At 42.4% G+C, this 121,896-nt stretch overlaps 2 protein-coding genes across 4 annotated transcripts; one reads left to right on the top strand and one right to left on the bottom strand.

Moving 5' to 3' along the window:
- The first annotated feature begins 3,555 nt into the window (after window positions 1–3,555).
- On the top strand, window positions 3,556–9,258 carry MAL (mal, T cell differentiation protein). 2 transcript variants are annotated; one of them, XM_057396781.1, is made up of 4 exons: window positions 3,556–3,936; window positions 7,016–7,183; window positions 7,341–7,469; window positions 7,718–9,258. In XM_057396781.1, exons 1-4 carry the CDS (start codon window positions 3,850–3,852, stop codon window positions 7,790–7,792), a joined length of 459 nt encoding a protein of 152 aa, XP_057252764.1. In that variant the 5' UTR covers window positions 3,556–3,849; the 3' UTR covers window positions 7,793–9,258. The 2 variants fall into 2 exon arrangements, with proteins under 2 accessions (XP_057252764.1, XP_057252763.1); XM_057396780.1 differs by lacking the exon at window positions 7,718–9,258 and having other exon boundaries at window positions 7,341–7,706.
- A 3,933-nt stretch (window positions 9,259–13,191) lies between these two features.
- Window positions 13,192–55,764, bottom strand: MRPS5 (mitochondrial ribosomal protein S5). Of its 2 annotated transcripts, XM_057396924.1 has the most exons (11): window positions 55,652–55,764; window positions 50,418–50,555; window positions 39,775–39,900; window positions 39,243–39,476; window positions 34,270–34,304; window positions 25,223–25,313; window positions 24,162–24,208; window positions 22,881–22,938; window positions 21,541–21,603; window positions 15,426–15,562; window positions 13,192–13,756 (listed from the first exon to the last, which is right to left on the bottom strand). In XM_057396924.1, the coding sequence occupies exons 1-11, from the start codon at window positions 55,710–55,712 to the stop codon at window positions 13,532–13,534; spliced, it is 1,215 nt and encodes a 404-aa protein (XP_057252907.1). In that variant the 5' UTR covers window positions 55,713–55,764; the 3' UTR covers window positions 13,192–13,531. The 2 variants fall into 2 exon arrangements, with proteins under 2 accessions (XP_057252907.1, XP_057252908.1); XM_057396925.1 differs by lacking the exon at window positions 21,541–21,603.
- Between the last annotated feature and the right edge of the window lie 66,132 nt (window positions 55,765–121,896).

Genomic DNA, 121,896 nt, shown 5'->3' with positions numbered 1-121,896 from the left:
GCTCTGAGAAACCCAAGTGCTGATGAAATCCTTGAGGCCCATGTGCCCAATCCAGCGTCGTCAGGTAAAAGAGTCCAAACCAGCTTGGATTTGCAGAATTCCAGGAAAAAGACCAAACCTCAAAAGGCTCTCAAAAACCAAAAAGAGGCCCCAGGGATGTGAGCTGCCAAAATGCTGCCATGTGGGGAGCTACAAAGGTTGGAAAGCTCCCAGAACCCCAAAGGCACTGCACTCCTCGCAGCTGTGCAGTGAAACAGTCCCGCAGCTTGCTGAGCTGATGCACTCCTCCGCGCATTCTAGAACTTCCATTTGTGATGGAATTCCACAACAGAAAACAAACTTGGAAGGACTCCAGAACACCAAATTGGCTACGCAGAAAACCCAGAAGCTGATGCGCTGCCTCAGAGGCATGGCGTGGAGCGTCCCTGCAGTGATGCTCTCCTCCAGGTCTGCGTGCTGAAGCACTCCAAGGTTGCCGGGAAATGTAGAATTCCAGTGAAAAAAACCCAAAGCTTACAGTGCTCCCAAAACCCCAACATGCTGAAGCCCTCCAGAAATCCCTAGGCTAGAGAGCTTTTGAAACTCTGTTGGGTCGAGAGTTGCCAAAAAACCCAAAGAGTGGATAGCTCCCAAAGCCCAAACGCTGATGAACTCCTTGAGGCCACGTCATACAGCACTTCAAAAATGCCAGGTACGGTAAGTTCCATGAAAAAACCCAAATCTTCCAGGTCTTCCTAAATCTCAAATGGGCTCTCTCCAGATTCCTGGGATGGAGAGCCCCCAGACATCCTTTGAGGGAGAGCTCCATCAAAGCCCCGGAGGCAGAGCTTTGTGAAATCTCTGAGGGGCAGAGCTGCCAAAATGCACAGGGTGCAGAGCTGCCAAAAATCCCAATTCCAATGAAAAACCCCAAGCTTAGAAGTTTCCCAAGCCCCAGAACTGATCCCCAAAGCCACAATGGCTCCCAGAAAAGGCCAGCTGGTGGTGGGATGCGCCGTGAAGGAGTCCTGCAGGTTGGCGAGGTGAAGCTCTCCTCCAGGGTCACCTGGTGAAATATTCCAAACTTGGCCGTCATGATAAATTCCATAAAGGGATCAGACCTTGAAGGACTCCCAGACCCGAAAATGGCTCCTCAGGGTGGAGATCTCCTAAAAAAGCCCAGCGGGGAGAGCTGCCCAAGAGCCACAAGGTAGGGAGCACCCAAAACTCCCCAAAAGGTCTCCCAAAAGCCAAATGGTGAAGCGCTCCCCAAAAGCCTTGGGATGAGAGCTCCCAAAATGCCACCAGGTGGAGAGTTCCAAAACTACCAAAGAGCCAAAAAGACCCAAATGCTGATGTGCACTCCTCAGGGCCCCTCATCTTTGGAGGGCACAACCATAAGTGGTGTTGAACCTTGTTATAATCAAGGCTATTGTTCCTGCAGGAGCTGGTTGTGGGTGGGTAACGCTTCCAGCCTTCTGTGAGGGTGAGGCAGGTCTGGCTCCATGGTGGCTTTAGGGCATGAGCATCCCAGGAGGGAAACAGCCACCTCTCTGTCCTCCCAGCTGCTGGTGCTGCTTTATCAGGACAGCAGTGGCAGGGCACCCACTGTGAGGTCATCGGACGTAGGAACGCCTCTGGTTTCAGGCATGTGTGTCTTGCCTGGCCACTGCTTATGGAGAGGGAGGCGAGTCTGATAACTGGCTGTGGCTAGACACAGATGAGAACAGGCAGAGCACAAGCTGCAGCAGCCATGAAAACAAACGCTCGTGCTGAACGCAGTCGGGCTGGCTTCTGAAAAGGGAATTGTGTCTGTCCTCCGGGACGTGCACCAGCCCCACACGGTTCAACCGTGTCCCCAGAGCAACTTGATTTGTTACTGCGGGGCGGTGATGAATTGATAATAAAAGGGAGGAGGAGCAAAGCAAAATTAAATGGAATTGAAAACTCATTCATGTAATTTAGAAATGAAATGATGTTCTTTTCAGTTGTGAGCTAAATTCCCATCCCTTCCCAGAAAAAAATACCCAGAGGAAGAAATGAGGCAGTAGTTCAGGTGTATTCAGGCAAGCACAACAAAAAATGACAACAAAGAGGGAAGAGCGTGAAGGGAGCAACAAATCACTTTCCTTCTCTGACAGCATAACACCTTGTGAGGGGCAGGTACCTGAAAGAGGGCTCCAGAAAGCCTCCACACCTGAAGTTCCCGTTGGCAGGGGAACAGAAGTTGGTCTCTTGCAACTTACTGATGGCTGCTGGAAAACTGCTGCCAGAGTCCTGCCTGTTATTTCCCCAGTGACACGCTGTCTGTTTCTGAGGATGACTGTTCTGGTCGCCTTGTTGTGCTTGTTGTACAAAATAGGGTGGGAAGGTCCCTCAAATGGGGCCCGGCCCCCTCACTTAACCTGCTCATGAAAAGCATTTGCACATTTTTTCTGATTCTGAAGAGTCCTTGGGTTAGAAAGGTCTCTGTGTCTCCTGGACCTTGAAGCCCAAAAGCATCATGCTTCCAAGAAGAATACGCCCAACAGTGCCACAGGCAGGGTCACCTTCCACTAGACCCACTTGCTCAAAGCACTGTTCAGTCCTGCCTTGAACACTTGACCAAGGGTCAGTGAGTTATACCACAGGCATGTTAATGTCAAATAGCACAATGGCACAGGTCTTTGGCGAAGTCCTCCTACACCTTCAAAGGATGCCGTGTTGGTCTTTCTTTAAAGCGCGGGAAGCTGAGAGCAGCTAAGTGTTAACACACTTGGCTCCTTCTTTCTCATCCTTGTCCACAATGCAACCATAAACCCAGCCTCATTTTTACCTATCCCCTGACGGATCACTGTAAACAAACCCAGAGGGAATTAGGATTCAGTCAAAGGGACAGCAGCCCTTTTAACACTTTGGTGGCAGGCAATTGCTAAGGCTGCAAGAAACAGCCCCCAGCTCCAGACCCTGCACCAAAGCCTTGTGCATGGGAGCAGCTGCAGAAGGGCAAGCACCACACATGGGCCTGGCTCAGTGGCACTTCTTCCCTAGGTCGCTGGTCCACAGGCATGTGCGTTGTCACATTGCTCCTTTTCTATTGCTGGTGTTTCATGACTTCGGCCTTAGCCAAAAGAGCGTGTGGTTTTGGTGGGCATCCAAGTGACGTGGTAGAAAGAAGCAAACACTACATATTATGGAGAGGAGAATGAGTCACTCCTGTGGACTCCAGGCTGAAGAAAAACCCTCAGCAACAGAAAGGAAGCAAAATGTTGGGAAATCTCATTCTTTTAGGTAATGTTTGTTACCTTGGCATATGCAATCTCCTTCCGAGATGATGGAATCGATTCACCCTGCAATTTGAGTGCCCTTGTCTTCAGGTACATCTTCATCCGTGAGACGTTTCTCAGCCCCGTTGTTTGCCCATAGCTGGCATGCCGTGCCTTGCCCTGGCTGCCAGTTGTCCTTTGTGGGTGCTGCTGTGGCCAGCTGATGTGGGTGGGGGCCAAGCTGACTTCCTGTGCAAATAGAGGGGATGAGAGGCTGCCCGGCTGGATGGGTACAGGTCCTCCCTATGGCCCTCACCAGCCCGCGGGGACTTGCCCTGCGTGCTCAACCTGTGACAGCTCTGCTCAGAATGCCTCAGGGCTGAGCACATCTGAAAACCTCCTATGTGGCTCCTCTCAGGCAAGTAAGCCTTGCTCAAAGCATTTGGCCACACCTGTGCCACTCACAGCTTCTTCAGCTGTCAGCAGGAAGGAGGAAGGAAAGGAGGAAGAGAGACAGAGGGAGGGAGAAAAGGGAGGAAGGAAGGAAGGAAGGAGGCTGCATTCAGCATTTACCTCCAGCAGCTGGAGCCAGAGCAGCTGATAGTCACCGTGGGAGACGCTGGCCATGTCCTCGCCAGGCTCCACCACCTCTTTGCCCAGCGGCCTGTCTGTCCTGACGACTTTCCCAGATGTCCTCTTCATTCCTGAAATTGTGAGTGCTGGCTTTTCCCTGGGGGAGGGCAGATGCTGCCTGTGGGCATCCTGCACGCTTCATGCTGCAGGCATCTGAGGGGTTCAGACTTGGCACTAAGTGTGTGGCTCAGGAGCCACAAGGCTCTGGGTCAGCCACCTCAAAGAGAAGCACAAGCCCTAAGCTGGGACTTTGAACCTCCCTTTAGTTTGCAGGGGCATGTTGGTGTGTCCTTGAAACCTTTTGTAACTGCCTGCCTAACAAAGTTCAAGGAGTTACTGGTGGCTTTAAATTAGGTTGCAAATTGAGGCAATTCATTAACTGCAAGATGAGTTTAATACCTGATACAGGCGGAGGATAAACTGGTTGCTTAAAGCAGGGGCTAAAAGTTTTCTGAGGTTAATTGTTTGCAGCAGCAAAGAGCCCAGGCTGCTGAAGCTGCACTGCTGCAGCATTCCTGAGCTGGAGGTGCAGAGCTCTAGATCTGGGTATGTGTGCAACAGCGGGTGAGCAAAGGGTGAACAAACACCTTAGAACTTCTTCCTAGTTTGTAATGTTATTGAGGAGGTGAAGATCATCATCTTACCGGAATTGGCACAGGTGATTAAAAGCAGCTGCTGTGAGCAGAGATCTGAAATTTAACTATAATCTTTAACGTGTGTTCTCTGCCCCCAGCCATGAAACCTCCTCTCTTACAATAGTTTGAGAGGCTTTTTCTAAAGCCTGACTACTTTCATCCAGCACTGAGGATTTTGGCTGTGTTGTAGGATGGCATTTGGATTATTTCATGCCAAAAACTTTAACTTTGTGATCTGGGACCAGAAAACCAGGAGCTTATTGACAATGTTTACTTCATTCTGCTAGTGACAGCAGTCAAGCAAAGAGGAATTAGCTTAAAGCAGGTGGTATTGGTGTGTAGGGAAAGGCTTTCCTTCAGTTGCCCTAAATATGCTCTGGGGACTTGCCCTCTGTGCCCAGCACATAAGAATAAGCTCCTGGTTTTCTGCAGCTGCATGAAAAAGGGTGAAAAGTCCCTGCTGAGGTTCTGGATGGGCAGACTATAGCCAGCCATCCCTGCCACTGGGCTGTGTTAGTCCTGGTGCTCATCATGCTATTAACCAAGGTACTGGCTGTGCCTCGAGCTGTTTGAAATTCCTGTCTCCAAGGGATTTGGCAAAGCAGCTTGCTTAATGAAACCAAAAAAATAAAAGCACCCTATCCCTTGGTTTGGATAAGGTCTGGAAATGTGCATCCTGAAGGCTCAGGAACCACCCAGGAAAGAAGAATGCTGCATAACCAGATTTCCCCATCTCCAGAAGTGTATGACTCTAGGTTGTGCAGCTGTATTATCTCTGCTGTGTACAAAGGTGGCGGCTGCCTTGAATCATAGCATTTGGAAGGATAAAGAGTTTCCCAGTCTCTAGAGGAATCTGAGGCTGACTGCAGTGGGTTAATAGGGTAACTGCAGAATAAAAACGAAAATTGGGATTTAAAATACTAAGATAGTCTTGACAATGCCAGAAGGTCCTGCCTGCAGCTCAGGCGATAGCCACATATGGATGTGCTGATTAAAACTACCCTTTTTATTCTCTGAGTCTGGGTTTAATTCTTGTAATGTATTTTATTTGAAGAGCTTTTTGCATATATGGATAGCCAGGCCTACGTGGAAAAGCTGAAAGAGGCTGAAAACAGATATGTTTGCTTTGTAGAAGGTGACTTGCTATGGGTCCCCAACTTGCTATGGGTTGTTACTGAAAGCCTCTTGACCCTTCCCTCAATTTTATGAGTCTGCTGAACAGCACCATGAAATCAAAGTCACTAATGAAAATGTCAAACATACTTGCCTGAGTGAGATATCACATCCTGCAGAAAGGGGAGATGGCGAGTGGTAAGAAATGAGAAGTGATGCTTCTCCCTCAGCCTTGCATCTCACCCCAATTGTGTTGGATTTTAAGGGAGCAACTGTAAGGCTTTCTCCAGGACCTTTAGCTGCAATGCTCTCATGGTGTCCCACATGAGTTATTCCAGGGACTACATTACTCTTCAAGCGTCAGTCTTCGGTTGTTACAAGAGACATTGAAACAGCAGCACTTTGGAAGACCTGTTTTCACTCAGATATCTGCAAGGTCTCAACCACATCTTTGATTTAGTGTATTGGTTTGTGTAATGGAAGCAATGAGCTTTCCTACAAGTGTGGGCTGCCACAAATGATGTGGCATTTTTTGGGTATCATAGATTTGAAACTTTTTTCCCACTTGCAGAATGCCTCCAATGCATTTGTTGGATTGTTGTGTGATTTGTATGAGTAGGCACTTGGATGCTGGAGAAAGCTGGCCTGGGACTCGGTGGTCAGAATGATTTTACAGTCAGTGAAGCTCTCTTACCTCTGGAGATTTGCCTGCAAATGCAAGACCAGTCAGTGATGAGGGATAGGTCTCCTTTCTCTGCCGTGTGGGTTCAACTGAGGAGCTCCTCATCCTAAATACTGCAAAGACAAAACTTTGCACAGGTTCTGGGAATAACTGGAGTGATTTATAGCAGATAAAAGCTGCTGAGCATATTCTGGTCAAAGGCACCACTTGCAGCTCACACATTCTTAGCATGGGACATCGTGCTATGAAAGCAGCTATAAAAACCCCTAGAGAGTAAAACTGGCCGTATTACCTCCTTTCAACCTGTTCTCTGTCCTTTCAGGGTAACGTTTGCATGTGGTCTTCGCTAAAGCCATGCTGTTTGTGCAGGTGGGCTGAGTTTGACACCACTCCTTTCAGGGATCTGCCACACTGCGTGTGAACCAAATGTGCCTTTCTGAAACAAGCCTGTTCATTGAAACCAGCGTCCTGAGCCCACTGATGTGGGCAGTGACACCAAGAGGCAGGGTTACAGAGAGGCTTCTTTTGGGTCACCATTGGAGACAGATGCTCCAAGCTAAATTCCCAGTTTCAAATGAAGGCAATTGCAACTGAACTCAATTGCATAAGAGCATCCCTGGGATATTGCCGTGTGCAGTGCTAGTGCTAGAGGTATGCATGGCTTTTGGCTCTGCCCTGGATAAGCCAGTTTATCCCATGCTCACACTCTCTCCTCCTTTCATTTTCAGATCTTTGGGGGGCTTGTCTGGATCCTGGTGGCATCCTCAAAGGTCCCGCTCCCCATGGTGCAAGGCTGGGTGATGTTTGTCTCTGTGTTCTGCTTCGTCATGTCCACCATCCTCCTGTGCCTCTACATCTGCAGCGTGCATGGGGGCAGCAGCTTCTGGGTCACCTTGGTAAGTGGACGTGACAAATCTCAGGGCCTCTCTTCTCCCTGCTATCACTGGTGGACAACTATCTCCTTTCCTGCTACTGCACAGGCTGGGGTTCCTTTTTACCCCCTTCTCAGTATGCTTCCTTTTTGGAAATGACTGTGGGATCCCTGTTTCCTAGGATGCCATCTGCCAGTCAACAGCAGCTCTGTTCTACCTCAGTGCTGCTGTGTTGGAGGCCTACTCCACCTACATCTTTGGTTTCCCTGTGATACCAGCGAACAGATACCGGGAGAACATTGCTGCAGTGGTGAGTGCTTGTCAAGCAGGGGAAGGAAGGCAAGGAGGTGGCTGTGGAGCAGCCTCAAGGGCAAATCTTTACTTGCACCAATCATCCAGGGATGGGGCAGAGAAACTAGTCCCAGTACTACTATGTATGAATGCCTCCAGACATGTGAGAGTCAATAGAAATATCATGCATCATGAGGTGTTTGCTTAGAGCAGGAACTTATACCATGTAATAAAAAGTTAACTGGCTGATGTGTTTTTCCATTATAGGTATTTGCATTCTTAGCTACCCTGGTGTACGTGATCCATAAGGTGTTCTCGCTCCTGCGATGGAAATCATCCTAAGAGCCTCCCCTTGCAAGTGTGTCTTGTGGTCACCCCATGAACATGGAAGTTGTTCAATGACTGCAGTTTCCAGGCTGGGTTTGGGTTTTTTTTTTTAATGTAAATACTATAAAACAAGAAGCTTTTAATGTGGGACCATGGCAATGAAGACAAAGAGCCTACCAGAGTAAGCCATATCCTGCACAATCTGTTTCACTTAACCCTCTTCTTGGTTGGTACAGTTTGATGCTGGTAACTGGGGACCAAATAGAAAACATCCAGTTTTAAAAAGAATAATATAGTTGGGTTCAAAGTGCTAAAATCTCCCTGAACTATACCTTTATGCCTCCAGGATTGCAATTTCAGGGGAAGCCTGCACAACCAGCACTAAGGAGCATGAGTATGACACCTTATATATAATTGCCGCCTGTCCATGTAAGCCTGTTTCCCTCCCTAAACCTGCTGTGCCAAAAGAACATTTTCCTAGAGTTTCTGGAAGTGCCATCTCTGTGATGAGAAATGGGGGCAAAATTTAACTTGCCTCAGGGCAATACAAGTTATTGCAACCCCTGGAAGCGTATTGCTGAATTATGAGGCACAACCATAATGCCAGGAATTACCGCTGTCTTTCATTCCCTTACAGCTTAGAAGGTGCTCAGTAGACTGCAGGAGAATTGTATGGATTATTAGAATAACATCTTGAATAAGCAGAGGCAATCAACTTGGTTTTGGTGCATGGCTGCTCTCACATACACCAGTGCTGTGTTGCTGTAATGAAGATGAGTTTGGCTGAGGTTTTGCAGATAGGCAAGAGTCTTCTGCTGTTCTCCCTTTGTTGCACACAGGTACACAGCCCTGTACAGCCTCAGAAGCACTGCACTGTAACAGGGCAATGCCAAGGGAGGAGGCACAGACTTCAGCACGAGTGAGAGGGCTCTTCTGGCAAGGGAAGCCTACGGGGCCAGGGGCTAAACCAGCTCAGGGACAATGTTCACCTGAATGCTTAAATGACTCCAGAGTTAACTTGAGCAAGTGCTGGGTTTGGCTGGGGTAGAGTTAATTTTCTTCACAGTAGCTGGTACAGGGCTGTGTCTTGGATTTGTGCTGGAAACTGTTGATAACACAGGGATGTTTTTGTTATTGCTGAGCAGTGCTTGCACAGATTCAAGAGTTGTTCTGCTCCTCATACCATGCACCAGTGAGGAGGCTGGAGGTGCAGAAGAAGCTGGGAGTGGACACAGGCAGGACAGATGACCCCAACTGACCTAAGGGATTTTCCAGACCATATGTGGTCATGCTCAGCATATAAAGCTGGGGGAAGATGGAATGGGGGAACATTTGGAGTGATGGTGTTTGTCTTCCCAAGTAACCATTACATGTGATGGAGTCCTGCTGTCCTGGAGATGGGAAGCGGTGAATGAATTCCTTATGTTGCCTTGGTTGTGTGTATGGCTTTTGCTTTACCTATTAAACTGTCTTTATCTCAACCCACGAGTTTTCTCTTTTACTCTTCTGATTCTCTCCCCCATCCCATGAGGGGGAGCATGGTGGCTGTGTGGTGCTTAGCTACCAGCTAGGCTTAAACCATGACAGTGTGTTAACTTAAATGGGTTTAGACCCAAGAAGGGTGTTTCCACATGTTAGAGGTGCCTAATAAACAGTGGTACCAAATTAGCACTTCCAGCCTGTGGGGCAAAAAATGCTTCTGTTTTTAGTCTGAAGGTCCTGGGTAGTAACAAGGATGAGAACAGAAGGGAAATGAAAGTTGACTTGAAGGGACCTCTGTTGCTTTAGGTCCAGGGAGCAATTTTGAGCTGTGACCATGGGCTGGGGTTGAAGCTTTTTAATTGCAATGGGAGGGAAACATTTAAATTCTTTTTTTTCCTTGTATTTTTCTTGCTGCAAACCAGCCTGACCTGTTCTGCTCCTGTTAGTGTGACAACAGAAAGTTGATTGCAACAGCGATAGATAGGAAAAGAAACCCCTTTTCAGAGCAGGGAGGGAACTCACAGCCACTTGGAACAATGGCACTTGTTCTGAAGTTCAGCAGCATCCTGTTGAAACTGGTTTAAACATCTTGTCATCGTGGGCGAGTGTGGGTGTGTGTGAGCCCAGACTTTCCCTGCTTCTATTAACGCCCCTGAATTTATCATTAACACACAAAGACACATTTCTGCTTGGGTCTGTTTACAAAGGCAGACATTTGCAGTCATACCCTGGACCCTGGGGTGCAGACTGTCCACCTCCTGCACCCAGGTGTGGCCAGCACCTCTACACCAAGCAGTGCTCTCTGTCCCCTCACATCCATGTCCCCATGCCTTGCTGGCATCGCATTTGCAGCCTGTGTCTTGGCAGGGCTCCCATCTCTTCTCCCCAGTTCTTTCTGCCTGGCTTCTTCCTTTGCTTATGCCTTCCCTGCCACACACTGGTTTACACCAGACTGCACTAGTTCACCTGCTTGTCCCTTTCCTTCTGGCCCCACCAAAGTAACCTTCCAGTAAACCAGCACTGGAGGTGCTGCTGGCTCATCAGCCCAGGGTAGCTGGGAGCTGGCTCAGGCAATGTTATGGACACGGCATTGAGAAGGAAGCCTTGAAGCTGCACAGTAAACTGCACCAAGTCTTTGCCTGAGGAGGGCTGGACAGAGAGAAGGGCCACCACAGGGATAGGAACATCCAAACGAGCTGCTACAAAGCAGTGCTGCCACTTTCAAACCCTCCCAGTGTGGCCCCAACTTCAATCCCATGCAGCTGAACAGCTTGATGATGAACGAGTGTCCCTATTTGCACAGGGTTGCTGGGCTCCAGCACAGGATAGTGGTGCAGTGAGGGGTGGCTCTGTTGCATCAAGCTGCTGGATCGCACCTGTCAGGTGCTGGGTTGCAGCAATAAGCATAGTCCCTGCATGGTGGTAAAAGGAGAAAATGAAAGCAGCACCCTGAGGTTGCCATTCCCCATCACACCCAGCTTTCCTGTCATTTTAACACAGCCATGTTTGGGTGCTGATTGAGGGACCTGAACGTGAGCAGCTTGTGCACAGGCACCCAAAAAGGCCAAAAGCATCCTGACCTGTATTGGCAATAGTGTGGCAGCAGGGCCAGGACAATGATCATCCCCCTGTACTGGGCACTGGTGAGGCTGCACCTTGAATCCTGTGTTCAGTTCTGAGCCCCTCACTACAACAGAGACATTGAGGTGCTGGAGTGGGGCCAGAGAAGGCCAATGGAGCTGGTGAAGGGTCTGGAGCACAAGGGTGATGGGGAACTGCTGGGTGTTTAGTCTGGAGAAGAGAAGGCTCAGGGGGAACCTTGTCACTCTCTAGAACTGCCTGAAAGGAGGTTGTAGTGAGGTGGAGTCAGTTTCCTCTCCCAAGTAACAAGCGACAGGACAAGAGGCAACAGCCTCAAGCTGCACCAGGGGAGGTTTAGATTTGATATTAGGAATAATTTCTTCACAGAGAGGGCAATGAAGCATTAGAACAGGCTGCCCAGGGCAGTGATGGAATCACTGTCCCTGGAAGTGTTCAGAAACCATGTAGATGAGGCTCAGCGATGTGGTTTAGTGGTAGCCTTAGCAGTGCTGGGGTGATGCCTGGAAAATTGCACACCTCATTGCTTCTGAAGCAAAAGATGCTGCCCAGGGCTCAGATAATCTCCTAGGAACTACAAACCACCTACCATCCGTGCATCAGGTCTCATCCTCACATAGAGCCCTGGGGGGGACAGCATCGGCCTGAGAATTTGCTGTCACCCCACTGGAAAGGTTTGGCATGATGAACACTTGAGGCTTGATCCTTCTCCCATGGAGGTACTTGTCTGGGGGTAAAAACAGTGGCCTACTGCATCCTCACAGCCACATCTCAACTGGTAGCATAACTGGAGCTTCCATCTCTGCTTTTCTCCTCCAGCTTCCTCACCAAAACGAGGTCTGCAGGCATCTACTCTACCGAGCAGGCAATTAGACTTTAGCTAAAACAAACTACCCACTTGAAAGTAGGCAAACCCTCAGCTCCTGTGGTAAAAACAAGATTACAGACATATCATTCATTAACCATGCCCAGATTGCAATCTTGGTTACTCTTGCTTAGTTGAATAGTTTAACCACAATGTTAGCTGTTCCCCAAATATTTGTATATTGGATACCTTGCCTCCAGTGAGGCAGTGAGTTAGAAGCATTTCCATCTTCTCCTGAATGGCAGGAGAATATGCTTTGTCTGAAAGCAAAGAAACTTGATAAAAACACATGGCCAGCTCCTTGGAAAATGTAGGAGGAGTTTCTGATGTTTCTCATTTTACAGTCAGCTTTATCTGTGAGTGATGAGCGAACTGTATGCTGGATAAAGCATCTCTACAAGCATCTGTATTAATATGAACAAATCTGTGAAGACAGGAAACCCACAAAAGATGACTTCTATGGAGGAATCAAAACTCCATGTGGGTTTGTGGCAGAATCAGATTTACAGATGGCCCGGTCTGTGTCCCCTTTTCCTGACCCAACTACAGTCCATTCCCTACCCATCTTTGTACAGCAACCACAGCCCCCTCCTGCTCCTGTCTCCTTTATGCTAACAGAATCAAGCATTGAAAACCCAAAACCCATCTGCTTTGAGGGACGGAAATGTCTTATTCCTGGAAGTGCTCAAACATGAGTTACTGTCCCGTGGGTCTGAGAAGAGCCCTAAACCTCCTCCAGAGAGCAGAGGCAAGGCAGAGAAGACCTGAAGACTCTCATGGGAGCAGATGCAAGTGTCACTGATGTGCAGACCTTGGGGAAAGCGGAAGATTTGTGGTCGTTAAATTACTTTAAGTTCTGTAAAAGCAAATGGTATTTACCCAACCACTTCCTTACCTTGCAGCTTCTCATTTATATAGCACGGAGGACCTGCAAGGCTTGTGTGGATTCTCTTGGAGGCACCAGCTATAAATCAGTCAGACACTTTCCTGTGCTTTGACTGATGGAGAAAAGATCCATCAGAACAACACATTGTTTTACCCTGCACTAGCACTGAGAACAGAAATTGACAGAAAATTAAGTTAGGTCTTCTCCCAGCACATGTGCAGAGGAGAGTCTGGATTGCAGGCTCTGGACTGGACTTCCAAAGCCAGTCAAAATACTGCAATATCTCACAGGCTGTTGGGTGTCTGTCCTCAGATATTCGGGCTCTGCTTCATTTGGGGAACTCCCCCCACTTGCATGAATAATTTTTGCACAAATCCAGCTGTTGCTCACCACAACCTTGTCCCTCTTCCTCCCCACCAGAAGACACAGAACTACTTACTGATTTCACTGCTCCCCTACCATGAGTGAGCCTAGGGAGTGAGATGGAGAGCACACACAACTCCCACTACTGCCACTTGCACCACATCTCCCAGACACTGGCGTTTTCCGAAAGAAAAAGGCACCAACAAATTCACACTGAGCTCATTCTGAGGATTCTTTATTGCTTTCACAAGCTTATCTTTCCAGTAGTTTCCCCAAAGCTTGTGAAAGACACATATAATCTGTTGATTACACAACATCTTCAGGAATCAAGTAAATGCATGCTTGAAGGCAAAGTCATGTTCACTGGCTGCTTCCATCTGAATGTCCCTAGTCAAACAGTGGTCATAAGAATTGTGGGAAAGCAAAAAGAATGGTAGCAATGGGAGCAGCAATTTAAATGGCATGATTATGATGGCCTCCTCTGAAATGCAAGCCTAGCTAACTTGTCCATTTGGGCTGGGCTTTCCCTGTTGCAGAAGAGACAGAGGGACTGAAGCTTTTACCATACTGTCCGTTTGACATTTGCCCACGGAGATTTCTTCATTCCCTGAGCTGCTTTCACATCACTCCACTCCAGCTTTATGTCTGGAACCTCATCATCAGGCTCGGGATCCTCACGGACAGTCCCCTCAGGCAGTGCCACAACGATGGGCAGAGGGCCCTGCTCCTCCCGGAACTCCACTACACAGAGACTCTTCTGGTTCGCTAACTGCTGGTGAGTCTCCTGGGAGAGGAGAGAGAACAGACAATCAAAGCAATGATACACAGTGATAATTTACTTCAGGTCAAACTCTCCATGGTATATGGGGTAAGAAACGTTAATTTACTAACAACAGTTTAAACAGTGTAAATTAAATTACTTGTCAAGCTCATCCTCACGGGTTTCAGATGAGCTAATTGCATAAGCAGCAGGAATTCAGAGAGCTACACTGCAGATATACTAGCATGACAATGCCATCCTAGAGGATGCTTCTGGAAAGGATGCGGCCAGAAAAGGAACATCCTGCTAATATGGATTCACGCTGGCACGTTAGTAACGTGCAGAAACGTTATTATGTCTTTATATGGATATAAATTTTGCTTTGACAACAGTAAAGTGCTTATTACTGCCCTAATAGGTAATATTAGCTAATGATATGAATTTAACATTATTTTCAACTAAACCTCTTCCTCACACACAAGTTGTTTACAACTCAGAATTAACATTCAGAATAACACTCAGAGTTAACGCTCAGAGTAACAGTTTACACAATAAATGTCTACAGGGAACAGGAAGCTTTTCCTATCCAGGGAAGTCAAGAAGACGTATCAAGTGCTTATCTCAAAGCAAGCACAGAATCAACCAGGTTGGAAAAGACCTTTAAAATTTTCAAGTCCAACCATTACCCCAGGTTTGCCAAGGCCACCGCTAAACCACATCTCTAAGGGCCTCATCTACACATTTTCTGAACACTTCCAGGGATGGTGATTCCATCACTGTCCTGGGAATCCTCTTCCAATGCCTGATCACCCCCTTGGAGAAGAATAATCTGTACAGCAGGCCCTTCTTCTTCTATTAATTCTGTGAAAGACTTCTCAGAAACAACACACTGAAAATATTATATGCCAGACTTCTTAAAGTCAGACTAACCTCAGATACTGATAAGAACCTGCAACTATCTCATTAGGCAAAGGGGATCAAAACCCCTCCCCTCCTGAGGCTAAACTGAAAGAGCTGGCTAGGACAGGGTGACGGATTTGATAACTATAGCTTTGCAGGGCTATATCGGGAGTGTAAGCAGCTAAATCCTGGCAGCTACCAAGGCTCTACATCCAAACGAGATAACCAGGAATTTCCAAAGGACTGACTCATCCTAAGGCTGGTGTTCAAAGGAATGATAAAATGTTGCATGTTGGATCTTTCCATCAACTACAGGCAGCTGGCTCAGAGAGAGACATCTCCATTGTGAGCACTTTGAGTTAGAGGAAATGATACCACCTCCCTGACTTATTTTAGGGATCTTAATTATACTAGTGATAGAAGCAGCTGTGATGTTCAGTCCTTAGGCAATGAAAACTTATATTTCAGACAAACAAGCAGCTGCAAGCAAAGCTGGGCCACAACTTCCTCTGCCCATGACTTTTCAAATGTCACCAAAAATACTACAAACGAAAGCCCAGAAATTCAGATGTTCCCTGGAGACACTTGGTTGTGGAAAAGGTAGCATTACATACAACTGTTTCTGAGTGGACAACTTCAAACTGAGACAACTCACATGCTGATTTTGTTTGCTCCCTGGAAAATTACTTAATTTTAAATCTACAATATAAACTGTGTGACCACGAACTATTACAGCACCAATCCTGTCCTGTCCCCTGACCTGATGTATAGAATCACTGAGAGTGCACTCTACCTGTTGTGTTAAGCCTTTAAAGAGCGCTCTGGTAATGTTAATCAAGTTTTTGGATCCAGAAACCTTGGCGTACATGTCTTTAATGCCAATTAGTTTGCAGATGGTGATGATAGCTCGGTGGCAATGAAGACCATACCCTGGGGGGAAAACATAAATTAGTATTATATGATTATTTGTAAGCATTCAACTTAGCTAAGGAAGAAGAGAGAACTAAGACCTCTTCTTAGTTATTTTTGTCTCCCACCACATTAGAACACATTAGATCTTAAAAATGGCAAAACCATTCTGATAACACCATTCTTCCCAGGCTTTGCTGCAATGTCAACATAAAGATCATGGTTTTTTTTGTACTAAATATACCTTATTTAACATAATACAGAACAAATGAGAATGTCACCATCTAACTCAAAGCAAAACCATAAATAATGCAACCTGAAGAATTGTTTAGTATGGCAAGTTTGGGTAGTATTCCTTAGAAGTACCATTGGCAGCTTGAGAAGAATCTTCCAAAAACATACCCAATTCACCAAACAAAAGGCAATTCCCTTTTCCCACTCAGCAGAAAAATAACACTAGTTCTTCCTAATGATACTGATAAGAAGAACACAAATAACATATTACCAGAGAAGGAAGGTGACAAGTTTACCTAAGAGTATTAAAAGAAAGCCACTAGAAGGGTAAGGGATCCAAACGTAACTGAATTTCAACCAAGACTGTCTCTTCTAAGAATCAATACCTACACAGCTTCAAAACCTCTTCCTTTGCAATTTCAGGTGATCAGCTGCTGAATAACAGCTTCAGTAACTCCTAAGCATGGTAAATCTGACCTGAAAGTCCTGATTCATACACATGATGGAGGCATTTAAACTGGTCTCCTATGGTGAAGTTACTGCTCAGAACAGCTGGTGTGCTCAAGCACTTCTGTCCTTTGGGCATCCTTTCAGAAGGACCCAGCAGTAGAAGCAATGTCAGTGTCTCTCATTCCCAGGGAGACTGCTGCTGGATGAGATGACTACAGTGCCTTCCTAAAGGCTGAGATTGTGCTTAAGACCTCTATCAGACACAAAGAAGGCAGAGAAAACTGGAGAAGAAAGGAAAAGGGAAGTCCAAGTCCATGGGCAATAATGTTCCAATAGAAAAGTCCAATCTAAACACACAGCTGCTGGGAAAGAGGCAGAGTACCCACTGGCACTGGTGTCTCTTGCTGCTCACAGGCCCTTGAGTAGCCAGATAAAACCTACCACATTTTCATTTTATGCAGCTCTTGGTAAGCAAAGCTTTGAGCAGTGGAAGTGGGATGAGGCTGCCTGTAAATTCAGGAAGGCATCATGGCACTGACTCAGACCAAATTCACACCTAGCAGTTGATCTCTCCAAAATGTGAACCTGTTCCTTGCCTTCTGACTAAGCAACAGCAATTCACCAGGCTACACAGTCTATGCAAAATAGAACAGGCTCTAGCCACCAGCCAAGAAAAAGTCATGCTTTTCCCCTTCAGTTTACAAAAGCCAGTAGGATACTACGCACTGCCAAGAAAGTAAAATGGCACAGATTATCAAGGTACTGTGCTGAGACATCACTTCCTTTCTCCTGGCCCAGCAACTGGCATGAATTAAATCTGCTATTACATCAGTGGCACAGCATGAAGGATGGAATGGAAATAAAGAAGGTAACAGTCTCCTTGGAGCTAAAATTACTGGAAACACAGCAAAACACATTTCTAGGAAAAACAATTCCTTTAATCAAGCTTAAAGAGAAAACAATTGTTGTGACACTTATTTGCTTTCAACTTCATTGTTCGAAGTAGTAAGATCATAAAAAAAGAGCCAAATTACACATTGCAAGCCTGTAACTATAACAACTTGAAATCTGTAGGTGAGTGGAGAGACATAGTTCAAAATCCACAAACACAACAGAGGTTTGCATATCATCTGCATCCATCTCCACCACAGAGTGTTATATTAGCTCCAATGCATAACTAATACATTAGCAAATGGTTTCTTAGACTTGTCAGATTTTAATGAAGGAGTTATTTTTTGAGGAGTCTAATTTTGCTCTCTTGTACCCTGGAGAGTTTTGTTTCACACGGCCTAGCTCTATTAGTTTTTAAAAACTGGTTTGTGATAGTTCTAATTTATCTTACTTAAAAGCTGAAAAGCAGGTTATTGATTAGTCCACTCTGGGGGACTTGCTGCTAAGTAAGGAAAAAAAGTCTGTTCCAGTGCTGCATGTTTTATTGTGCCAATATGTCTCTTTTTCTTTTAACCCATAATCAGAAAAGAAACTATAACCATCCAAAGCCATTTGTTCCGTCATTTGTTCTGCCTATCCCTCACATGTGCAATTTAATTTTCACCTTATGTCTGACCTGACCACTAGAGACAAAGTCTCACCTGAAGCAATTCTGAAAGGGAAAGTTCCTTCTCCAGCATACAGAACAGTCTTCCCATTCAGTTACTATAATGGTGAAGTGAAAACCACAATGGCTAGAGCACTAATAGTGCTGGGGCCACAATGATTTACACATAGAATCATAGAATAGTTAGGGTTGGAAAGGACCTTAAGATCATCAAGTTCCAACCCCCCTGCTGTGGGCAGGGACACCTTACGCTAAATCATACCACCCAAGGCCTCACCCAACCTGGTCTTGAACACTGCCACGGATGGAGCATTCACAACCTCCCTGGGCAACCCATTCCAGTGCCTCACCACCCTAACAGGAAAGAATTTCCTCCTTATATCCAACCTAAACTTCCCCTGTTTAAGTTTTAACCCGTTACCCCTTGTCCTGTCAATACAGTCCCTAATGAAGAGTCCCTCCCCAGCATCCCTATAGGCCCCCTTCAGATACTGGGAGGCTGCTGTGAGGTCTCCACGCAGCCTTCTCTTCTCCAGGCTGAACAGCCCCAACTTCCTCAGCCTGTCTTCCTACGGGAGGTGCTCCAGTCCCCTGATCATCCTCCTGGCCCTCCTCTGGATTTGTTCCAACAGTTCCATGTCCTTTTTATGTTGAGGACACCAGAACTGCACACCAGATACTCCAGGTGAGGTCTCACAAGAGCAGAGCAGAGGGGCAGGATCACCTCCTTCGACCTGCTGGTCACGCTCCTTTTGATGCAGCCCAGGATACAGTTGGCTTTCTGGGCTGGGAGCGCACACTGAAGCCAGCTCATGTTCATTTTCTCATCAACCAACACCCCCAAGTCCTTCTCCACAGGGCTGCTCTGAATCTCTTCTCTGCCCAACCTGTAGCTGTGCCTGGGATTGCTCCAACCCAGGTGTAGGACCTTGCACTTGGCATGGTTAAACTTCATCAGGTTGGCATCAGCCCACCTCCCAAGAGTGTCGAGTTCCCTCTGGATGGCATTCCTTCCCTCCAGCATATCAACTGAACCACACAGCTTGGTGCCATCGGCAAACTTGCTGAGGGCGCACTCAATCCCACTGTCCATGTCAGCGACGAAGATGTTGAACAAGACCGGTCCCAACACCGACCCCTGACGGACGCCACTTGTTACTGGTCTCCAGCCGGACATTGAGCCATTGACCACAACTCTTTGTGTGCGAAATGGTGAATGGTGAATTGTTTTGGCAATGAGCAAGCAGGTGTGGTGGAAGGTGTTCGCTGCCCACGGCAGAGGGGCTGGAACTGGATGGTCCTTTCCAACCCAAACCATTCTGTGATTCTGTGATTTCAGAAAATACTGTTTTCTATGCTACAAGACAAAGTCAAGTTTTAGACACAATTACAGTGAATGACCTCTGAAAGGCTGTTTGCCAAAGATTCATTTTCAGTGCCTTTTAAAGCACTTAATTTCTGGCATTTTTATTGTGCTTTTCTCCCATCTGATGTCAGCCAGGCTTCTGCAGATTGTTAATACGTAAACCAGAACCCAGTCCATCAGTCACTGAACAAAATTTATTCTGAACACAAAAGCAAAGGATTCCAACTGCAAACTCCAGATGCGGAGAAAAAGCTGGGGTCAGACATTTTTAACTTGTCTGTGGCAGGCATGCTGCCTTACTGCGGTTTAATTCAGTGAGAGCTATGTAAGAGGAAAGGCTCATTTAAATGTAGAACATTTTCTTACACCGAAAAAGATACAAAGGTAACCAAAAGTAGTATTTAAAATTTATCCCTCCTATAATCTAACAAACTGTTAAGGAAATCTACATTAGATCTTCTGGGTAGCCACTAACAAGACTTTGGAAGTAAAACACCTACTTTATATCTACACTAAGGGACTAGTAGGTCCCATTCACATGCTCACTTGACATTACTTTTTTAGCTTGGATTTTCACTTGTCTAATATGTAATCCTGACTATATGATGGGGTTTTTCTCCACTTTGCAGGGACTAGGAATAAATTTAAGAAAGGAATATTTAAGTTTAACAGTGACTTCACCTTTTCTACTGAAACATTAGGCTTTGCGGTGATCATTTGCTGAGATAGCTGCCTGAGTCCTATGTTCAGGAACTGGAAATAAACTGCCAGCTGTAATTATGCAAAGTGAAAGGCTTCAGCATACATAACCATACAGCTGTAATCCCAGGAGTGAACAGAGGATATGCCTTAAGTCTACATATGCCTAATGTGAAAACTATGAATAACTGCAATTGCTTATACCTATTAATTACAGCTACAGGGTATCAGTGCTGGGCTTCACATCCACACAAGTGTATTTGACACTGCTCTGCATTTCCACTTATTAATTCACATTAGGAACTAATTTACAGTACTTAGGAGTGTATTAATGTGGTTAGCAGAGTAGTCTCATGACTACTGTAATTCTAAAGTCAAATCAGAGATGAAGATTAAGCACTATCCACACTCCAAAAGGTAGAATATTCTACAGCACAGATGAGCAATATCCCTGGTAGACTCCATCCAGCTGGCATGTGCTATAAACAGGAGCGGCCTGGAATGGTGGCAGACACGAAGTCCAGGGCCTGCCTCATGTTAGTAATTTAATTGTTCTAAAATTACAGCTAGCTCCTGCTGCCGCTATGGATCCTCCCCTTAGAATACAGCACAAAAGCCTGTCAGAGATTAAGGTTAAGCAAGAGCTCTATCTATACCACCCCTTAAAAACTCGATTTTGCATAGCTACATAAGCTTACAGCTTGTTTTCAAGTCATGACCACACAATGAGGCCTCCCTCACACACGTACAATTTATCTACAAAACTTTGCACACTAATCTAACACTACACTTCTCAATAAGGCCACTGATGCCTGCTGTCCAGAGCACACTGGAAATAAGCACAATTTTTTCTTGACAACATCAAACCTTTCTCAGGAAAAGTACAATCCAGTTCCATCAGTTATAAAACAGGGAAAACATTAAATGGAAAAGTGTTTCCCAATTTTTGGAGGATACTTTGTTATATATGAATGTGTTGTCTATGTGTTGTGTACCTGATAAGGCTGTCCAGATACTCAGATAAAGCAAAGAACTTAGCCAAAACTGGCAGCAACAAGCTACCAAGGCTAAGGTGGTAATGTGACAGAACTGGACTTCTATTCTGACACAGGTCAGCATGATACTCTCACAAATAAGCTAGGGAAATAGAACCAGGCAAAATCATCATTAAAGTTTGCATCCCCCATTTCCAGCAGTCTGCTGTAAGGTCAAGAACTGAACAGGGCAGGGACCTGGTGACACAGGACACGGAAAAGCCTGAGGTACTGGAGGACCTAGGAAACTACAGGCTAATCAGCCTCATCTAAATCCCTGGAACCTGATGCAATAACCAATCCTCAGAAACCATTTCCAGGCATATGATGTATGAGAAGGTGGTCAGGAGGAACTACGCTTAGGAAGCATTAAAGAAAACCACAAATACTGCTCCCACCAGTGTTAGAGGCACAAGCCCCATTTACAATAACGAAACCATGTCATCAACAGTAGGTATTTCTAATGAAAAACAACTGATCATCTCTTAGCATTTAACACATGGTAAACTAGCACCAAATGCTCCATTTCTGAATGGATAATTTCTAAAGGAAATGAATACATTTCCGAAGCGAACAGGCATTGCACAAAGTAACTACATCAGATAAATACCAGTCAATAATTGATAAAACTTCAAAATTTCCAGGCAGCTTTAATTACCTTTGTTTTGCTTCTTCATGCGGATGGTTGTTCTTTTAAATGTCACTGTAATGTCATGGTAAACTGGAGGGGAGGAAAAAAACAAACAACAGGCATTACAGCTTAATTCTTCCTTCTAGAAAAGCTTTAGCTCAGCACATTTGAGGAGCACCTTTCTTTTTCAGAACTGTGAATGGGAAGTTGGTTTTACTCTCCTCAGAGTTCTTTAATAGTAATGACTAATGGAGGTAAATTTCTGGCATAGATCAGGAATGTTTACACATCTGTGAATACTGTGTTACTATTGTATACAAAACCAAGCTTCACATGAAAAATGTGAAGTGTGTGTTTATCTCCAATAATCCTTATCTAACTTTGAAGTGAGCTCACATGATACAATTTAGTATTCTTCCACATACTCAGATTTTTCTAATAATTCAGCTTTCAACCTAAGATTTCACTAAAGGCTTCAGCATTCTTGGATTTTCCATAATAATATTTACCATTCTTGTCTTCCTGCTTCTCTCTGCTTCAAAATAAAGCCCAAACTCGTATCTTCTGGTGGGTGGCTGTTATATACATTTCATTCAGTGGTTCAGCTTTTGCACAGTGGATTCTACCACTGCAGTCAAGATGGCTCATAGAGGACCTCTATGTTAAGTAGAACGTAAAGCATGGTGGAAATGCCACCAGTTTTTAATCAAATCCCTAAACAGTGTGCAATAATAATGCTCAAGGAATAGATGTGTGAAGGTAACTGCAGTTTTGTATTTGTAAACTGGTTTTATTATACTGAATATTTACTACAGAATGACTTGGTTATTCATATACTCTGTAAGGTACTATCTTTCAATTTTTTTGATAACTGAATATTTGGTATTCTGGTGCCATGTCTGACATCAGAGAGGACTTGTGTGATATTAAACTGAATTAACAAAAAGCAACCATGAAACATCAGACTGACTTCTCCATCCCACATTCTCCCTGGCTTTGTGCTGGGCTTTGTCAGCAAAGCCCATTGACATGGATTGACTCAACAGGGAATCATCTCTGACATACAAAGGGGAAAAGCACAGAGGAGTTCACCATAGAAGAGATAAACCACATATTCATTCCAGTTAATGGCAATTTATTTTATACAGGGATTGACAGACTATGTACTCTGATATGACCACCATCTAGCTAAAAGAGTCTGGAGCTGAGATTTCACACAGCATGCTGAAGAAGCAAAATAATGCACGAATAATACTAATACAATGCATCAGATCAGACAGGTTTTAGTTAACATCTTTTTATGCTTTGTAACAAGTTGCAGTCAGTTCTTGTTGGCATTTAGAGTCTAAGAAAATCGTAATACTTACTAGTGTGGTCCTGATACCGCTCTATAAAATGTAAGCCGCGTAGTGCTTTATTCTTTGCCTAGGGAATAAAAGCAGAAAACTTTTTTTTTTTCCTTGTTTTTTTCTGCAAAGGATGGAAATTTACCACCGTTCACTTAACTAGACAATAAAAGAAAAAGCAAGGAAGAAACCTTTGGAAACAGGATGGCTACATCTAATACATTTATTTTATGGAAGTGAAAATGTTCTCTGTAAAGAACTGCTTTCTCCAACCAGATTTCATATTTTTTGAAAATTCTCAATACAGTAACAACTTTATCAAACTTTGTGTATTTTAGCATTGCAACATTGATAGATTAGTTGAGCACTGGACAAGTAACATTTAGAAGTCTAAAGGAGCCTTTAATATGGTCATTATGCATGTGTAAGAGAAATTTTCTACACACTAACTGTATAAACAGATTGTATGTCATATAGTACTGGAAACAAGTGACCATGGGGGTATAGGTATATGCCATAGAAAAGGGAGCAGAAATAAGAGTACATTAGGAAAATCTCACTGCAAAGCAACCTCATTATGTGTGTCCAAACAGCAATGAAATTGGTGAAAGATCTGGAGCACAAATCTTACAAGGAACAGCTAAGGGAACTGGGGTTGTTTAGTCTGGAGAAAAGGAGACTTAGGGGAGAACTTGTTATCACCCTCTACAACTACTGAGGTTGTAACGAGGTGGGTGTTGATCTGTCTTCCCAAGTGGCAAGGGATAGGATGAGAAGAAACAGCCTCAAGTTGTGCCAGAGTAGATTTAGATTGGATATTGGGAAAAATTTCTTCACTGAAAAGGTTATCGAGCATTGGAACAGGCTGCCCAGGGCAGTGTTTGAGTCACCAACCCCAAAGGTATTTAAAGGCATAGTGCTTAGGGACATGGTTTAGTGCTGGAGTTGGCAGTGTTAGGTTTATGGTTGGACTCCAAAACCTTAAAGGTCTTTTCCAACCTAATGGTTCTATGATTACTTGTATCAAGGCCGACAAACCATGTATATGGACTTACTTCTTCGCATACACTCCATCCCTGGTGGTGTCATGCCCAGGTTGGACAGAGCCTTGGGTGACATGGTTTAGTGTGAGGGGTCCCTGCCCATGGCAGGGGGGTTGGAACTAGGTGATCTGGAGGTCCTTTCCAACCCTAACTATTCTGTGATTCTAAATACTACAAAAGATATTGACCATAAAAGAAAAAGTGTAGGTATGAATTATATGTGCTTGTCATCAAGCAACAAGTAATCCAATGAACATACTTTCCGTAAAGCATTCATCCTGTCACCTGCTTTCCCCATTGCAAAACCTGCAAGAAAGAAAAGAGTCACTTTATTACTGAGAAATAGCTGAGGCAGGACCTTCATAAAGCAAAGGGGGAAAAAGAGAATTTCACAACCACGTTTAGTATCTGTTATTTCCATGCCACTGCACAGATCACACTCAGAAAATGGTCCAGAGAAAACCACAGAAACCACAGAAAGTAACAGTTTAGGACTTACGAATACCTAATAATTGAATGCCAATTACTTGTTGTCAAATGAAACAAATACACTTCATTATTTCTTTTGTGTATTTGTCCAAACTTGTACCAAACAACTGAATAATGGTGACTGTTTCAGCCAAAACCAGTCCAGCTTTCTGCTTGAAAGAAGGGAATGAAGAAAACCAAAAGGAATCCGATGCAGATAAGAGCTCCAAGACCCTAAAAGCAATGCAGACTGGGTTTCTAGTAGTGAAGCAGAGAGTAACAAAACCAGGTTGCACAGAATAGTGCATCTGTAAAAATATGCATGTCTGCAGAACAGAGCACAGGGTCTGTTTTCACTGCCAGTTTACAAACTGCCACATAATCTCACTGAACCCTCAGACCTACTCCTATTTACCAGGTCAGCTATGGTAGTGACAAAGAGATTTCACAGCAGTCTCAGCATCTGCAGTCAGCTCAGAGCAGGGCATCAACTGACTGTATGGAATGAACAGAGGATGTGACAACCATTTTCACTAACTGTAGTCCAACAATGTCAAGGTAGATTGAATGAAAATCATTTCATTTCAAATCTGCAGATCTAGCTGCTTTGGTCTTTTGATACAAAACAGTGTCCCAAAGAATACATACATAGTTTGATCATAAATCTTACTTTTACAGATGAAACTCAAAACTCTTACAGATATTTCGATATTGCGCAGCAGAAAAAAAAGGTTGTTTTTTTTGTTTTCTTCTGTTAAGTATTAAAAGTCCCTTTAAGTCACCTTGCCTCCCAAAGTCCTACTACAAACAATGATTAACTTGGCATCTTTTACATACAGTAGATATACATACCTGCAGCTCCTTTACCGTTTCCAATAGCTACCAAGGCACGTATTGATTTTTTTCTGCCTTCCTTTGCATTCATACAAAACACATTTCTCACCTGAAGAAAAAAAACAAACCACAAAGCATTTTGTGATGGCACAGTCCAATTTTTTCTGTTTGTTTGCAAAGAGATTCAGTTTACCAAAAAGTAATTAGAGGTCTGTGATGAAACTATACAATATAAACTGTCTTTGTCATCTGCAAGTGGCACACTGGCTTCAAGGCATTAAATACGTAAAGGCTGCTAGAAGTCTATACTCAGACAAAGTTAGCTCAATAAAGTTTCATTAAAATATCCTCTTTTGTATTTAGCTGCACAACAGATAATGGCTCTACTGCTGCCAGCTTCACATGTGATTGCAACTGTGATGAAAAAACCTGGAAGTGACATTAATATCTCACTGCCCCCCTCACGTTTTAACATATTTTAGAAGCACTCAGAGGAATTATTCAGGGCATGCTGTTGCTTAACACGAGTTACAACTTAGTGCTGAAATCTACCTGCAGACTGCAGAAGGCAGTCTCATTACTGAGATGACAGCTGCTAAAAAGACTTCATTTAAGAAAGTGGAAGAAGAAAATGGTATTCCATGCCTGGAACTAGAAATGTTTTCAGAAACTCTGCAAGAAATTCAAGCAGAGATGCAAGAAAGCTCTTTAGTTTGGAGTGGAGGGACACAACAACTGGTGAGATAGATGGCCTTATGGTTAGCATTCTGGAAATCTAAATTTGCTTCCGCCTCTGCTACAGACTCCCCGTATGTGACTAGAGGCAAGTCACTGCATTAGAGTCTCCCACCTTGAATGACCACATATCTCACCCATGATCCTATCCAACTGGCTCCTGTTCTAGTGTCCCTGGCTTTGTTTACATATTTAAATATATCTTTTACTTAAATATAGATACATCCTTTCATATGTAGATTATATACTGTATATAATAAACTGTATACATTTATCACATACAATGTAATATAATATACATAGTACACAAAACCATGCATACATATATAAAATAACATACGGGATATTGCTTGACTGTGTCTCAGAATTACCAGTCACAAGATACAACTTATTTAATGGTTCATTTCTTTCTCTCAGATGCATCAGGGCCTACTTTCTTGAAGCCTCAATATGATTTCCATAATTTATCACAAGAGCTAAATTAAACATGCATTACTGATACATGAATTAAGCAGTGTGCCCCCTTTTGCCCTAGATGTCATTCTTCAGTAAGCTAGTCTAGTTGTACTGTTATATCTCAAAGCAGGTTATTATACAATACTTGGTCATGGCTTAAACATGCTTCCTGAAATTCATACACTACCCCCCACCCAAACACCCCCTCCCACCCCCAAAAATTCCACTGACACCACAAGGTACAGGTTAGGAATGAGTACTTCTGAAAAAATCCACCCTGCTTTCATTAAAATAAAGATGCTGTTAAATTCAAGGTGCACATATATTCTGGAGAGCACTTTGAACAAAGATCATCTTTGCTAATGGCTTATTCCAAGCTATTTTTATTTCTCCAATCTTACTGCGTACAAGCGCATGCTAAAGAAAAACAAGCCCCCTAAGATGAAAGTGCCTGTGGAAATAGGCTATTTACAGAAAATGCAAAATGATTATGAAAGAAAGAAGAGAGTGAAGCAGAGTGATCTCCCCAGGAGCATCAAGAGCTTTGCACATACTTTTTGTCTTCCACTGCCAATCTGAATAAGCACTTGCAGAAACCCCAAAGTTGGCATGCATATTGTCAAAATTAAAGGACATGATGTTTGTAGAAATATACTCAAGAATTATTTTTCTCCCTTTCCAGAAGATGGCAATAAAGACACATGCAATGATTTCTCCAGAAGGCTTCCTAAAACTGCACTTGTCAGCTGTTTCTGAGCAGCTCTGAAGGAAAACGTGTTTAGTCACCCATCACAATCAGTGCTACTGCATCTCTCCTGAAACACTGTGAAGGCCTTTCAAGCTTGATCATGTACACAGACAGCTATGACTACTGAACAACACTGTCCTTAGATTCTCCCTGCAACAGCCCCATGCCTCCTCACATCAAATAAGCAATGCCCTTCTGGATGTTCAGCAATGCTTCCCTTCCATCTTGAAAATAAAGCATGCAGCTAAAAGCCTATCATTAAACTGAATTGGAATTAATTAATATACAATGAAACAGCGTGAGACTTTTAAAACAGCATGGCCTCTGAAAAGTGACTGAAACTAAGACACAATTACCCTATTTACTAGATTGCCACTCATGCTGGATTTAACAATTCTTTAAATTTGAAAACAGATGCATGCTCAAGCTTAACCACAGCGTACCTCAAACTGACTGCTGCCCTGCATCCATTATCCAGTGGTCAGAATGCAAATTCACCTAGAGCTCTCCCTTGTTCTCCCTTTGGTTCCTGCCCCTGACATCCCATGCATCTTGTATAATACTGAAATGCTCTTCCCCTGCATCCCGAAAATGTGTCCTGTACTCCTCAGCAGTAACCTCCCACATAGTCTGCATCATGCTCTGGAAAGCCTCATCTTAACAGATGTTACCCCTCGACCACAGGGCTAAGGCTACTCCAGCGCAGTCTAAGGAGAAGCCAAACAGGGTGCCTGTTTCTCTGTTTGTAATTTTGATTCCCCTGCCTGCCTCTGTTCTCCTCTGGTCTGTGCAGATGAGCCACCAATGCAGTTACAGCTCTCTTGTGATGGTCTTGGGAGGAGTGCTGGCAGGGTGTTACTTGGGTTCCTCTACCTGCTATTACCCCTGCACTCCTCTGCGTGTGTGGGCAGAGAGGTCTTTTACCACATAACCTAAAAGTCAGTACTCTCTCCATCTTGGTCATAAGTAGAATGATTTTCTCTCGAGGAATTTGACTCAACAGCTATAACCTTTGAGAAGCAGAAAGGTTAGAACCAGCCATCCTGCTTACAGTACGCCCACCCCCCAAGTACTCAAGACAGTGGAGAAACTGCAACACCGGAAATAATCCGAACTCCTCTACCCCTCACTCATCAAAACAGATGAAAGTTTTTGACCAGGCACTTGAAGTGTTTTTCGTACAGGTTGAGTCATCACAGCTCTGGGATAAACCCCAAGTGCAGTTCTTATCCAAATTAATGAGCCCAATCTGCAGAGAAACTACTGACTAAACTACAGTTAGTGCTGATAGTTTTCCTCACGTGTGAAACTCTCTCTTTCATAACTCATTAGGAAAAATATGATAGCTCATATGCCCGACTGACACAGCATGTTGTCTAATGTGGCTTCATACTGCAGCTCACATCTGAGTTCAGATCCTTTGGATTAACCCCACAATAATGCATGCTCAAAGCCACACTACATCAGAAATGGCTTTGTTTCCTTTTCAAAGGGTGATCCATCATCACGCCAAATTATAACTCACTTAAAAGCTTCTGAATGTTCCAAATACCAATTATTTCATCCATACAGGCTGAGAGGTAAGAAGAGATAAAAGATTTAATTATTTGATCAACAGAACCAGTGTAAGGTGGCATCCCCAAACGCTACTTCAGAGGCAGGCCAAAATACTTGACAAGTCCAAGAATATCTGAAATGAATTCTCGTACACAGCTCTGACCTCTCGTTTTTTCCTCTGACAGGTTGCTTCAGATGCTATCTTAGAAACTGTCTGAAATTTTCACTGTCAGTCTAAAGACACTGTCAGTATCATCCAGGGAACAGAAAACTTTCCTGTAGTTTTAAAAGCAAAATCTAGCGCTCCAATACCCCAAAAGTACTTTTGAGCGAATAGCTCAAATAAATTATTACTCAGACAGTATCCTGTCTACCACATAATTTTTCAGTCAAAGATGTCAAACAGTGGATCTCAGACACTGTAATTTCATGCATCATTTCCTTTTCACAAGCCTTTTTTAATGCACCCTTTGCAAAAACAACAGCTAGAAAACTATTTCCAATGACTCACAAAAAGAAACGAAGGGTTTAGACCACATATTAAGGAATATTCTTTTTGTTACAAGTAACCAATCTACCAAGATTAATTTTGTGGTCTTAAAAAAAGTATGTTCTTGTGGGGTTTCTACTACTTCATGGAAAATCGAAACCATGGTCTTATACTCCCTATGAACAATCCCCTGCTGCAGCTAGACCGTTTATTTTTGCCTAGTGCATGCAGAACAAATGACTACAGAGCGATAGTTTGCAACTCTCTTCTGTGTTCATATTCCCTGCAGTTGCATACACTTCTGTGATGAGACATTTAGGAATACTTAAGAGAGGTTCTTCATATCATTTTGACCCAACAAACCTATGGTTTATCTCTGCTTTCCATATGCCAACGTAGAGCTATTGTTTCTAAGGCAAGTTAATGCTCCTGCTCAGATTTTGGCTAACACGCAGCTCATACTAAGGCCTGATGTACGCTGGGAACAGCTCCATGAGGTCAAAGGGAAAGCAACACACAGACAAATATTGTGTGGAAGAAGGGCTAAAGGTCATTATGCAGTCACTTCCACCTGCAGCTTACCATCTCCTGTGGTGATCATCCCTGCACACTGATTGCCAGGCAGCCAAATTCAGAATCCCCTAGCTCATGGCAGTTGTCCAGACCAAACTTCCAAGCTGGAAGGTACAAATATGTTGGCTTACCCAAAAAGATTTTGAAATGGATCTGCCAGCAGTGGGCTGCTGAGGTTTCCATGCTTCCCCTGTGATATAGGGAAGCATTGTGACAAAGGAGCAAGGATGAGAACTCTTGCTGTTTGGCAACTATTTCACTCACAGATGCACAAGTTACAAGTTATGAATTTGAGAACTTTTGACTTAGAAACCTCATGAATTAAGTGATGAACTAGCAAATTCACACGTTAGACTAGTCAGTACAAAGGAGATTAAGCACTTGTATGACATGTTTGTTCTTCTTCCTAGTAAGCTCATAAAACAAAGTTTAAATTCCAGAGTACGCTCCCCTTGATGAAACATTCAAAAGGGCCACTTTCAGCCCTTACTGATTATTAGGTCTCACTTTTCAATTCTGATTGCACTACAAGGCAAGTAGTATTATAACTCAGGGTATCATGAAGCTACTTTTTTCACTACATTACCACGTTCACTTTGGAGAAAAACAGAATAAAAATGTATCTGAGGATGGATGATACTTTAACTGGAAAGCATCATTTTGTGTAAGAATGGCATATATCAATTACAGCTGTAATTTTTAATTGCCACTATGATTACATTGTGTTGAATGTAAACAAGGTAGTAAACACTACCCCCAGTTCTATTCACAGAAATTCTTATATGTAATGTATGAACAAACAGGAAATGTGCCTTCAGGTTGGCAGGGAAAGAAACAAACAGGTACCCCAAGTCATCTACTCGAAGTAACACAACAGTCTGTAGGAAAGCCAGAAATAAACCCAATATGAAATCCCTGCTGTTGTTCCTTAACACTCTCTCAAGCTAGCTTTATCTCTCTGACAACTTCCAGCTCTAATTTACATGAAAATCTGACCTTGTTTTTACTCTGTCCTACAAGCAGGGGAAAATCAAGTTTGCTTTTCTGTTTCTACACTATTAGAAAACACTTTATTAAACAATTTCTCACTTATAGCAAGGGAGCACAGTCTTTTTAGTAGCACAACCATGTCAGAAAGGGGCTTTTGTATCTTTGTTCATAAAACAGTAATATAAAAGTGGCTTTCAGTTTCTTGCTGCAAAGTATAATTCCCCAACAAACATTACTTTAATCTCCTGTAGTGTTGTAAAGATAAAGATAATGGAAAAGGCATACAGAAATAGCATCATGTATGCCGTCTATTTAAAATAAGAATGCTAAAAAAGTTCTGTTTATTTCAAAACTCATACTTATCAGAAAATTACACAGCTCAGTAATCTTGTGCTCACTACTGGATTTGAATGTACAACTTTTTGCTGCTGCTGCTATTCTGAAAAAAACATAATAAACCAAAAAATAACAACACATTCCTCTTTCTCAGGTCACACTTGAGAACCTCATATAACAGTACAGTCTCAGCCTGCTTGTAAAAGCTGTTTTATTACTCAGATACAATAAAGCATTGAAACTATTTTTATAGCACAAGGAAGTACTGCATAGCATTTTGTTGTTTAATGAATTTGACTGCAAATAATTACACCAGCACAAAATGGCCAGCTTTAGTAAATACCTACCATAGTAGCCAACTGACAGTCAGTTGTGACATGTCACTAACAAAACAACAGCCACTTTTCTGCAATGCACCCTTTCAATTAACTGAATGCACTTCCAACTGCTACTTGAAGGACCTTTAACAATATGTGTGGGTTTTCCAAACCCCACAAGAATCTACTGTGTGTACAGGTACTCCTGATCTAAGAGGAAATAAAACCACCTGTGTGGTTTTAAACCTGAGAATAATAGATTAATTTTGGGTGTTAAAATAAGAATGCATGAAGCGTATGGTGCACTTCAGGACATCTCATTAATGCTCACATAAATGTTCATTTTTATTGAATTTATCATTTCCAATATAATCCTTAAAATAGTACTCAATGGGAATTTGGTATATAAAAGGGATCATCTAATCCACTTGGATATGATCAGATCACCAGTTTTTTTTCCAACAATGTCATCCTATAAAGGCTGTGTCAGAGAAGCCCGGACATATGCACATCAGCATATGCAATAAAGAACAGAAGCGTGCTACCCATTTACTATTGAAAGAAACCACTCGTGGCATTAAGTGCAAGTTTGCTACTCATTTTATTTCTTGTCATCTCTAGGCACCAATGACAAATCTGACAATAATATATTAGAGATACTTGAGAAAACAGGAAAAATCTTGATACCTAACTCATTTGTGTAGGTTTATATTCATTTCTGTTTAGATATACATGTCATATATGAACCGCCAGTGAAGGTCAGATCCTTTGATAAATGTTATCTTAAGACTTACACTGAATGCACTCGCTATTGGAAAAAGATACACCTCACTAAAGTAACTTTAATTTAATTTGCTCTTGTGCGTACCACCACGACTTTACACATTCTGTAGAAGATTCTGAAAAGTCAAAGTTGATCTTAAATAGCCATTTGGTTTTAACATAGAGAGTGATCATAGTCAAGATAACAGAAAGGACCCTACAACCACTCATCTTAGTCCAGGTGCTGAAATGCTAAAAAGTTAAAAATAAAAAAAAATTTTGGTGACAAAAAAGTTTAAATACAATTGAGGTCTGGCAAGAAAATCAGTGCTTGGCATTTATAGCTTATTTAGAGATATTCAGTGCAGGATGAAGTTGCTCTCAAAGAGATTAAGGTCTGAATATGAGATTTTAGTATGACCACAATGCAAGATCTTGATACTGAGTAACTGTTTTCAAGCATGTCTTACTAATTAAAACCCAGTTTTGTCAAACAAAGGATTTGCATGAAGGAAAATCAGTTCTTGGAACAGTATATGACAGTGCATGATAGAGAACAGAGAGAGTGTGATCCTCTCCAAAAAAAGGCATCATTTTGGTAGTAGAACACAAAGTGATACACACTGTGAGTGAAACTAAATAGAAATTCAAAACACAGATAGATTCTTTGGAACAAAGACCTCATATGGACATAGGTACGACATAATATTGGCTAAAAGTACAGGTAAGGTTTCACAGATGTGTTTGGTAAGTTAAGCTGTAGTAATGAGTAAAGTGATGAACAGTCATCTCTATGCATATAAAACTGTGTAACAACTCAATAGACAGACAATTTCATAGTGATAAAAGCCTGTCAATGTTCATATTAAGCAAAGATACACGTATGTGTATCTATCACAGAACGTATATTGATTCAGGTTAAGACCTTGGCTCTCAGATGATAATTAGAAATGAGAGGTGTCTTTTTCTCCAAGCAGCAGCTAGACTAGTATAGTTTTTCAATAATAAAGCAGTTAAGTATTAGTTGCAAATGAAGGTTCTGATTACAATCCTGAAAGGAACATAAATTTAACAGGCAATTTCAGCTGTAGGTAAGGAAACAACAGGAGAATGCTCTAAAGTGACAAGTTTACACAATTAGTCATAGCCAACATGGGTTCACAAGGGGAAAAGTCATCTTTAACTAACTTAATTTCCTTTTATGATAAGATCACCCATCTAGTTGACCAAGGAAAGCCAACAGATTGGGATTTTGTTTGATTTTAGCAAAGCTTCTGAAATTGTCTCTCCCAGTATCTTTATGGACAGGATGTCCAGCATATGGCTAGACATGTCTATAAACCGGGTTAACAATTAGCTGGTAAGTCTGGCTCAAAGGGTTACAGTAAATGGGGTTACATCAGGCTGCCAGCCTATCACCAGTGGGTTCAGTTTTAGAGCCAGTACTCTAATATTTTTATAAATTATATGGATGCAGGATTGGAATGCACATTAAGAAAATTTGCCAATGATGCTAAATTAGGAGGAACTGTGGACTTCCTCACTGGTAGAGTGACCTTATAGTGAGATCTGGATAGAGAGCTGGACCATCATCGATCATATGAAATTTAACAGTATTTTTTTTCCCAGAAGATAGAATAAGTTAAAACATCTAGGACAAGTGAGTGTTATTACTTGAGAGGCACACAAAATGGGATTTCTATTCTACTCACTCTCTGCCCTGTGCAACTGCTCCCCACCTCTTTAATTCTTTGTTTTACAGGCAGAGTTATACAACTTCCTACCTGTAGTTTTGCCTGAGAAATAACACTACCTCTTTACTACGGTAATGTTTTCCCTCTTATAGTTGTTTGTGAACTATTAAAGCTTTACTTGCAGGCATTTGCCATTTCAGAGATACTCAAAACTACCTTTTAACTATATATCATTTGCTCAACAGAGAAGATAAGGCCCCAAAGAAATAAATGACCGCTGATACAAAATACCAGACTAATTCCTATTGCTGTAAGATCGACTTGGCAAAGGCTACTTAAATAACTGCAAGCTCAATATAAAATAGTGACAATTATCTGAAGTCCTTAAAAAGATTTGTAATGCTTACCTCAATGACTCTTGTTTCAAAATCTTCATAAGTTTCTGTTGGAAGGAAAATAGGGCATTACATTTCCTTGTATTACTTATCTAACAGCACAGCTCTCTGCAGGTGGTATAATTTAAAAAGGACACAATTTTTATGTAACTGTAATTTATAAATTAATCTCAGCAGTAAGTAGAAGAGGTAAGAATAATTTGAACAAACGTATCTAAAGTGAGCTTTAGTAGTTGCTTCTTTTTAAAAAGACCTCAAATACATTTTTTTTACTTGACACCATTCACTCAATCATTCAATCTTTTAGAATAAGGCCATTGAAAAACAGCATATAGCTCATACTTATAAAGCATAGGTTTGGGTTTTATTAATTCCTTCAGTAAAATCCACTTATGTGAAGAAAACTAGTTAAAAAAAATCCAGTTAAATGGTAACTTCTCAGAAGTTTAATACTGCTTGTTATTACAATACAGCTTGTTATAATTAAGAGATAACAACTGCTAAATGCATTCATTGTGCTTCATTAGGGACCCCAACCTCCAACTGCAATCAGTATCTGATGTTTTTAAGTACCATACATGCAGAGAATTAAGATGGAAACACTCTCCAAGGACTGTCCAATCTAAATAACCAGAGAAGCACACAGGAAGAAAAATAATCACTTTTTAAATGGTACAGCAAGACATACAAATTTAACTGCTTGCTCTGAACATCACAAAGAAAGCAAAGTTGACAGAAAAACTGAGACATCCCCAGAATCTGTTGAGTATTTTGATCAGAAGCTAAGCTATACATCCTTCTTTTGGAAATCACTGCAACTCACCACTTACACTGAAGCATTTTTTTTATATTATATCCGATATTCTTCCTCATTCTTAACAGCTGCAGAAATGCCTTGAAAAATAACCATCCACAATATGTTATGAAAACAACGTCTTGGGTTTTCACTGGCTGGCAGAGTAAACTGCTTTCCTTCCCTAAATACTGCTCTAAAACTGCAAATGAACCCCAAATTTCATACCCACTGAGCAAAGGCTGTAAATGGTTAAAAAGAAAAAAGTAAATCACCAAATTAGTCACTTCCATAACGACCTAAGTATTATCCAATATTATTCAGAATATTCTGAAACTTGTATCAGCAAGATACAAAGAAATTGCAAGTATTTCTTAATACATATTTCTGTGAAGTACCAAGAAGGGGAGGATAACACAAAACAATATACAGCCACTTCAAATAATCATGTATCACATAGCCAGACTTTCCTGCCCCCCCCCTTCAATTTCAAAATCTGCCTGAAAAAAATGTCTTTGCAATCAAAGATAATTACAGCACCATTTATTTTGTCTAGTAATAGTTAAGGCATTTTGTACTGTAAAATAAAGATCACTTTTATGTCACATCTATGTTCAAGTCTTTTCATCACAGTGCTAACGAAACACCAGACACAGAGTTCAGGTGTACATTATATATTCAGCCCTAAGTGGTAAACATATCCTTTCCACTGCACTAAAAGTTACTAAGCTTCTGCTCTGTCAGAAGAAGAAACTTCAAAATAAGATGTTTTTGAAATGTCCTACAACCTTGCAGGGAGAAGAATGGGAGAAGAGCAAGAATACTGGAGAGCTCTGGGCATGACATGTACTGCCTTCAAAGGCAGTAAGTCAAACAGGAGAGCACAAAACCGCGCAAACTGTGGTCCACTCAGATCCTCTCCATAGGCCTTCACCCTGACACATACTGTAAGAATTGTCAGCAAGCAAATCCCTTGGGCTTGGCTTTCAGCAGTTCCATCAGCATTTCTCAAACTCCATTTTAGAGAAGCAGGCAGAAAGGCTGCATATCACAGATAGTGCCAAAAAGATCCTATTTTCTCTGAGTTTCTGTTTCAAAACCTGATGACCACACAAACACCTGAATATAAATTGCAACTATATTTGTTTCCTTTCATGCAATTGAGAGCATACTTATATTTGATCTGTATTTTAACACAGATGCATTTTCCAAAAGGAGTATCCTATTATCAGCTTGGCTGTGGGAAAAATTAGTGACTTGAAAGCAACAAAGTAAAATGCAACATCTTGGTATAAGAACCAGAACAGATCAGAGACCCTTCCAACCTCCTGCTTTTCCAATTTATCTCATGAACAAGAGCATTTCAGTGGAACATAGGAGACCAGCGTTAATGAAAGCAGTTAATACTTATTTTATTTGGTGCAGCTACAGTGGGATTTTGGATTAAAGCTGAAAACAGTAAAATGGTGAAGAACGATGAAGAACTGGGGACTCACTCCTTCACCAACACTGCTTTATTATTTACGCATAACCTCCAAGACAATTATAAACACAATCATTCCTGCATAATCTAGAGATCTGTTAATCTACAAGAAGCAGAGCTCTAGCTCACAGTATACGAATATCAGCAGGTACCCTGTTTCCTCTCTGAAGCCTCTTCAATTGCAAAGACATACTGTAAACTTGAAAGAAAATTGGTTTTATTTCCAATGGAACAATACTGTTCCTTCTCTGCTCCTAGTTAGCACAATAATTAGAGGTGCAGTGGAGGAAGATCCCTCTGAAAGAATGAAGTGTATATAATCACAGTATGTCCCCAATTATCTCTTTCTTTTTAATATACTGGTCAATTTCAACCAAATTTGTCAGATGTTGAAGGCTAACAACACTGAGGTTTCTACAAGCTTCTTGGACCCATTTTCACTGGAAAATATGAATGCTGCTGAAGGGAAGCTGCAGCTTATGCTCAACCTCCAATTGTTACTAGAGATTCTAGTATCAGAATACTAGGAAGGGCTGAACTGCAGAATCTCGGAACTCATTCTTACTTAGACAACAGGGAATCCATGCCATAGTCTCAGCTCAAAAGGATTCATTTGTTTTATTCCTCCTAACACCTTCCCAGTGTCAATGTCCCAGATCCCCTGCAAAATCATTAATTACCTAAATAAAAGGATGCAGAAAGAACTATGGGGAGCAGAAAATCCTCAAAATTTGTAGCAGATGAAAAGGAAATCAGTGCATACTGATCAGAAACTGTTTTTTCCCAAGCAAATTTATAATATAAATTGACAGCTTGATTTGCCTATTTTGACTGTACTACCCTTTCCTCTTTTTGGCACAACTTTACTACAGCCTCCACACAGCCAACTTTAATGCAAGTAATCAACACCAACAGTATCAGCCAAAAGCAAAATCAATAAAAACACCGGAAGATAAAATTCCTATGTGCATAAATGTTGTTTGCAACAGCTGCCACTTCTTTTAGTGGAATAAACTACTTGAAAATAGATTTAAATTTTAAAACAACACAGTCTTGTGTTCAAAGTATGAAACTAGAAATATGAAGTTTTCTCAACTTTCTATATATTCCACCACTGAATTATGGGGAATTTGGAACAATTCATTAATTTCTCAAATCATCTATTTTTCAGTTGTAAGATTCTGCGACGGTTGCCAAGTCCACTGTTACGTCACTGCCTTCCGTGGAATATTTGCTGTCAAGGTAATAAAATGAAACACGGGGAAGTAATTATAGGAAATCTTTCATTTGTATACTAAAGCATTATGCTGATATTAAAATAGAATTAACTGCTCTTAAAACTGAAGACAATCAAAAAAATATTTGAACAGATTGGCAGGCAAACTCTCCTTAAATGCACAAGGTAAATCTGAGGGAAACCATGTATCTCAGACGCTACAGTGACACAAGCCACAGAAACATCTGTACCAGCTACAGGAATGGAAAACCTGAGAAGGGAACAAAGAAGTAGTAGATAATAATAATGGCATTAGCTTATAAAGCATAAAGCCACAAAAACTTCAATCTACATGGACAAAGGCAATAGATCACACTGGAAGGACAATGCCGTCACTACCTTATGGCTCAGCTCAAAGCATGGTTGAATTTTTAGTTAATGTCCAATAGAATGTAACCAGATAATATTCACAGACAGAAAAGAAACAACACAAAGCATCAGGAAGACTGAGGCACAAAGGTGACTGCAAGGTGAAACAACAATATAATTCTGATTATATGCACGTAATTTCCCATTTATGTTGACTTGTTGCAACATATGTTCCAAGATCCAAGCTTACACTGGGAGAACATATTCCTGGGCAAAAATAGCTCCAAAAATATTAACAAGCTTAACACTCACAATGACTGCAACAACCCTGAAACAACAGCGCTAGGAAAAAAAATAAAAATCAACTGTCTTAGGTCATCTTACTAGAAAAGCCTAATGAAAGACAACAATAAACACTTAAAATGTTTAAATATTTTAAGCATCATTAACTGCATTACAAGAAAAACTCAGCTGAGTAACAACTCATTTCCATATTTAATCAGTTGAAAAGGATTAGGTTTCTAAATGTTAAACAAAGCTACTACAGAATTTCTAGTGGTTTGAATCAGAGCATTGTAAAAAAAAGTTAAGGTCAGCACTCTAAGTATAGGACTTCCAGTTTCACTGTATTTCACTGCAGCAAATAAATATATTCTACTAGCTACATTCAAACTACATCATCTTTAACCACATTTCATTATCTGAACTAAGACAAAAAGCCTGATTAATCCCACAGGATCCTTTAAGAAGCTACAAAAAAAAACACAAACAACCCAAAACATGGCTGTAGTTCATACTCCAATTGTTGAAAACAGAAAAACTCTTTCCGTGCTTCAAGACTCCTGTAACAGTCTACAGCATGGTACGTTACACTGTAATGCAATATAATATAACATCCTACAGTCTATAATATACAGTCTAACAGCTATATTAGCTGTGATTTAGCAAGTTTCACTTGTGTTAACACTTGTTCTTTGATTTAGCTGCCTTGCTTCATGAATGGGCATGTAAAACAGAAGTACAAAATCAATTTTCATTTGTAGAAAAAGCCTTGATCTCACTTGTTCCAAGCCTCTTATCAGAAAGACAAAAGTAAGACTAAGACAGATAATCAGTTTTCTTACCTCCATTAGGACCTGGGTCAGGAGGATCCAGGATGACACCTCCCCAACACTTTCCACTCCAACCTCCCAGCCTCTTAATTTTCATTTTTCTTCTCTTCTCATAGGTATCCCTCTGCTGAATAAGTTCAGACTGAATTCTCTCTCGTTCTTCTTTTTTTCTTTGGCTAATTGCCTGGACTTTCCCACCTTGTATCACAGGAGCGTTAAGACCAGGCCAGAGGAATCCAGACCGTCCTTAAAAATAACAGAAAAAACATGGTTTATGCCAGATTAAGAGTGAAATGCTGCACACTGGAAAAATGCGATAAAAACGGAAGGTTCTCGCATATTTCAAGTGTGTTTTATGATACAGAATTTGTATTTCAAAACCAAGGGCACATTAAACAATCAGGATTTTTTTTAAAAAGACAAAAATATATCAAGCAGTTCTGACACCAAAGAAATTAACAGCAATTTGTCAATTTATTAAATCAAGAAACATTATACATGAAAAGGTCAAGACATGTCTTCAACCCCTTATTTATGAATCTACCTTCACCAATCGCCTGGCCTTTATTCAGATTCTTCCTTAGCTTTTTCTTCCTTCTCTTTCCTCTTCCTTTCCTTACTCCCACACCAGTCTCTGCCAAAGCTCCTTTCCACAGCTCATCAGCTGTCACTGAAATAAAAAAAGCTTTCATAAGCACTGTACAAGTATAGCTTATATAGGAAACTGAAGCTGAACATAGAAAAAAAAACCCCAAACCTGAAAGGTTAACCCTTGTTTGACCTTCACTGGGATTTATGCTGTAGGATTACTGCCTTGTTAAGTGATTCTCTATGTATACACATCTGGTGCAGAGATGTGCCTCTACTCATGACTGAGATCGGGTAGGCACACAGGCAGGTGCATGGGTTTTTAAATCGATTTTGAAAATCCTTTGAAGGCAAACATTCCTAACCAGTAATCAGTAAGGTTATTAATTCCCAAGTCATTAAAAGAAAATAATTCATTAGAACTCTGCAACAACACCTGTAAGCACTTATCCAAGGACAAATATCAATGACAGCCAACTTGAATCACTCCTAAAATTATCCAAGGATTAGCCTGCTTTAAAAAGCCACAAAACACAAGAAGTTAACCAACAACATAAATCTGCTGCTGTGTTTCACCCAGGGGCAACGTTACTATGGCAGTTTAAATCTCGTCTTCTCTAATTAGAAACTGATTTTGTTTATTTGAAATCGGGCAAAAAAAAAAAAATCAGCAAATGCTTTTAACCAAGGGAATTAAAATAACTATGCTCAAATAGCTACAGTTTCCCATCAGCATTTCATGCTTGCTAGATTAATGCACATAAGAGTCCTGATCACAGATTGGCAAATGCATTGAAACTGGGGAAGCTCTGCTATGCTGACAACATGGTGAGGGCCATGAGCTATCCAAGATTTCCAGAGGTATCACTAAATGCCCAAGTTTATTTTTTTATTGAGTAAGTTTGTATTAAGATACAAAGATATGACACCCATCTTTTCAGCCAAAAGTCCTTTTCAAAGTGGGATACAGAACTGTGTGGTATATGTGCTATCCCTGGAGACTTTAAGGCCAGGCTGATGTGGTTCTGGGCAATCTGATCTAGATGAAAATGTCCCTGTTGATTGCAAGGGGGTTGGATTAGATGAGTTCTGAAGGTCCCTTCCAACCCAAGCTATTCTATGGTTCTAACTGTGATTCTTTTTTGAGAAGTTCAATCCTGAATCAAATAACCAAAGCTCAGTACGTTAGGAAAGCAAGTGCACAAGGAAGGACACACAACACAAGGCCAGAAAGCTACAAACCAGCATTCCCTCAAGATGGACAACAGCAGAATAGCCTAGAAAGTACTACATACACAAATAACATAATATATAATACATGTATAATACAGATTTCAGCTGTATTACAGACAAGTGGAGAAAGTGTAATATAGACAAGCAGAAATGCCCATGGATAACAGCGTTTATCACAGCTCCCATGTGCTGTGAGGCAAGAATTGTATTTGTTCCTGGGTAGGCTTTAGTCACTTCAGAAAAGAAATTTTTATCTTTTCTAGGCATTCAAGTGAGCCCTAAGATACACAGGTTTATGGTTAAAAAAATCCCATCAACAGTAAATGTATCAAATGGCTTGAAAACAGCATCTAAACTGTCAGCCACTAAAGAAAGTTTCCAGCTGATTACAAACTGATGCATGTATCTGTGTGCTAAATAAATAATAATAATTAAAAAAATCTTCTGCTGCACAGAACTCACCAAACAGAAAAACCTAACTGCTGACTCAACATGTTACTTTCAATAAAGGTCAAATGGTGATAGGTACTAGGCTGTCTACAGCTAGTGAATATTACCCTAAGATGACACTGCATTAAAGCTGAGTCAAAAAAAGACCGGTGGTAAGTAGGTAATGCATGATGCAGCTTTTGATGGTCTAAAGTGGACTACAGGATTCTTGCATGAGTTGGAAGTTTAATGATCTATCATGTTAAGCTTCTTAGCTTATTCAGAAAACACTGTGTAACTAGCAATTTATTTTTCTTCATGATAATCCTGCTAGCCTGGAAACTTGGAATTACAATACAGGTATTTACATTTTCTTTGCCAGGTTATTTTTAAGCTGGAACAGTTCCCCAATCTGCTGCAGTTCATGTGGCCTCATGAAGAGCTGTAACAGCTACAAGGAGGCTGCACAGGGGCAGCAACAAGCAGTTGAGACACATGAACAGAGAGCTCCTGAGCTGGTTATACACTCAAAAAACCTCCAGCACTTTGAGCTGTATTCTAAATATCTGTATGATAAGATCACTTAATCCCAATAGAGGAAAGAAGCAAAAGGAGATTGTTTTCTACCAAAGGAGATCAGTCAATGCCAACAGATCCCGCGAGATGAGGTCAGACTGAGTCAAGTTTTGGCCTCAAGCATTGCACAACTTCTGACAAAATTAAGACCAGATGAAAACGTCACATTCGGTAGCAAAGTGCAGTTCATCTAATCAGTCTATAATAATACCATCATGTGCTTGGAAAGCAGCTGCATTTAATGAAACATCAGGAGCCTGCAGGCTGCAGAGCCGAGAGTTCTTTGTAAGATGGCAGATATCACACTGATTTCAAGACAAAGTGACAAGAACAGAATATGGAAAGGATAGGGTGCAGTCAAGAAGATTACAATGGTGGGGATACTGCTTACAATAGACAGACAACACAGCAACAACAAAAAAACCCCTGACCATAAGAAAGATCAATCTGACTTGGCAGCAAAGCGCGAAAATGATTCAAGAGCACATACATAGGCAGGAGAAATGAACTGTAGTGGATAAAACCCAAAACAGAATTGGGGATTGCTGTACTCCTTTTTGCATTTGTAAATGCTCAGAAATGCTCTGAAGGCATGCAATCTCTTAGTGATTTATGGCCTTTATTTTGCCTTTTTAAACTTTGATTTTTGCATGCATTCCTACAGAACTAAAATAGACCCTGTCATAAAAGCCCCCACATTTCTACTCAGTTACCAAAAGGTCCATAGCTACTAACTGAAAAAAGAAATACAAAAAAATGTGTCATATATAAAATTTTATAAGTTAGAAAAAGATCCACTATTTAATTTTGCTGAGAGCATTCTTTATGCAAGCTGATTGCTAACAACTGCGAATAGTAAGTCTGCATGACACCATTCCATTCTTCTTAACCCACATAAAAGATGTTTGTAATATTCTGAAAAGGATTTGATTTCATGTCTTTTTAGACTGTCCCTGAATTTCAGGAACCTGAGAGTCCCAGGGCACACTTCAGAGGAAGATGAGTGTTAGATCACACCTCAGTAACTCTCAACTATTACTGAAAAGACTCGCTTTAAACTGTACCAGAAAACCGTATCCTAGATCATGATAAACAAAGATTAACAGCAGATTTCTTTGCCTACTGCAAGATGAGTTCCCAGCTTGCTTAGAATATGAACTACAGAGAAAGACAAGTAGCAGTAAATTGGAAAACTAAAGGGAATAAAAGCAGAAGAAATAATCAATTTTATAAGTAGGCTCACTTCAACTTACAAGCAATTTTTCCTTAAGCTTTTTAATGACAAATGGTCTTGTAGCATCAGAGCAGTGGAAATCCAAAGACATTAATATTAATTATATAATAAAAAGGCTAATGAACATGTTACAATAAACACGCATCTTTCAAAGTGCTGTTGCCCACTAGTGCTGTTGCATCTATACATCTGTATTACCTTAAGGAACTCACTGAGGTCTTTTCAATCACTAACATTCTCTTTCAGATTTCAGCCTGGAATACACACTTTTATTAGCAGACAAATTCTAAAAAGGTATGGCATTTCAACCCCTTGCCTTCTTCAGACAGTGGGTTTGCCATCTCCGAACAAAAAAAAAAGATTTGGAAAAAATACTTCACACTCAAGAAACGCAGAAGAGCATCTGCAAAGGAAATCTGCTGCTTACATAATCTATTACAAATTGCATGATAAATTACGCAGTCTAGATTCAGCTGCTTAATGACCACAAGGAGACATTTTTTCTCAGAAGGAGGTTAAAGGCTTAAAAATCAACTCCTCTAGGAACCAAACTGCAGAAGCCTCACTATACTCAGGTGCAGAGGGCATTTCATTGACCTTGTCTTCCCTGAAGAACACATGCTTACCCATCCATAGGAAAGAGAAGATGCTCTAGTCAGAACATTTACATGGGCTCAAAAGCAGCCAATTTCAAGCCACCTAGAAGTGAAATAAATGAAAAAAAAAAAGAAAATCCATTTGCAAATCACTGAAGGTTGTGAGGTTTTCCTAAGGAAGCATCTCTACATGCTCATCCAAGTCTTAGTTTCTTCCAATAGCATGAACTGCTGTTGGAGACAGGATGCTCAGTTAAATGAGCATTTGGTCTGACGAGGTGAGGTTTTTCTCACACTCTAGAAGTTCATTTTTACTTTACTGCTCTAAGACATCACTCTAAGGTATAATTTTCATATTCAGTATCTGTCGATTTTGAAACACATTTCTGAAAGAACAGTATGGATTCTGTAAGTTCTTAGAGAACACACACATTTCTATCACCTTACCACAACTGGGATCACTGAGGACTGAAAAGAATAGGCCAAGCATTAAACAGGTACGGAAAGCAAATGATGGGCCTGCCCTAAGAGCTGTTCTCTAGGTATAGCTGAAATTGGATGAGAACAGGGAAAACAATATATTACTTATTTGTACAACTCTGCCTTTGAGGTTCACTGTAGAACAAGACATCACTGCAAGATGTTAAAAACAAACCCATACCCGTTCTTATTCTCTGCCATAGTCGTACTTTCAAAAGTCTACCATTATGGCTAGCATTTTAAGGATGTCCATCTCTGTTAAGAGTTATGCAACTGTATAGTAGACAGTGAAAAGTCTGTTCATGTCCCAGACAGCTTAGAAACAAATTCTTCACTACTAAGAACTGCATTTCAGTATTTGTTCTGAGCAGGCAAAGCCTCAAGAGAAAGGTCATTCTGACAGCGTTCATGAACAATTAATATTAAGTCATGTTTCTAAAGCAGGATGTGCTGAGAGTCCAGAAATATAATGAAGTTAATCTTCATAAAACTTTTACTATGTAGCTATTATCTACTATTGGAATTAAAGTGAACAGAGTAATCCACTCACTTTTAAATTAAACAAGTTCTTAGTGACAACTTCACTGCCAATAAATTGATATCTCATCAAACAGGAGTTTTTATCATGGTGCTGATATGATGAAACTAATTTATTAAGCAGCTTCATCACAGAGGAACAGGCAGAGCTGGATTATTCCAATTTATGATCTCTTCAAAAGAGACAACTGCAACCCTGTCTCATCAGAGCTAACTGAAATAGTCTACAGGAGTTTTAAACATTAGGCTTTTCTTGTAAAATGACAGCTTTCTTCAGAAACCTACAAAGCCCAATAGTAGCTAATTTTTCTTAAAACCCTTGATGGCTTTTACCCTATACTTCTGTTATTTTTGACAACAGATCACAACAATATTTTAGCACTCTTTCATCAATTTAACCAAAACTAATTATCAAGGCCAAAAAGAACTATGGTCAGGTGCTTCCTCAGTTTGAAAAATGGAATACAGCAATGACTAAAATGCTGTTCAGAAATATTATCAAAACTTACAAACCTCTGGTAAAGCTACACATCCAGTTCTACCTTTCAGTAGAACTGACTGATGCATAAACCTGCTAGTTCTGGTGAAGTACACCATGAAAGGAATCCTCAGTCACATGCCAAGGTGCTGTATCACTGTAAAATTTAAAATGCTGTATTTTGTTAAAACTGCATGCTGCTGATCTCAGAAAATTAATTATTCTACCACCATCATTGCAGGTGATGTATATATCCATTATGGGAAATCAAAATTTACAATTAAAATCTTTTTGGGAACCAGTGCTTAAATCACATCAGCCTACATAATATCCCCAAAAGATTCAAAAGTAGTTTTGTCAAAATCAGTGTGCTCATCCTGAACAAGAACTGCCCTTGCTACTTCCTTTATCACCAAACTGCAACTGGCTGCCATCATGTGACATCATAGTTTCTTGACTCCGTGTCCAACCTCAATCTGCAAGCAGAAAAGTGTAGGTCCGTAAGAAATGATACATAATGCTGGATTACTCTTGAATTTCCTCAGTGACACACTCAAAACATTGGTTTGCTCAACTGCAAGGCACCTCTTACATTCTAAATGGACGTGTATGATGTACATCTGATACAAGTTCTGCTGAAAGATAATGAAAAGAAAAAATTCCTCCCACCCCTGCAAGTGATGGACGGCTACTTTAACAAAGCACGTGCTCTTCTTTATAACTCTGCCTCCAGCCTCTTAAGATGTCATCTTCTGCAGATATTATCTGTTAGTTCTACAGGGCCTTTATACAAACCTAGAAATAGTGAAGAATATTAAGCATTCAGTCTAGACAGCCTTCTACTGAATAACTCAAAATTAATTTGGATAGCAGGTGGTGTCTCATGCACTGCAAGAATATGGACATTGAAAATGTTCCAAGAAAGACAAGGACTACTGCAATACAACAAAGAGGAACATTAGGCTATGTAAAAGATTAGAATCATGGGACAGATTTAAGATGGTTTTAGGTAATCTTCACAGACTAAAAATTAGAACTGCACATATCTGTAATGTATCTGCTGAAAACTTAAGCTCATTTCTACTTCTCACTGCTAACCGAATTGCCACAGGACTGAAACAGAAAAAAACCCTAATCTAGGAACAAATTTTCTGGCTTCTGTTTGATTTTGCTAATAAAAGGCTGAAGCTTTAGGGGCTACCTTCTTAATCACAGAAGTTGAAGAATATAATATAAAAAAGTTAAAGTTCCCATTATCTGGATTGCATTAAAAAATTAGTTTAGGTGTGTCTGCACATTCGTCGCCAAGAGATGTCTGTATTACATATTATGGTAGTACAACAAAACCTCTGGAGCTAGAAAATATTATTCTGAAAGATGCATCCATACTGCTCCACAGACTTAGTGCATTTCTCCACTTAACTGCAAACCCTAAGCACGCTTTCGCAGTGTACTTGGAATTAGAATTTCACATTTGTCAAAACTGACACTTTATCACAATGTCATCAGGAAGCTGTAGACATGAGATTTTCCAGTTAGCCACAATTCAAGTGCTGAATAAAGCCATCTACAAACCTAGTCGTTGACAGACTAAAAACTTGTTGTCTTAAAGAAGGAACCAAAATTGCTCTAAATTATCTGGACAAACATCTGAGAAATTATGGGGGTTTTCTTCGTAGCAACTTATTAAAAAAATAAGACCTTAACTTAGCTAACAGATGCTGTTGTAAATGCCACTATGTTTTGAAGGTTGCTTTAATTACTAAAGCGGCCTTAGCGTCACCAGAGGGATACGAAGAAAAGATTTGGGTGAGGTTTGTAAACAAAACATCACTGCCCTAAAACTAAATGAAAACCAGAGGCCAAGCACCTTCACAAAAGTCACACTGCACAGCAACATAGCAAAACCCAATAAAATAGCCCTCCCCATTAAGTACAACTAACTGTAAGGCATTTAACATTCACTCCCCTTTCTCTGCCTCCAATTAACCAACTATTCTTTGACACACAGGAACCACCCTTGTAAAAATAAAAAAAAAAAAGAAAAAAAAGGCAGTTGTATATTTGGATCTCTTTATAACATTTAATGCTGAAACATCAGAACTCTTCATATTATACCAATGACAGTAACACGTGGTAACTCCTTAATTACTTACCTGGAGTGTTCACACTTAAAGAATAAAAAAAATAAAAATCACTGTGATCAAATTAAGCACAGCAGAAAAAAAATGAACAATATAATACAAAGCAAATTCACACAGCCCTACAAAAATTTAACGTAAAATGTAATTTAAAGGAGCAGGCTTTCAGGAGCTGATGTTTCCAAGAAAGAACAGAGATTTATACCAAGTACAATTGCCTCCAGTGTGCAAAGCCTCTAGAGACAAAACATGTTACTGTGTGTATGATTTTATATTGTTGGCCTGAATGATTCTCCCTTGATCATTACAATCTAGTTCTATAACCTCTGAAAAAAATCATCCTATTCCTTACTCTGTATTCTAACTAAGAGGATGTATCACCTAGCAACAGAGAAATTAAGTTTGTCTTTTCATTTGTTCCCAAGGGTAGGCTAATGGAATTGATACTCTGATTTGGAAAGCATGATTTTTATATAGTCACAGTATTAAATAAAAGTTCGTTATTTTCATATACACTTGGATACACAACAGATATTGAGAAAATTATGCTAGCTGATTTGAATGACTGGGATCAAAGATAACTCTTATAGCTGGGAGGCAAATACATCTGTGTGTACCTCCGCTTCTTTGAAGAATGACAGCCCAGGAATGTACTGACAGTTAAGGAAAACTGATCTCCCTATCCTCTCAGACAAAAGTTGGACTGAAACAGAAACAATAAAGACATTATCTGCAAATACCAGGGCTACTGAGACACACTGAAAAAGGAGGCAAGATTTTTCAGAGGAAGTTATATATTTTTAAAGCATGAGCTGAAAAACCTCAGGCCCTTCCACATCTCTAAATAAGCATCTCTAAATTCTTAAGTAAATGGAAACCAACCTGTTTCCCATAGTGGGGACAATGGAAAGCAAAAAGGAGGAACAGAAGCTAAGCCTGGGATAACAAGATCATTTAAAATTATTTCATTACAAACTCACTTAAATATGTCATAGGACAAGAATAAACTCATGTATATTTCTGTCTCAGAGTTGCAGGAGACAACTATCTAGGTAAGGATCGCAGAGTGCCTAGGGTAGTTGCCATTCCTCTTATTTACATTAATTTTGTCAATTTGAATGAGTTAAACTGTTTTAATAGTTACATTGAAGCTACAGATGTGCCTACTAACAAGAGCATGTTAATATTCTTATAGGTATGATGGAAGAGAAATAAACGTTCACTAATGAGAAAGAAAGGAATGGTCACCTTTCTCAGTCACAAAGAGCCTGTCATTCGATTGACATTTCACTTGAAAATTGTTTCACATAAAATGGTCATATCTGCATTTTTAATGTTACTACTTCTGAAGCAACTACACTGCTAGAGGATATGAATGATTTATACTGTTACTATCTACTCCATTTGAATTTTGAAGATTTTTTTTTTTTAATTCTGTAAGAGAAAACGTGCTTAGACTGTGCTTTGAAATACAAACCCTCAATCTTCTGAATCTGATGAATACGTAAAGGAGGCACACTTATATTCTTCCAAGTTGTTACGTCTTATTAAGCCAATAGTTACAGGTAGATTGCCTAAATATAACTTGTTCAAAATTTTGTTAATTCAGACAATGCAGGTGCCATCACAACAAACATTTTAATTCAGTCGTCTAACAAACATTTTTCATTAAGTCATCTAACAAGACAGCTGGCAAACTTTCTGCTAAAACAGAGCTCATCTAGACTTCATGAATATGAACACAGGCATAACTAAGGAAACAATCTAACCTACAAACTGTAATCACACTGCAATCACTTGCAATGCTAAATTATAAATTTAAGATAAACAAAATAACAACAGTGTTTAGCTTCTTACATATTCATCTCTTGTGACTGGTTGGGTGCCTAAGAAAAAGTTCTACATGATATTTTTCTGCAGTTAGCATCCTTAGAAAACTTTTACCATGCAGAACCTCCAGTTCACACACCATAGCTTTTTGCAGTTCAAGACCTCCCTACCCTCAGCTGTCTGAAATCAATGATAAGAATTTACTGAGTAAGATGAACAGCTAACCAGCATGACTGTTTAAACCATTTCTTTAGCAAATGTAGTAAAACTTGTATTTTTCTGCATTAAAAATGTAGAAAACACAGTATTCTGCCACTTAGATGTTGACAGGAATAGGAAGAGACCACCAGCAGTTCTGACAGCCTGATTCTGCAGAAGTCTTGTATTTGATGGATTATAAACAGTCAAGGAACTGTGAACTGCTGCAGTTATCTCCTGCAGAGATTATGTTCTTACTATTCCTTCTTATCCCCTTTGGGATAGGATAAGGAGCCACAAAACAGGTGGAATGGCCCCTTCAGCTATCTCAGTTCACAGTCCCAAGTGTGAATTTAAACAGCTATTTCTCAATTACGTTAAGTACACGTGGAAGAAAGAACTGCAGCCGGCCAGACAATTAGCAGGACACTGTCAACAGGTTTTTGTTTAAAACATTACTGCATTTTAGTTATTTCTTTTTTGAGACAGCACAGCTGGAACGGTACGTCCTGCCTGTGCCTCAAAATTAATTTAGAAAATAAACACACAATTTATTCTTAATAAAAGAGTATGAAACAGAGGGGAAGGTACTTCCCCCCTCAACCCAATGATGGGTATTAGATGGATTGATTCACTGTGACGTGAAACAAACCCTTGCTTGCTGTTAAAAGATAATTAACTGACCTCGCGCATGCACTTCTGTCAAATAGGTGTAGTTGCAACTATAATCTTAGGAGACAGGTAGCTAGAATAGATAAAAAAAGTTACTATACATAGATTTTCATGACTGTATCTCTCCAAAGCAAAATTTTCTTTTCTTCTTCTGTTTTTTTACAGATAATAATTTTACTCCAACTCAAGACTTACACGTATTGAAGAAACTGCTTTGTCTGCGTTGCTCTACTGTCACAGTCCAGGGGGCAGAGATGGAACATCGTGCCTGGAAAGCCCATGCCAGGCTAGAATATGAACAACAATTTCCTTTCACCGGCACAGAAGCAAACCCTAAGAATAAAGACAGAAAGGTGTTTATATAAGGGCCATTTTCTTCTTTAAAACAGCATTTAGTGCAAATATACACACCAGAAGAAAAAATCAGCAGTATCGACTCATACAGCTTAATTTCCAAAGGGAATCAAACTTGAACCGTCTGTCCTGAAGTGCAAAGCAAGTTGCAGGAGGTTATGGTGGTGAAATATTGCAATGGAAATTGTCACAAAGAGAAGAAATCTAGAAGGCTTCTAACATATTGGTGATAGAGTGAGAATGCACCCCCAAAAAGTAGAAATATTGTCCTTGCAGCAAAATGTGCAATATTGAAAGTGATAAATATACTACAAAATACTGTACGTGCTATGAAAACCAAATCTGAAATCAGCCCAATAATCCTGCTCAATATCATCATTAATGATGTGGAGGATGGGGCAGAGCATACCCTCAGCAAGTTTGCTGGTTATACAGAACTGGGAGGAGTGGCTGATGCACCAGAGGGTCATGCTGCTATACAAACGGACCTTGACAGCTTGGAGAAATGGGTTGACAGCAACCTCAGTGTGCATATTCAAGAAACTAAAAAGGGCTATACTGTCTTGAAATCAAGTTTTCAACATGCTATTCAGGAAATGACAATAGAAAAACCCTACTTCTTCCCAAAGCACATTTAAATTAAATCTTTTCAGATGGTTTTTAAAAGCAGAAAATAAGCATGACTTTTATCATGTTCTGTTACCATCCAGTATCAATAAAACAACCACCATTTTTTGAAGTCAGGATAATAGCTCCTTCTAGGCAAATCAATTCCTGTAGCAGGAAGATCTAAAAAAATTCAAAGTCATCTTAAAATGTGAATTTATCATCATTTACTACTATAAAAAGTTAAAGTTGACAGTAAAACACCATCATGAACAATTTTTGAAAAATTATCAATTTTCACAAAATAAAAAGTGGCCTAGAAACAAAAAAGCAAAAACAGGAATAGAAGGTTCTTAAATATCTGGTTAAATTCACAGAGAATGCAGAACATATCACTGAGTCACAGTATGAGACGCATACAAACAATATGCTACAGTCACTACTCAAACGCTTCCTTTCAGTTCAAACTGCTACTGAACTAGTTGTCACTCCTAGTACAAACTACATAGACAATAATAACTCTATAAGCACGCACAATTATTGAGCTGTTTTGTGGGGTTTTTTTTCAATACACATTTAATGACAAACTGTTCACCTACAAGACTAAATTAACAGCTCATCTGAGAATAATCTTCACCCAAATTACATGAGGTAGTAATCTATTTCTTGGACTGGTGTGCAATTAAAGAGCTTATTTTTTTAAAAAAGAACTCCATGCATCTACAACAAATTCAAATTCACACTGTTTGGCAGTATTTATAATTTTCTGTTGCACCCTTCAGTTGCCTACAGCTGGAAACTTCTTCAAAATAACTGGCAAAATCTAATCCTGTCTTCCTCACACACTTGCATATTTTGTCATACCTCAAACGTGACTTTAGGTGGCACACTTTTGCCCACTTCACATACTTCCTGTTGGCCTATAAATAAACATATCTCCTGATAATTTCTTTGAACAAACTTCTTTTAATACAAAGGCATAGTAATTCTTAGTTTTAACATCTTTCTGAGAAAGATGAAAAGAAACAATCTGGAGGCTTACAAAGAGATGCAGTGGTTCAGGCTAGCAGCCTAAGTAGCCCAACATTCTGTCTCCAGGAAGTACTATAAGCAGCTGGCTTAAAAAGTCATCAAATATGTACAATACTGTCCTCCTTTATATTTTCTCAGTCTCTGACTACTTTCAGTACAGGTGATTTCCTCAGAACCATGCAGATATCTTGCATCCACAACACTCCTTGATAAGGAGTCACACAAATCTACTGCTCACCACATCGTGAGCTAGGTTATTATTTTATGGCCAGCAAACAGAAGAAAAGGAAAAAGTCAAATGTCAGAAAAAGAAACAGCCAAATGATCACTGGTGTGATAGAAAAAGGTCAGAAGACTTTCAGTTGATCTCAAGAAGTCTGGTGATCCAAAGTTATTTTTAAAAAGTACTACAATATCCAACTATTACAACTCACAACAACTTGCTAAAGACCATTGTGAGATCCTGGCTTCAACTGAAACCAGTGACAAATCTCCTGTTTTCTTTAAGGATTCAATCTTCTTTAAAGTGAGAACAATTTATACTTACAAGACTCACAGTGAGAGAATACCAGCTTCGGGCTGGCAATCAAAATTACATGTCTAGGAAAGCCTATGGGCTTTGTTGACCATATTCTGAACATCAGATGAGACACTTGGTCTCTGAATTGCAGCAGGACAAAAGAAGGAGGAAGACAGGGAAAAAAAAAAACAACCCAAAACCTAACCTAACCAAATCTATATGATTCTCAAAGTCTGAAACACTGAGTACTGGTATTTAATAAAATATACTCACACACTTCTGTACACACACTGCTACCAAGGGAAGAGATACTTTGAAAGGAGAGCAAAGAATAAATTTATGAAATGTAAGCACTGAAATGTCACATCTCAATAAAACAGTGTTTTGACATGTAAGTATGTACAGCTAATCCATTATATCCTCCATTCCCTATGCATCCTCCAAACATATGACGGGATTCTTATCTAAAACCTGAATCATACATAAAAGCAAGACAGGTCATGAGTGCTGGACTGATGTCTTGCCACCAGCAAAAGACACGTCTCTCTTAGCCATGCTCTGCACTAACATAAAATTAACTTCTCAGTGACACTTACATTCCTGCTATAAACATTACAATTAAAACCCTGCATTGACTTTTAAAGTGCTGGCTAAATACAAGAGCTGGCTAAATACAAAGTTTTACATACATTCATACATTCAGCACTAAAAAAACAAAAAGAAAAAAGAAAATCCCTTAACAAAACCACTATAAAATATAAACTGCTTTTTAAAAACCCTCCAGCTGCCTTGGAAAATTTTAGGTGTAAAGAACTTAATTTCTCAAGCTAAAACCCACAAATTTAAAATCACAGCGTATGGAAAGGGTCATTATCTACCTGGGCTAAGCATGGAACACCAAAGTAATCAAACCAGAAAGAGTTAGAGGGTCACACCTGAAGTCACAGATTATTTTAATAAATTATTTAGGAGCAGATGCAGCCTTTTATTCTTCCTGGTCCATTTGAAAGAAGTATTATTTCTTTCTTAGGATATACTCTGTAACTAGACAGGGAAGATGTTTCCCTCCACCAAGGAAACAGCACTTGCCTGCTTTCAAAAGTCCTTGAATGCCAAGGACTGCCTTTAACTGCAGTTTGGCTGTGGAATGGGCATCACTTCATTAACAATTACCCTGAGAAAGGAAAGAGACCAGAAATGCATTAACTGCTTAGGTTTGGGGTTTTTTTTTTTATTTTTTTTTTTTTAGGAGTGGAGGCAAGGAAGTTTTCAGGAGACTGTACAAGCTACAAAAAAGCTAAGAAATTTATTTTGCCTTCGAAGGTGAGGGAGAAAACAGGGACATACTCTACTGAAAGCCAAAAATATGCTCAGCTCCCAGGTGTTCTAATACCAAGCTTGAATATACTTTTACCAATATAATCTGGCCTTTCTTCCCACCTCAGTTGCCAGCTTCCCCTGGAAAACACATTCATGTAGCTCATTATCACTTTTGCAGAGAACATAAGTGCACACAAGCTACCTAGGCTGTATAAAGGATTCTGAGACAGGTTCACCTAGATCTATTAGCAGGGTGCATAGCTGATAACAGATGACTGACAGCGATTTCCAAAGGCACAGCTGGCCTGCCCCAAACCCTGTAATGATGAACGAGATCTGCATGCCTAACGCCCATTCATGATCTGAAGTACATGTTTACTGCACGTGAAGAAAAAAAAATATGGTAACTGCTAAGCACTGACAACAAAAAACTTGTCCACTGATGACAATGCAAGTGTAAAGCTACTTATTTCATGAGGTATTTATTACGCTTCCTGTCCTGGAGGAGAATAACATGCAAGAGCAACTAGGTTGATACTACATAGGAAAATACAGTCTTTTTAAAAGTTTGTTTTGAAATTCCCATTAGCATTATTTAGATATAAAAGAGGATTCGTGTAGCTTCTGCAGGACCAGGAGTGACTTGACAGACAAGGGAATGTATGAAACTATGGCGTGTTCTGATCCACACACGTAGCGAGTAGCTCCCACTTCTCTATGTGTTGTTCTTATCACTAGATATTTAATACTGTGCCACAGTAACCACTGTAAAGTCTCACAGATGGAGCGGAGTCCAAAAAACAGCAAAGTACTTCTTCCATGCTGAAATTAATAAAATAGAGGGGGGAATCATCACCAGGGCTTACAAAACACAAATAAGCATATGTATAGACATCTCAGTATTACAGTGATCTCTGAAGCACACACTCTGATTTCCTTCTATCCCCTAGCAGCGCTGCCGAGGTCATACCAGTGCAAGCTGGCAGCAGGCCGCAGGGGGTTGCCCTTAACAGGTCATGCTCCAAATCACAGAATCAGCTAGGTTGGAAAAGTCCTTTAGGATCATCAAGCCCAACATCACTCCGGGACTGCCAAGACCACCACTAAACCTTATCACTGAGGGCCTCATCGACACGTTTTCTGAACACTTACGGGGACAGTAATTCCACCACTGCCCTGGCCAGCCTGTTCCAATGCTCGACGGTCCTTTCAGAGAAGACATTTCTCCTAATATCCAATCTAAACCTCTCCTGGCACAATCTGAGGTCGTTACCTCTAGTCCTATCGTTTGTTACTTGGGAGCAGAGAATGACCCCCACCTCACTACAACCTCAAGTTATAGAGAGTGATAAGTGATAAGGTCTCCCCTGAGCCTTCAGGGACGCAACAAACCCACCCTCCAGGCTTAGGCGCGTACACATGTGTACACATATGTGGACACACACCACATCCCACACCACCCCAGACTGAGGGGAACCGCACAGGGCCTGGGTCCCGCGGAGGCCGCCTGTACCAGGCCGTTCCCACTGGAGACAAGCCTCCAAGCGATTACCGCCTCCCCGAGGAGGTGCCCCCGGTACCATGCGCTCCCCATCACCTCGCCACGCCGCTCGCAAGGCGCCAAAAGCGCACGCCCGGCCGACCGCCGCCGCCGCCATACTAGCCCCTTTCCCTGCTCTCGGCCACCGTCCTTTGCTGCCCCCAGCACTGCCTGATGAAAAAGCGACAGGCTGGTAAGCGGGAGCTAGGGCTGAGTGCAGAAAACCAACTGCTCACGCTCAGCTGCAGCTTTACTGAAACGCTCCCGCCGCCCGGCCGCCTCCCAAAGGGAAGCTGCATGTCTAACGGCCAGCAGGCAAGCTGACGAACAGCCCCGCAGCAGAAGCCAGGCGTAGGACCCCGATGTTCGCCGGGGCGGTGCGGTTGTCCTCACGTAGGGGTGCGGTTGTCATTGCTGCCCGTGGCCCAGGGCCGGGGGAGAGGAGCGCCGTGTGCTGCTGCCGCCGCGTTCGCTGCCCTTGCCACCTCCGGCAGCTGCGGGACCGGGCTATGGATGCAGCGGGGCGGGGAGAGTTATCGGTGCTGGGCTTTGCCCGACCCCGAAGTTCGCATGAGCACCAGGGCGGCAGCTCTTGTCTGGAGCTCGTACGGCTTCCCTAGGAGTCACGATGTCTGTCACGGTGGTTCCATTCCGTTTTCACGCACCTGAGGTGCAGTGGGCTGTGCAGTGCTCGGTTAATTTGGTGTACCCTCGCAGACAGCTGTATTGTGGCTCCGCGTTGCCACATTGGCACGGAGGCGTGCCTGGTATTCCATGGCAGGTGGGCTCCAGTAAATGCTGTGGTAACGCAGACGAGCTCTGCCTGTGACAAAGCTTCCCTGTGCCTGACAGTAGTGCACTGTCAAACCCTGCTTGCAGTCTCCCCGCAGGTCTGTTTCTCCGTTGACCTGCATCAAATGTGCTTTAGGAACTGCTCAAGACCCTAATCTCACAGCAGATGTAACAGGAAGACTTGGCAGTTCAAGTACCCTTCGGTGCGGTCCTCGTGGGGCAGAAATCATATGTTCTGCATAGTGCCTGCTGCTATGGCTGTGAGGAATTGCTACACCAAGAAGGAAAAGGCAGCAGAATGCTAGGGAGAGAATTCGTGCTTTTTCAGAGCACTTGGAAAAATTTTGCTACAAACGATTCAAAGCAGTTACAACCCCCCACCCCTTATTTTTCTCTTTCCTGTGCAGCAAGGCCAATGGAGTTTTTGGTCTGATTGCCCTCATCTGCAGTACAAGTATTTTGATATACTGCATAAACATTCTTCCTCCTGATGTGCTAGTTCCAGTAGTGAAGACTACAGTAGTTAGTTTGCATTAGTGAGCAGAAGCACACAACCTGCAATGTGTTCAGTATTTGTCATATATTCAATGTATAACACAATGATTGCTGTGTATCTGATGGAACAAAAATTCACTGAGAAACTGTAGAGCAGAATTTCCTGTAGTGTGCTGACAGACCAGCTGCTGGCAGAAAATAGATGCTAGACATAATCTTTTAAACAGGATTTTCATCTTATCTTCAGGCGCTTTTAATATGCCCATTCTCACAGCATTGCGATACCAAGTATTTCAGGATGCAACCCTAGCAGTGTCACTAAGGATAAAACCAATTAGTGTCTCATAAATTCCTGCAGATAAGTTCACTGCAGTATTTATTTCCAGTTTTTTCTTTTGGAAGTAATTGTGTCACATAGAGAATTAAGCTCTCTTTTTTATTTATGCACTGGGTGTTCTAATGGAAATGCCACTTTCTGCACATCATTTACTGGAGAGAATGAATTTGCCTTGTGCAGATTTGTTACACAGAGAAAACAAAATGCAGCCAGTGAAATAGCTGTTCGGCAATTGTACCTTGTTACACTGCTACAGCTGCTTAATGCCGGCAATGTAGTGTCAATGTCTCATGTCAACTAGTTTATGCCAGTCTCTATGCTATACAGACTACAAAAGATGAAGAAAAAGTAATACTCAGCCCTAAAAGCCGGTTCCCAGAGTTCAATGCTAGTCATTCAGCTTCAAGATCCAACTAGGAGTGGGCAAATACCTTCCTTCATGAGTGTTACTACAATTCTTTTGCTCCTACTCCCTCTTACAGTTTAAGAAAAGTCTTTCAAAAATTTAAATCATCTTGGAACAAAATCTTCCAAGTCTGAAAAGTTAACAGAGTTCTGAATTGACTCAGAATGGTTTGAGGATTTCACTTAGACTGTCTTTAAAAATTGGATTCCAAGAGCTCTGAACTGTTACTTTACCTGGTTGAATCACAAGTTTTCTCCCTAGAACTGGAAATAGACTGCAAAAGTCTTTATGTTAGGGCTGAGGCTTCAGAAAAGCACCTAGTGCTAGTGCTTGATTGCTGTGCAAGAAGCTGGTGTGGGTGATTCCACGAGAAGCTAGAGAGAAAACACACGACAAAATAGCACCTGGTTAGCACCAGCATGGTGTTGTTGTGGCAGGCAGGAAAGAATGTATGCATGGTGGGGGAAAGGACCCAGAGGGGTGATATGTTGTGAAGGGGGAACAACTGATGTTAAAACCCCATGGTGCAGCCACCATTCTCCCTGTGGTGAGAAGCTAAGGAGGGAAAATCCTCACTCCGCAGGCCAGTCTGGTGCTTTCAGTATCCCACTGCAGTCCCTTGAAACACATATCTAGTCTGTCCAGCACTGGAATACTTTCAGCAAAGTGATATTATCAGCAACTTTGCTGTTTCAGAATAGAGGAAAATCCTATTGTATCTGATAACCTACCAGCACTGAAAACAATTACAATAGGGCTGCTATCTGGGCGTGCTGTCATTTACATTTTGGAGCAAACCTTACATGCTTGGATTTTTTCACCAGTGATAACTGTTTTGCTTGGCAGTAAAATAGATTTGATACAGTATTAGTCATTGATGTGTGAACAGTGCTGCCACTGGGAGGGACAGCAATACAGGCTGATAATGGGCCATGCAAAGGCAGGCTGACTGCTCCAATGAAGGATGAATAGTGGACTCCAATGCCAGCAGACAAAAATTTCAGAGATGTGATTTTGATTAGGGTTTTCCTATCTCTTAATAATAGCAAAGTCTCAATCTAGCTCATTTGTTTCAGCAAGACTGCTAATTTTTAACAATGGCTAAACACTGTTTTTTTGACTGGCTCATTGCCTGTAAATCTCTATTGATTACAGCTCCTCTGTATATGCTTTCCCATTGTAAAAGCAATGTCAGTTGTATGCATTACACTGTTTTGGCTCTTCCTTGGTAAGAACTTCAGATGTGCAAGAAATCTCTAATGAGGAGCTCTGAGACCTAGTGGGGTTAGAAGGATTTCATGCACTTTGGGTCAGCTTCAGCAGGGAAGAGGCTGGTGTCTTGAACAGTTTCTGATAAACAAGTTTCCAAAACAACAGAACTGGCTGTTTGGCACTGGGCATGATGCTGTCCCTGAGAAAATCAGCCAGAATTTTCTCCCGGGGTGAAGTTGAGGTGAGACACCACAGGCAACTGTGGGTGGCCTTATAATGTGGAAGCCTCAGGAGTATTTAGCTGTTTAGCAACAATGCTAAGCAAGGCATTTTGAAGAAGGAGTGGGAAGATCCTCCAGATGTGGTAGAAACAGCTGCATGCCAGAGAACAGGAATATGTGCCTACTAAGAACCCCTTCCCCAGGTAGAGGAGATACAAGTTTTACCTGCCTGGGCCACCGGATAACAAGCTGTGCCCGTCTGTGGAGACTCCCATGCTGTAAAACTTCAGTATTGCTACAGAAGTGTATCTCTGGGACAAAAGATCAGCTGCCAAGGAGAGTGGCCAAGAATACAGGTCTTGGCTAACCTAGAGATGCTGCAGAGCTGCTGAAACCAGACAGCTTGCAGTAATTTGAGATCTTCAATGGGTGTTTTATACACCTGCTCACTGAATTGTAGACAGAAACATTCCTGCCCTGGTCAGTATTCTCCCTCTGTCTCTCTGCTCTACCCTTCTTTTTTTAGTCCATATGTTTCACACTTTGCTGTCACTTGTTTTCTTCAACAGTTCTGGGGCTTGATTTTTATTATTATTTGTGCATGAGCATCAGTTTTATGGAGGAGACAATGTGAACCCCAGGTGTCCACATTACCAGAAATATGCATGACAGAGCTATAGGAGCTGTAGTGATGCTGCATCTAACAACACTGTGTGATGTGGTACCAGGTGAAAACCTGTCTTCTTCCCAATACAAAATTATACCAACATATGTATCTAGAGCATACATATCTAGGCTTGCTCTGCCTTGGTTGCTTTTCCAATTTTGATACATAGGTGGTCAGTATGGGCCTTGCAACTGCTGGTTGGGCTCAGAGTCAAGCAGGGAAGTGAGCAGGTGCACTGGCCATTCATAACAATTGACATGCAATTGCACAGCAGTATTGCAAATGGAGACAAAAGAAAGGTCATAAACAGACCTCCAGTTCCAATGGTGCCTCAGTATTTCTGCCATTGCTGTTATGAGTCAGACAGCAATGACATTCCTTGATATTTAATTGTTTTGAGATGGCATCTGTGAGCCAAAAGCCACTGCCAGGCTTTTAGCAGAGCAATGTAAAACCACCATATAGCTGATTGGAAAGTGTAATGTGACTGCTGCCACCATTTCTCTTGTGTTGCTGAGGTACACTGTTGCAAGCTATCAATAACCTACCAAAGTGAAAGCTGGAAATAGATTGAAGCTTTCCTGTGGCCAGCTCCATTAAGGTATTCTGAATTCCTGGCAGGACAGAAGGTAATTTACATGCCTCTTGAAATAGATGGCTACTGCCAGGCATCTGTTTTGAAGGCTGTGCAATTGGAAATGTAGCCTAAGAGTTATACAGAGAAATAAACATACATGAAAAGGAGGGTCTGGCAGGCCCAGAAGGCTGCTCTAAGACCAGCAACTAAGGCAGCATTTATCTGACTATGGTGCTCAAGCTTTTAAAGATGTACATATTTCCACTGAGATCTACATATTATTGCCACCTGGCATCAGATGCATTATAGCTGATTTCTGTATGGCAGTAGCCAGAGATAAAGGAGCAGTAAACAAAACAACTCTTCAACTCTCCACATTGTTTATGTATTCTCCTTCCTGTTGCTGGCAGTAACAAACCAAGCTCCACCTGTCTCATATGGATCGTGTACAAAGCAGAAGGCTGTTGTTTCCAAAAACCAGCTCTAGTGCTCAGGTGTACAGAGGACTCTGGCTGTGAAGAGCTGCTGCTGAACTCCATACTTAGCAGCATTGCTGGGGGACATGGGCATTTGCTCTGGCAAGGTTTGTGCAGTGACAGACCAATCCAGGGGCTTAGCACAAATCCATTGGCACTATTGTGCTGGCAGGAACACAATCCAAAAGCACGAGCTCACAGGGGGTTTGTCACACCAGGCTTCACTACAGGTGTTCAACACTTGTCTTCCCCGAAACCTGACATGATACAGAGGATGCAGTGAGAAATTGTATAAGGAAGAGAAACTACATTTAAGCTGGACACTCACATCTGCAGACCTCCTCTTGCAAAGGCTATCTATCTTGCTAGGGCCATAATTGCATGGCACAGGAAATGAAATGAAGTGCAAAGCTTTTCTTTGCATGCTGAAGTCCATGACTCTATCTGGCACATGAGTATAAATGAAGAACAGAACAGGCAACTGGTTATCCTGTAAGATAGTAGTTACCCCAAAGGAAGGCAGAAATTCTGTACAGGACAAAGGCATTCAATACCAGCACTATATCTACAGGGCCCAAATTAGAATTGCTCTTTTGACTGTTTGGGGTGTTTTCTTTCTTTAAGCACCTGTATTTAAAAAAGGAAGAGCAAGTACTGAAGTGTCTGTGGTTGAGTCACCCCATATACATCTTTTATTGATATGGTTTATTGATGCATGTCAGACCAACAGATTTTACCTTTTTCCTGTGCTGGTGGCAAGGAAGCATCATGAGCTGGGGAACTGACTGACACAAAGATCTTTTGGGCTGCTGTCCAGGGCTGTCCTGCTATCTGGCAGTCAAACATCTTGCATTCAGTTGCTTCCTATCTGCGCAACTCATCTGAGCAACACCCAGCTCAACTTACACACCAAAGGCTCATTCATGAGATATGTAGTGAAGAACCAAGCAAAAAGTCAACTCTCATATCAACTACCCCTAGTAGCAGCACAAAATTAAGAGGCTGGAGTGCTAAGAGCTCCTCCCAGAACCTGTTCAGGGTGTGTAGAAATCAGTCCTAGTAGACATGTTGCCAGGAACTGGGATATCTCTAAGGAATGTCAGTAAGCCAAATAAGCTATTATGAATGGCAGAGACTAGAAGTTATGGCTCAGAAAACAGATGCTTTCAGGCACAAAATAAATACTCATTTTGCCTAAGGTGACTTTTAAGAAATTCATCAAAAAGATGAAATGTCATCTCCTCTTTGAACTACATTTCTAGAGAAAAGAGGTGATGAGATTTTTGTTCTTCCTTCCCTGATGTGTTAGAGATTGAGAAAACTTTAAATTAATGCAGCACTCAAAAAATTAAAACAAAAACCAACCTTCCCCTGTCTGCAGGTCCTGTGAACTGGTGGAGGTGATCTGGGCTGCACTGTGCCAGGGTCTGTCATACAGAACAAACATAGGCAGAATAGATGTGAGACTGGTCTGTACTGTCTGCCTCAGACATCCCAGCATCTGGAAGGCAATCTCGGACATCTCTCTCTTGTGCATTCTAAGTGAGCATGATCATGTTGTAAAAGATGTTATGAAAAGCTACCCTGCCAGTGCCGACTTCAGCACTTCCACTCCGTGCAGAACAGGCAAAAACGCTTTCTGTTCCCTGCTCCTGGGAGCACCCAGGGAAAGTGCTGACAGGAACAGTAGCTCTCTATGGCTTTGGGACTTGGCCACCCACACCAGTCAAGTGCCACACACTCTCAGGGACATAATAAGCCCTGTATTGTCTATTACATAATGTCTTTATGATATAGGCAGTGGGATCAAGTGCACCTTCAGTAAGTTTGCAGGTGACACAGAGCTGTGTGGTATGGTCGACAAATGTGAGGGGAGGGATGCCATCCGGAGGGTACTGGACAAGCTCTAGAAGTGGGCGCATATGAACCTTATGAGGTTCAGCAAGGCCAAGTGCAAAGTCCTGCACCTGGGTCAGGGCAACCGCCAGTGTTAATACAGGCTGGGGAATGAAGGGATTGATAGCAGCCCTGAGAAGACAGAATTGAGGGTACTGGTGGATGAAAAGCTGGACATGTGGCATCAGTGTGTGCTCACAGCCCAGAAAGCCAACCAAATTTTTTATGCAGTTTATAATTTTCTTTTCTTTTCTTTTTTTTTTTATGCCTTCATATTCCACCTAAGCAGGAGAGTTTGAGCTAAAGTTTTCACTGGCCACAGCTGGGGTACCAGTGTGACAAATAGTATACTGTGCAAATAGCCTGTGTGAGAGCTACTCTTTGATCATAACCTGGCTGTAATGATCTTTGCTCTTATGATCTTAGGATCATAACCAGGTGTTAATACAAGGGTCCTGGGCCTGCACTAACTTCCACCCCAATTGCTGATACAGCTGAGAAAGGAAGTACAAAACAGCATCGCCTTTGCTTTTACTCACCTTCAGTTTCTGTAGTTGTACTTTCAGGATATTCTGCTTCTGGTCTCACCAAAACCTGCTGTATTTGTCTCCTGAACCAAAGGAAGCTTTTTTCCATGTATAGCACTACAGGGCAAATTCATCCTGCCTTTGGGCAGAAGTGCTGCTTAGCCTGCCTAGCTGTCAGTGTCTTCCTCTTCTCTCACCATCCCCTTTGCCTGAAGAGTAGGCAAGGGCTGCACAGTCTCCACTGCTCACATTCTCACAGGGAAGGGCAAGACCAAAAACTCTTATCCTTGAAATGGAAGCAAGAATGCACAAATGGATGTGTAGACTGAGAGTAATGAACCGATTCCTGTTTCTGCTCCTGCTGTGAGTCCAGCATGAAAGCTGTAGGAGCCTCTACATTTCCCATGCTTCTGATTCTCCTGATAATTTTCCCACTGTTTCCTTCCTGCATGGGTGGTAAGTTGTGCAGCACCCCAGCACCAAAATCCCAGGCTCAGCCAGATGGGTGGAAGGATCCAGGACGTAAAGACTAAAACAGAGAATTTGACTGTGTTCAAATTATTATTAAATTGCCTTCCTCCCTTCCTCTGAAAGAACCCATGTTTTGTTCTGTGGGATCTGGGATTTGTGAGAAATCTGCCAAAGAAAAAAACACCTCCACTTTCTCTGCCCCTGCCTCCTTCCTCCTGAACTTGGGTAAAGTGAGTTTGAAGGTTTTCATAAATACACAGCACCTTCCTTACATTAAACTAGAAGGAAAAATAATACCTTGGGGACTGGTGATGGGGGGGGGGGGAAGTTTATTGACATTCATATGTGTGACCGTTCCTAGTTGACAATATTGAAATTCAGTAAGCTGTTCAGCAGAGGAAGGCTGCTAGTGATAATCCCTTCAATGGCCTGTTCATTTGTGTGTGTCAGACTTTGACTCTAGAGGTATTTCAGAGATGTCTTTATCAACAGTGCTTCAGTGCTGGTCTGGTGCTGCAAGTGCCTAAAAAGATAATAGTCAGCATTTTCCCAGATTTCTGCTCGGCAGCGCATTAAGCAGTGACATGGGAACATTTTGTGGGATTCCATTACATCCTATCACCCACACACAAAACATCATTTCACAGTCCAGTGAGTGAAGTCTAGCAGAGAAGTTACATTAAATGCTCAGAAGGTGAGGCAAGCTCCTCAGCTTGCTCTGTTTTCTATTTATCACAGATCTTTGCAGGCTACATTGCCAGTCTATGGCAAGATAGTAAGAAAACTTACTAGCTTACTTACTACATCTTACTTTGTGAGGAAAAGTGGGATGATCCAGGAGTTTTCCATCTCCACTACAAACATCACACATGCTCTGTATTGCTGGAAGTGAACAAAAGAAAACTTTCTGAATGACTCTGGGATGAGGCCAAAGTGTTCCAAATAAGATTGACACCAATTAATTTTCATTTTCTGGTTACAAAGCAATACTCATGTTTTTATACTCAGTTCTGTCTTGAGGTTGGGGGTGTTCATTTTAAATTTGGAGAGTATCCCAGCTATCTTTAGGAATGGTGGACATCGTGGTGTAATAAAGTACTCCATTTTTTTTCAGTGGATGCCCCATGTCATATTACTTGTTAGGAAAACCAAAATTCTGTCACCATTATGAACAGAAGAGATGAAATTATGACTTTGATGCATGGTGGCTTCTCTGCAGATAATTCTGAATACTTTTTTTTTTCATCTAGGTCAAGGATGCAAACTCTGCATATATAACACTTCCCTGGATCTGTCACACATTTTCCCATGTGCTGAGCAAAAGGATCCCTTGAGATTTGGCTGCGTAGCAAAAACCTAACTAAAGGAATGGCCAGGGCCTTTCCTATCCATCTTCCTTCCTGCTTCCTGCTTAGCTCACCAGTCCATGGCTCTGCATCCTAATGGGTCAGCAGGTTGCTGACCTAGCATTGGACTATCCCAGAGCTGCTTCCTTGCAGCAGACCTGCTGCTCCCCATTGCCATAAGAACTGCAGCACCACATTGCTGCCCACCACCAGGATCTGCCCTGAAGTGTCTCTGGGGTCACCCTGCTTTGGATGCAAAATGAATGCTATAGGTGCCCCAGAAGAAGCCACTGGACAGATGCTGGCTCAGGGAGGAAGGGTGGCACAGTGGATTCCCTACACAGGAACTCCTTCCTGGCACTGAATGACAGGATCCAGGCTGCAGGAAAACCTGACATACACTAAACAAGATCAGCAAAGATTCCAGTGATGGACCCAAACTGGGACTCTCTGACCCCATGCCAGCCCTAGGAACACTTCAGAACAGACCTGCTCAATCATAAGGGCAGAAAACACATGACTATGTAGCAGAAGACTTTTTGACTATTTCTTTTCTTGATGGAGATCTTGGTGATCACCTGCAGAAGGCACAGGAAGCTGGAAACTGCAGATGCATTGCTGTGCCATGTACATGCATGTATGTGATGGCTGGGCCGTTGCAATTGCAGTTGCAATGCTGGGGATTCAAGTTGCTGAGCACAGCAGTGGAGCAGGGCAAGGAATGACAAATACAACCCTTTAAGCTCAGAGGACCAACAAGTCCCAGGCTGCTCACTAGGCAGGGGATTCGGCTCAATAAAGCTCCCTTGGGCCTGGGGCCACTGCAGAGCAGAAAGCAGCTCTGGTTCTGCCATCCAACAGCCCCAAGGAGCAAAGGCACCTGGAAGAGCCACTGTGGGACATGGGTCAATCCACAGAGCTGTAAAACTACCCAAAAAGCCCTTGATGAATACACAAGCAGCAGCAGCATAAAGAGAGAAACTGCATGTACCTATGGACACAAGAGGAGAAACCAAAGTCCAAAAGAGGACAGCAAAATCTGGCAAAATATCAAGATTGCTATTTGGAAGGAATGGGATGGAGACAAGAGGGATAAGGCTGGCAAGTCCAGTGCAGAGGTGGATGGTTGCTTTAGAGGATGACCTGACATGCTCAGATGAAAAGCCTGTCAAGGCCATGCAGTGGTTTCATAGACTTCCTCCACCCTGAATGGCAGTTGATCCTCCCCTGCCATGCTATCAGCTAGGAGGACATTAGATTGAGATGAATGAAAACCACTCACATGAGAAAATCAATATTAGTTAAAATGTCTTATCATACATTTAGTTAATTACTAAGTGAATTGCTTTAATGCTACAGAAAATGCGCAGCTGTGTTTAATGAGCTAGTGAAATGCTTTCTTGGCAAACTTTAATAATATCACTATTCTCACAGAGGAAAACTGCTGCAGGGGAAAATGCATCTGTTTGCACCTAAAATATTCTGAGTGACAGCTCGACGCCTATTATGTTTACAGCACATGGCAGTCAATTTCATTAATATGAAGTGTTAAAATATTTATGCTTATCACTACTGTGCAGCCTCCAGGGCAGACTGCAAGGCCAGTCACGCTGGTGACAGAGAAGGCCATTCCAGGATAGGTTAAATAAAGCCAACTCCTGCTTCCTTTTGCTTTCTGTCATAGTGACCATTTCCTAGGGCTCAGACCTCAAAACCACCTCACGCTTTCCCTGTGACTCTCTTCAGCACCCTACATCCCTTCCATGATGAATGCCCCAGCTCAGACACAGCTCTCCCCGCCGTGGCTAAGCCATAGCAAACAGGAAAACCCAATTGACTATACACATGTAAGAAGGACATCTGCCTGTGATACATCCCAGTATGAGGCATGCCTTCTCCATGACAGCAGTTACTTGTGGTCGACTGTGGCTCAGGTCACTTGAGTAGCTCTCTTAAGCCAAGGTGAGGATTGCCTGTAACTCTACACAAGTACTGCCCTTCAATTAGGAGTCAAGAGTATGCTTCTGGAGCTGCTGCCTTGTACTTCTGCTCTTACAGTTTGAGGAAAAAGAATTAGGCACAAATGAAAGCTATGAACCAGAAAAATCTACTTATTTCAGAATAAAACCCAGGCTGGCTTCTCAGAAGTCCTACCATAAGGCATCATCCATCAGGCTGATGTTAAACCAGTCTAGTAGACCCAACAAATCTTCTTTGCAGTATAGAAGGTCCTACCAGCTTTGTATGAACTAGTCATATGATGATTATCTCATGCTAGCTTCAACGTTGTTCCCTAACCAAGCTGCACCTTCTATATGGTCTCAGGAAATGGGAAAATGAGCAGTGCAGAGGTAGGCTATTAACCTCAAAATGCTCACAAAAGAGATTATTGCTGCTTCCTTCAAAGTGGCACTTGCTGACCATAGGCACCCCAGTATCTGGTGTGTGCTGGTCCTTCTGGGCCATGCTCCTCTGCTATGGCAAGAACATAATTCTTATTACAGAATCATAGAATCACAGAATAGTTAGGGTTGGAAAGGACCTTAAGATCATCAAGTTCCAACCCCCTGCAGTGGGCAGGGACACCTCACACTAAACCATGTCACCCAAGGCGCTGTCCAACCTGGCCTTGAACACTGCCAGGGATGGAGCATTCACAACTTCCCTGGGCAACCCATTCCAGTGCCTCACCACCCTTACAGGAAAGAATTTCTTCCTTATATCCAATCTAAACTTCCCCTGTTTAAGTTTTAACCCAATTTTTGGGCCCAGCAATCAGAAGGGCAACATATTGACAGTATTTCTCTGAGATCTTGCCCCAGGAGTCTCCTACTGCCTCAGAGTGACTTTCTGTATCATGATAAGTTGAGACAACCTGAAATGCTTAGAGATTTGAGAATACCTTGAGAAGCCTTTGTTTATCTTTGCTTAGAAGAAACGCAATCACTTGGGAAGATAAGTTTCAGAGATGTTTTCCACATCTATAAACAAAGCCAAATATTTTGTCTGGGGCTATGTAGTGATTGCCATGTATTACAAATGCAGTCAGAAACACTTTGTGCTGAGCACATGATCAAGCTGACGGATACTTGGTCTGCCTGCGGTTTGTTACCTATTCAGAATAAAGTGCCAATGCTTTGAATACAAATTGTGAACTCATTATTCTATTTTGAGCTCAGTAAATGTTTTAGTCTTTTCTGATTTTCAGAATCCTTGAGAAGGACCAAGTACAAACGTGCTTGCCTATATCATTTATTGAAAGAAACCATTAGCTGCAGCAAAGGCCATGTCTTTGCTATGCAATTACACTTATGGCCTGCCATCTGCCACTGATGCCTAGAGGGAAAAGAGCTTTTATTGCAGAACTATGCTGAAAAAGAAATAAAGCACCTGTGTGCTAGGGAAATCCTGACTTGCTCAGCAATAGTGGCCAGGCCTATTGGCTCCATCTCTTGATAAACATTCCTGTTATGAGATAGTTCTGGTTTGCAGCTGTCTGCTCAGGTTTCTATAGTCCCTCTATGAGTAAATGCTCTGAATGTTGATGCTTGCAGCCTAACACATTTCTTCACTGAATGCCTTTTCCTCTGCCCTGCAAGAGCCCTGGCCCCAGAGCTACAACCTGCTCAGCACCAGCTTTCTTCTCAAAAGCAGGGAGTACAGAGTGAGTTCAGTGGTTCGCATCCAAGCCACAAGTGTCCCCACCTTGCCTTTCGTATCACCCACTCGCTGCATTAAAATTCCATGCTGAGTCTCCATAAGGAGTATAAACATATTTTGGAAATATATGTGGGGCCATAAAATCCCACTTCACAGTCTGCACTTTTTATTTCGCTGCTTTAAAGAAGACTCACAAAATATTTTGCTGTCTGTGTTAGGGGATGGAAAACAGCTTGTGGATGGAGCTAAGAGCTTTTTGGAGAATTTTTCCAAAGCAGGCAAGGCTTCTCTGAGCATCTTTGATCTTCAGTAACAAAACTTCCCAGGAGAATTGCAGCTCTTCCTGGCTACTGCCAGGCAAAAGAGAGCAGCATTTTTCTCTCCCATTTTTCTCTATTGAAGCATTTAGCCTTCTGGGCACAGCTTCTCCCCATAACAACCATATTTTACTCATCTTCAAAAAAAAAAAGGAGATACAAACTGGAGAATAAAAACAAACCAGCAAAAACTGAGGCCATCCAAGTCTTTGTCAGAGCAGAACTAACCTGGAGGGGCATTAAGGATGAGAATGTGTCCCTCATTAGCCACATGGAGAGGAGAAGAGCCAGGGACAGGCAGAGTTGCTGTGCACCCTAAAGTGCAGTGTAAGCCAGCAGCTACATGCAAAACACAAGGCTCCTGATTTCACAACAGGCACCCCAACTGGGGACACAGCACATACAGTGCCAGACAAGCTGTCAGACATGCTCAGTGTGTCCAACTTCAGTACATGTATTACACTAAGTTGTGTGTTAGCATGGTCACAAAGGTGGACTTTTCTGCAAAGCTTATTTTTCTGTTAAAAGACAAACTCTTGTGGGTGTTCTTTGCACAAGCAGGGGCAGCACTGACTTTCTGCCTGTGGCACCAGCATGGTTCATACCTTCTGTGTATCCATAGCCTGCTCCCATGCTGCTTTTGCCTGCCTAGCAATACATACTACAGTGGTTATAAATAAGAGGTTTTCTCTTGGCATAAACAAGCCAGGCAATACTGAGGTCCTCTTTTCCAAGACCACTTAGGCTAGTGTTTAAGCTGTGTCAAGTCAGACACTGGAAATTGTCTCTGTTTTTAAATGTTTGTTTTGTACATATGGGATTGGATACTTTAAGGCATTACAAAATACACTGGGATACCAGTCAGGTTCCTGTGAGCTGCTTCTTTGTTTGCTTACTCTTCAATTAGTGCAGAGTAAATCAAGTGCGACCCTGAGAGCTGGGAGAAACTGCTTAAAGTGGAACTAGAGGAAAAAGAAGCAGCAACATCAAAGCAAGAAAACTCCCAAGCAAGGAGATAAGGTGCCTGGCTGCCTTGGAAAGGAACACCTTTGGACATTGCACTTATAAGAAGATAAATCTTGATACTAGGTGAGGGATCTCACCTCAGTGCAGTAGTAGTACTGTTATGGGATCATCAAAGGTTTGAGCACAGCAAACTACCTTTCTGTTGACAAACCATTTCATCAGTGGAGCGATATAACCCAACTTAACCATCAGATGTCTTCCACATGGGAAAACAAAAATGCTGACTGTTCTGAATGCAGTACAGTGTCATGGGCAATCTCTGGCATGCCTCGGAGTGATGCTGGGGCGGACTGAACCTCTTCATCTGACTTTTCTGCTTTCTTCCAATTCTGTTACTACAGCAGGCAACAGCCCCTGCAATAAACATAGAGAAAAAACAAGAGAAGCATGGATAGCCCCCGGCCCACCAACCTTAATCCTTCCAGCACGTACAAGCCCAGGGCTTGGATTTCCATGGCACTCGTGGACTGACAAAGAGCACATAGCTTCACAAAGCAACAAGTTGTTCTCATCCCTCAGGCCCAATGCAGAGGTCTTGTTTCTTTTTCTCTGCCTATGGCTCACAGACATTTTCCTCCAGGCATGAAACACAGAGCAAAGAGGAGCAGTCTTTAGGGTCATAATTTGATACAGGTTTCTGCAGGTCAGCTGGGTTCATGCACAGATTTTACTGTCTCTGACTCTCTTGTATTTATTGAAGAGCTGCCTTTTTCAGTGACAATAAGTAAACTTTCCAGCCCTATAGAGATTTACAAAGGAAACTTGACATTTGTTTGTAGGAGAATGAATACGTGGAAGCACCAGACAAAACGGCAGAGCAGGAAGTCAATGAATAGTGGATATGCAGCAAGTCATGAGACTGAAAGCAGCTGTGAAATCCAGGGTGGAATATAGATAATGCTTGGGAACTGTCAGGAATTGGTACTGGGAAGAATGCTGGGTGCACATTGGAGTGGGAACACCACTGGTGTGACTTCTCCCCCTGTTGCTGAAGCAGGCTCAGGGCTGGGTTGAGTTGTAAAAATAAGTCACACAGTATCATGGGAGGTAACAGGAGACAAGGTGAGGACTCAGAATCTGTTGTTCCTAATCCTCTGCATCACCATAAGGAATCCTGAACAGACACAGAATCATAGAATAGTTAGGGTTGGAAAGGACCTTAAGATCATGAAGTTCCAACCCCCCCTGCCATAGGCAGGGACACCTCACACTAAACCATGTCACCCAAGGCTTCATCCAGCCTGGTCTTGAACACTGCCAGGGATGGAGCATTCACATGTCTTGGTGCTTGCATTGTTGAAGAATGGGTAAGCAACTGAAATGTCTCATACTTAGCTTCATCTTCCACTTCTACACAGTCTCACCGTGAGTTGCTCTGTGCTGTCTCTACCATCTTTGCCTGTTAGTCCCTGGGGAGAAGTTCCTCTTCTGATAGCTCCAGAGTGACAGCTGTCACATTTGGAATGATTTGTTTGGCATCCATGGGAGAGAAGCCGCAGGTCTCCACAGAGGTGGGGACTGGCAGCTGCGGAGGCTACCAAGACACAACCAAAGCCATGGCTCTCCTTATTAGTGTTGACATCAGTGCAGCTGTGAGTCAGAGGCTGGACTGCAAGACTCCATGCGTGTGGTGTTCCTGGTAAGACAAGTCCTGTGTGTCCTCATGTGCACAAGGGACAAAAAGTGGCACAGGTTGTGTAGTCCAAGCAGAATCCAAGCACCCTGAGAAGAAAATGGGAGCATGGGCCAGCAATCTCCATGGCCTGTGAGCACTGAGAGAGAACTGATTTGTTTTGCTCTGTGGCCGTGAGATTCATGGTTTGGGATTTCTTCTGAGAACAAAACATTTTCTATGGAATGTATAGCACTGGCATTAGCTAGAACTTGCATGACTATAGGAAGGAGGCAGAACACCAACTTCCTGGTGCACCCAGAACATACTGATACGATGACCTTGCCTCTAGTCTCTACTTCTAAAAGATAAATGGGGTGGGTTTGCATCCTGGTCAGTATGCCGGTAAGGTCCAGGGAGACCAGGGCACTCCGTTTTGGGTAGGTTGGAGTTGACCTCTTCCTGTTATCCCAATCCTGATGGAGAATTATAAGAAGATGGCTCAGGGAAGTTGCAGCAAACCTAAAGAACGGCATGAAGGAGAAAAGATGGGAAAACTGTGGCATCTCCCTCTGCACAAGTGCTCTGGATCTGATAGCCATCAGCATGGATATTTCCATGTAAAAGAATGCTCGTATGGCTTTGTTCTTCCAAGTCAGAGCAACAGCACACCAGGAGGCAGAGCTGAGCAGCACAAAAATGCCCTGGTAGGGAACTTGCAAAAAACTAGGTTTATTCTCAGCTCCAGGACAAAACTTGCAGTTGAACCAGCTCCTTCATCTGTAAAGCAGGCATCTGTGCTCAGAAAGTTTGGTGCTGGAAATATACAGTGGATGCTCTGGGAAAGCAGACAATTCAAAAATGGATAGCTCTTATTGGAGATAAGTTCAAAACATGTATTTGTTGGATGATATATGTATGTATATGTACATGTATTTATACCTACCTATATACATAAATATGTATATTTGTCTATAAATATGTTTATGTCTGTATTTGTGTGTATATATGTATGTATACATACAGGCACATACACTTATTCACATGCAGAAATAAACTGATTCTCTGGAGGACCAATCCCCCATGCTGTCAGAGCAATCCCCCCAGTACTGGCATTCACGGATCATTGTGTTTTGGTTAGAGATACTTCGGTGCCACAGAGGAGTACAGGGGTTAAAGAATCAAACACTTCATTGCAAGCTCTTATTTCAGAGCCTAAATTAGGAATATGGTGCTGGGCTGTGTGCCAGGACCCCATCACACAATACACTGACCGAAGTCTGAGTTAGAGCTGACTGGAAAGGTGTAGACTAAGCAGTAACACCTCAGCACATGCCTTTCTATCAAAGCAGAAAGACCTTGTGAGAATTGCGTGGTTCTGATAAAAAGGCATGGTGAAAAAGCATCTGCTTCCCTGCCTCTGCTTTTCCCAGTTGCTTTCTCCACAGATCATAGATTCCACTAACTCTTAGCAAAGTAGCTAACACAATATACCTGAACACATGCATAATGTAAGTATATTTCTATAATATTACTGCAATTATGCATTTGTGCAATTTACCATGTGTAGTACATGCACACATGCATACTAGATAATGCAGTGTATTCAACACGAATGCACAAACCACCTGGATTCCAGACAGCAAATCCTCTGATGAACAGCAAGTACTCAGTGAACTGGCAACAACTAGATATTACTGCCTTGACCAAGCAAAATAGACCTGGGGTCCATTCCGCATGCTCATGGGTGAATCTGTGTCCGTGGTTGGTGTAAAAACCACCCAGTTTTACCAATATGAGTACACCAGTAAGTGGTGAACCACGCAAAGCCAGCTGGGAATCCACCCAGTATGTGAGCACAGGAGTGGAGTGAAGAGCTGAGTGCCCTGTGAGCAGCACCCTGTGTCATACCATTGAGATAAATGTTCCTTTTTCCTGAGTGCTTCATTATATTAACCTTGGCATCCCCTTCTCTGTTGGGCCCCAGTGCTGGTCTCTTAGGAGCCCACATGATGCTGGGTCTTGGTGCAGAAGATGGAGGCAGCTGCCTGCACTGCACTGTCCTGCCAGCTGCCACCAAGCTGCCAGTCTTTCCTCTCTCATGAGCATCCATCCTGCAATGGGCCCTGCATGAAGCGTGCATAAAATACCATGATACAGTGCCAAGTTTTGGTGCTTTGCAGACTCTCTTCTTCAAGGCACTAACCTCAACAGGATCTAGTCTAGAATTAGTCCTTTCTCTCTTTTATTAAGTACCATGTACTGTATTTTGCAAATACTGCTTACTGTTCTCTGCTACATCCAAAGAAAATTAAACATCACACAAACCTTTGCAGCTTGAGTGTCACAAATAATGTTACACAGCCACTTTCAAGTTCTCAGCATTGGTTCAGCATTCAGGCTGCTTTGCAGGAATTCATGTTAACAATCTATTATAGTTTAATATTATGCAATTAAAAAATCAGATTTCCTCCATCAGAGAGGCATTAGCACTGGAGTAAAAAAAACCCTGTTCGTGATATTGCAATCAACAACTGTTATGGGGAGGAGGGGTAGAATAAAGCTCACACAGAAGATATTAGATCTGTTACCTGCTAAATCCCAAGTACTTGGTTTTTGTGATGGCAATCATTTTCCTTTAATGTTGCTTCCTGTTATACATTTTATTGAGCCAGAGTTTACCCCAGGCCATATCCCTGCAGATTTCATCTCCTGTGGTTATTTCCCCTGTGACACACTGGAAATGGCTAGAAAGCATGCCTGTTTGAGCTACAATTTAAAACTTCTATTTTAATTGAATCAGTGTAAAAACCCGATGGGCTGGTTTATACATCATAATAGGCATACATATATGGTGGCCATATTATAAACCTGTATGAGTAGAGAATTACAAATGCTGAGGAGACAAATGCTGGACCTCAAATCCTGCGAGTGCACCAGTGAGGTTACTGGGACACCCACTAACTCATCAGGCACTGTCTCACCTACACAGACGTTTTTATTGCACCTCTCAGTTGTTAAGGCCAAGCAACAGCTTTCTCCTGCAGATCTCTGCACTAATCTGCTTAGTTTAATTAAACAAATCTCCAGATTCAATTAGCAGTGATAGTAAAGACTTCTGCAGATGTCTTGCTGATTTTAATGCATGCCTGACACCAGGCACTCCTGTGAGAATGGTTGTATCTGTCCCCTTGGTTTGCTCATTTGCCTGGCCCTGGTAGAATTGTACTCAATTAAAACATAGCAGAGCCATGATGAGAGGAGGCAGCCCAGGAAATAGCTGCCATCACAGGGCCTTTCACTGAAAGTCACCCAATTTCCATTCCGTTGCCCTCTTACCCCTGTTTAAAAGTATCACAGTAACTTCCCACAGGGAAAAGGGCATCTCAGTGGGATTAAGGAAAAAAGCCTGTTTCTTGACATTTGCTACTGTCGACTTCTCCAGCAATCACAGACACTTTCTTTTTTCCCTTTTCTATTCATTTTGAGCCTGCTCCAAAACTCCTTCTGCTTCTTAATGCAGTACTTTCAGTATTTCCATTTCTGCTTTCTTTTCACTATCTGCCCAAACACAGCACACATACAGCAGCCCACATGCAGAACCACAGGAGAACTTTACAGAATCCCAGATCATTAGGGTTGGAAGGGACTTCTGGAGGTCATCCAGTTCAACCCCCTGCCAAGCCAGGACCACCTAGAGCAGGTTACATAGGAACACCTCCAGGTGGGTTTGGAATGTCTCCAGGGGGGAAGACTTCACGACCCTCTAAACAGCTTGTCCCCAAGAAAAGTGTTAGTCCCAGTTCAGCCTTTCAAGTGTAGGGAGAATGTTACATTCCTCATACACAGGAATTACACACTGAGGGTAATTTAGGTGTGACAGTTGCAAAGTCTTTTTGCTGCCACGATCACAGTGTTCTTGATTGCAAAACCTAGTTTGCATTATCAAAAGCTGCATGAACCAGACCTGTCTTAACAGCTGATTTTATTCCTAAATCCTATTAGAGCTTGGGGGTGCACCAGTCAGCTCCCACCACCCTGACCTCCTCCTTATTTTGGCTTTGTTCTCTTATTTCCATATGAGTTGCCTGTGTTGGATACTTCTGATACTTGAGGAAGCAAAGCAAAACCTTTTGGAACCTTTCTTTTCCTGAGGCTGTTGGGTGCAGTTACATCATAGCCATTGGTCTCAGCTATTTCTTCAAGAAGCCCTTCTCTGCAAGCACAAAATGAAGGCTATTTATTAACAGTAGTTATAAGTGGTGTTTTATAGAGCATTCATCCCACATTGCAATGTGTATAGATGTGAAGCAAATCTGATCCCTGCTGTTTACAGGCTGTGCAACTGAATCATCACTGTAGGTTATTCTAAGGGTCACCATCACAGTTGCTGTTTTAGAAAAAAAGAAAATAAGTCTAGAGGAATTATGCTTAAGGCCCCTATCTCAGCAAGATCCCTCTTGGCTTTTTTCTTCTCTAGCTGAGGAAGTGACAGATGCTATTAAGTTTCCTTTATGTGAGATTTCAGGGAATAATTGCAGTGATTTGAGTCTCTCTTTTGCTAGTTGCTAATGCAAACATTGTTTCAGGTTTGGTTAATTAAGTGGAATTATTCTAAGATCAGCATTTACTTTAAAAGCACTAAATCTTTTTTTTTTCAGGATAAATGATTGCCATAAATAGTAGAAATGCCCAACATATATTTTCCTTAGGAATACACAGGATTTGCTTCTGATCATTTATATTGATCTTTACCTTCCAAAACGCTTTCTACTCAGCTGCGGCACTTGTTCTTCCCTTGTTCTCCTATTGCTTCTATCCAGAGCTGTGCAACTAACTGATTTTTCATTTCCCTGGCAGTTAAGAAAAAGAAGGAATTTCCATTAATACATTTGTTTTTATCTGAGGTCCCTAAAAGTTAAAAATACATTTCACATTGGCCAATGATGTTTAGCTGGAACAAGACTGAACAATAGAAGTTGACGAGGATACAAATTTGCATTAAAAGCCCAATGCAGTGCAGTAAAAAAGGCAAGATCAACATTTTCTGGGCTGCTGTGAGCAATTTGGTGAAAAGGCACAGACTCTGTAGGACATTTTCATGTCAGCGGAATCTGATTTGTTGCTTTCCCATGCTTATGAACCAGTTGCCCTTTCTTCACCCTGCAGATTGTGGATGACTGCTCTGACCACAGACCCCATGTTGTGCTGAGCAGAATGCATGTTCTCATAGTGCCTTGTCCTGAAGAGATTTATTAACTGCATCAAGCAAAGGCATTGTAATTAAGGATCCAATTAGGAAAGAAGACTGGTGTTGGTCTAGCTTTGCCCTCAGCAAAATCCTGCTAGCTGCAGCACATTTTGCAAATCCTTTTCAGTGCTAATGCTTATGAGCTTGATATTTCACTGCTTTGAGGAGTGCTTAGTCCTGTTCAAAACTCACACTTGAATTCTGCTTGTGTTGGCCTGGGGTCTTGTTTTATTCCTCGGACATATCCTGGACAATATCTCATAGGATTTGCATGGATTTTGCTACATGCAGATATACACAGGCTGAATAGACATAGGTTCCTATTAAAATCATCAGTAACAAGGCCCTTAGAGTACAGTAGGGCTGGCAGGGTCTAGTCTTTACATCCCAAAAGGGTTTTATAACATGAAGTTAATTGTATCTGATGTTTCAACTCTTCTGTCTGTAGAGCTCATAATGAGAGCCTGGCAAACAATTTCTTCTGAATAATTTGTTGCATGAATTCATTGCCTTTCCTAGCTGACAAAAGCCATGAATAGACTGAAATTCTTCCTACATATTCAGTGCTGCCTGAATGAATGGAAATATGCTTTTCCCCAGCTTGCCCTTCTTGGTTGGGGGTCAGTTATAAGAACAACACTGCCAATTCTCGTCTGTTTCAGCAGCTATTAGCTGTCTACTGTCTGGTAGCCCTAGCTGGTCATACTTCCCAGCACAGTTTCAGCATGCATCAGAATGTTTTAATGCTCCCTCCCTGCTGGCCTCTATCCAACAAACCAACCTGCAAGTACTAACTCCATATAACCAAGCTTGGGACATGAGTGTTACTGCTCCTGAGGCAACCAGATGCCACCCACAGAGTCATAGGGCATTTACAATTGGGACAGGGATGTGCAGAAGTGTTTGTTTCCACCTGCACCTGTGCATTGGAAAATGCAGTGAGGCTGGAAGCTGCCACATGGCTATCAAGATGTTCCATTTTCCCAGGCAGATGAGTGATACACACCAAGCAGCAGCTAAGGACAGGACATTGCCTGTCACATCTTATGAGGCGAGCTGGAGATGTATGCTGGAGCTGTGGAGCTCAGAGCTTTCCCCACACCATAAACAGTTTGAAGTGCAGATAGCCCGGCTTTGAACACGCAGCCTGATAAGCTTCCACACTGGTTTCACTCCCAGATAGAGAAATGCTTGTTTGACAGGTTCCCTCAAATAAGTCAGGAGCTTTCCTGCCTCACTAGCCCAGCTCTGGGCACCACAATAATGAAAATTAACAAAGCATTCTGCATGGACCAGTGAACCCCCTGTCCCTGTGGAAAGCGGCCTAGCAGGAGCACTTTACTGTCAGAAAATGCTGGTACAGGAGTCATCCTGCTGGAACCATTCCTCTCCAACCTCCCCAGAATTCCAAATACCCATGTGATTTTCCAGCTAGGTGGGAGACCGTGCCTGGGTAATACCCAGCTGTTCACACCCAGAGGGACGCTGCCCTGTTTTCCCCAGGCAAAAGAGAATGGGATTTCTGTGAGAACTGCTGTCTTCTACTTTCTTTCAGGGCAATACGAAGGACAAGCAAGAAGGAGCAGTCTCAGTTTCTGTGGAGAAGGGTTCCCATCACGGCAAGCATGCGCAGCGAGCTGACACAATGCCCCCAAGTTCATATCCACACCTCTTAAAATCAGCCTCAAATCTCATGTTATCCAATCCAGGTTCAAATCATTACTTTGCTCTTAGGGTAGAAAGAGATCTGAATTTTTGCCAGAAATGCAAAGTCAGTCCTAGCTGATGTCAGACAAGGGGTGTTTTAGTTTATTTTTAGGCTGAGACAACTAAAAGCCAGAATATCTTAATAACGAGTCCTGTTGGACAGAGCAGTGGGCATTTTTCCTCTCCTAGTACCTCTCCTTCACTTACCTATGGTCATCCCTGGTTTGTAGGTAAGCACTGGATAGTCCTGTTTTGCCCCAGGAGTTTCAATTTAGCCCTGGAACAGTTCATCAGAGTCAGAGATCTCCAACCCTGGAGGTTTTCAGACCTAGAACTGGTGACAGCAGGGAGTGGGACTCAAAAGCTCAGGGTCCCTTCCCACCAGTGCTGCTGGGAGGCTATAACTAAATGCTGTGCTCCTAAGAAAAGGCTCTTAAAAAGTGACCGACCAGAGTTCATATACCCCAGTACCTTCAAAAGCAGATTCCACGGGGACCTTACTAACTAGCTCCTTCAGCAGCCTGAATCTGCTCTCCCAACATCAGGGTTATTTCAGGGTATTATTTCAGTGGACGTCAGTTTCATTGCAAGCATGATGAATTCCTAAAATGGATAATAACACAATGAGACACAGCATTATTTTTCTTTTTTATTGATCCTGTGCTTTTTATTCAGTTATTCAGGTATTACTGAATAAAAAACACAGCAATGCCATGACCTGACAGGTGAGTTTTCCATGTGCATCGCAGAGCTTTCTCAACTATCTCAAAAGAATAAGAGGACAAGCATACATGATACCTTTCCTGCTTATATTCATTTGGTCAACTATTTTCAGTGCAGGGGGGTTTCCTGAAGTTATGCTTCATTTTTTTTCATAACCCTAGCAGGCGTCTGTTCCAAATACTGTCTTGTACCCACAGTGTCCTTCAGAAAGGAGTTCTGGGAGTTTACACTTAAGGTATGATAAGTTGTCTCATTTATTCTGGACTTGATCTCAAGCAGCATTATTTTATGACCCCTAGTTCTTATAGAGTCAGTGTTTATTCACCTTCTTCAGACCACTCAGGGTTTGGCAGAGCTCTATCACATTTCTCGCTCTTTGGGAGAGCCCTCTCAAAGCATTGCTTCTCCAAACTGAAAAGCCACAGCTTACATGATTTATCATTGAACATAGATAAGTTGTTCCAGGTCTATAATCATTCCTCATCCTTTGTTGAACCTTCTCCCATTCTGCTCCATCCTTTCAGAAATGTAGAAATGTGGGACCAGAACTACACACTGTATGCAGACTAATGGCAGTCCATGGATAGTTTTGAAAAGCACAGTGATATCCTCTATTTCATGCTTATTTCTTTCCTTATAGTTACAGATGCATTAAGCTGGCACTTTCATGCCTTGTTTTTAACAGGCCCACCAGGTCTCTCCCTCCCAAATGATAGCAGCCAGCTCTCAACCCATCATTTTGTACACGAACATACAATTGTTCCTTCCTGTTGCATCACTTCATATCTGCTTTCATCTGCTCCTTCAGTTCTCCTTTCTCCAGTAATAGATCATTTATTTTAAAAAACACTTTTGAAATAGTGATCCCTTACCTGATTTTTGATTAAAATTTCAGAAGTATTTGTGATTCTTGTTATTTTTATTTTGCTTGGGTTTGTTTTGCTTTGTTGGGCTTTGTTTTGGTTTTTGTTCTCTTTTTTTAACTGGCCACCCTCCAAATAAAACAACACTGGGGACAGATGACTTTCTGAAATACTTGGTGAGAGAAGATGATTGACAGAAATTGATTCTGAATCCCATCAACCTGACAAAGAAGGCCAGGAGAAATTACCTGTTTAATAGAGTTGATCTTGGTGGTAGAGAAAATGCTGCTAATGAAAGTAATTGCCTAATAAAGGCACCTTCTTGTAGAACAGTCTGCCACCATGTCTTCTTTGAACAATTACATGGTGTTGCGCAAGTAATCACTGCTGTCTAAACTGCTCAGTACTATAGCCTGTCATGTTCTAATACCTTCTAAACCACTGCAAAGAGGCATTGTAATTAACCTTAGTGATCCACCATTATCCAAGCAGCATTATTTGTTTGTTTGTTCAGGTTTTTTTCCCCCTTTTTCTAGGGGCTTCGTATTTCTGTTCTACCTCATGGCCATGTGTTAAGAGCAAGGGTTAGGAAATTACACTTAAGTCCTTTTGACAGGAAGAGAGGCCACATTGTCTAAGGGCAATTGGGACATTAAGGCTCTTAGGCCAGTGGAAAATGGAATTTCCACCCACCACAGGTGGCTTCAGAAACAAAGATAGAAAAATAATCAAGATTATTTTTCATCTGTTTCCCCCAGGACTGATAATTCAGTTTGTCACCTTGAGCTGGGGAGAACAAAAAAACATTGTCTTTCCATCTGACTGAGCTTTGCAAAATGCACCCATTGAAGGTGTGAGAATGCCTGAAAACATGCAATGCAGTTTGCTGTGGATGGGTATTCATGGATGGGTATTTTATTTCTACTCTCTGCAGTGAGTTCATTCCACCTAGTGCATGAATTTCTTAGCAACGTTCATCTTACAGCTCACCCAACTCCCTATGATGCACAGCTGATAATCTGGTTTCTAAAATAACCCACAAATCCCCAATGATACTTTAAAACTACTAAGAGGGATGAGTCATCTCTTTAATTTAGGCTATGGTATTATGTGAACCAGTAACTTCTATAGCTTAGAGAGAACCTGGGGCTGCCTATACCCTCTTCCTTCTCTCCAGTGTTTTAAACTGTTTGAAGAAACTCACTCCACATGGCTCCCACAATGCTCTGCTCACTTCAGACCTGGCCATGCTGCAACATTTCTCATCTCAATTATTTAATGCCTCTTTTTTGCTCATGAAAGGTCATATTAACCCAGTTTCTTCACAAAAGAAAAATGATCTCCCTTGGAGATCTGTGAGGTGCTAATTAGCAACCGTGGCTGGGCGTTTGCATTACACATGCCCCTGTCTGCAAAGACTTAGCATTGTAGAGAACTGAACGGAATGGAATGGAACGGAACAGAACAGAACGAAACAGGATAAAACAGAACAGAATAGAATAAAATAGAAATTTCAGCTGGAAAGGACCTACAACATTCATCCAGTCCAACTGCCTGACCAATGCAGGGCTGAAAAAAAAGTGAAAGCATGTTACTAAAGGCATTGTCCAAATGCCTCTTAAGAGCTAACAGAGGCACAGAGCATTGACCACCTCTCTAGGCAGCCTGTTCCTGTGTTTGACCATCTTCGTGGTAGAGAAGTATTTCCTAATGTTCAGTCTGAATCTCTCCTGACACAGCTTTGAACCATTCCCACATGTTCTATGTCTGGATACCAGGGATATCAGCAGCTCTCTTTCCACTTCCCCACCTCAGGAATCTGTAGAGAGCAATGAGGTCACCCCTCAGCCTCCTCTCCTGCAAACTAGACAAACCCAGAGTCTTTAGTTGCTCCTCATAGGATATGCCTTCCATCCCACATAAAAACACAACACTGCATTAGGAAACTGGTAGTTTGCTCTGTTGGACTCCCTGTCTAACCTCTTTCTAGAAGCCTGGAAATAAGTGTTTCCAGTCAAAGCAGAAAAATGAGTTCCAATGAACCACCTCATTTCCCTGCTGTTCCACAGCCTTGTGTTGGTGCAGTTTCATTAGTGTACAGGTTAGCTGGCTGCTCAAAAGAAAGGTTCTTTCTCATTACAGAACTTTCCTGTGCAATTACTATCCGTGGTAAAGAAGGTTGCAAACACTATTTCATTGAGATAAAGACCTATCAATGACTTTCATCTTGGTTGAAAAGATCTGCCCACTGCACAAATTGCAGGGCCTCCTCCCCAGCACTAATCCTGAAAGAAGCCCTGGTATTGATATAAGGATACAGCAGACCTTACAAGCAGGAGCAGTGGAGGAGAAGGAGGAAAACACTCTTTTTCTATTTATGGATTCCTTGCCCAAGTCCTTCAGCCCCCAGAATGGGTACCCTCAAAAACCATGAACATCATCCTACTACAAAACTACCTAAAATGACCCCAGTCCCTTTGAGGTAAGGCCCATCTCTCTGCTGTGTGCCAATAGATAGTGCCAAGCACAAAGTGGATTATACCCCCACCTAAGCATCTTCGGCACAGCTGTAATAATATTCAAGGAGGGTGTATCAGGGGTAGAAGTAGCATCTGTGTTCCATTCCAGGGACTTTTCTCCAGGCGTTCTAAATCAGCAGGGACTGCTGAAAGTCCATTTTCTACATGCATGTACCTGCCTGACCCAGGAATGAATGTGAAAAAGTCCACTTTATTTGGGCTTGCAATATGAAGTTCATCTCCACTTCCCTGCCCTTGGCTGGGCAGAAAGGGAACAGCTTTCCTGTGCAAGACTTCATTAAGATTGAAGAATTGTTGCTGTATGCAGAGATATTTTCTGTAGCAGAGCTTTGCTATGACTGATGCTTTGTATTAAAACTGAGTAGTACACACTGCAGAATACATGTGCAGGTTCAGAGCAAGTCTGATGTGAACAATAAAGTGGAAAAACCCTCATAAACCCATGCTTTAAAGGTCCCTTCCAGCCAAACTATTCTATGATTCTATGAACCCCAGGCTCACAAATTTATTGCTCTAGGAAATCCAAGGAGGCTGAACAGGAGGCAGGAAGCAGAGCAAGCTCCATCTCCAGCTTTGAACAGAAGAGATTTCTCCAAAAGAGTTCACTAACACTTGAAAACCCTCTGCTTTCATCAAATGCTTTTATTAATACCACCGAATTATCTTATTACTATTGCAAAAAGCCACGGACAGCACTTGGAGGCTTTGCACTTGACTGTGTCATCTAGGAGAGGCACCCAGACTTGGCAGCCAAAGCACATGACTGTTTTTATTATTCAGAGAGGTTTTTCAGCTGTCTAATATTTCCCTGCTCAAGCTTCCAGAAGCCACTTGGCCACTGCTCAGCACAAGGGGGTTACTACCCCCAGCCACCACCCAGCAGGCACAAATAACCTGCCGCTCAAAATCCAAAAGGACTGGGTGCTTGAGAGGTTTCTGTGCACAAGTGGGCTTAGGACAAAGCGCAAAGGCTATGCTAAAATGATGACAACCTGGATACATGACATTTAGAACTCACTGCTATTTATTCGCGTTATCAGTGCTGATAACAATTTCAGATGAATAGGAGACTACCAGGAACTACATGTAATTAGTACATGCATGTACAATAAACACATAAAAGAGCACACAATTAAAATGATGGACGATTTAGTTAACTTAGTAAGTATCTCACTTTCAAAGAAGTGCACTTTAAGTAGAACTGGACAGACAGTTTCCACCATGCAGGAAATGCTCATGCTTCAATACTTAATTTAATTATGAATTGGAAAGAAAAGGCAATATTTCAACATTGCTTCTGGAAGATGAATTCCCCCTCCCACCCAGATTCTTTCAACTGCTTGAAGGCATAGATGTGCTAAAATCACATGTGGTTTTACCAGCTAAACGATTAATGGAGTGTGGATTTTGGAATAGGTTAGTCTCAGTGAAGAATATGATGTATTGCTGTAGTCATATCAAACTCAGATTAATCAATGGATCACATACAACTTTGTTTACATGAAAGGGAAAAAGCAGAGGAATTGGGGGCAGAGGGAGCTGCTTCTTGCTTAAAATCACCATTTCATAGAAATGTTCTGTTTTCTCTGGTTCCAGTTTTATGTGGTTTTGATCCACAAATATTTTTGGAAGGAAAAATGTTTGGCCTAATTTCCAGGTGCTTCTGCTAGTGAGGGACACAGAGCCAGGAAGGATGAGGGGGCATTGCTGGGATGCTTTGGTAAAGAGGGACATTACTACCTTTGGTTGTGCTAGGAGCCATAGTAGAGCACCAGCTGTGCTGAGGAGCCTGGCCCTGAGCATCTTGTGTGCCAGGCTTAGATCTGTGCTTCTCTGAAGGCTGTTGAAAAGCTGGAGAAAATCCAGAAAAGGACAATAAGATTTGGCCAGCAGCTGGAGATGATACTTCACGAGGAAAGAGAGCTTGTTCTGCTCCAATTATTGAGAAGAAGAGCGTGAGGTGACTGGATTTAGTGCATGCAGCCTTCAGGGGATACAAATGTTGAAAGGGTTTTTTAACTGACTAGAGCAAGAAAAGGCTAATGTTTCTGCCAGCACCTTGGGAGTGGGCCTGGGGGTTTGCTTTACCCAACAGCAGATTCTTGAGACCAGTGCAATGGAAATGAGTGATGCAGATGCGTTTGGCTGGCCAAGTGCTGTAGAGAAAGCAGGTCCCACTGTGTGGTGCCCCATGCCCTCCCCCTGCTCCAACCATGGAGGAGGAGCAGAACTGAACTGGTAGGAAGTGGGGAGAAACCCAGCAAAGAGCAAGATGGGGAGTGGGAGGAAGATGGGTGAAAGGACCTAATGGCATGGTGCCTCACCATGGTTAGGTCTGCCCCTCTCCCTCCAAACACAGGACACCCAAGGGCAATGGTGGGCAATGCCAGGACCAAGAGACCCCCACCATGACTCTGAACAGAACCACATCCATCTTTGCAGGCCTCCAGGGGGTAGCTGTAATGTCAGCATCAGAAAAGCAGAGCACTGACAGCTGGGACTGCCAGCTCATGCTCCTAGATCTAAATTCACTCAGAAAAATCCCTTTTTCAGTCATGGCTGATGCATTGTGCTCTTGTACATGCTCTGGCTGCTGGTGCAGCCTCTTACCATAGGTACATGCAAACATCTCTTCACCTGGAACAGCAGCACCATAAACCGTGATGAATAGGCTTTCACTTTTCTCACTCTTTTAACCTAGTAGAAAGAGACTTAGATTAGTCTGCTTCTGTTGACAAATCCTGGACTGCCACAGGGTACTTGAGATAAGGAAATTCCCACCTGTGTTTCCACCCCAACTTATGTCTACTGACCTACTCTACTGAGACTTCAGGAGCAATCGCTTGGTACTGCATGCAGCAAGTAAACCTGGCTTCAGCAAAGGAGGGGCAGCATCTGGCTGTGAAAGACTTAAAAGTGGCTGCTTGATCTTTTAATGACATTTCTAATCTCTGCACACTGCTTCCTCTCCCCCATCCCACCTCAGCCTTCAAAACTAAGTAGGTTTACATGAGAGCCCCAGGCCACTGCTCTTGTTTTAAACCCATTATGTAATGCTCAGTGCTCAGATACCAAGACAACAAGCACATTATAATTTTGGATAAATACACCAAAATCACATTCCTCTGATATGCAAAGTGTCCTTAAAAAGCTTATGTTCTTTAGTCTTTCTCTCTGAACAAGACTGCCATCTCTTCCACTTTTGTACCAGAACAGTCTTTTGCTGCCTGTAAGCACAAGGCAGCTCTGAAAGATCTGCAAAAAAAAGAGCAAGTCCATTGCCAGGAAGATTAAATATACTTGCATTGGAAAACCTCTAAGGGTCAAAAACCAGAGAAAACAAGATGTCAGCTTTGTTTGCAGCCATGAATATGCAAGGAAGGGGAATCTATTGTAGTCTTTGCAGTGGTGTTCAATATCTTAAGTTAAATGTCTATCAATTAACTGGAGGAAGAGGTCTAAGAACGTTTCCCTGAAGTGACTATAAGTATAATTTGCTGTAATTATGAAGCTCTTCCTGTTGCCACGGTGGCTTAAAATGGCTTTAGTCTACCTGAGAATTAGGTTAATAGGTTCTGATTGTAGCTCACTATCACTTTTCAAAGAGCTGGTAGAGTATCACTTAGTTATTCAGGTTATCCAGAGGTGGATGAAGACCCCACTGTGTCTGGTGCTGTGTGAGCACAGAAGCACCCCAGGGCAAAAGACCACTCCAAATGCAAAGATCAGCATCAAAACCACTCCCAGCATCTCAATGTACTGTCTGTCCTCCCATGAAACTAATCCCTCCTCTTGAAATGTGACTGGGGTGAGCAAGGAAGGTAGCAATGCATTAATGTTTTTATTAAGAATGCAGGGAGAATATCCATAGCCAATGGACACACTGTTGTGTAACAAATGATCCAGATGACATCTTGTGGGCTAAGCTTTTGTCAGTGCACTGCTTTGATTTAATAGGGCACAATCTGTTTAGCTGGAGCATTTGGCTTCCAGGTATAGGAGCTTGGGAAATATCTGAATGTTAACTTCCACATTCCTGTCTGCTTTCTAAACTTGTCTGAATGCTTGAATACATGCTTGAAATTGCTGTTCTTATTCCAGATGGCATCTCATTGGAAACAGTCATGCCCAATGTGTGCAAATAGGCTGTGATGTGCGGAAATGTTTACTAGGCAAGCATAGGTCATTTGGTTCCTCTGGCTGCTGCCAAGGGTCCAGCACTGCTTCTCCTAACCAAAGGGAAAAGCTCAGCTTCTCAGCTTCAGCGAGACTATGGACAGCCACAGACACATTCAGTGACACACAGTGGTGGCCTGATGTACAGACACATCTAGATCACTACCTATCACATGAGACTATGTATCGCAGTGATGGGCAAGTATTTGCTCCATGGGCAACACATCTGAAATCTATCTTAGCTGACTTTCTGCTGCCAGGGTGCATTTTGTGATAGGAGTATGTCATATTGAGGCAGGCAAGCACACGTAAGTCCACCTCGTGATGGAGGGGCACAGCCCCATGCATGTGACCATGAGGCTGAGAGACTGAAGCTACCTTGCTTGGACGATATGACATAAAGTTCTGCATTACTGAAGTTTAGGACTTCTCCTGGGGGACTAAAAGATGTATGAAACAAGTTAATTGACTTTCCATAGAAAATGCATTCCCAGTTGCTCCAGGAGCATTTGAACAATATCTGCTTTGAAAGCCCCTGAGCTCTGGGTGTAACCTACCCTATACATGGGTGAGTAGCCACCTGTAATTACTGCTTTGCCAACAGTAATATAGCAGGCCACTTAAGAAAGCAGCTAGGAATTCCCCTGGATTTCAGCATGCTTTAAAATTAAGCATCAGGTAACTCAGGTTTACACATTTTTTCCATTCTTAGAGGGAACTACAGGAAAGGTGTAACAGGAGTGATTTGACCCAGGTATTTGAACTCTATTATTTTTTACAATACTTGATATTTCCATGTCTTTTCCAGGGTCAGATTTGATCTGGTAATTCTGGCCTGACCTTGGCACATTCCAAGATTTTTCCCCCCATTATTATTATTTCCTTCTCTGCTCTTTAAAGAATTTCTCCATCCACTTTAACGAACTATTCCACTAGTTAGAAAACTCGGGCATGTTTTAAGAGCTATGTGGCCAGGAGGGTTTTTCCGAAGTGCTCAGGTACCTGCTAGAAGTGTTCCAGCCCTATAGCTGTCAACATGGAAAAATGCTAACAGCAAAATGCTGAGATGAAAATTTAAGATATACAGAGGGGAAGATATTAATTTTCTGATTCACTGACAGAAGCCCTTGCTGTCTCTCTTGGAAATGCTATTGAGGGAGAAATATTGCCAGCTGAGAGAAAGCCATGTGGGATTTGCTCCTTTTCTTTCCTTGCTGTGGAAAATGGTGAGACAAAGTTGTAATGGGCTCAGACTGCTGCAGATCCCTGCAGCAGGATCTGACCATATCCTATAGGGGTTCACCATAGGTGGACACCACCAGTTTGTGGCTGCACAGAAATGTAAGACAGGGGAAGATCCTCCAGACTCCCAGCACATCTCATCCACAGGAAAGCTCAGGTTCCTGGGCAGCAGAGAGCTGCATGCCTTCACTAGCAGGGGATAAATCTGCTGCAGCAACTGGCCTGTCCTGTACCTAGCCAGTGCAGCAGCAAATTGCCCTCCTACTTCATCTCATCTTGGGTCTTGTTTGCTCCCCTCCATTGGCTCCCTGACATTTTCTCTCTCTGTCTGCAGGGTCACCATCTGTTGGAGCTATTCTTCCATGCATTGGGATAAAGAAGCTGATTTGTTGTTCTCCCAGTGGACACAAAGGGAAGGAGCTGAAACTGTAATTTAACTGAATTGCATCTCTGAGTGGTAATCTCCAACAGCCTTTATTGCCTGGATTTTACAATGGTTAAATAAAGCTCCCAATTCCATTCCTTTTGGCTAAGGAAGTATTCTACTGGTAACAAGTTAATGCTATCACCTCAATTTCAGTATTATTATTGTTTGTATATATAATTATGGGAATAATTAATTTGGGCTCTTGCAGCACTGAAAGTCAAGCAAAAACTAACAGCATAAAGCAACCACTTGCTCTTCTGAGACCCCAGAGGTGCAACTGCACTCTGATTTACTGTCAGCATTCACCCAGCAATTTTACTCCTGGTAAGTGCTTGGCTTTGCACCTAGGATTTAGATGGAAGCTTACTCATGGAGTGTTTGCTGAGTTGCAAACACTGACTCTGTAATGTACACAGCTGCAGCAAATTGGCTGTGCTGTTTTAAAATATGGTGTCAGTGCAGGAGAGGCTTGCCAACCCATCATGACTGGAAGAATGTGGTATGCTCTTTTCCTAGGTGAGGATTGTAACACATCTCTTGCTTTAAGCCACTGACTTCAGTCTTGCTTTCCTTGGAGTTGATAAAGTCCATGCAAATTCATCTTGCAAATCACACCTAAATTTTGTATTCATTTCCCAAATGCATATTTGACAGAGTGCAAAACTCATATGCAGTGGTATGATCCAAGAAGTCCCCTGGGTTTGCCAAACAAAAAGCAATTTTCTACATATAGAGAACGCATAGGGAAGAGTGATTGATTCTCTCATATCTGCACTCACTGAGGATGCAGGAATCATCCAGCATGCAAGCAAGAGGCTTTGGATGGCAGAAGGAAGTGGGATGGTGAGCAGGGAATAACTATTGCACCTTCCCAGAAAACCTCAGGTCCCTGCTCAGAGCTCCAAGGTACATGAAACATGTACAGCTCTCATGTGTGACAGGCACATGCAACTGCAGGGTAACAAAAGGCTTGGCCTGGTGCCCAAAGGTTTCTTTGCATAACGTTCTTCCAGTGCAGGATCTTGCTTCCTCCTTGCCCCCCCCCCCCATTTCCTAGTGCCTCTATGAGATTTACAGCCCCCAAACACGAGGTTCAGCTCCGTGCTATCACTTCTCTTAACTCAGAACAGTTGCTGTTACTTGCAGCAAATCCACACTTGCACAAGTCACAGCAGAGCGGTCTGTAGCCAGGGCAGCCCATCCACATTTTCGGTGTCACATGGAGACATGGCCAGCCCAGCCTTGCCTTCCCTGGTCACTGCACACAGGGGCAGTGAGTGCAGGTGGGCCATGGCGTGCTGTTTTCTGCTGTAACTTTCCTGGAGACAGAGCAAGTGTGCTGGCCTCCAGGGTCACCTGCAGGTTAATAAAAAGTGTTAATCAGTGGTAAATGCAGAGTCTTTTCCTTAAACTAATAGAAGATATACGCTGTCCCAACAAATCTCTTCCTCCTATCATCAAGCCATTGAAGCTGTAACCACACAGCCGTGGCTCTTTTCTTTGTGCTTCCAGGTGTAGTAGAGCCTAGGATGCTGGTAATGGAAGTGTGTTTTCTGAGACTAAGAGCATTTGTTATAGTCACTGATAGTCCCGAACTCTGGTGTGGATGGGTTGGGTTTCCCTGTGGAGGGTCAGAGAGATCAGCACAGCTCCCTGCTGTCATTATTCTCTCCAGACATCCCAGCCACAGGGTTTGGGCAGGACACCCTTGTGCATCCTTCCAGGTGGTAACAGAGAATGTAAGCACTGACTTTAGGAGGCTGAGACAGCACAATTAAAGTGAATCAATTACAGCAATGGTTCTGATTTGAAACCAGCTTCAAACTTAATTCTCATTGATTTTAGTTTTACCAGTCGATTGCAGAGAGGCTGTGGGGCAGGAGCTTTGGTGGTGAGATGAAATCAGTGTCCATCAAATGGACAGAGCCACAATAAATTACCAGTTAATATCAGCAAGCTAAAAATTACAATGATTAACCAGACAGAGTGCAAATGGGACCCATGAAATTGAAGTCGCAATAGCAGGGCAGTTAGTTATTAATGAGATGTGCCAGCAATGAGAATGGCCTTATGGTATTAAAGTACTTCCTCTCACACAGACTGTGTTAGCTAGCTTGTCAATGGCCTATCAAAAGGAAAAGAAAAGAAAACCAACCAAACAACCTTGATTTTAGAGACTGAGCATTATAACAGACAAGGTACAAACACAGTTGCTTTGGATATGATCCTAGTTCATGTTGCTGTTGTGGCATAAAAACCTGCCTATATCAACCCATAGTGGGAACTGACAGGCTTGGTTGTAACTGGAGCCATCATGTCCTTACAAAGACTCCGATTTCAGCTTGGAAAACTGTGTTTAACCTCTTTCCTGCTTGTTCTGATAGGACAGCACCTTGTTCATTTTAATAGAAACTACCATGAGTGCTGCTTCTCTTTGAAGGTGCATTAAAGGAGGTGGCAAAAGTAATGCCGATCAGTTGTATGGAGAGCTTTCCTGGATGGGAGATGCCAGACCCCTCTCACTGGTGTTCCCATCTCACTGGAGCAACAGATGGATAATTCTTTCACATTTCCCACTTACGCACCTCCATTGCAAACCCATGGAACAAAAGAACAGCAAGGAATGGCCACCAGAAATCCTTTTTCAGCTGTATATCAGTGTTAAGCTTTTCTCCCCAGGCACAGAGGGGAGTCCAACATGACCAATTTTTAGCTTTTTAACACAAAGTATTTAACTTTCTTTATTGTTTTAATATTTTTGCAGTCAAAGGAAGGTCCATTCTGTTGGGAACAGCCAAGCACGGCTGTTAATTAGCGCTGTGAGGAAGAGCATTTTGCTTTTATACCGGGATTGGGATCATGTAACCTATTACAATCGAAGAGGGTACATTAAATAGTCAAAGTGAGAAATGACTGTGGAGTGGGAAGGTCTTACACAAGTAGAGCAAGAGCTGCACCAAGTCCAGATCTGAAGACTGGAAAACTGTTTTAGCAATTAAAAACCAGCAGTGCAGTCTCTTGGGCTTTTGTTTGTTTGTTTGGTTTATTATTTGGTTGGTTGGTTTTGATTTTGTTTTGGTTTATAATAGCAGATAATGGACTGAATGCCTTATCATCAGACAGAACATTCAGAACCTGTTGTATTAAAGTTATACAGAGAAGGCCCTTGCTGTGGAAGGGAAGTAGAGATGGTTTTAATCTCATCTGCCATTGTCTTGCTGGGTTTTGCATCTCCCATCAGTCTTACTCAGGCTGATAGGCAAGCACAGCAGTGTGAATAACCAAGCTCAACTCCCACCAGCAGCTGTGCCAGTTAGCTGCCAACCCCCACAGAGACAGCTCTCTGAGCCACATTTTAAAGAAAGGAGAAATCAGCATTCTACTGGAAAAAGGGGTCTGGAAAGGAAGCATCAGGTGGAGGCGCAGACTGGGGTCTGCATCCTCGTGGAAGGCTGGTTTGTAGAGAGGCAATGGGAGAGAGGGAGACAAACAACATGGAGGGATGGGGCAGTGGCCCAATAGCTTGCTGGTCTTCTCGTGGTTTTTCACTTGCCACAGCAGCTAGTGATGGTAAGCAGCCCATGGACACATGGGAAAGTCAGGGTCATGTAGCCCCTTGGATGTTCTTTGGGATGTATTATGGCTTTGGGAGGAACAGATGAGCTCAAAGCTGTGTGTTGCAGGAGACAGGCATGGCAAGGACAGAGTCCCAGGCCCAAAGATACGTGCTGTTCCCATGTTCAGACAGGGCACTGCACCAAGCTCTGTTTTATCAGACATACCAGTCTTGTCACCTCTCTATTCACCTACAAACAGAAAATTTTCCTGTACTCTGACTATTCAGAGAGCAAGAATACTGCTTGGTCCAGCTCGCAGGTGAAAAGGAGCATTGCTGCCTCTCCTGTGTTCCTTCCCTCCCAAGCCTTTCTCAGAACTCAGCTGCACAGTGATTCAAGCAATGACTATTGGATGGGGTTTGGCTCCCTGAGGACTGGCCAGTGCAGGTACAAACTCTGCCATAGGAAGAAGCAAGAAATAAATGGCTTAGATTGTAACCTCAGTCCCCTGTAGATTAACAATGACTTTACAGATGTGCTTTCAGATGCGGCCCTTCACAAGGAAACAGTTTGACTTAGAATTAATCTAGGAACAAAGAGAGAAAAACCTGTACCTTCATTGTTGGATTTTTGCCTTTAACTCCTTGAATTTAACTGCACAGAAGCAAGTTTTGGCTGTCTGCAGGCTTTCTAGATACAGGATGGAAACAGGTTTCCTTTCTCTTTACGTCGTGATGCATACCACATGGTGTTGAGCCAGAAGAGCTTCCCCTGCTCCTTAGCCCAGCTGTATATTAGTATCTTTCCCCTAAAGAGGTCAAGATGTCGAACTCCCATACCTGTCTCAACAATTGCCAAGACTAACACTTCTAATAATACCCAGCCTTGAATTTCTGATGGCAGATTTCCAGAGGATTTAACATTACAGCTTGCTCGTCAGATAAAGCTAAATCCTGAAGGAAAGTCTTCCTGCTCTCTTAAACCTTTCTGAAATACTCTCAGAAATGTGCACTATGTATTTTTCATTAAATGAAAGAATTACTCTGCCTCCCTGGAACAGCAGGTAATAGGGATTTATTATGTTTTGTGGCTATTAATAGTCATAAGGTGTTACCGCACAGAGCACCATGATCAGTTTCCATGTACACCATGAGTACATAACAAATGGAAAAACAGTATAAATGGTGCACAGGGACCCTTTGCTGGGCTGAAGCTAACTCTGCTTAGTAACAGTTAAGTATTTTTTTTCCAGCTTTTTTGGCTGGTTTCAGCAACTTGAGGGGTCACAACTCAAACATGACTGCAGGGACACTGTATGTCTGAAGATGATCCATGTCTCAGTGCATCTGCTGCTAAGCTGCTGAGAAATAAATGGAGGTTTGGTGTTCCTTTCACTTCTCAGGCACGGAGACTATTTTGGGTGTATCAAGCTGCTTTGATGTGCTTCACTTAGATGGGTCTCCTTTCCTTCTGCCCATTAACTGAGCTGTGGTCTGTAGGCCACAAATTCTGTCATCAGTCCAATATACTACATGGGTGAAGACCTTGAGGACAGAGCGTGTGTGTGAGGGGGCTTTTTGCAGAAAGTTTGGAATTCAAAGCTGTGGGCTCCTGGTGAGATATGTCAGATTCCTCCTTACTGGGTCAAAGAAACCACGGTCCTGTGAAAAGATGAAAGAGTTGCACTTTGGAAAGAGGGGCTTGGTGCTCTCTTTAAACTCATAGCAGCTTTGTCTTGAATACTGTGTGTGTGCATAATGCTGCGTTGTCATGGTTTAAGCACGGAAGTTGAAGACAAAGCATCTGACTCCAAACGCCTTTGTTCCTGCCTTCTTCCCAGGGAAATCACAAGTGCCAGCCTGTGCTGCATCTCACACACCTTTCTCCCATGGAAGCTACTGAAGGCCATGCAGCATGGATCTCCAACAAGGTCCTGTGCTTCACCACCTCTTGCTTTGTTTATGGAGACTGGACAGCAAAATCACCAGCAGGTTTGTTCCTTTGTGATATTCCTGCTCCGAGAGAGTTGTTGGACTGCAGAACAATGGAGGTTCCCTTCCCACCAGCACTGGGAGTCCATAGAGCTTGGCCCATTACACGGGCCATAGAAGTGTCCAGGATGGAGGGATCCCTGCATGCTCCTTTGTGTGGAGGCTTCTGAGCACTTGACACTGACATTTGTCTCTGTTGATTGAAAACACCTCCTTACTTGCCTCTTGCAGATGCTGCATCTGTTGGGAAACGCTGCAGTCAGAAAAGATTCCCACCATGCCTGAATGGATTTCACTGGGACTTACAGTGTCTTCACTGCACAGCAAGGAGAACAACTTGACATACTGCAAGCTGAAAGAAAAGGCCTCCAGGCAAGTAAGACCAGTGGAAAGAGGGAACAAGAGATGCTGAAAGGGCCTGAGGCTCCAGTGGGAGCACTGTTACCTCCAGTGAACCACAGATGAAGAGGGAAGAGAAGACCAAACAGAGACTTCGGATACAAATCCCCTCCAACAGACCCCATGGAAACATTCACCCTACACAAAGCCACACTATACCACTCCTTTCTGTGATCTCCTGTGGGTTATGAACTGCACCGGGGTCCCTTTCAAACCTTTTGCCATTCTGCACCTCCTCAGCCCCATGAGCCAGACATCACTTTTCCTCAGGCCCTGCCACAGATGCCCAGATTTTCTCCTCCCATTCCCATCAGCTGCCTTTCTTTTTATGTCTTAGACCTTCCCCACAGCTGCCTTTGGTTACGAACCTCAGGGCCTGGTGTCAGCACCCTTTTCTGTCACCATTGCTGCCAAAGGGATTTACCTCTGTCTCTGATTCATGACTTTTTCTCATCCTGCATGAGGACAATTCAACCTCTGAGAGGATCCTGTACCACTTACTAATATGACCTGTTACTCAAGAGGCACAAAACCTGGGAGATATGTGCCACTGGTTTGGAATATAAGACCCCTCTGAGAGATGGTCTTACATATTTGACACTCTCAAAAAAGCTGAAGATTTGTGACTAGATTTTAACCCTGCTGTAACCAGAGATAAACCAAGGTCAAACTGGTTGATTTCTACCAGCACTTTTCTATGGCTAGTAGTTTTCACTGTGTTTCTAATTGGAGAACTGTGCAGATGACACTGCCATATCCCTGTGTTCACAGTGGTGAAGGACACTATTAGTACGTAAAGCTGGTCTCCTAATTAACACTTGCTACTGAGCATTGCAGGACTGTAAAAGAGCCATCACTTACAAGGTGGCAGATACCAGATCAGGGCCAACCACTGAGTCAACACCACCTCTGCAGCCTCTTTGCAAGGCACCAGGCACAGATATCTCTAGAGTGGGGGTGGGTTCCTACAACCCCATCCTCCTCTGTTCCCCATCAGATGGAGGCTGCATCTGTATAGCAAAACACCAGCAACACTGGCAGCCAAGAAAAGAGTTGCTAGGCAAATCTGAGCAGTGGGAGGATTTTCACATCCTGCAGCCACCTGGACTGCTGCATGCAGCTTTCCTCCAGCTCTCTCCCTCCAGGGCTCTTAATCCTTTTTCTCTACCCATGTGCTTCCCCCTCCATGCCTTATCTATTTTTAGGGCAAACCTCTCTCTAACTCTCATAAACTTACTCCTTACCCTTCCAGCCCAATGGGACAGCCTCATGGGAGAATCCACATGTGCAGAGAGTGAGTGGCAACAACTTCCATTGCTGCAAGACATCTGCTTTCTCTTGGCTGAAGGTGGCCACACACCTTCATAACACTTAGGTGATATAAGGTAGGTGTAAGCTCCCTGAGAGACTCAAAGCCAACCAGTATAGCCCTTCCCTGATCTGGCTGTGCCCCATGTGCTCAGCAAGCTGGTGACATAAAAATGGCACTGCCTCCTGGAAGTGCTCTCAAAGAAATAAAGCCCCTGCTGCCAGAAGGTCATCAAATTACTGCAAAGTTCAACCACCAAAAGCTAAACCTTGGAGAATGAAGTGTTTACAGTTAAGGTGCTATTTTTGCATTGTATTTTTTAACAAAATCACTGGTTCCAAAACCTTGGCTCCATCCTGGCAATGTCTAACCAAACCAAGGCTGGAGGGTCTTGTGCAAAGCCATGCTCTAGTCTGCCTAGGAGCTGGCTCATAGTGGCCCTCCAGCTTACAAAAGGCAGAGCCTGGAAGACCCTAGTGTAGGTTAGCTGTAGCTTGGGCTAGACCAGAATCATGTTCCCTCACTGCCCCGGTGTTAGCTTTACTATGGAGGAGTGAAAGCAGTTGCATCCTCTCTGATGGGGAGTTTGGGATTTGTGGAAATGTCAGCTAGTGTCAGAATTTGTGAAGGGAAAAGGACATGTATAGATGGAAAACATCCAGTAATGGTTGGACTTGGTCTTAAAGGTCTTTTCCAACATAGCTGATTCTATAATTCTATTGAAAGAAGAACACCCTGTATTAAAACTGCTGTGACTTCTGATCTGGGGTCTATACCCAGGTGACCCAGAGCAAAAGGTGAGCCGGAGCAATCAAAACCCAATCACTGCAGAACAGCAGAGCAGCGATCACATTCCGTCAATCCCCACTTGCTTTTCAGTTTATTAGCATGACCTTAACTGAAGGGAGAGCTGGGAGATGACGGATGAGCAGCGGTAGGAGGGTATTTGTAGAATGTCAGCCAGAAAACAAGAAAAATTGTAGGAGGGGTTCGAAAGATGGAAATGGACTTGTTTGTTCCAGGCATAGTCTGAAAATAGTCCTGTGCCTCAAGGTTATGAGACAGGAATGCTGAGCTCTGAATGGGCAGGTTTGAAGCAAGGACATCCCCCTAAATGAAGAAAAGCCTGAAAGAATAATGTACGTTTCTGGGCTATGGAGATTTCTTCCACAACATCCAAAATGCCCTTTGGAAACCTGAGTTTCAAAAGTTTCAGAGACTTTCAGCTATTTTCCAGAATCACCTGGACGAGGCCCCAGACTGATGGGGCTCATGTCAGAGCGGAGAGCAATGAGATGTTGGACTGGCTGTTGGACTATATCACGCTGGAAGCTGAAAACAGAAATACGGGACATGAGGGGGAAGATTCCTACACTCCTTTAGACCAGCTGAGCTAGGGGAAATTAATTGACTGCCCAGCAATCATGTTGCTTTGTGACTGCTGGTAAGGGCTGCAACCCCAAAATCCCAGATGTTCCCAATGCCGAAAAAGAGGCTAAAGCACAAAAAAGCCCTCTAAAGTAATCTTTATTTTGCTAGACCTGAGATTATGGTGAGCGCTGAGAAAGGACCTCATAGCAGCCTTCCAGTATCTGAAGGGGGGCTATAAGGATGCTGGGGAGGGACTGTTCATTAGGGACTGTAGTGACAGGACAAGGGGTAACGGGTTAAAACTTAAACAGGGGAAGTTTAGATTGGATATAAGGAAGAAGTTCTTTACTGTTAGGGTGGTGAGGCACTGGAATGGGTTGCCCAGGGAAGTTGTGAGTGATTCATCCCTGGCAGTGTTCAAGGCCAGGTTGGACAGAGCCTTGGGTGAGATGGTTTAGTGTGAGGTGTCCCTGCCCATGGCAGGGGGGCTGGAACTAGATGATCTTAAGGTCCTTTCCAACCCTAACTGTTCTTGTTCTATGATTCTGTGATTCTGTGACAGGTAAGAAGAAAAAAAAAACACAAAAGAAAAAAGGAAAAAGAAAGAAAAAGCCCAAATAATTTTAATAATAGATTTTGGAGGACTTTGAATTGTCAGAGACATTTTCTAGTGACAGTTTGTCTGAATCATATTTGGCACTGGTAATATACCACATCTCCTGTCATGCTTTTAATTACTTTAGAGGTTTTTAAAAGAGCATTTTAAAAATTAATTAAGAACACCTCTGATTTCAGAGCAAGCAGGAGAAAATAAAATATCCCCACTCTTGCCTTTCCAGGGGCAGATTGTCCTGATGCTGCAGATAAGCCTTCTGAAAAATCCAGCATGCCAACACCAGAACAACCCCTAAAGATAATTTGAGTTTGTACCCATTTAAGAGCTTGGGAAGGGAGGTGTAACATTTTTGAATTTAAGGAGACAAAGGAACCTCAGTTAACTAATTATATTACCGGGAGTCTGCACAAAATGGATTGATTCCGCTCTGTGCTGATTAAAGCTTGAAAAGAGAATAAGTCAACGCTACAGCTGGTTGTAGCCTGTGGTAGAAGTCACTTGTAGAAGACTTCTTGTGTGCAAAACCAGAGGATCTGAATTATTTGGAAGGCAGTAGAAATATCAGAATTTTAGGATTCATACTAGAGATGATCAGTTTTGTTTGGGTTTTGTTTTGTTTCAGTTTTTTTGTTTGGTTATTTGCTTGGTTTTTAGCAACTTAATGAATTTACCTCTCTGGCCAATATCTGAACACTTTGTGCTGTCTAACAGTTGTATGCATGCAATTTACTTAGGCACACGTTAGGGTTTAACTAAGCAAACTGACACATTGGTTTGTAACCACACTATTGTGAGGCTATTACCTTTCTTCAGAAAAAGACTGCCTAGCATAAGTCTCAGGGATAAGGCAAGGAACCTTTATCCAGCTGCTTAGACCAGACTGGGAATACCTACAGTGGAAGGTTTGCACCACCAGCCATTCAGGAGCAATGTGCTCATCGAGGAAGCTGCCCATCTCCTGGCTCTTTGTGCCTCTTGCACCCAGCATGCAGAAGCAGAGCAGAGATGCCCTCATCTACAGCACCTTCAGCTCTGTGCAGGAGCAGAGTGTGAAAAAAAGGGTGGCAGGGGAGGCTGCTCTGAGCTGTAAGATCTTTTTAGAGTGAAAGATCCAAATGTCTCCTAGGCTGCCTCCAACAGCCAGTGGAAAACACCAAGAACGTTTCTTGGTTAAAGGCATCTGTGGCTCTGCTTTTTGGGATGAACAAATCAAACCAGGCTAGATAAACCTGCTTCAAACTACATGGGATTCAACCCAGTATGTCTCTCCAGAGCAACCTTTGGTGCTCAGCTGCAATGCTGAGTTTGTTAGCATAACACTGGTGTAGCTGAGCAGCTTGTGCATCGCTCTGCTCTTGGGAGCCCACCCACAGGCAGAGGAGCAAAGAAGCAGAGAGAAGTCCTCCTCCAGTGTTGGCATGCTCGCTGCAGAGCATGATAGGTCAGAGCTGTGAGACTGTAGGGGGCCAGTGTGAGAAATGTTCTCCTCTCCCTTCAGTAAAAATTAATGAGTAGGACCTGGAGCTTAGGCTCGCCAGTGCTGTCCATTAAGCACAGGACTGGGACATTACCTGGTGCATACAGCACATAGTCTGTCATCCTTTCCACAAGGGTGACAATTCTGCCTCAAGGTTCTTCTTTTTGCTTTTCTCACCATAGCACTGATTAAAATCCTGGCCTGTGATATCAGGAACACTTTTATTCCAAAGGAGGAAGCCAAAGAGCTGGGCTAAATTTAGGTCTGCCCTCAACCCTTCTGACAACCAACAGGGTCTGTGCACATTATATCACTGCTGATAACTTATATGAAATCAGCTGCAGATGAAATCCATGACAAATAGTTTTCAAACAGCCTATTTGCAAAGGTAATATATTAGCTTACTGAAAACAGACAGCTACAGATTTCTTTTTTGCGACTCTCTTAGCCAAGGCTGCTCCCCTCCTCTCTCATCTCATGTGTGGAACATATTAAGGCTCTCAACTTCCAAAATACATTCAACTCTTGACCAGGAAGTGCTCAGGAGATGGGGAGAAGAAACCAAAATGAGAGAAGCAATTTTCTCTTTTCTGAAAGCAAGAATGTACCTGTCTCCTATGCCCAACTTGTTCCCTATCATTTACTCTGCAAAGACCAAAAGAGCAGCTAGGCAGCTCTCTACTGAAAATACCTCCCAGTTAGCCGATCTCCTGATTAAGTTAGTGGAAATAGTTGCATGTATTAAATGAGGACATGCTTGATGTGAATATGTATTCGTACAGCTTTTATGTGAAAGGCTCCCCTCCACTCAAAGCAGCATGTCTGACTATGGTGGGATTCAAGATGCCTTTCTTTCCTGATCTATTTTTGAAGCTGACCCTGGCTTAAGTAAGAGGTTGGACCAGAGACTCCCCCACAGAGTCCTTCCTGCCTAAAACCTAGAATAAATGTATGTTTTTTCAACAATAGATTTTAAATGCTGCCTTTCCTTCAAATTTTCTCTATATTGCAAGTAGAATTGAAGAGTATTTAAGTTCTCTTGCTCAATCTACAATCTCTCCTTCTTTCTCAACCCTCTTTTTACCCCAGTACCACTGTTTTATGTTACCAGAAGCTGATGACATTCCCTTACAACTGCATTAGGGGGTTCAGAATCATCCATTAAAAAAATAATATAAAAAATATTTTTTTTGGTCAGCTAGAACAGACTGATGAATAATTCAGGGTGAATCCCTGCTGTGCTGAAGCATTGTATTAGCCGTAGGTTAGCCCTTGAAGATCTAGTCCTCTTTGCCCTGAATAGCTGCATGCATGCAGTTATTCTTCTGAGGGGCACAATTAATGAATTTGGTTCATGTTCAGATGCTCAAAAGTGCAGTTAAAACAGTCTGCTCCTTTGGGCACAGGTCCATCAGTCAAAGCTGCAGAAGTGTTTCTTCTTCCCTTCAAACCAGAAAGCTGTACATGCAGCACTAATGGAGAGAGGAAAGGAGATACCGTCACTGCTGGTACTGAGGGTCGCTGGTCAGACTTGGCTATGCAGTGTGTGGATGACCACATGGAGCAGGATCTGCTAAGCACTTCTCAGGCCCACCTCTTCACAGCTTATGAGTTGCAAACCCACAGATCTCTTAATTTCTTAGGTTTGTGGTAGCACAGCTTGCCCAGCAGACCTGTACAGTCTCTTTACAGTCTGCCATGAAAAACTCACCACCAGTATCATTCATTGTCACCATCTAAGATGGCAATTATTTGTTAATCCCTAATTGGCAGTAAATAGCAAGCAAAATAAATGGAATGATTTCAGTTATTTTCCTTGTTTATCAGCAAATATTTGAGGAGAGCCACAAATAGTTCTAGCCCTTCCACTGAGTCAAAACCCACTCATGATGTCATTGGAGATCTCTACCTGTTCTGCTGCTGGCTATGCAGTGTTTGTGAAATAAATGCATACAGGCTTAGCTAATATCACTGCAGCAGCATTCTCAATCAGCTGGGAGGTTGGTGAGAAAACGGGACAATAATTTATAGAAAGAGCTGGGTATTTCTGTTCAAAAGCACCCATGTCATGCTTGTGGCTGCTGCACTCTTACCTGAAGGCTTGATTGTCTGATGCAGTTCAGAGTCATGTCAGTTAACTATGAAGTTTAAATAATTGCTATATATAGACAGTGCTTGAAGGTCTGTCACTGGAAATGTTAATAAAAGCTCAAGATAGAGTCATCCTGCTTCTCTTTTCTGCCATACTTTTTTTCTTTGTTGGCCTGTTGCTCTGTGCAAGCCTTCCCCTGCATGGCCTTCACCCTCTGAATAAGCAAGGTTAAAGCACATAAATGAGAGGCTTTTCAAAGGTTACTGGGAGAATTGATCTCAGAAACTGTTGGAGATAGCCTGGTTGTCATAAAGCTTCCAGAAACCTCTCTGGAGAGGCTCTTACCCTCTCCCTGTAGTCTGCACACAGTGATTCACATGATTCCATGTGGGCTCAGTTGAAATGCAGTCAGCTTGGATTCTGCAGTGATATAAGTGATATGTCTACAAGCTGAAGGAAGAGCATGGTGTGTCAGTGGGGTCTATACTGCTTCAGCTGATGCACAGATCTGGAAGCCCAGGACAGTGTTAAACACAGGATGAAATTTTACAGGGCACCCAAGAGATCTGGGACCTCAGCTCTAATCAAAGCAGAAGGATTTGAGGATTCACAATGCATGAATTGCCATGACATTGGAACCCATCTTCGCTTATGGTTCAGAGGAGAACTAAGCTGCAGAGGCGGTCTTCTCATCCACACTATCCTGCTCCCAGCCTCCTCCACTTGCAAAGAAAGGGAAGAGGAGGTGAAATGAGGTAGAGATAAGGGAAGATGGCCAGGGTATCCTTCACTTGTCATATACAAGGAAAGACAGGTTCCTTATCAGGCTCTGAGGAGGAAGAGCCAGCTGGATCTCCCCTGCTGTTGTCAGGTCCTTGATGTCCCTCCAATGCACTCCTGTGAATTTAGGATGCAGACATGCTTGTCTACCCTTCAGCCAAGGACTGTGTCACAGTAGAGTCTCATAGGCAGACGACAAAGTTGCTAAACTCTCAGCATGGAGATTCAGAGACATAGAGCCCTGCTGTCTTTCTGTGTGTCCAGCTTGCCATCAGAGTTGGAATGATGTGTCTACCTCCTTTGTCTTCACCGCCATGACTGATGTACCTTGTCTTTATTCTAGAGTCCTGCAGAAAGAACATTAAGCCAAGTCTTGAGTTGAAGATGGAAAGAACTTCTGCAAAGAGCAAAGTAAGCTGGGGTGAGAGTATCATCCACTTGGGAGCCTGTAATAACTGGGCCCAGAGCAAACCCCATGGGGATGGGGGTCCCAGCTGCCTCCAAGGAAGCAGAGAACTGGTAGCCAGCCATACACTCCAAGGAATGATGCCAATAGGAATCAGAGGGAAAGCAAAAAATAAATGGCTGTTATACCCTTCACACAGACATTAGTGTGTTGACTTGACATTCGTGGAGTTTCATCCTATTCTACTGCCCCAAAGTCAAAGGAAAAACTCCACACTGGGTGTTGAGCCCTTTTACGTTATAGCCTGTTTTGTCCTGGCAGACTCAGTATAAAAGTTTTACAGGTCATCCAAAGTCTGTTCCCATAGTGGCACATCTGTACGTTATTATAGGTTCTGGGATTTCATTCAAATCCTTTTTGGATTGAAATATGGAGGCAGTAAATGATTTATGGATACAACCTAGAGATGCTGGTTTTGACTAAAGATGTTGTTCTTCCTTGTAATCAGAGGAAGACCTGCTGATTGGCATTTGGATAGAAATGGATAAGACCAGAGAGTGGAAGAAGGCAGACAGGTCTCAGTTCCAACAGTATGGAGTTTCTAAGGGAGGAAATGCTGCCTCTGTCTTCTGAATGTCGCAGAGCCTTTCTCTCACTCCATGAAATCTCAAGCCTCTGTTGAAACTGGAGCACAGCAGCGCAGTGCTTTTACCCATTTTAATGCAGATTCACTTACCATCGATTAGCCACCCAGAACTGCTTTGATTTCAGGTATATGTCACTTCATTGAGCACTTGTGAATGTCAGGTTGATTTATTTACACAGCTTATTTATATATTTCTTCACAGCAGAAGTTAAAGTACTTCACAGAGCCTGTAGAGAAGCTTTTGTGGAAACTGATAAATTACAGGAGTCAGACTGCAAGATGAGGATCACTGCCTGGCAGGAAGGTGAGCATCTCCTGTGAGTCACTGTGTGTGCTGAACTGCCAGAGGTTTCAGTCTGGTGAGCAGGAGAGGCCAGCCTGCATGTGAGTCACCTGCCCTGATGCTGGATTTACAATACCACTCCATAGGAGCCAGTACCATAAACTCTGCAAGTCTGGACAAAGCTTTTCCCATAGCAGTATTTTACACCCAAGTATCACAAAGCTGTGCTTGATGTTCTTTAGCAGAACAGTACTTAGCTCAAGGAATGAAGAAGCAAATATCTACTTAGCAGAAGTAGGTGGGAATGGCCCTACCTGAATGTTTGTCTGGCTGCCTTCCGCTCCTCCCCAGCCTTTGGCTGCTTCTCCAGCAATTCTGATCTGTGTTCAGTGCTTTCTACTTGCCCAGGGCTCCCAGTGGATGTCTTAGTAGTTTTGGATCAGGACTCATGAGAAAACTTACTTGCTACAAACAATTTGCACTACTGGGAGAAGTATTGGAAATTCTACTGTGGTTATAAAAGAACTTAAGTTATGACATGTTAAAAAAAATGCATAAATATTAACAGTTATGAAGAACTGACATCTCCCTCCCTAGCACTGCTCATCCCAAGAAATATTCATCAGTATTCATCTAGCTTGAGTACCACTGCAAAGTATGATCTGGAAAAGTATCATCTTCATTTACTTGTTTGTTCGGAAATAGTTTTATTTATTCCTATCTCAATTTAAATTACACTATATATATATATGTTGGAGCCTTCACCATCCGCTTGAATCTGCATCTGAGTGGAAAATTAGAGGATTCCTTGGCCTGCCAGACAAATCTCCCATTTCAGGCACTCGCAACCTTCCACACCCCATGTTCAGGAGATGCACTGTTCTCCTTGAAAACAGGTAGTGTGTCCATGTGTCCATGTAAGACCTATGCAGGACTGTACCTGGTGCACTTTCCCAAGGTGTTGAATTCACACAGCTTGGATGTGTAGTTGAACTTCATCAAGTCAGTATATGGCACTGCTTCACATGCTTCATACTTACAATCACTGCGAGGTTATGCTCCACATATATGCACTGGAGAAGGCAGAGACCATCACCAGCTCCCTATTACATTAGCAGAGGAATGTAGTGATTACCCCACATAACTGCTCTGAGTTTCTATGGCAGCACTTTTCTGTCTTGGAAGAACTTTTTCTGCATGTGACAGATTTATAACCCCGCTTTTCAGAAGAGAAAAGCAAGCTGGGAGAGATCAAAAGCCTCACCAGAACTCATAGGCAACATCAAAACCAGCAAGACTCTTGTTCCTGGGATTTGAACAATCTTATAGGGAAAAGCTCCATGGGAAAGGTCTGTTCCTCTTTTTTGTTGCATTCCTTCCCAAGCCCAAAGGCCAATAGCTCAGAGCAGCCAGTCATGATTGCACAGGGCTTCCAAAAGCCTGGGCCAATAGTAACCCACAACCAAGCAAAACAGAGTTCATCTGTGCCTTCAAATACATGTCATCTGAAAGCTCATGACAACTGCCCTGGTTATCACTGCAGATATGAGGCAGAATTCCTCTTGGAAGTCTCCTTTGCAGGGCAGTCTTTCCAGATATACACACTTCATGTACAAAGGCCTTTGTCATGGCACTTTGTACCATGTGAGGTGGAGAGATTCATCCCACTCCAAAGAGGGAGAGCCTCTTTGAGTTTTCATTTTGCTTTTCCTTACCTCCCTGAGTTCCAAACTGAAATACCTATCAGTTTTCTGACGAGCTTATGCAAAATGGAGCAGCTTATTGGAAAAATAATACTCAGAGGTATTTCATCCTCCATGGTTGTTTCTTCTGTCTTCACAAGAGGCCTTCTCTTGTGCTTTGTTAGTTCTCTCATGCAGACAGGATTTCTACCTTATTAGCTAGAAAAATGCTGCTTCAGCCAAGATTTTCCCCAGTGATGAATAACACAACAAAACCAACAAGCCCTCAAGTTTTATAGCAGCACGTTAGAAAAACCCATTTTTTGCAAGATGGAAGAAAATAATACGCAAGAGGATAAAACCCCTTTAGAATCCTTCTTGATGGACACATAATCTGCTTAGTAAGCTATTTAAAAATCAGCAATTATAAGGTATGTGTCAGCTTCCAAAAATGCGAAGTACCTAATCAGAGGCTTTTGCACTGAGCTGCAACAGTGGCTATGTATTTCTGTTCCTTGCTCAGGCGGTCCAGTGCAGAAGAGCTGAGCAGTGAAGGAGATGATGCGACCACAAGCACAGTGCTTCTAGAAGTCCCTGCAGACCTGCTCCAGAAGGGGAGGGCGTAGAGCTGCTCATCTCTCCATCCCACCAGTCAGTCTGACAAGAGAGCTGAGCCAGAAAACTCATGTAGAACAAGAGATAAATATATAGCGTTCCACTATATTTTAGTCACTGAAGGCATCATAAGAATGAGGCAAGAAAGAAGATCTTAGCCAAATTCAGAAAACCCTTTCCATAGGAAACCCTCACATTTCTTATCTATTAAAATACCAAACTGGGCCCAAAGGCAAATATTTTTCCCCCCTACACTTGACTTTTAGACTCACTTGCACCAGAAATGTTGAAACTTCAAATGAAAGACATAAAAAAAAACAACCCAACCTGTTTTCTTCTTTTCTTTCCATGGTTGCTCCAGGAAGTTTGCCTTGCTCCAACCAGTACTCAGTTCCTTGCTCACTTTTTACACTGCTAGGACAGCTACTGGGAAGGGAAATACCAATACCACCCTGTCTATGCTACTGTAATTGTAACACATCAAGCTGTGGCAATGGGAAAAATCAACTTTCTTATCTTCTCTGGAGAACAACGCAGATTGGTTTCCATCTGCAATGGAGTTGGAAATAATTTTTCCTCTTCATTTCAGATAACTGAAAGGATCATTAAGACACTTAGCATTTTCTTTTGATATTTTTTTTTCTCTGCTGATTTAAACTCCTCCCTTCAATAGGCTGCACTGCTTATGGTCAGACAGAAAGCAGTGGTGGTGTTAAGGCAGAGCTTACTGGAAGCCCTGGGCTCCTGTGTTTTGAACTGCTAAACTGAAAATGAATGTCTGCAGCTGAAATTCTTTTCCTGTATTTTTGAAATACATTTCATTTCAAGAGGTTCCAAGCAGCCAGCCTTTTTCAGCTGTAATATGAGAAATATTTCTGAAAAGAGCTGGCAATTGGCAAGATGATACAGAAGTAAGGACATATTTAAGAATCATTTATAATTAACTAGAGCTGTCACTATGCTCAAAGAACCAATATTAGTTAATAAAAGACACACACACATACACAGAGTCTTACAGTAAAATCATCTCTGTAAATGTGCAAAGCCAAGAGGCAAGTTGGGTGTATCACACTTGCATTTTGAGCATTATTTAATACCTAGCTCCAAGCAGGAAACAAGTAAATCAACTTGCTTTGGAGAACTTCAGGACTTTGCAAAGCACACAGTGATGGAGCAAAACTTGGACTGGGAGTTCCACCCTGATCACACCACTGGTACAGTCTCTAAACTGCTAGAAGAAAGGTGGGACCTGACTCAGGTCTGCCAGAAAGAGCTTCTCACATTTTCTGGAATTTATTTTTATTTCTGTACAATATATATCTAAAATTCTGAGAACTTTCTCAAATAAAAAGTACATATCTGCCTTCTGACCAGTCACAGAAACAGATGGAACACTACTGCATTTTCAAGTGAAATGACCCCATTTTAGAAAAAAGCAACAACAATGAAAATCATTTGAGAATCAGGCTACCATCAATTCAACCACTTTATATGTGCTGTTGCAAAGGGGTCTTTACAAGTCTCTAGTTGAACCCCTTGCTCAGAGTGGGACTGTGTCCACCACTACTACATCTGGCTGGCTGTGTTTATGCCTTGGAAACCTCCAAAGACAGAGATCATTCGCATGACTTAAGCCCAAACACAGATACCTTAAAGGTTGGATCTAGAGAGGAACAGGGACTAGATAAAGTCTTTTTGTACAAATACTACAGGAATACACCACAGAGCACAAGTCCTCCACTGTACTGTGTTGTGATGGAACCCCACGGGGAAAACTCACAGCGGGTTTTATCTTCCTGAAAACCTGTCATCTCATCTGCTCAAGAACTTACTTGTTCTCACCATGGCTAGTGACTGCTTCTAACAGGCAGAGAGGGATCACAGCAAGGCAGTCTCTGCACCAATTTGTAAGAGAGGGAGAGCAGCCAGTTTGTCAGCAGTCTCACAGAGGGCTCCAGCAAGGCTCATTTAAATATGCAGAGCACGCACAGCAGAAGATGACTGGAAATCTGGTTGTATGAACACCACTTGAAAGGAAGAAGCCATTGTAATTAGCCTGACAGGAGAACTCAAGTGCTGCCCTCCCTCCTTAAAGATCGGAGTTAGGTGGTAGTTAACTGATCTGCTGTGCAGGGGCCATGATAGTGATCCTTGCCAATGTTACCAGCTCTGCTAGGCATCTCAGCGCTGCCTTCCCACTCAAAGGGATAACAAATAGCTGCCAGGCAGACAGACAAGCCATGTGTGTGTTCCTTCTGTGCTTGCAAGAAGCACAGGGACACAAAACTTGTGCTGGGGTCAGCCACCCTCTTTTAAGATGCAAGTTAGTTGCCAGTGAAGGATGCAGAAGATTTGTGCCAAAACAGGACCAAGTCCTGGAGCAGAAAACTGTTATCCCACAGTGGTTCTTGTTATTACACAGTAAGCAAGCTCTGCTTTCTCTGACCCTTTGGCTATTCACTTGCCATTAGAGAAGATCCAATTAGTTGCAAATTGCACCAAGCCTAAAACCCTTTTTTTAAAATTTTTTTATTATCATTTATTTAAATCCTGGTCTAAAGAAACCAGAACACCATCAGGTTTTCATAGACTCAGAAGGTATGAGCCTCTCTTCTTGAAGGAGCTTGATTTCCTAAGGCGGTTCCTCTCCGGTCACACCAGTCCAAAGCAGCACATGGGCACACACCTCGGTTCACTGAGTGTGAGTCCTTTAAGAACTGTCTTAGCTTGCATAAGGATCATTTCAGTCAAAGGGCAGGATGTTTCCATTTGGCAATATTACAGAGTTTGTGGTGATCGAAACTAGAGACCACTAATGTTGTGGAATGCTAATCACCTGCTATCTGTCAAGGTTAGTAGCTGGAGGTAACTCCCAAATAGCAACTAGATTTGGTTTGGATAGGTAATGCTGCTCTGACTGGACTTCCTTGGGTCATTTGTGCTAATACTGTTTTTTTTTTACTTCAGCTACTACTATATATCTTATGTGCCTGAAACACCCCAAATTTGCAGCTGCTTTCAGTTTCTGTAGTCAGTTATCACAGGCAAAGGGCTGTGGGGCTGACTAGCTCAGTCCCCAAGCTTGGGTGGCATGGACAGTGCTTCATTCCACATTACACATCCACAAAACTTGTGTTGCACCTGCATTTTACTTGCCCAAGTCAGAGAGCAAGACAACAAGGTCTAGCTCTCTGCAAATCCCCTGCCATTCCTCCCTTTAGTGCCCTACCCCACAGTGCAAAGCTCCATCATGAATGGCGAGTCTCAGAGCTGCTGCAAACGTATGCCAAGATGAAGGAGAAAAATGTTTGAGCTGATGCCATGAGACAGCTTATTAGTCATTATTGATCTTGGCCCATAAGCTGCTGTGATTGACTGATGATGATACAAAATTGGAGGCTTTTGCAAGGCATCAGATGGAAAGCAGAAAGATCGCAATGATTTCAAAGCTTGGAGTGATAAAAACTGGAAGTAGAGGAGGGAGTTCTGTGCCACAAACTGCAAGGCTGTGTTTTCAGGTACTAAATAAAAGCACAGCTCCTACAGGAAGGGATGTCAGTGCCTGGAGGAAGCAAAGGGAAGTCTGGCTGCATTAGTCAGATGCACACTTTCTAATGCAGGCATGAAAAGGGTGAGTGGATCAAGCTAGCTATTTTCTAGACACACCTATTAGTGTCTCTTCACACAGACAGGCAACATTGCTTACAGCCCTCATCAAGCATTCAATAAAGAGCATGCTTTTATACATGGGGACAGCAGTTCCATTGCAAAAAGGAGACAAGAAGAGCTTGGTGCAACACAGAGGTGAGGATGAACTACTGTCACTGTCTGCATTAATCTAGGAAGTACCAGCTCAGGGAGGAGTGCAGTTTTGGGACAGCCTTCTGGTATGGGAACATAGGAACAGAGGAAGACTGCTCAATGGCACCTGAGCAATGTATCAGTGGCAGAATACAACAATTTTGCCATCAATAGCCGAGCCTTGCATGGATGGTTGTGTTTCCTTGGCTGAAAGTCATAGTCCTGCTGCACAGTCTTGGCTTCCATTGCCTTTTTGCATCTCTCTGACCCACAGCATGACACACACTGGTGGAAAGGGTCTTTGTAAACCTCCAACAATGGACATCCACCGTATCTCTGGGCTCACCCTGCATGTCTCGACACCATCCTCGGGCAGTTTTTTTTCTCATTGCCAAACTTGAACTTTCAGAAACACAGTTTCTGGCTCTTACCCCTTGTTATAATGTCTGTCACAACCACCCTCTCTGTAAAATCCTTGCAAGAATCAGTAGCTGCTCCTAGGTTTGTGCTCCACAGGAGCAGAAAGGAATAAGAAGAATTCACCATAAACTGGATAAACCAACATCAAGAGAAACCTGTAGAATTACCATCGGGGTGCTGAGACTAAGCAGAAGAAATGCACAATGCCAATATAAGAAAAAAAGAAAAGCATTGTTGAAATTGTGAAACCGTGCTCATTAAGGTGATGCATTTTCATTTCTTCTTTCAATAGAATTCAAAGTGAAAAAAGATCACATTTTCGAATCTTCCAGATAGTACAACTGCAAGAGTATGAGTCATTGTTTTCTCCACTTCTGATTTCTCAGGACTAACTGTATGTGTTCAAAGTGCTCCCAAAATGTTTTCCTTGTTTTCCCCCATCTTCAGGTTTGAAGGTTTTGGAGAGGTTTTTTGTTTGTTTATTTGCTGGCAATCTTCATTGTCAGAGGCAGAAAGGAGCTAAGTTGCTTTTTCTCTAAACTTGATGTTTTTTGAACTTGAGGATATTGTAAAAGCTTGCGGAGAGAGTTAAAAAAAAAAAGAAAGAAAAAGGAAACATAACCCCAGGATCATCCATCTTCTAACACTGATGTCGATAACTTTCAAAAGTGCAATTGAAACAGCAGCATTCATTTCAATTTCAAACTTCTTTTGGCAATTATGTTGTCTCAAACAATCTACGTTTGAAAAGGCTCTTTTCAAACTAACTCTAGTGTTCAAAGAGGTTGTCTTTTGAGTCTATAGCCTCTGGAACCAAACCCAGTTAACTCTGAAGCAGCTATGAAAGAACAGAATCATTACAAGTGGGAAAAAAAGATTGTTCTGCCTATTATTAGTGCACATGCATTGTTAGCAAGAAAGCCACGAGCAAGGGTCAGAGCCTGTAATGGCCATCTCTAGAGCAGTCATGCATGGACTAGCATAAGCCTGGAAGACAAAAACCAGGCCAATTTAAACCCGCTTTGCCTAAAAGGATGTAGCGATCTGGACGAGCCAGCCTTGATTCAGCCACTGAGTGAGATAGGAAGTCAGACCAAGCACAGCACAATCACATTAATAAATAAGAAGCATTGTTTTGTAATTATCCCTGTGAGAGTTTCAGGTTTGAAAAGAGAAAGGAAAACCAAGAGTGGCATTGATGACTGACTAGCCAGTGGAGATGCCATTGTTTGGGTAGATAATACCAAATAGATAATAACCTCAGCATCACAGGATCTGAGTGCTGCTATATGTGAGCTCACAGAGTACTTGATACTGAGGCATCTCATCACTGCCATAACATAGGCTGCAACAGAGAATTCTGCATTAAGTTGCTGAGTATTAAAGGCATTTCTCCACTACTAGTGCAGGTTGCCTCCATCCCCTCCTTTCCAGAAGTAACTAGCACAGAGATCAGATATGCATCCATTTCCCTGCAGAGGAAATAAAGCAGACATCACCTGGAAATCCACCATGTGCAAAAAGGTTGGGGGAACAATTGTGCTACTGAGGACAACAGGGGAAGTGAGTAGCAGAAACTGCTCAGACAGGTTTGCTAAAGCTGTGGAAATCTTACAAATTTTGGGGAAAAGGAAATCCTGCACTGAACTGCACCTTTGCCTTCATCTTAAAACAAAGAGAAAACTTGCTGACCTAGAGGAAAGACAAGGCGCTTTTAAAGCTGACTGATTTATTTAAACTTTAATTACACAGTTTGTGTTTTGCAGGAGCTAGGATCTAATGCAGGATGATAGCAGTGTTCAGGTCTGCTTAACTTCGTCATGGGCCTGTGGTTTTGTCCAAGCTCCTCCACATATCCAGGCCACCTGCTTTTCATCTCCCATTTCCCTGCCTTACTACAGCTGCAGAAAGGTGCTCCCATTTTGTGCCATGCCTAGTAATGACAGCTTTCCATTAGCAATATGGCCAGACGAAGCTGTTTCCATCACACATAAAACTTGATTCAAGGGTTACAGACTATAGACTTGGAGTTTCCCACCAAGTCACTTCCAAATGATGTATATCTAGTTCTGACCCCAGCATTACAGGATGCAGGTTTGTGCAGGGAATTTGCTTACTATTTATCATGGCACTAGCCCCCCAGGCCCTGGGTACTTTGTGTTTCTTACCAAACCAAAGATTAGGACCCATCACTTTTGAAAGCCCTGCCTGTACTGCCTCAGCTGACTTATAACAAATACTTACCATGTAACAAGAAATAAAGGCAGAAACAGGATGCAGATAGTAGACAAGCATCAGCTGATAACTGGTTCAAGCCATAATAAGTTTGGAAGAGAATTGACCAGGAAGTGGTGTTCCTTTCTCTTCCTAGTGCAGGAGGGGAGAGAAAAGGGAAAAGAAACTAGAGGGGTAGAAAGAAAGAAGGAAAGTAAGAGAAATGCTATTTTGAAAGTAACAATGATAATAACGAAGAAGCAAAAAAAAGTTCAAAGAGATTAAAACATTTTTCATGAAATTCATGAAGAAATCATGAAAAGATTCATGAAGGTATGAAAGTGCACTCAGGTGCTACTAGAAACCCCCTGACAAAGTGTACTTTTAACAGAGCCCAATAGAGATATTCTTAGATGTCCTAAAAATAACAGACTAAATGAAACCTTTGCCAGGCAGTTATGTGCAGTGCTGTGCCATGACAGTTAGCATGCATCCAGCTGTAGAGCTCCAGATTTGCTCCTCAGGAATGATCCTACAGAACTGATTCTCCACAAACAAGAATCCATCATTGCTGTTACTGGGTACTTGGTGACACAGACAGTCAACATGTGTATTTGCTTGTTTGAATAGGATCAAATAATTCAATATCTGTACAACATTTGATACATTAATGATACGATATTTCCTCCTGCTCTGAGTGGCAAAACAGAAATCTTATTTTTTGCATTTCTTGAATGTTGTATTCAGTGTAGGTAGAAACCAGGCAGGTGCTTTTCCATGGGCACGTTTTAAGGTACTGTTATTCTAACTCCTCTTCTACTGTGCAGAACTAACTAACTATTAAGTTCCATACTTAAAAAACAAGATTTTCTCTGATTTTCAGTGATTGAAAAAGAGCTCATTCAAATAATGAAGGGTTTTTTTTTAGAGCTAGATGTAAGATCCAGGACATTGTTAACATCAGGTTCCCCAGAACCCATCAGCTCTGATGGAAGACTAATGTTGCACATAATTTATCTGAGAAGTTTTGATCTTAAAACCAGGTTAAGGATCAAATCCACCCTCAGTAGCAGACTAAAGAGCAAAAGCAGCAATATCCTTTGATCATCTGAGTATTGGACTGCCAAAACCGCTCTTCCTCAATGTGAGAGGAGGGAAATGCTCTTCAGGAGGCAGCCCCAGGATGTGATGGATGTGTGGCTCAACCAAAACTTTCTTGATGGTGTATTTTAGAAGGACATCCAGCCACCACTGTGAGCCAGAAGAGATGCTCATCTTCCTCTTACTTTCTACAGAAATGCAGAGACAAACACTGCTGTTTCATCAGCCCATCCTTGGAAGATGATCTAAAAGCACAGAGACTGAGCCATTTGCTCAAAACAGCTCAAATGCTGTGGGTGATCCCATGTTGGACTAGGAGTTCAAATTCTTATCTGCTGCCTTCAGCAAGTTGTTCTCTGCCCCTTGAGTGTGGCTCAAACAAGGGCAACCCAAGACCATCTAGCATCTAACAGAAGTTCCCCTAGTTGCAATGTCTGCCCGTAGCTTCCTGTTCTTTCCCTGTGTAGTTTCAAAAAGAGTGCAGGTCTGCTTCCTCTGTACCCTCTTGTTAGGTGATTACAGGCACTTGGAACTTCCCCTTCCCATGCTGAACAGGCTCAGCTCCTCCACTTCTCTTCCCATTCTCCAGCCCTGACCATCTCCAAGGCCTCTACTGGACTTGATGCAGTACATTAAGCTGCCTACTGTACTAGGCAGCCCAATGCTGAGCACAGCATCCAGATGTGGCCTTGCCAGTGCACAACTTGTACACCAGGATTCTCAGCTCTTTTGCAAAGCTGCTTTCTAATCTGTTAGATCCATTTGTCCTGCTTCCAGGGTGGTTGGATTTCAGCTGCAGCACATAGCGTTTGCTATGGTTGAACTCCCTGCCAGCCCAACTTACCTCCTTTCCAGGTCTCTTTGAATAGTAGTCCTGTCCTCCAATATATCATTTGCACCTCCTAGTTGGGTATCATCATGCTTTAGGTCACACTCTGTCCCACCATTGAAAGCATTAATAAAGGTGTTAAATAGCATCAACCTAGTATTAACCCTCTCAGAAACATCACTTGTAAGCAACTGCCACTCAGTTTCAAGCTGTTGAGCCTGACAAGCTCCCTGAGCCTGATTGTCTACTCAGGACCATTGCCCATAAACTCGCCTAATGCCAGTGCAAAGCAGTCTCATCCACCATGCCTCTGAAACTACATGCAAATCTTCTACCAGGTAATTCTCTACCAGTAACCAAAAACTTCAAACTGGGGGCATGGATGTATTGTGTGTATAATTCCGTGTTTAATTCAGTATGCTGTCATGCAAGCCTAAAATCAATAGAAGATAAAATAAAAGTTGGAAATAACCACTCAAAGCTTTGCCCAATTTTTATCTGTAAAAGGAAACTGTTAGAATAGTACTGCAGGAGACTTTTCTTGAGAAGGTGAGCAGCCTTTCCATTTAAATAGTCAGACAAATTTTGCTGTAGGGTGCTAAGGAAGAGAGAATCTTGCTTCCACATCTCCTTTTTGTATGCACTAACAGGAAAACACAAAAAAAAATGACGTTTTTCTGACAAATCCTTAGAGTTAATCTGTTTTATTTTAGTTGCTGGCATTGGAAAAAATTGAATCCCCACCTACTCAGTTCTCGCTTATGCTATATTAATATTTTAAGAAGTTTCAAAATACACTGGATTCCCAACCATAAACTGAAGAAAAGAGGTGTCAGAAAGGAGATTACAGATTTGAGCTCCTCTACTGTCAGCTCTCCTTTGCACCTGTGCCCCACTGCTGGTCTGTAAGTTATTGAAAGGGTATCCCAGGAAGACTAAACTTACAGCTAAGAAACACAGAGAGATTTCCATCCATTCAAAATGGATGGATTAAAAAAAAAAATCAAACAGGGAGAAAAAACGACAAGTAAGGGGAGGTGGTCCTAGCAAGAAGGTCAGAAACTGTAAGGTAAAAATATCAATGTATGTTCTGGCACCTTTTCCTTCACCAGGATTCAGCTTCTGTGTTTCTTTCCCAATTGCAGTAGCTGTAACATGTAATGATTATTTGAGTCTGTTTGATCAGAACTGTAATGCCTTTAATCCAGTCATTGTCTCTCCTGGCTGCTACAAAGCATAGAGCTGTTTTCTGTCACTCAGAAGATGCAGCTTGGACAGCCTGAGGATGAGCAGTAAGGAAAAGAACTCAGACTGACTTGAAAAGAAAACTGTCTCACCCAGCAACTCACAGATGCTTTCAAACCCCAGATTTTACCATTTTCATTCACTGTTGAATGGTAGATGCAGAAAAAATAGTCTGGATAGCTTGTCCAAGATAGACTTAGCAGCTGGTCTTATAAACATTTTCAAAAGCCTTTACAGGCTGTAGATGCTGAGGATGATAAGAAATAATCCTTTTCAGTCTGCTTTCCAGTGTAAATCTTATGAGGGCAGGAGAAGTTTGATGCTGGCATCCACCTTTAAATCCCCACTGCTGATGTCATAACTTTTTGCCTATATCTGAGTTGGAAGGGACATTTGGAGGCTTTCAGACCCACCTTGCCTTTGGAGCAGGACCATTGATGACACTGGATCTGGTCTGTCATGTCTGGCCTAGCCAGATTTTTAAACCTTCCAAGACTGGACAACCCAGCAACACACCAAGTACTCCATTGTCACTAAACACCCAGCATAATTTTCCAACAAGAGTCTAGGAAGCTGAAAGTGACTGTGTCCTAAAAAGGCTAAAGTAAGAGCACTCTAAACAAATAAATCTCTTCAAGATTAAGATGCACATCAGTGTATCCAAGTGAATTCCTACTTAGTTTTTTACAGAATAGCCCAATGGATAAGTAGCCCAAGAGGTGGGAAAGCAAAACATTGCCATTCAATGGACACTGCATATTTTTTTTGCAGACATGTCTTCTCTATGGAAAGAATTGAGATGTGATTGTAACTGAATGCAATACCTCAGAAATCTTCCTAGGGCTTATTTGAAAAAAAATATTCAAACGAAGAAATTCTTTAGTGGCTGCAAGACTATTGAAAAGCTGTGCTGGGGGAAGGGCAAGGGAAGAAAAGGAGAGAAAAGCTTTGAAGAAAAGCTCAAAAAAAATATCAGAGATCATTGTTATAGGGAAAGAACACACAGAGCCCTAGATGTCTTTCTGTAGCATCTTTGTTTCTTGGTGACTCAGACTAAGAAGTCTGGCTGTTGAAAATCAAGCACACCCCTCCAGTTATTTTACTAATTTCAAGGCCTGTCTAACAAGTAAGTAAGCTCTGAATTTAACAGATTTCACTAGAAATAACATATCCTGTGTACCAGAAAGAGGTGCATTCTGTAAAATAGTAATGCATGACCAAAGGGGAGATTGCTTAATTAGCTCATTATTTTTCTCAAAAGCAATGTAAAAAAATTAGCTGTCTGCAGTATGACTATGTCTGTGTTTCCAATAGTTACAAGACAAAAAAAATTAAGTGATGAAAATTTCTAGATTAATAGTTTCTTAAAAAAAAAAACCCAAACCAACAAACCAGTTTATTTTATACACAGAATATAGACTTTAAGAGCTACAAAATCCTTAAGGCAAACTCTCAAATTAAAGGTATGAGCCCTACTAACTCCAGGGCAGAAGCCATGTGACAGAGTCAGGATGGAGAATGCTTTGGGGAAGAAGCAGTTTCCAGGGGGACCTTTTCAAGTGCTGAGCAAGATGAGCTCCTCCATCTGGGGCCACTAAATCTAGGAACACCTCTATCTGGCATGTTCCTTTGGCTGTGCCAGCTCCTCCAGAGGGCAAAGTCAGCAGGATGCAGAAAGCTTCTTTGCTGTGGGCAAATGGCTGCTCTCTAAAAGCTGGAACATGGTATGTGGTTCAGCAATGGCTGTGTTACTCCAAGTTTATTTGGCTTCGGCAGGTGTTACCAGAATGACTGCAATCTGTTCTTGGAGTGAGGAGATGCTTTCCATTAGAGGAATTGCTATTTCCTCCCACTCATGAGGCTGCTTGTGTAGAATGAGCTGTTAGCAACAGGGCATGAGATGAGAGTGGTTTTCCAGACATCATACGCAGCCTTCCCTCATCCGACTCCAATTGGGTTGACATGACAGCTCCCATCTACTCAAACTGAGAGCTGTATATTTCCCCTAACTCCTTTTACTAACTCATCCATATGGAGAAAGCTAAAACTGAGCATGTTTAGGGCTCCAATTGTTAGTTTTTAAACCAGTGCAACCCCTACCTCCTTGCTGTACTTCCAAAAGCTCATAAAACTCAAATACAGCTTTTTGGGGGCTCATATTTGTGGTGCCATGGACATTAGGTCTTTTTCTGCAGCCTAGACCCCAACAAACTGTCTCTTAACTCAGAGGACTCTCAGCAGAATACCATGCTGAAGAGGGGAGCGCTCATGCAGAAAGGCTGGGTAACTTAACCAACGGCACAAGAATGGGAGATGGGTCTTCCTGAGTGACCCCTCTGAGGAAAGACACATTTTAGTCCTGAGCTTTGCCAACACCAGCTATGGTGCTTAGGCCAGTCCTTTTAAGGTATAGCTCAGCTATTCATTTCTACCTAAATCATCTTCCTCATATAGCCCCAAATCTGTGTTTGAATGTGCTCACAAAAGGAGAATTTGTTAAGCCCACTAGTAGCTCACACCAGTGGCTGATCCTCCTCCTTGCCAGAAACGTGCTTTTTTTCTCATATGAACTTTCCTGCCTTTCATTGCCAGACATTGTTTTTTCTTCGTTTCCTCCACTAGATCAATAAGGTCCTTAATACCCACTGTCTTTTCCCTTTGAAGTTCTTGTACGTGTAATCAAGCTACTTTTTGATCTTCTAAAAACAAACCCAGACTGAGCCCTTTAAGAATTACTGTAAAGTAACTTTTTTTTTTTCCCAGAACTGATCTCTATCTTTCCAAAGTTGCTGTTAAAGAGCAACATACGCATTGTGTGATTATCCCACATTCCAGAGAGGAGTCCTATTCAGTGGTCCTGTTAGGTAAAGGATGACCAGGTTGCACAGTACTCCAAATAAATTAGCATTGTTATATTAGTGTCCAAAGGCTTTGAATTGTGATCCCTTTTGGGTTTAATCTGCTATAGTCAAAGGGCTCACTTCGGCAACATAGTTCTTAGCTGTGTGCTCCAGCCTTCTGCCATAGGAGCAGCAAGGTTGCTGCTTTAGCTGCGTCAGTTGTCAGCCAAGCACACTGCTATAAGCTTTAACCCCAAGCTGTGAATTTACTTTGTCAGAGAGACACCTCCACCATAAAAGGATTTTTGGACTAAGTAGAGCAGTCATCACCTGCATGTTCCAGATATCCTGAGGATCAGGAATACAGCAAATGATCACTGTATGAAAGATCAAAACCGTCAGGGCTTTGACTCACCAAAGTAATTACATACACATTTTACTTGTCAACACAAGGCTACTAAACAAAAAGCTTGAGCATTTGGCAACAGCTGGCATAGAAATTGTTGCTGAAACGAAATAGAACTATTATGTAAGGTTTTTCCTAGAACCCTGGAAGTTGATCAATGTATTAGATTTTTGATTTCCTTTTTTTCAAAGCTTCAGAAAGCTGTCTCATGGAAACCAGTCTCTCATTCAACAGGTAGGGCTAAGTGCAGAACAGGAAACTGTGGCAAAGCTGTCTGACCAAAACACGCATGGAAGATATTTATTTAACAAATGCAAAAGGCAACTACCATGGTCTTTCCCTTATAGTTAGGGTGGATGAAATATCCGGGAGAAGAGCAATGCTTTTTGCTCTTCTTGACATTCAATACTACGGAAGGGTTAAGAACCTATAGCCAAGAGCATGCTGAGTCCAGGGTGGTAGAGATAAGGGAGACAATCCATGGGACTCCCTTGGCACAAGAAGAGAAAGTTAAGACCAATGGGTATGCCTAGACATACAACCATTGGTAGACGTTCATGCAAAAGGATTAATACAAGAGAAACAAGTTTCATCCTGTGCTGGCACTGTGGAAAGTATCACAGTCCTGGGGACAGCAGTTCATCAGAAGAATGGTGAAGGATGTATTGAAGGAGGGACAGAATGATTCTAGGCCCTATTATAGCACACAACAGGGTAGGTTGTATGGCCTTTGTGGCCAACACAAGGTCAAGATAGCACAAAAGACAGCACATCCAGACAATTAAGCAATCTGCTATGCCAGTGTACTGCTATCCGGGCAGCTAAAGCAGACACCACACTTCCTACGTTTGGCAGGACACTTTGAAGCCAACCAACCAGCCAAGAATGAGCAGATAAAAAAGATTTGTTTCACCCAAAGCAGAACACTGGTAAATTACCACATGAATCTTAAAAATGGCTACTGAGACAGTGGGAGCACCTGGATGGAAAGACCTGATTTAAAATCCAGTTTCCAGTCCAATCTGTATTTGGACCTTGGCTCTCCAAATATGCAAGATAGTTGTGCTGCCAGATAAGCTTCATCACCGTCTGTCTTCTGCCATTACTGAGTTTCTGCCTCACCATCCAACAGAGAAATGACTCAGCATTACTTTTGGGAAGAAAGTGTTGTTTATCTCTTCAGTCATTTCTTCCAGGTCCAACATCTTTTTCAAGGTGGGGAGTGGGGTATTTCTATTCTTGAGATGACTCCAATGTTTGAACAAGTAGTTTTGTCCTAAGTCCAGGATAGTAGTCCAGGCTATACCACATCCTTCTAACCAGACACAAGACATCATGGGAGACATTTCTTGGTGAGTGATCCCAGCCCAAAGATTGCTATTATTGGTCTATCTTCATTTTCTACTTTTTGGCAAAACAGAAATGTCCTGTGAGAAATACTGGCTTTTCAAAGAGATTGCAGTTTTTACTTTCCCCAGGAAGGAAGAACAATTCCCAACCAGCTCTGCTCAGAGCAGAATTTATGCCCTTTTCCATCAGCGTTTATCTATCAAAGCTTTCCCTCTTTCTAGTAAATTTAAAGCATCTCTTTCTTATCATGCAAATGTGTAGGGAGTAAAAGGGCTCTAATATCTAAGAAGTCATTATAAGAGAGAGATTTTAGAGTCTACCAAATAATCTTTGTCTCTCCAAAGAAATATACAGCCCTCTACACATATGTATTTTTGCTGTGTTATGTGAAGAAGCCTACTAATCACATCTTAATCGTTTGATTCAGAAACCTTTTTTTTTCCTCATCTGCAAAGAAAAGACCTTCTCCTGAGCATTTTTGAACCTTATATATAAAGGTATAGGGAGAAGGGACATTCTTCCTGGCTTTATAAATAAGCAGTCATTTCAGTCCCCTCTGATCACTTAGACTCCATCAGCTGATTTCAGCCCAATTTGACAGAGACGCCTGAAAGAAAATTTAGTCTCCTCTGTGTATAGTAAAAATCACTGGCCAGACTGCGAAAGGAAACACTCAACAAGGTCCCCATGGGGAGACAGGCATGTCACGATCACCTGGTTTACTCCCTTAGAGGTGGTAGCCAGTCAGCAGATTAGCACGTGTGTGGTGGCTGGCCATTTAGCACATAGCCAGTCCTGGACTAACCCTGCCTGCTTCTGTACTAGCACAGCTCTCCCTGAGGCCATGATGGGGAGAAGAGTTTATTGCTGCAGAATAGAAACCAGTTTTGTAATAAATCTGCTGCTGCCCATGTGGGGTGAGGTGAGAACAGATGAAAGCTCCAAAGCAGGGTGAGCACTGACTGATGAGGACCTGGGAGGCAAAGGGAAAGGATGGTGTCTGGTGAGCAAAGGAGCAGCATGGAAATAGGGTCCAGATCACCATGTACAAACACAGAGCTGCCCATGGACTCTGCTGGACTAAATAAGGTCTGTTTAAAGAAGGAAGAGTCCCTTACTAGCAGCAAGGGGACTGAGCCTTCAGGATGGAAAGACAACACCTTGGGCACAGGAGATCTCAAGCCCCTTGATTTGAGTTCCGAGCAGTGGGTTACTCCTCCTCTACACAAGGACAAGGCAGAATAGTAAGAAATGTCAATACCCACAAATACCTTGCTTGCTGAGAGGCAGTATGCATGAGCAGACAGCACATTCAGCAGAGTAGTTGCACTGTCCAGATATGGCCCTTCCAGGAAGAATTCAATTCCCACACCACACATACTATTTACAGCTATGAAATGTCTGTTTTTGCAGTGGATAAAAAGATGCATACTTTTCAGTAACAGCTCAGCAGATATTCTCTCTCATGCCTGACATTAGCCAACTACTGTTCAAAAAACTGGGTGAGATGTATCTATCCTTAGTCACACGCTGCCAGTCCCTAATGTAAAGCACGTATATAAACTGACTTAATCAGAACTGATCCTGCACTCATGCTTTCACAGATACTTCATCCTTCCACCAACTTGTCCACACTTTCCTCTCTCCCACTCCCTTCCTCTCCCAACGACAGTAAGCGCAAAATCATCAGAAAGGAAAAATACCCACCACAACACCACATATAAAACAACAGAACAACTTAACTGGACCAGATGGCATCCACGAGTATCTGAAATACAAGCATGCATCAATTACTGCAATATTCAGCCTTCATAAACTTTCAACAAATATGTTCACATAAACATGATGCTACATTCTGCATCCTAATTAATCTTCCCATTTGTACAAAACTTCTTCCAGGAACAA

The sequence above is a fragment of the Pezoporus wallicus genome, unplaced genomic scaffold (genome assembly GCF_028554395.1).
Source record: "Pezoporus wallicus isolate ANWC-B61680 ecotype Strahan unplaced genomic scaffold, APGP_CSIRO_Pwel_v1 contig_7265, whole genome shotgun sequence".
Lineage (NCBI taxonomy): Eukaryota > Metazoa > Chordata > Aves > Psittaciformes > Psittacidae > Pezoporus > Pezoporus wallicus.
Note: the sequence above shows the minus strand (reverse complement) of the source record. Positions and strands in the feature narration are given on the sequence as shown.

Excerpts from the sequence above, each read along its gene's own strand:
- MAL (XM_057396780.1), top strand. The coding sequence starts at position 3,850 with ATGTCCTCGCCAGGCTCCACCACCTCTTTGCCCAGCGGCCTGTCTGTC. Across the intron at positions 3,937-7,015 it reads TCCTCTTCATTCCTGAAATT|ATCTTTGGGGGGCTTGTCTG; the intron begins GTGAGTGCTGGC and ends TTTCATTTTCAG. Across the intron at positions 7,184-7,340 it reads GCAGCTTCTGGGTCACCTTG|GATGCCATCTGCCAGTCAAC; the intron begins GTAAGTGGACGT and ends CCTGTTTCCTAG.
- MRPS5 (XM_057396924.1), bottom strand. The coding sequence starts at position 55,712 with ATGGCGGCGGCGGCGGTCGGCCGGGCGTGCGCTTTTGGCGCCTTGCGA. Across the intron at positions 50,556-55,651 it reads CTTGCGAGCGGCGTGGCGAG|GGTTTGCTTCTGTGCCGGTG; the intron begins GTGATGGGGAGC and ends CTTTATTCTTAG. Across the intron at positions 39,901-50,417 it reads AAGCAGTTTCTTCAATACGT|TGACAGCTGATGAGCTGTGG; the intron begins GTAAGTCTTGAG and ends TTTTTATTTCAG.